We start from the raw sequence: 102,500 nt of genomic DNA, 5'->3' as shown, positions 1-102,500 counted from the left end.
AATCTCTAAACACCACGGATTTATTTCGGCTGAAAGTAAGTAAGAGATTTGAACTTAAAACGTAGCAAACTGATAGATATCCAAATTCTACGTTTTAGCTATGAAGCGAATAAGTGTGTGTGGGAAATAAACAACAACAACTCTAAAATCTTTGTGTCTGAATATTCTCCATGTCAGATGGAGACTTGACATGACATGACGAGCATCTCTGAAGATAGACCAATGGCTAATGATTGTTCTGCTTACGGAATTATTCATTATTCAGTGACTGCTGATGAAAATAAAGAAAAACATTAAGGTTAGAAGGATATTCTTGGTGCAGAGACGCCAATCAACCTACCATGCATGTCTTTAGCCCGGGGGAGGAAACCGGAGTACCCGGAGGAAACCCCCGAGGCACGGGGAGAACATGCAAACTCCACACACACAAGGTGGAGGCAGGAATCGAACCCCCAACCCTGGAGGTGTGAGGAGAACGTGCTAACCACTAAGCCACCGTGCCCCCCGAAATAATGAAATAAATAATAAAATAAATAAAATGGCGAGAAGCTTTGATTTTCTGTCATCGTGTCATCACAGCATCAACAAAGAAAACGGTATGTTGAAATAAGTTCTACTGTATATACAAATGTTATTATTATTATTATTATTATTATTATTATTATTATTATTATTATTATTATTATTATTATTATTAATGGTGCTTGCAAAGCAACATTATTACTATTGTGCCGGACAAAACTTCAGCGCGTAACTTGTCCCTGCAAGCTTTTGTCCTAGACCCATGAATGAGGTGTCAAATCGACCGGCTCATTGAGGAGAGGTGTGCTATGACTTTTCTAAGCATTGAGTATTGTCCCGCAGCCCCGCCCCCAAAATATGCAAAATCAAAAAACTTTTTACAACATGGACATGTGACATATCAAAACACTCAGAACAATGAGGGGAACTTCCACACGTGTATTTTGATGATGTCACTTGATGTCACGTGTAGCCCCGCCCCAAAATAAGCGAAATCAAAAAGTTAGCACAACATGGACATGTCATATATCAAAACACAGCCCGATGAGGGGAACTTGCCACGTGCAAGCACCATTCACATTTTCTTCAAGAAATGTACATTCTAGTTATTATTATTATTAAATTAATTATTTCATTCATTCATTCATTCATCTTCTACCGCTTATCCGAACTACCTCGGGTCACGGGGAGCCACGGGATCTCAGGCGTCACTGGGCATCAAGGCAGGATACACCCTGGACGGAGTGCCAAGTGTGAACTCTCATTCACTCACGCAATCACACACTAGGGACAATTTTCCAGAGATGCCAACCTACCATGCATGTCTTTGGACCGGGGGAGGAAACCGGAGGAAACCCCCGAGGCACGGGGAGAACATGCAAACTCCACACACACAAGGTGGAGGCGGGAATCGAACCCCGAGCCTGGAGGTGTGAGGCGAACGTGCTAACCACTAAGCCACCATGCCCCCCTAAATTAAAGATTTATTTATTAAATTATTTATTCATTTATTTATATTCGATAGACATTGTAGCATGATCTTGAGTTTTAAATGATGAGTTTCTAACACTCTTGTAATTGTCTGTCATTTGGCTGTGATGGCTGTCGTCATTCTAAAGCCAAATCACTACGGAGTCATTTTAACGATAAGGAATTTGTTTTTTTGTTTGAAAGTAAGATAAGGTCAGATTTTACTGTTACATTTCTGACGAATGAAAAATGTGAGAAATCAAAGTTTCAGGTCGATTCAGGGATCCACAGAGAATGGTGTTGTAAAGAAGGTAACACAGCCGTAACCACAGACACGGCTGCCCTGGACTACGCCTCTTAAAACATATCCACAGTCACCAGACGTTTAATCATAGGAAACTCACACACACACTCACTCACACACACACACTCACTCTCTCAATCGCTCTCTCACTCACTCACTTACTCACACACACACATTCACTCACACACACATTAACTCGCTTACACGTTCACTCCTCTGCATAACTCCACCATCTTCATCAAGTATGCAGATGACACCAACATGGTCGGCCATATAAGTAACAACGACGAATCGGCCTACAGGGAAGAGAGCCGAAGCCTGACCGCATGGTGTGACATCAACAACCTGACCCTCAACGCCACGAAGACTAAAGAGCTCATTGTGGACTTTCAGGAATCTAACAGCAGGAGAAATTCCCCAGTCTACATTAATGGAACTGAGGCAGCGTAGGTCTACAGTTTTAAGTTCTTGGGAGTTCACCTCTCTGAGGATCTTCAGCTCTGGTTAGGAAGGAACAACAAGGCCTGTACTTCTTAAGACAGCTCATCTGTCCTCAGGGATTTTAACAAGTTTCTACTGCTGCATCATCGAGAGCATCCGGAGACTACATTGTGTGAACTTAAAGCCCTGAAGCCCTGGTCAGAATCCCTGAAACGCATCACTGGCACCCAACGACCTGCCATTGAGCACCTTCACCACAGCAGATGTCTGCAAAGAGCTCACAACATCATCAAGGACTCTTCACATCCCAGCAACAAACTGTTTAACCTCCTTCAGGGTTCAGGGGCAGCTTTTTTCTATCCACCATCACACTACTGAACGCTACACTACAATGTTAGAACACTGTAAAAATACTGTATATAACTTCTGTACAATTATACATACAATGTACATATTACATATTGTATTATTTCTACTCCTCATTCTCCACCCATATTGTGCTTTACATACATCTGCACTATTTTATTTATATATATATATATATATATATATATATATATATATATATATATATATATATATATATATATATATATATATAAATTACTGTACATTCTGCCTAATATTTCACATTGAGATATATATATATATGTAGTGGACTTGTTTATTCAGCTTGCACATTTTTAATGCCATAACCTTATAACCTTCTGCTTGTTGTTCCTTTACAACAGTGTTTGCACATATTTTCAATGTCAATGCCTCAGAACCAATTACTTGTACTTTTCAACAATGTCCACAAATCTCTGCACTGCTATAGGCTTTATTTTTATTTACTGTACATATCTTTACATATATACCTAAATATATATTACCAGCTCTACATATATATATATATATATATATATATATATATATATATATATATACATACATGCTGTACATATGCTACATATTTATCACTTGCACAATTGTTACTCTTTGCACTTCTGGTAGATGCCAAACTGCATTTTATTTTGCTGTGTACATGTACTATACAATAACAATAAAGTTATATCTATCTATCTATCTATCTATCTATCTATCTATCTATCTATCTATCTATCTATCTATCTATCTATCTATCTACTATTTAGCTCTAAACGTATCTAAACGTATCTCACTCACACATTCACTCACTCACTAACACACACACACACACACACACACACACTCACACACATTCACTCACACACACTCAATTACACATTCACTCACTCAGTTTTACTGGCTCACATATTCACTCACTCACACACACACACTCACACATTCACTCACTCACAGTTTCACTCGCTCACACATTCACTCACTCACTCACACACACACACTCATACACACACACATACTGTACACATTCAATCACTCACTCACTCACACACACACACACACACACACACGCAAACATATTTACTTGCTTACACATTCGCTCACTCACACATTCACTCACTCAATCACACACACACACACGCACAGACACATTCACTCACACACAAACATATTTACTTGCTTACACATTCGCTCACTCACACGTTCACTCACTCAATCACTCACACACACACACACACACTCATTCAACCACTTACACACAAACACAATCACTCACACATTCACTCACTCACACACACACACTCATTCACTCACTCACACACACTCGCACACACATATTCACTCGCACACAAACACATTTACTCACTTACACATTCACTCATTCACACATTCACTCACTCACATATTCACTCACTCACACACACTCATTCAACCACTTACACACAAACACACTCGCTCACACATTCACTCACTCACACATTCACACATACACACTCATTCACTCACTCAAACACACACACAAACACACACACATTTACTCGCACACAAACACATTTACTTGCTTACACATTCACTCATTCACACATTCACACACACACACTCATTCACTCACTCACACACACACAAACACTCGTTCACTCAATCACGTGCTCTCTCACTCATTCAAACCCTCACACTCACTCAATCTTTCACACACTCACGCACTTATTTATTCACTCATTTACTCAGTGTGAAGGAAAGTGTTGTACCTATCTTGTGTAAAACTTTCCTACTTTTTATATCTTTTTTTTCATTGTTCTCTCTCTTGTTTCTATGCATATAGACTTTTCACACATCGCCTGACCTTTTACGTCTGTACTGAGAATAACTTTGCAATTCCATTTCTGCAAACTGTTTCTGAGAAAAAGCTAAATAAAAGGAGTCATTTAAAGAAAAACATGGCACACCTTCAGAACTACAGAAACGGTACACATTGTGCTATTGATTATTATAATATTTGTGTGTATTCTACTGATTATTTTATATGGGTGAGTATTCTAATGAGATGATACACATGTTCTGAGCCAATACGTCCTATGTATTATGTATATAATAACGTACTTTTCCAGTTTACTTCCCTCTTGAACGTGTGAAAATTAAGCAAGATTCAATTCTATACATCGACTTTATTAGAATTATTCCAAATAATTAGGAATTAATACTAATTAATACTAATTAATACTGGAGCCGCATTGTTTTGTTTTTTTTTTCCCCTAAAACACATTATAAGGCATTAAAAACCTTCCAACTATTTCCCAGCACCTGGTTAATAATTTAGAGTGTCGTTAATGAAAAAAATCACAGAACATTACTGTAATGATGATTCGAGATGATTTGCTCTGCGGTCGTGTGTATTCGTAAGCCTCTTTTCCCCTCCTGAGAGCCAGCTTTGTGAACAATCGATATATGTTTATCCAAGTTCAATGTAATATGTAGCGTCTAAACTGTGCATGCTTGGATGAACTGATGCAGCCTATTTTTAGTAGAGGCTCTCGCTGTGAGCTATTAGTCCACACTGTGGTCCTCACTAGGCTAATATAGAATAAACATGGTTTTTATGTTGTATTATTGATGCTGCACTCTTGCATAGCAGCTCCCCCTGACCCTCATTACGCACGCTTTTTAAAGAACGCGCCTGGTTGCTATGGACACCGTTCTTACGCTGAGAAGCGAGCACCCTTCTTCTTTTCGAACGTTTAGAATTCAGGTCACGCGCGACACCCGCTGATTGTAATTTTCATTTTCTGCACAGGCTCTTTAAGCCCGTTTGCCAGCACTTATTTGCCGTTTTCTCTCGGCCAAACACGCTGTGACAGGACAGCTATGGTGCAATTAATCACGGAGAGAGAAACCAGGGCTGCTGCTGCTTCTTCATCGTCTTCTTCTTCTTCTTCACAACTCCATAACCAATCACACTGTCCTTCCTGCTAATTCAGTGCAAAATACAGTTTGAGGGTTTTATTAAGCTGCAGATGCAGATATAAGCAGGAGGAAAAATATCTCCATTCTGCTCTCAGCCTGAAGGAAGACGTGTTCAGTGTTTTCAGTTCATTGCTATCACACAGAGGCTTAAGCAGGAACTTCAACAGGGTGGTCAGGGTTTTCACTACTATCGTAACCGCAAACGAATACGCTCACTCGCACGCATTTGTCTACGCATTTGTGTAGGTGTTCCTAATAAAGCGGCAGTATATTGATTTTGGATCTCAACTAACTTAACTTTGAAATATTTCCATGTGTTTAATTGATTTTATTTGAAAGACTGGTCTCTATAAAGCTTTGCTTCCAGTAGGTGAGTGCTTGGAAAGTTTGAATTAAAAGCCTGTATAAGAGCGAGGAATTGAAATGAAAATAAATGTGATTACTGTATTCGGTGGGGGGCCACGGTGGCTTAGTGGTTAGCACGTTCGCCTCACACCTCCAGGGTTGGGGGTTCGATTCCCACCTCCGCCTTGTGTGTGTGGAGTTTGCATGTTCTCCCCGTGCCTCGGGGGTTTCCTCCGGGTACTCCGGTTTCCTCCCCCGGTCCAAAGACATGCATGGTAGGTTGATTGGCATCTCTGGAAAATTGTCCGTAGTGTATGAGTGCGTGAGTGAATGAGTGTGTGTGTGTGCCCTGTGACGGGTTGGCACTCCGTCCAGGGTGTATCCTGCCTTGATGCCCGATGACGCCTGAGATAGGCACAGGCTCCCCGTGACCCGAGGTAGTTCGGATAAGCGGTCGAAGATGAATGAATGAAAGTAACGGACAAACACACCACATGGTCACGGTAACGGAGTTACTTTATTTAAAAAGTAATGCGTTAGAGTTATTAGTTACTGACAAAAGTAACTGCGTTACTGCCCAACACTGCTCTGCAAAAGCATTTTTTGTTGTGGATGCTCAAAAGGCCAGATGAGGACCTCTGCTAATGAATAATGTTGATGTAAAGAGCTTTCCTAAATGTCAGGCATTTATTCTCTTTTCTCAAATATATGTCTGAAAATGGTACAAATCTCCACATAACTAGTTTTAGGAAATGATCTGAATAATTTGTAATAACTTTTCCGAACTACCTCGGGTCACGGGGAGCCTGTGCCTATTTCAGGCGTCATCGGGCATCAAGGCAGGATACACCCTGGACGGAGTGCCAAACCATCACAGGGCACACACACTCTCTCATTCACTCAGGCACTCACACACTAGGGACAATTTTCCAGAGATGCCAATCAACCTACCATGCATGTCTTTGGACCGGGGGAGGAAACCGGAGTACCTGGAGGAAACCCCCGAGGCACGGGGAGAACATGCAAACTCCACACACACAAGGTGGAGGCGGGAATCGAACCCCCAACCCTGGAGGTGTGAGGCAAACATGCTAACCACTAAGCCACCGTGCCCCCTACAGCGACGATATATGAAACTTTAAACAGAGATCCTTATGTAACGTGACATTTGTGCACGAAACGGGATATTTGCGTCGGAAATGATGCACGTCTTTGGGTTTTTCATCAGAAGGTTTTGAATTGCAAATACCTCGGTTCATGAACATAGTGGGTGAGTCCTCAGGATGATGGTGATATCGAGTGGTGGGTAAAACACAACTGGCAAAAAAGGAAACACTGTCATTTAAAACCAAAGTAGCTTCGAGGTGCCGCCAAACAGCACGAATGACAAGGCTCGTTGTGGGAGCTGTGCACGTGACAGTAGTGGTGCTTATGTGGCACGTGCGTTTTTATCACCAAAAGTAAAATATCTCACGATAGCTTTTTCCCTGATCAAATTTGAAGGTACCAAATTAAACAGAAGCAAATGTCTCATATCTATTCCTGAAAATTTCTTTCTATTCCTCTAAATCCTTCTCACACAGAATAAAGTGATGTTAAACTTATGTCTGTAAACAGACTGAGGCATTCGGAAGGCTTACAAAGAGGTGTGGCCAGGTGTAGCACGTTTAATCTGATTACCTGCACGTGGGCGTAGCAACCGGTGAATGATCTGAAAAGGGACCATGCAAGTGACCAGGGGGGGTGAGAGAGAGAGAGAGAGAGAGAGAGAGAGAGAGAGAGAGAGAGAGAGAGAGAGAGAGAGAGAGAGAGAGAGAGAGAGAGAGAGAGAGAGAGAGAGAGAGAATAAGAGTGAAAGAGAAAATAAGAGAAGGAGAGTGAAAGAAAAGGAGAGAATGAGAGTGAAAGAGAGAATGAAAGAAATAATGAGAGAAAGAGAGAATGAGAGTGAAAGAGAGTAAAAGAGAGAACGAAAGAGAGAATGAGAGTGAAAGAGAGAATGAAAGAGATAATGAGAGAGAAAGACATAATGAGAGTGTAAGAGAGTGAAAGAGAATGAAAGAGAGAATGAGAGTGAAAGAGAGAATGAAAGAGATAATGAGAGAGAAAGAGAGAAGGAGAGTGAAAGAGAGAATGAGAGTGAAAGAGAGAATAAGAGTGAAAGAGAGAATGAGAGAGAAAGAGAGAAGTAGCGTGAAAGAGAGAATGAGAGTGAAAGAGAGAATAAGAGTGAAAGAGAGAATGAAAGAGATAATGAGAGAGAAAGAGTGAATAAGAATGAAAGAGAGAATGAGAGTTAAAGAGAGAAAGAGAGAATGAGAGAGAAAGAGAGAATAAGAGTGAAAGAGAGAATGAAAGAGATAATGAGAGAGAAAGAGTGAATAAGAGTGAAAGAGAGAATGTTGAGATAATGAGAGAGAAAGAGAGTGAAATAGAGAAAGAGAGAAAGAGTGAAAGAGAGAAAGAGAGAATGAGAATGAAAGCAAGAATAAGAGTGAAAGAGAGTGAAAGAGAGAATGAGAGTGAAAGAGGAGAGACAGAATGAGAGTACAGTAAAGTATTCAGCCATCTCAGCTTATCCTGAAGCAACTTTAGAGTAGAAATAAACAGCTCTAACAGACGATTCAACTCTATCCACTATTACATGATTATTAACTTGATTGCGTTTTCTAATGAAAGCCTTGCAAAAAAAAAAAAAACTGTAAAACTAACGAGCCTTTAAAAAATGTTCTACATAAAAATACCACAAACGTGTTAATCTGTAATTAGACTAATAACTCAATTTCTTTAGTTGTTGCACTCAGTCACTTGTTCCTCTACACTGTTGATGTGTATGTCTAACACACACTCACACACACATTCGCTACGGACAAGTTAGAGATGCTAATCAGGCTAAAACACAGGAGATATTATTATAATTTACCTTCAAATATTTCTGAAGTTTCTCATTAAAACGTGCGTAAACTAAACTATATGTTAGACACGTTTCCTAATTCCGCGACAGAATTATGTAAAGCCGGCTTGAGCGATTCCGACAGAATTAACGCGAACCAATTACATCACGAAATCTCACGAGGATCTCGCCTCTTGACAGGAAATATAACTGTAGGATTAAATTAGCATGATTGAAACATGTAGAATCGTGACGTGGTAAAGCTTCACGAGGTTCAGGTGAGAGTGCAGACTTTATTCGGTGTTTTGAAAACACGTGATCAAATCATATTGGCTGTACAAAACAAATTATGTTAACGAAACGCGATCCGATCACGCGGATCCGAGACATGCGTTTGAATGGAGTCAATTTGATGCGTTTTTTCCAGTATATCAGCAGCTTATTTTGTTCACTGAAACATTTATTTTTTTAGAAAGAAATTAGGGTTAATAATCTTATCGTCGCTGTCGGGCGGAAACCTCGTATGTCCAAATTTGGTCAATTTCATATTTTTTCACATATCGATGCTATTGGTCAGTCCCCACGTGGGTCTGTTATTTTTACAAGTTATTAACCAATCTAAAGTCTTGAAAATAGCTTGAGCGCAAATCTCATAACTCCACTGGACACTTCAACTGTCCACCTCTTCCTCACTCCGTGGGAGAGATTCGCGGCATATTTCTCCTCAAGAAGAGTCGAGACGAATCAACACGTCTTCTGAGGTAAATGTCTTCAAAACACTGGGCTCAAAGAAAAAAAAATCTTGACCCCCGCTAGTTCTGGTGCTCGTCTGAGGACAGGAATTTAGCGCAAGACAATCCACTGCAACGCGGACTAAACCCTGTGCACTGCAGATAAGGTACGGTGTTTTTTTAATTTCCTGAAAAATAACGGTTTTGGAGATACGAGGATTCCGCCTGACAGCGACGTTATAATTGTTATACTGCAGACTTAGAACAGGAAATATTTGCTGAGTTGACGATTTTTGCAGTAGCGATCGCTAGGCTATGCTAAGCAATAGGTATTACTATATGTCAGTATTGCTTTTGCAAACATTGGGTTATGTAGATTGAAAGATGGCTGCCTTTATTTGTCCTGCAGGCCTTGAGTTTGTGGAGCTTGTGGATTAGCCAGCAGATTAAACCAAAGTTTCATGGATTCAAATTAAGATTTAATAGTGAAATGTTCAAGGAACGCAAATATAGAGCTGTTCACATGGCTTATTGTTACTTCAGCAAGAAATATTTATTTATTCCCAACCACAAATTGTCGCAGTTAAATTTATACTACACTGTTCAAACGTGCAATATTTTAAGTGCAATTCCTCGTCTGTTTACTACTACAACTAAATACTTTTTTCAGATCGCTTATGTTAATGTTTATATATTTATGTGTGTACTTTATTGAATTGTATGCACCATAGGGGGGCACGGTGGCTTAGTGGTTAGCACGTTCGCCTCACACCTCCAGGGTTGGGGGTTCGATTCCCGCCTCCACCTTGTGTGTGTGGAGTTTGCATGTTCTCCCCGTGCCTCGGGGGTTTCCTCCAGGTACTCCGGTTTCCTCCCCCGGTCCAAAGACATGCATGGTAGGTTGATTGGCATCTCTGGAAAATTGTCCGTAGTGTGTGATTGCTTGAGTGAATGAGAGTGTGTGTGCCCTGCGATGGGTTGGCACTCCGTCCAGGGTGTATCCTGCTTGATGCCCGATGATGCCTGAGATAGGCACAGGCTCCCAGTGACCCGAGATAGTTCGGATAAGCGGTAGAAAATGAGTGAGTGAGTGTATGCACTATAAGGACTTACACCTAATTTCGTTGTATCCAGTGCAATGACAATAAAAAATCTATCTATATCTATCCACATGATAAATAATTCCCTCCTCGGATCGCTTTTAAATAATGAAATACGTTTAAGGTGACGATGTCTAAATCCACAGGAACGTAACGTAATGTTTGGTGGAATTCAGTTTCACCGTTAAGATTAGATGTTGCATTTTCATTCATTCCTTTCTTTCTTTTTTTTTTCTTCCAGAATCCTGGAGGGTTTGGGTCCCATCCTGCCTCACCTCCTTCACCTCCCCCACATCCCATCCCTCAGTTTAGGTATGCCCCTGGGGTGGCCTCTCATTTTTATTGTGTGTTTATGATAATCAGAGCTTGCCCTACAGCCCTTCCCCCAGTTTACAAGCAGGAAGGGAGGAGGGCAGACAGGGTGGAGTCCCCTGGAGCCCACCCATCTTACAAAATGTCTCTAGCGTGTAAGTGGGGGATGAAGCAGAGGAATAAAGGAGGTATATCCGAAGACCTTTCGCGGAAAGTCTGCTCGCTCGGCGGCCATCTTGGCAATATTCCCTGGGAGGTATTTTTTCAGCCATAACTGAAAAAACTCTTAATAAACATATACAGATATTCCTTTGACAAGATGACATCTCAAATGTCGAATCAAATAAATTGACCGTTTTATGCTAACGGTGTTTATTAGACTATAGACTATAGACTGCATTTGTGTCTAAAGCTCCCTAGGCTGTGAATCAGTATATCCAGTACACCGATGATTCGATTTCTGATTACATCCTAATTTCCTCCTCAGTCACGAGTCTAAAAACACAGACAAATCAAATATTATTACGTTTTATACGCCATTAAAATGCGTTCACTTAATCCAACTTTTTTGTCGTAGTGCTTGAAGCAGCTTGAAGCCTGTTTCAAGTGCTACGACTTAAATATTTAATTAATGATTTATTTGTTTTAATCCACTAGCTACTGTAGCCTACAGTATACAGAACGCTGCTGCCAGAATTCTGACCAGAACCAAAAAATCTGAGCACATCACTCCAGTCCTCAGGTCCTTACACTGGCTTCCAGTTACATTTAGAATAGATTTTAAAGTATTGTTACTCGTTTATAAATCACTTCATGGCTTAGGACCGAAATACATTACAGACATGCTAATTAAATATAAACCAAGCAGACTACTCAGATCATTAGGATCAAGTCAGTTAGAGATACCAAGGGTTCACTCAAAACAAGGTGCGTCAGTATTTAGTTATTACGCCACCTATAGCTGGAATCAGCTTCCAGAAGAGATCAGATGTGCTTCAACAGTAGAGACTTTTAAATCAAGATTAAAAACACATCTGTTTAACTCTGCATTTACTAAATGATCACTGTGCTGCTTCACACTGACTGCACTTTTTATCCAAATCACTTTTACTCCCGTTTTATTCTTTTGAACATATTTTAAACTGTTTTTTATTGAAATCACATTTATTTTCTTTAATTGTTCTTTGTTTTTATTATGATTTTATTGTATGTGTCTCTTATTTTTGCATATATTTTTTTTCTCTCTTATAAACTGTTTTCTAATTTCTATGTAAAGCCCTTTGAATGACCTCTGTGTATGAAATGTGCTATACAAATAAACTTGCCTTGCCTTGCCTTACAGTAGCTAGTGGATTAAAACAAATAAATAATTAATTCAATATTTAAGTCTCTGGACTTAAAAGACTCAAACAATCTATATATGGAAACTCAAATAAAAGGTAATCATCTACGGTTATAACAAGATTCTTACATTTGTAGGCTAACTTTTTCTGCGTTTTTTCTTTTTTTGATTGTTTGTTTGTTTGATTGTTTTTTGAGCTGAGAGGCTTCAGTAACTATGACCATAATGATCAATACCAGTAATGGAACATAGTGAGCTGCAGTGTTTCCTCTTTCTTTCTTCATGTTTCCTTGTTTTTTTTCTGACTCTTTCATTCGAAAGGAAAGGAATTTGTAATCGAGAAAGAGCAAAACCTTAAAATGTCCAAATCTCTTATCAGATCAGTGCCCTGACTACTGAACTAGAAAGCCAATCGAAATGCAGCCTAAAGGCTTCACGCTCCCTACATAGATACACTTCATAGACCACAAGGTAAAGGCTTCGACATGGTCCCTAGATTCATTACTAGTAATCAAATACTGTAGCTAGACTGCTAACTTTAAATAGTCACAATGTTGTGGAAAGTATCTGCTCTGTTTTATACCGTGTGGTTAAACCACAATAAACATATTCCTCAGGATAATATTTACCTCACTGAATTCTCAATTCTGATTGGTTAGAAGGCGATGAAGCAGTAATTTAGTAATTTAGTAATTTAGCAGTAATTTATAATGAAGGTAGATTTGATTTTTCTAATACGTCACATTTTTTCCACAGAAACAGACTAAACATATTGTATAATTTTTTTTAATAGGTTAATATATTCACTTAGAAGTTTTAAGCATTTGTAGGGAAGTTTTTTAAACATATACGGAAGGAGTCTCCAGTTTCAGCAACACTCAGAATGAAAAAAAAAAGAAATTACCCACAATCCCCAACATTTTCCCACCATAAGTGAAGTGAAAGAGTGAAGTAAGGATGTCTTTATTTTTATTTTTTTATTTTTTTTTTTAGTCTTTAATAACTAACAAGGAAACATTGAGGAAATATATCATACAAAAGTATGGCTAATATAATCTTTGAAATGAATTCGAACTTTCTTTCAAATAAATATTTGTGATTGTTATTCGAATTGCAAACAATGAAACACGTCATACAAAAAAAATGATGGCTAGTGTCATGTTAATGATGGAATGTGATGCGATTTCTTTTCGTTAAAACAAATAAAACAAAACAAAGCGTGTAAAAGGTATAGTCCTAGTAACGGTGCAAAAGCCAGGTGAGTCTATGGAAATGTCTTTATTCTATTGACAAATTATTTTTTTTTTTCATTTTTAAAGCAGAAGATTTTGATTCATAAGCAAAAAAAAAAAAAAAAAAAAAATGAACTGCTGCCATTAGAAATAATTAAAAAGAAGGAGAAAGAAAGGAGACGCTCTACATGACGTTTGCAATCCACAGGTCAGTTTACCAACAGAATTTAAAGCCTTCCGTATTAAACTGGAACAGGTGATTATGGAAAAATGTACACTTTCCTTTTTGTCAGCATCACCGTGCTCTTTTTTATTTTTTTCTTTTTTTTTCTTTTTTTTTTACAGCTGGCAGAAAAAACTTTCATTTTCTTTTCCAAACTTTTTTTTTTAAGCTTCTTCTAGGACTCAGTTCCACCCTTCACTTAAATTGCTATCAAGGAACAGTGTAAAAATACACGAATCGTTAAAACACTGGCATGAGTCCTTGACTTTTTTTTTTTTTTTTTTTTTGCAATTTCTCCTTAAAATATCCTTAAAATATGCACTTTTATTACACAAAATGAATACAAACTTAACAGAAACTTAATTTAAATTTTTGAGGTAAAGACAAATACATAGATTTTTTTTGGAGTGCTATTTATACACACATTTGAACCAGAGTTGTGTTTTTTTTCTCTCTCTCTCTCTCTCTCTCTCTCTCTCTCTCTCTTTCTCTCGGAAAAGTTTCCTTAGCTCGTGTGCAGCAGGATATCAGGAGTTTTTTTTTTGTTTTTTGAGTTTTGAGTCTTGTTGACAGAAAAACTGCTTGCTGCCAGCACTAAAAGTAAGTTCTTCTTATTTGGGTCTCTGGAGATTGTGTGGTTCCTACTTCGAGAATCTTTTACAGAAACGTACCGTAGGTAGGAGAAAAAGAAGAAGAAGAAAAAAAGGTTTTATTGATGTTTATTGATATACCGTCCAGAGAGCAGTTGAATTCCTCCGCAGTGTGTTAGAAGCTGCGCCGCACGTTCCAGTTCCCGTCTTTTACACTTCAACAATACTTCCATTTTGTATCTGTCATCCTCCATGTTGTCAAGTTAAAAGCTATCAGTATCTTTCTGTTTAGAGCTTTTGTAGTTTTACCACCACTGTTGGCCTTGTATATAAAGCGCTTATATATATATATATATATATATATATATATATATATATATATATATATATATATATATATATATAGTGAAAAAAAAATTGCCTGACCCAACTGTTCTTCTGCCATCGATGTGCCCAGAAACTTTCTTAAAGATAGAGATTAAAAAGAAAAGGAAAAAAAAAACAAGCACACGAGAAAAAATAAAAAAAATCAGGCACTCAGACCCTTCATAGCTCTGCCTATTTTATAGACAAAATCGGGGCAATAGCCTTCGGCTCCGTATCTTTCTTCTTTTTATACACGTGTCCGTATATCCATCTAGAACAAAGGACAGTTCTTTGTAACATTCTTATGTTATTCTTACACACTTCTTAAGTGCAACTTCAAAAAAAAAGCAACTTTGAAACGCTGCTTTTTTATGTCTTCTCTCTCCGATTTGAGAATGCAGGATTTTTTTTTTCTGTTAGTAGATGCTGACTTGTGAGAGGACTTGGATCTGAGGCGGCGGAGGTGGCGGCTGTGGACTTCCGAGCGACGCCGAATGCGGCGTTCCAGGCGAGTGCTGGACGGGCGAATGCGAATGCGACTGCTGCTGATGCATCTGGTGCATCTGTTGCATCTGCATGTGCTGCATTTGCATGTGCTGATGCTGATGTTGATGTGGATGCTGATGCTGTTGCATTTGCTGCTGCTGCTGCTGCTGCTGTTGCTGCTGCTGTTGCTGCTGCTGCATGTGATGCTGCTGAAGCTGCTGCTGCAGGTGATGCTGGAAATGCTGGTGCTGCATTTGCTGCTGAATCTGCTGGTGGTGCATCTGCTGCTGCTGCATCTGGTGGTGCTGCAAGTGCTGCTGCTGCATGGCCGCGTGCATGGGCGGGCTCATCTGCGACGAGGGCATCTGGCCCAGCATTTGCGAGGGCATGCCGGGGGCCATGTTTTGGTGCGCCACCGTAACCGAAGTGACCACGTGGCTGTTTCCGACACGCATCTGGAGCGGTTTGGGGGCGATGGCCCGAGGGAGGGCTTGCTGCAGGGCCTGAGAGGCTGAGGGCATGGGCGGGTGCTGGGACAGGGGAGAGGACAGCGGAGACGGCAAAGCCAGGCCAGGGGAGAGGCTTGTGGACGCCAGGGTCTGCTGCACCGAACGGATAGTCTGCGCTTCGGCAGATTCTGCCGCTGCCTGAGACAGAAACAGACGGAAGATGATTTTTGATCCAACTCAAGAATAGCACAAAATCAACTCTTTTTTTTTTTAAACTGGATGCAAAAAAAAATGAACACAGCATCTGTTCCTTAAATTAATTACCGCCCCATTCATCGTTACCTACTTTTACACCTTTGTTTTCGAACTCATTGGATTCGCAAAGTTCTCCGAAAAAACATGGGATGTGGCAACTACGTCTCACTAATGACTCGCTACTGTATGGATGATTATCAAATATGCAAATATCAGCAAATTATTTAGCAGGCATTAACAGATATGCTAATGCCACAGGCTAGCAAACAGATCCTGGAAATTAATGAGGTGTGCTCATTAGCTGCTTTTACGACCTGCTATCATTACACCTCTACTGAGACCCAGAGAGAGATAGAGAGCGAGAGGGAGAGAGGGCGAGAGAGAGAGAGGGCGAGAGAGAGAGAGGGCGAGAGAGAGAGAGAGAGAGGGCGAGAGAGAGAGAGAGAGAGAGAGAGAGAGGATCTCACCTTTGACACCAGACTGGCACGATAAGCAGCGAGAGCTTTTAGATACTCTTTCTTAGCCGCCTCAGTTTTGCTTTTATAAACCTGCAATGACGCGGGAAGAGGAAAGAAATAAAGGGTGTGAGGAACAGGTAAGAAACAAACGCAGTATTTTCTCAGTGACTTTATTTATAAACCACCTTTCATGCATTTAAAATGCAGCTCAAATTGCTTGACGGTGTGAAAAGAAAAAAAAAAAACAAAAAAAAAACACGGAAATAAATGAAAGAAAGAAAAGTTAGTAACATTATATTAATATCATAATATCAATGATATAAAAATATAAAGAATAAAAAATATACAAAGGATATCGTAAAATGTTCCCGACCATTTTAGCTGATCTTTACTTGCCAGATCTGCACAGAATTGCAAAAAATGATCTTTTTTTTTTTTTTTTTTAATCAAAACTGTGTTAAAGTTAATTTTAAATAAAGAAATAAGCACAATTTTGTGCCTCAGGAAATCCCAGTCTAGTAGCAAAAGATCTGGTTGCTTCTGAAAGGAGGGTAAGAATTTTTCCTTCCTGATTTTTCAGTATAATAACCTTGAAAATGTTACGAAATCAACATAAAACCACATTTTGTCCAAGTCGTCTTCACTGTACTTCATGTACTAATAAGAATATTGTTCCTGGACGAGTGACCAAGACCAAAAGTATCTCCAAGCTTAAGAAAATATTATTAAAATAAACGAATAGAATAATAAATACAGATAAACTAGATATGAAACAGAAGTGTTTAAGCTTAACTTGGCACGCTTTGATACGTTAGTGAAAGATGATTAATAATAACTCTAATTAAATATACCCTGTATAAATCCTAAATATAGTCACATGAGGCAAGACAGTCATACCGTCTACAGTCAATGTCCATGCAGATCGTATCACAAGCACTCGTGTACCTGCTTCTGTTCCTCTCCCAGTCCGTCCCACATGGACGCCACAATCTTGGAGACTTCCCCAAACGTAGCGTTGGGGTTCTGACCCTTAATGGCCGCCTGGGTGTCTCGAAAAAACAGTGCGTACGCAGAGACGGGCTTCTGAGGCTCGTTTGGGTCTTTCTTCTTCTTTTTCTTGGGTGTCTTGGGCTTTTTTCCAGCATCTGGGGCTGGGCGCTTTTCACCAATCTATAAGGAGGATTGGAACACAATCAAAACAACATTCACTCAATCGTGAAAAGAAAGAAAATTGGGAAAGTATAAAGTACTGTATGTTTGTTCTAAAGCAAGATATAGAACATTTTCCATAGGGGTGCCAATACTTTTGGTGCAAACGTGTCAAGAGAACCTTTTTTTTTTTTTTTAAATACATATATTATTTAAAATATGTTTATGAGAATGAGAATTGCCAGAACAAAGTTAATCAAGGTTCTTTATCTTTATAAATATTAAATCGATTTTTAATACGATGTACTTTATAACAGTCGCTTTTCGAGGGTGCCAATAATTTTGGAGTTGACTATACACAAAAGTATGTTGTCCAGAGATAAATGCAGACTTTTTAAGAACATGTAGTGACCTTTAAAAAGGATTCTGTACGCTACTAACAAATAAATATATGACTACTTGCTCTAAAAAATAAAAATAAAAAAATCACAAAGCTCAAAATCACCCACCTTGCTGACCTCATCCTGATCGTCCTCGTTAATGGAACTGGATGGAGACGGTGTAGCCGACTTGCTGGCCGGCGGAGACGGGGACGTGTGGGTGATGTTCGGTCCGGTCATGTTGAGGCCGAGCTGGGCGCTCAGCTGTGATTGGTTGATGGTGGTGAGCTGGTTGCGTGACATCATCGCATTGGGGTTGTTCATGTTGATGATGGAGCGCATGACCATGGTGGGGTTAGGAGGGTACTGACGCAGCTGAGCCTGTGAAATACCCTGTACAAAATAAACAAATAAATAAATAAATAAAAACCAATTAACACCCATGTTTATGTTTACTAATGAAAATCGACTTGATTAAAAAAACTAGAAGTATTTTCATTGTTTAAAATCAGTCTACAAGTTAAAAAATCCCAAACCCCTGCGGCTATAAAGCAGGCTTCCAAAATGTCAAGGGAAAAAAAAGAGACACAGAGCAGAGAAATCCGGTGATTTATTTTCAAAGAGACGTAAGTATGGGTAATAAAGTGATATATATAAATAATATTAAATTGCTTGCTAAGTAGACTCAGCTAGACACCTAAAATCACGCTAAAATTCGTGTCTTTTATCAGCCGTGTCTTTCTGCCAGAGTGGAGCGCTGGGATATTTCTGCTCCTTAAGGACTGTAAGCACTCTTCTGGGAAGCCATCAAAATTGCAAAGCCACAAAATCAAATTATGTAAAATAACTATTCCAGTAAGTCATTGTGCGTTTCGGCGGCCAAATCAAAATCCCATCCTGCGTCGGTGCAGCGCGGCGCAATCCGGCGTCCTAAAGGTTACAGCTCATAGTGTGCCGGTGACGACGGAGCAGCAAAATGATCCTGCAGTGCGTGTTCGGTGATGAAAATCTATCAGCTGGCAGCTTTCATACATCACACTCTGACTGCCAAAGAGACGGGAAAATATTTCTGTATAATATGTCTATATATCACAGAGCTCAGATTAGATCTGAGAGCTTATGGGTGACCTCTTCCTCTCTTTCTTCATATAAAACGCTGTCATATAGAAAAAGAAGCTGGTGATGGAATGACTGATTGCTGACTTGTTTTGTGGGTTCCACTACAATAAACATGACCGTAAACGGACACGAGACAACGTGTTATTCTTCAGTAAATAAAACTAAAAAAAAATGCATATGTAGTTAAAAAAGGAATAAAACACTTTGGAATGCATGGATATTGGAAAATATTCAACTTTAGGTTCATCAGGGCAATAAATCTTTGCTTATTTGCCTTGTAGATTGAAATGTTATAAGAACACGAACAACTTCTGGGCATCACGTTGACGCGTCTTTGATCGTTTATGTCGTAAATTTAATCGTTCTGGTAAAAGAATGAACTTTAGGCGTATTCCACCATGACGTCTTTGATCATTTGCATGGTAAATTGAAATTGTAGGTAAACCGTTGCAGTGTAAAAGGAATATAATACATCATGACGTCCTGTTATAGGAAAATAATGGACGTTGGGTGTATCCCACCATCACGTCTTTGGTTATTTGGTTTGTGGTATTTTATTCTATACATAGCTGTAACTGGGCAATTTTGTCTTAAAGACTGTGTTTCTTTAGGAAAGAGAGAGAGAGAGAGAGAGAGAGAGAGAGAGAGAGAGAGAGAGAGAGAGAGAGAGAGAGATGTGTATGTGTGTGCGTGTGTGTGTGTATACATGTGAGCGGTGAGTGCTGGGGATAGAAAGTGTTTCACATTGATTGAACTGAGAGGGAAATTACAGCAGCTGCCAGTCTCTCATACTGCAACATGATTAAAGGGCAAAGAAAGAAAAAAATAAATGCTGGTGCAAAACCAAACCAAACAGCCTCAGAGGAGAACAAGGTGATATTCTTTCATATTATCATTCTGTCTTTATTTTTTCTGTCCTTCACACACATACATATCACTCTCTCTCTCTCTCTCTCTCTCTCTCTCTCTCTCTCTCTCGGTTTGCTTTGCCTTCCCTGAGACGCCGACTCAATCTCCCCTCTGTGTCAACACATCACAAAGTCTTGCACTTGGCCTTATTGCACAGATCTGTGAAAGCAACTCCTACAGAACACATTTTCACACACACAGATTGGATTGTCCATCTTTTATTCCCTCCGCACCTTCTCGTGCCAAATCGACTCCCTATGAACACATGACAAGGCGAAGGCAACATCTGCTAGTGTTTATTAGAATCAATGTTAAAAACCGTGTTAAATAATAAAAGAGAAATGGCTTTTTTAATGAAATTCGCTAATGGGGAATGACAGAGACGGGACACGTTTTAATTCATTAATTCAGGCTATAGAAAGTCATCTAGAGATTAGATTTTTATGTGTGTGAGCGAGAGAAAGAGAGAGAGAGAGAGAGAGAGAGAGAGAGAGAGAGAGAGAGGGAAAGACTGCGATTTCATTAGCTCTGACCATCTGTGTAACAACTCATCAACACCGTCCCAGTGGTGACACACACCTAACAGCCACCAAACACTAACAGGGGAAAAAAGGAACAATTCTACTTGCAGTATGTGTACAGTAGAAAAACGCCATATGGGAAGAAATTAAATCTTTTACAGAATCACAGAAATATTTTAGGCTAGTTTTAATTAGGGATAGGGAATAAAATCAACACACTGAGATTCTCTGGTAAACGATCGCACTTCATGTTAAAATCTGACATTGGTTCGATCGAGAAATTACAACAAGACGCATTTAAAGATCGAGAGAGATTAAGCTTTGGTGTTTGTGGTCAGTAAATAAGGAATAAAACAATTGAGGGCCTCGATGATTTGAAAAAATGATCAGCAATGGTGTGGTACAATGAGTTCATTATTTTCCAGTAACAGGAAAAAGAAAAACATAATTTTTATCCATTTATAGTTACAGCTAATGTGAAATGGCCACAAAATAATGACTTCCTGTTCTCATTTACAATACATCAGCTATAAATAGTCACCTTCCTTAAATGCTAAATAAATATCTCTTTACAGAAAGCTATGATTTATTTTTTTTTTTTTCTGTTTATTTAAAGATTTTGTTAGGAATGTTTTTTTATTTTTATTTTTTTATCTGCCATACGAGTCCGAGCGAATAAGTCAGTTTGTCTAATGAGCACATTAATTAATTATTCGATCAGTTAATTGATTATTTAATCAATTATTTAAATAAATGAACGAAACATGTCATTTGGAGCTGACAGTCCAATTAAATCGTGAGACACAAAGTGATAAATTGACTTTACTGTATATTCATTTAGTTAATAATACAATAATATAATACAGGAAGCTAAAGTGTACAGCTCTTGCTGTAGGGCTCTAATGAAGCTCCAGGGATTTAAATTGACTATCAAAGCACCCTAAGCAGATTCACCAGATGATAAATATACATAAAAATCAAGTAAGACAAAAGCAAATTGTTGATAAAACTATGAAATTCCTCCTGTAATAATACCGATACAGCTCAAATTGGCTGATTTGCTAACAGTACTGGTAGGAATGTAGATGTTTAATGTCACAGTAGTCTGACTCGTGAGGCGCGAGTCAATAACCAATCTGTTTATTCATGTCCCTGCTGCACTTCTGCCATTTGCATTTTGATTGCAACTTTGTCTGTGGCTACAGCTCGTATCTTCAGAGATGCTTTTGATAGTCTTCATAAATCTGCAAATAACTTCTTATCTAGAAAGCAAAGAGGCCAGATGTGTCCTATGCACCCTGCTGTGTGTGTGTGTGTGTGTGTGTGTGTTACCATTTAATCACACAACCCAAGCTAGAGATCTCCATCAAGGTCTTTAAAAGCTTCAGCTACTTGCCTATAGAATATTGCTCGAGATTTAAGCAATGTTCCCATGAAGCCATATGAGGAATTCATACACACCAATAAGATGGGAGTATTAGCATGAAATCTGAACGAATGTCTAACAAAATCAGGTTTAAAGTTAGCTTGATCAGCTACATATCTTTATTGACCTTGTGTTGATTCATATACTGTAGCAGCATTCTGACATGCTAGGCTCGGATTCGCTAATTAGCTAATCTACTGTAGCAACTGTTTTTTGGGCTAGTTTTTTAGTGTAGACTCTACTTTTTTTTCATATTACATAAATAAAATCAAATCATTTGAATTAATTCACAAGATGTCAGCATCCATGATCGGTGCTATGCTATGCTATGTTTACACTGAAATTATAAGCATGTGGTTTCTTTTCTTGTAGTTACAGATGTCTTGTATTTTACATTGACATCTGAAGAAAATGTTGATATTCATGATAGATTTGTTTTGTTTTCACTGTCACATGTCTGTGGCTACTTAACTAGCTTCTTATCTAAGTTCTTCTTCTCGGCTATTAGCTTGTTTTTTTTTACTCATACCTAAAGCTAAACCTCAATATTCACAACCTTCATTACCTCAGAGATAAACCTTTTACCAGTGAAAGCACACCAAATGTATCTCAGTAGCCTGTAGCTAGCTGTTAGTCATTAGCCCAAATTGTTATCCCAGAATATTTCTCTGTTTCCTTCATTAACACACAGGAAGTAAAACCTACGCGTTACAAATGGTTATTTTATTTATTCCTGGTTGATGTTCAATTTTAAAAATAAAGAGAGAGAGAGAGAGAGAGAGAGAGAGAGAGAGAGAGAGAGAGAGAGAGAGAGAGAGAGAGAGATTGAGAGATTAATAAGAATGGATTAAATAGATAGGGTGCCAATACTTTTAGAAATGAGTAAATTATGCTACTTACTACATGTCCAATACTTAATGTTGAATGAATCGATAGATAGATAGATAGATAGATAGATAGATAGATAGATAGATAGATAGATAGATAGTAAATAGATAGATAGATAGATACTTTATTTATCCCAATGGAAAATTCACAATTATCAGCAAATTTTTTGTATATTTCGCGAGTACAGCATACAGAATTCTCTTCACTACCCCTGAGTTTAATAATGTCTCTTCACTGTCTCTTTGTGACATATCACATATATGTATCTGATTACAAACTAATTTATAACTGGCGAGCTAACTAGTCATTAGCTAAATTGTTAGCTTTTTCTCTTCTGTCTATATTTCTGTTGCCAAGCAACTATGTTCAAGCAACTTTACTTAACTGGTGTGTCATTTTTACTCATTTCAGGAACATTATCAAAATTTCATTAATTATCTCAGAACTGAGAATAAATAAGCAGAGAATACACAAACTAGACGAATTTATTTAAAATCTTGCTTATCGCCCTTTTGTTATTATTGCGTTCATAGATCTATTCAGTTTATGACATAATAAGACACACAAATGACTATTTTTCACCCCAATGCATTTTTAGTCTATGCAAAAAAGCTGATATAACTGTAAAGAAGGTCATTTTTCATAACAGCGTATACCGCTCGGGCTCGGCCGACACAAAAGGCTCTGATACGCAGCGCCTAAAGGAATCTGACATCACACAATACTCAACAGCATTCATGTCAAACACCGAGTCACCTTTGATCGATGACTGTTTGCTTCTACTTCAAACACTATCCAATCCTCTTTCATCAAAGCCTTAACCACCACCAGGGAGAGTGGTTATGGCCCCAAAAAAACATGGACCGGTCTTCCACACTCATGATCGTACAAACACTGACAAAAAAAAAAGAAAGAAAGAAGAAAGAAAAAAAAAAAAAACGCAAACAACCCTTCCTGTCTGGAAGGGTCGGAATTTAGAGGGAAGATACGGCGAGCTGAGACAGAGAGAGAGCGAGAGAGAGAGAGAGAGAGAGAGAGAGAGAGAGAAGAGAGAGAGAGAGAGAGAGAGGACGGGGGTTGCGAGTTAGTGGTGGATTTATTAAAAGCATCTTGGTATGAGCTGTTCCACACTGAAAAGAATGTTAACAAGTTCAATTTCCATTCAATCAACCTCACAGTGCTCTTGGAAATGTTCCATTGGTGGAGGAGGAGGAGGAGGAGGAGGATGAGGGTGAGGAGGGGAAAGAGGGGAGGAGGGGGGTGCTGGGTGAAATCATCTATATGGTAATTATAAGGATGATTCTGTCAGTAACTTTGGCCAGCGTGAAAAGGTCAGCTCTATTAAAGATAGTTTATCAGCTCTTTGCACATATTCACTGCTCTGCTGCCATTTTAAACCAACACAATTTGCCTTTATTTTGCCAACCATTTTTTTTCTTCTTCTTCTTCTTCTTCTTCTTCTTCTTCTTCTTCTTCTTCTTCTTCTTCTTCTTCAGCCTACCTGTGGTGGATTATCCTTAAATCAAACTGGATTTTTGAATAAATATATGCTACTCTCTCTGCTTCCATCTTTCATTTTGAATGCATAGAACATCCTTTCACATGGATAACTAGGGATGTATCGATATCTGTATTTTCTTTCCACATGCTTTTCAGTTTTACTGCTACCAAAATAGCATCATACTTACTAAAAAGCAAATATGATCATCATGGAAGATTTTAATTTGCTCTGCCTTTAACAGCCCCCTCCAAAACTATCGGAACAGGGCAGATTCATATTTTTATGCTGTAGGCTACATTTGAGTATGGGATCAAAAGATGAATAACAGAAATGGGGTTCGAAGTTCAGTTTGTATTCAGTGGTATTTATATGTAGATTTATTAATGATGTAGAACATAGCACATTTTGTATTAGGCCACACAATGAGATGAGCTATAAAACTGGATACCAAAATGAACCTCCATAACCAAAGTGTATAGAAAGGATGAAAGGATCTGATCTGGATATGATCTAAAACATACAAGCACTTCTGTAAAGAATGGTGGTGGTAGCATCATGACTTGGGTTTGGTAGCATCAAGGCTGCTTCTGGAATATTCTAAATAAGTCAATTTAAAGTAAGTTTACAGGAACATTTTTTCTACCAACCTAAAGAGAAATGCATCCAAATTAATCGAGAAGAACTTTATCAAGAAATATCTTTTCCTATATTTTTTGATCGTTGAAAAATTGTCTGGTCCTTTACAAAAAAAGGTTGTATGTTTTATGATGTTTAACACATCTGGATGTAAATACCAGGGAATAAATCCTGAAATCCTAAACTCTCGTCTTAAATTCATCCATCCTTTGAATTCCAACCCAAATAGCTTTGGTGTATAATACAAATAAATCGTCCATGCTGTTTCCAGTAGTTTCCGAGATTGACAGTATGTGTGTTCAGGCACTTAAGATACCTGACTATTTAAAAAATCTTTGACTCTATTAGTTCCATTCAATTGACCAGGGTTGCGGTGGAGAAGAACGGATTTGGTTCCACTTCTTAAAACCATACAGCTGTAAGTAAAATACGTTTATGTTGTCATTGGGTCAAGAACAACATACTGAGTAAGAGCTGTCATCTTCATTCACCTCAACTTTGACTATTTAGTTTCTCGCCCAGGGCAACATGTAAAGCAATGACTCTGAGATTTATGTATAAGACTTTATCAGATCACTTGTGTTGTAGGAAGATTCATTCATTCATTCATTTTCTTCTTCGCTTATCCGAACTACCTCGGGTCACGGGGAGCCTGTGCCTATCTCAGGCGTCATCGGGCATCAAGGCAGGATGCACCCTGGACGGAGTGCCAACCCATCGTAGGGCACACACACACACATTCACTCACGCAATAACACACTAGGGACAATTTTCCAGAGATGCCAATCAACCTACCATGCATGTCTTTGGACCAGGAAGGAAACCGGAGTACCCGGAGGAAACCCCCGAGGCACGGGGAGAACATGCAAACTCCACACACACAAGGTGGAGGCAGGAATCGAACCCCGACCCTGGAGGTGTCAGGCGAACGTGCTAACCACTAAGCCACCGTGCCCCCTGTTGTAGGAAGTTGCGTTAATATAATGACCATTTAGTCATTAGCAGAAAAACTTACACTAGTCTTAAGCTACTCACGATATAAAATGTCGGTATCGGAGCTTTATTTACTCGATACCGTTATTTTTATCGACGCATCCTAATCATAATTGTCCAAAATCGATAATAAATAATCTCCAAACGCTTTCGTCCTTCCATTTCTACACGGCAGGTTTTCAAAACTTGTTTGGCATGATTTGATTTTGAGTAGCATCTACGAAAACCAAATTACAGAATCAATCACGCGGAAGGTCAGCCTGAGTCTTCATTAGGTACTGCATACCTGCATCGATATCTTTCATTTGAGTGAGACGATACGTCACAATAGTGTGTGTGTGTGTGTGTGTGTGTGTGTGTGTGATGGGGTAAAGGGAGATGAAGCACGAAGGTGAAGGTGGGGGGAAAATAAATAAATAAATAAATAAATAAATAGAAAAATCCACTTTAAGAAATTGATGTACAACCAATGTCAGAACTACTCAGGTTGGAAGGGAGATAACAGAGAGTGTGTGTGTATGTGTGTGTGTGTGAGAGAGAGAGAGAGAGAGAGAGAGAGAGAGAGAGAGAGACGAACACCTCACACAATTCATTTCAGTCCCACTATTCAGATTTTCCCTTTTTATTTATCAGACTGCTCGACACATCAGTGTATTTACTAGTGAGACACAAACACCTTATTACACTCTAAAACACTTTGAACACTCTTAGAGAATCAATACTAACACTACTGTCATTTGGTATCGCTGCTGATTTCTCAATTCTGATTGGTCGAACCTGTTTCTGTGAAACTCCACCATATAAAAAAAAAATAAATCTGTCTATGTGTGTTCTGTGAGGGGTCTCTGTAAGAGTCAGAGCTAAAGCTGTAGGATTTCTGACCTATATCGTCTACAATTCTCAATAAAATGAAGAAAAGAGGATAAAGAAAAAAAATGCCTGATGTTTATAGCTGCTATAACATAACTGATAACAGAAACCGTAGTTGTTTCAATAATCCCAAACAAAAATAACATCACAAAAATAAAAAAAAATAAAAAATCAAATCAAATCAAATCAAATAAAATAAAACCTTCTGTAGATTGAAGTTACAATTAGTTCAGTTCTTTAATTATTAAATAACTTTCATCCGGGATGAATTTTTGAACAAAGAAGGAGAACAAAACCCTTCAGAACATGCTGTTATATGGCTTAGATGTGGTAACAGTAACGCATCACATCACTTCACCCCGCTGTTGCTTATTTTCTTAAAACCGTCTATGACGTCATCGTGCTGCGAGCAGGGATTCATGCTAATGTTTAAAAGCTAATTTGTTCTAAAACGTCCAAAATAAACGTCCAAAATAAATCCTGTAGACTCTGATTAGACGTCGATAAGAGACAAACTACAGTATGAGATCCTTCTTCAAGTAACCAAATGATACTTTCCAAATGATCTGTAGGAATTTAGACATATATATCAACAATTTTAAAGTGAAAGCAGCTGATCTGAGAGTCTGATTGGTCTTGTTTAGACATATCCTCAGTTACTTGTAGAACATTAGTGGTAAAACATTTCATCACGCTGTACTGTATACGTCACACTCAGGATCGATTGTGCTAGAATAATCTCTGAACAAGGTGTATGTAAAAGTTTGGATATTTGAGATATTTAAGGTTCAGGTTAAAAAAAATGATTAAAGACACTGAGATACGGATATTAAGCGCATAATTTTACATGCATTTTCACAGGATATTTGAGTAGTGCATTATACAGAACAGAGTATTTGTTACAACATGTAGTGAAAACCACCGTGTTCATTTATTCACATGAAACAATACCAATTGTTTGAGTGTCAGTGTGCAGGAATGGGGATGTGGTAGCATAGCGTCTAAGGTGCTGGTCTACCAGTTAGAAGGATGTGAGTTCAAATCCCTTTTCTATCAATGTACCACTGCTGGGCATCTGAGTAAGGTACTTAACCCTCAATTGTGCAGTTGTCATTCATTCATTCATTCATCTTCTACCGCTTATCCGAACTACCTCGGGTCACGGGGAGCCTGTGTCTATCTCAGGCGTCATCGGGCATCAAGTCAGGATACACCCTGGATGGAGTGCCACACTCGTTCACTCATTCACTCACTCACGCAATCACACACTACGTTCAATTTTCCAGAGATGCCAATCAACCTACCATGCATGCCTTTGGACCGGGGGAGGAAAACGGAGTACCCGGAGGAAACCCCCGAGGCACGGGGAGAACATGCAAACTCCACACACACAAGGCAGAGGCGGGAATCGAACCCCGACCCTGGAGGTGTGAGGCGAACGTGCTAAGCCACTGTGACCCCCTTTGTGCAGTTGTATTAAATGATATAGAAATGTAAGCCATTCTGGTTAAGGGCTAAATGCTGTATATCAATATCATTATCATTGTCTGATGCTATAAATTTTTATTTTATTTATTTATTTTTTTTCAAAATTCTTTTCTTTTCGAATCCTTTAAAATGCATAACATTTATAAACATTGTGATATTTTCCTCTAAAATAACAGACTCATCTTTTCGATAAGGTTTTAGGAGTAAAAGAGCAAAAGAAATGCTGCCAGTGAAATGGCTCTTGTACAGCATGAGGGTTTTTTTTTTTTAAGGAGGGGAAAGACTCTGAAAATCAGATTGCCCTCATGCTGAGAGACAAGAGCAAGACTGAAACGAGAGCGAAGGGAGATGTGGGGAGCTTGTTAGGGGAAGTCGATTAAATAAATAATGACTTCATGTTCAGGGCCCCCGCTAGCCGCGTACAGAACTAGAAGCAGATCTTGCTGAATTGGACCTGGGAGTGAGGAATTAGCTGAGTTAGCATAAGTAAGTGAACAGTCAGAGAACGTATTAATAGGAGATAAATAAGTGAACACATGGCAAATGGAAATGGAACTAGACCTGGAGCACAGTCTGAATTACAAACACAAATTTTATTTCTCTCGTATGCGACTGTTCGTGTCACAAAAAATAGAACTGAATATGAATTAAAAAAGAATCGAATTACCGTAAAAAGATTGCGTTCGTGTTCTATATTGTGTTGCATGGATTTATATTGAAACCAATTATTGACTGCTTGATTCTGATTGGTCGGAAGGTGATGCACGTTGATGAAGTTTCCTGTACGCGGTTGTTTATTTAGCGTATTTGGAAGGAGTCTCCAGTGTCAGAATTTCCTTCACCCTTAAAGACCGAGTGCTTTGTGCTCTGAGTTTCAATAACTTTATAAGAAATAATAATATGTTTGTGTTTACTGCTCCCGGGTCAGTGGTGGCTCAAGCGTTTAACAGTTAACGCTCTGGGTTGTTAATTTGAGGATCTGGGTTCAAGCCATGGCACTGCCAAGCTGCCACTGTTGGGCCCTTGAACAAGGCCCTTAACCCTCTCTACTCCAGTGGTGCTGTATCACAGCTGACTCCGAGCTCTGACCCCAACCTCTAAAGTTGGGATATGTGAAGAAAGAATTTCACTGTTCTGTAATGTAGATGCGGCGACAAAATAAAGGCATGTAACTAATTCCAGGAACTGAACTCCTTCCATGGACGCTACTCAGTGTAACTATAAATGAATACAAAAATTCAAATAAAAATATTACCGTTGTCCTGTAAGAGATATAAAACATGATCGGATGTGCTTTTATTGGAAAATAAGCCATCCTACTCCCAAAGTTGATTATTTTCCAATCACAGTATGCCCCATCATGTTTTATTCCTTACTTAAAATACATTAAGCTCCATCAGGAGCTGTAATGTGTCATATTGTCAAGACGATTGATGGTGCAGTGATGTAATTTTGGTTACTTTGGCAGGCTGTCATTGAAAAGCCTATTAGATTAAAAGAATAATGTGCAGCATTGCTAGTGGAAACCATAAGGAACACATCTTGAGTGTGTATCACCTTTCTAATCCAATATAACCCCGTGTACAACTCAGGCATGTTTCAAATCAATGTGAGTTCATGGGCTTTTGTCTGAGTGACCTAGTAGGAAGAACGAGGATCAAATTGCATTAGTTGTGAATGTTTCAGGAGAAAAATGACAGGAGGGAGAGGGAGAGAGAGAGAGAGAGAGAGAGAGAGAGAGAGAGAGAGAGAGAGAGAGAGAAATAAATAAATAAATAATTAAATTAAATCAACTTAAACAATGTTTTGCACTGTTGTTGTTTTGGTTGTTTTATTTTAAAAAGACACACAAACTAAAAGAAAGAGATATGTGCCAGGAATCTCAGGCTTTCTGACCTTTCGTGCTTCCTTATATATTCATATTTCAGTGACAGAGATTTCATTCCTGTAACAGCAGCGTTTAATATAAATAGTCTCACTCTGACATTTCCCTTTCGTACTCCTCAATGCATTTATATTGCGCTGGCATTTAGGAACCACTCCTCTTTTTTTTTTTCTTTTTTTTTTTTCTTTTTTTTTTGCATTAGCCATCATCACAGCTCAATCATAAAACATTATGGTTATGAAACGACAGAACGCCTGCACCGCATGTCTGTCCAATGTCACTTTTCATAACAGTGAAAGGTGAAAGTAATATATTCCTGTATAGATTTGACCTTTAGGAATCGTCCCTTTATAGCTCCATACGTTATCTAGATGATGTTGGTTAACGATGCTCTAGCCACTGAAACTTCTGGGCTTCGGTGGGTTTGTGAGTTATAATGTGTTGTAATTATTGGCTGTGTGCTTTTATTGCAGTCTATGGAGATATTGGCATAATGAATGAGTATTATTACATATATATTGAATATGTTTAGTGGATCTCCATGCTCGCACTCATAAATCAATTAAAAAAAAAATAAAAATAAAAAAATAATACATTTCATGAACCCTGTCTTTGTGACATTTTTAATATAATGGCTTATAAGCTTCATAATAATTGGCATGAGCTTATAGAAATGATCATAGGCACTGTGTAAGCATTAGATTATTATTATTATTATTATTATTATTATTATTATTATTATTATTATTATTATTATTATTATTATTATTATTATTGTTACCTCTTACATGTCTGGTGAACATTACATTTTTAACTAAGTGTTATAGAAATACTTGTAAATATAAAAAAAGTATAACAAATATAATAAAATGATATAAAATATTATTAAAAAATGATATAAAACCTAATAATAATAATAATAATAATAATAATTTACCTAGAAATGCTTTAAAAATAATATTGCTTTTGAGAAAAAAATTATATATAATAAAAATAATAAAAAATAAATTATCCAAATCATTATTATTATTATTATTATTATTATTATTATTATTATTATTATTATTATTATTATTGTTATTATTATTATTATTATTATATTGCTTTTTTCATGATGGGATACTGATTTGATAACATTCTGATTTAATTAAATTCTTTTAATTGAGCTGTACTGTACTGTGTGATGTAAAAAAGCCTGCAAATGTATTAAAAGCCTGTAACAATTCATCAAAATGTATTATTATGCATCTCTTGTTACACAGATGTGTGTTTCTATAACATTAGTGTCTACAGTGTTCTTAATGGAAGGATGAAAGGATACAACAGTGTAATCTGGCATAATGATGACATGTAAATAGAAATTTATTCAATCGCATTTTCATAAAATTCAAATAAAATGCAAATTCGTAAAATATTTCCATAAATGTTTAATATTTTTGTTTCTGTAAGAAATGTTGGAGTTGGGTTATAGTGTATGTTGATTCCTCAGAAATGATGCGATTTATCACAAGATTATGATATAAAATTCGATGTTTAATATTTAATGGATGGTCTGGAAATCAAAGAAGAACATCAACCAGAATCCAACTTGAAGCTACAAGTTCAATACATCACTGATCAAACACTCACCAGAGGGAGGCCATTATTGATGCCAACACCATCCTGCTCCATCATGTTCCTGGAGATGGTTATGGAGGGCAGATCCAGACTCTGAGGTGGAAACTGCGGGGTGAAATGAACTCGCTGAGGGTTGGGGTGTTCGGGAAGTCCGGGGAAGGATGAGCCCCCGTCGTGGAGACCCAGGCTGGACTCGGTCTCTGGAGGAGGAGTGATGGGAGGGATCTCAAACTCTTCATCTCCCAGACTTGGAGTGTGAAATGTCTAGATAAGTGAAAAAACAAACAAACAAAAAATATATATATATAATTTATACTTTAATAAACTTTAACTCTAACTACTAGAGCAGTATTCTCCATGTATTTCGACTTCAGTACTGTGTAAATTATAGAGATTATCTGAAGCCTCTGAGTCCACAAAGCTTATTATACCCAGCATGGCAACCAACTACTGACCCAAACCACATCTTCTGGATTGTTGGGATTGGAGACGTGCTAAGCGGAGCAATTTAAATCATACAAAAGCCATTAATATTCCACTGAAGAAGTCTATTATAGGATAGGATAGCGTAGTAAAGGAGATGCTTTGGATTATGTCTTAGAGATCATTCTGCCATCAATAAAGCAAACAGCCATAATCAAGACCAGTTCAATTAATGCTTAAAAAAAAAAAAAACAGATTTTTAAATATTTCTCACAAATGCTTTTGCTCGGTTGAGAAATGTTCAGCTTTGTTCCTAAAGCTCACAGCCGTAAATCTGCTCATCAAGCTGCCAAATCCTGCTGCCTCAGAATTAAACTCCACCGTCACGCTTAATTTACTTAGTTTGACTTCTTGGAGATGGAATTCTTCAAGTTCTTACAGTTCTCTCCATCCCAGCAGCCTTCCAGTAGGTTTTTTTGTTCTTTCTCCCCATCTGCCTGTCACTCCTGCTGTCTTTCTCTCTTGTCTCTGTCTCTCTCTCTCTCTCACCGGGGATTTCTCTTTTCTACTTTTTTATTTAACTCTATACCTACAGCCCCAGCATTATAGATGCTCTAAACTGAATTTTGGCTTGCATGTATCTTAAAGTGTATTGTCTTCTAAATAAATTAGATTAGTTCAAACACAAGTCGAACACTTTATAACCTATAAGATGGTTGTGTAGTGGTTGGAGTATCATGTCTGATGTCGCTGTATTGGGTTTTTGGCCATGTTGATGTCTTGGCTTTAGGAAGAAGACAGAGAAATATGTTTCTTCCAAATGGAGTGAAAATGTACTTTCTTACAAAGACCATGTTGTGGCAGGAGGCAGTTTAACTAATGCTTTCCAAAGATGCTATGAAAACTAACAACACTTTAGCTTTTGACTATATTATTATATTTGTGTCCATTCATCTCATTGAGATTAGGCACTGATGTTGGATGAAGAGGTCTGGTGTGCAGTAGGAGTTCCAGTTTATCTCATATGTGTTCAGTGGGGTTGAGTCAGTTCCTCCAGTCCAACCTTAACAAAGCATATCTTCATTCATGGTGCACAGGGTTATTGTCATGCTGGAAAAGATTTAGTTCAAGTGGAGAGAAATTTTAATTCTATATCATATAAAGCCAACATATACAATCGTTTTCTTCTAACAGTTTGAGAAAGTGTTATGGTCAGCTCACTTGTAGGTCCCTGGACGATGTCCATGAGATGGAAATCTTTATTCAGAGTCCTGATTTGAATAAGGAAATTTCTTAAAGCAAATGAGAATGGGTGAGTTGCAAATCAAGGACCTAAATACAAAATGATTGAACTAAAAAAGGATTATAAGAACCAGGGTTGAAAAAGTCTATACCATTATGGCTCTGCGTTTTGCACCATCCATAAAACACCAAAAAAAAAAAAACCTCCACTGAATCTTAGCAGTGAATCTTCCACCTGCAACCATGGACTGCTTAAACAGTCACCTACTAGATACTTGAGCTATTTCTGTAATCTGTCATTGCCTAGTTCTTGTCAGGCCTTGTTCTTATTGTCAGTCACACACTTAAGGGTTTTTTCAGGTGTTCTAGGAAAGCTCTTAAAGTTTCTGCATAAAACATCTGCAGCATTTGACCCTTATCCTAAGGCCTTGATAAGAAGTGTAAATACCCCACAAGTAAATAGAATGAATTTCCGTCAGAAAGAAGAACCCGGTTATATAATGATTCAGGAACTGTTTTTAAAGCCTAAAGATTTCTATATAACGTCGCTGTCGAGCAGAATCTCCAAAACCATTATTTTTCAGGAAATTAAAAAAAAAAACGCTGTTTTTTTTGAGTTATTAAACATTGTATCTTTAAAGTTGTTATTATACCTTATATCGCTATCATACTATTGTGTACCAACGTTAACACAACATTTTCCCAAAGTCACGTTTTATCGGAGATACAAGCTTTATGACTTGGGAGCAGGGAGATACGAGCTTATGCTGTCATTGATAAGAACGGTACGGACACAGACGTCACTGCTGCCAGCGGTGTTCAATAAAGTCTGCGGTGTCCAATGGAGTTAAGAGATTTGCGCTCAAGCTATTTTCAAGACTTTAGATTGGTTAATAACTTGTAAAAATAACAGACCCACGTGGGGACTGACCGATAGCATCGATATGTGAAAAAATATGAAATTGACAAAATTTGGACATACGAGGTTTCCGCCCGACAGCGACGATAATCACAATAATTATAAATATCCATAATTTGGAGTTTCGGGAATCCTAATATCAAGCCAGTTGATAGTTAATGATTTAGTGACTTTGAGGTCTTAGTACTTCCAGGTTTGTCTTGTTACAGTAGGATCGTTTATTAATTAGTTGTATGAAACTCTCCCAGTTTATATTTATACTTATATTTCATGTGCTAGAACCTTGTTCACATCACTGTGGTGTATTCCTATAGTTTTGCATTGATTTCACTTAGATGAATTTGCATCATTGTCAAATTACACTGCTGTGTGTTTAAACTTTGTCCTCGCTGCTTTAACTTGTAAATAGACCTTCACGTGGTAGCATCATGACATGTGACCAGGACCAGGTATGATCCCCATTACGAACACTGCTTCACATAAGCTTCTCGGGTCGTGGATTTTTTACTTTATTTCCACTTTAAATGTTTTTGTAAGGAGTAAGCTTTGTTTGGAAAAGTTAGATATTTGTGCTTTATGAAAAAATATTTCTATTACTTGTGTGTGTTTGTGCGCTTTGTTCTCGTTTGTTCTCATTTCCTCATTCATTAAAAAAGACAAAAAAAAAATTCACAAAAAAAAACAAAAAACAATAAAAATATAATGAACAAAAAAAATGATTAAAACTTTTTTTTTTTTTTTTTTAAGTTTTTTTTTGTATATGGATATGTAAATATGTTTTCTCTAAATTCATAACATTTATTGACAATTTTTCTTCAATTCATTTACTTTTAAAAAAGAATTTAAATACAATTTAATAACTAATTATAATATTTATAGCGTATTGATCTACAGTATATATACATTTTGGAGCAGTGTTCACAAGACTACATAAAACATACATAGGTCTTTCATGTCAATCAGTATGTTTCCTTTAAATAATCAATAATAAACCCAAGTATATAGATATTTTCATAGTTTTCTATAATCTATCATTACAGTGAAATGATACATAATTAATACAGGTTTTTAAATGATTCATTTAGTTTCATTCCCCTTTAATAATATTACACTTCACTGTATTGTGAGAGAGATGGAGAGAGAGAGAGAGAGAGAGAGAGAGAGAGAGAGAGAGAGAGAGAGAGAGAGAGGAAATTGGGGTATTCTTTGCCTTGCCCCATGACCTTTCTCTGTGAATAAAACTTGCCATGCCAGCATGTTTCTACAATAACAAAAAGAAACAGAGAGAATGAAAGAGAGACACATAGAGAGCAAGAGAGACAAAGGGAAAGAGTAATGGCCTTTGACCTACATCTGTATAAAACACAACACACACAACATATAAACACGTAACATAAGGACAAATAAGTAACAAAATACAGACTTTGAAAGAGAGAAACAGAGAGAGAAAGAGAGAGAGAGAGAGAGAGAGAGAGAGAGAGAGAGAGATCACTGCCTACAGTGACTGCAGCTTTTCTTTATCTCCTATTGCTAATGATCATCCAAATTAACATCTGCTCCAGGAGACGGCAAAGGTCTGTGTGTGTGTGTGTGTGTGTGTGTGTGTGTGTGTGTGTGTGTGTGTGTGTGTGTGTGTGTGTGTGTGTGTGTGTGTAAATGAGAATCCAGACATGCAGCGGGGGCATGTCTGATGTTGGGGGATGTCATCTGTCAGCACGGGTGTGCTGGTAAGAGGTGCCAGACATGTGTGTATGTGTGAGTGTGTGTGAATGTGTGTGTGTGAGTGTGTGTGTGTGTGTCGCTCCAGCTCTGCTAACGGTCTCTTACCACATATGTTCATTCAATGTTCTATCCACATATCTTTTTATTCACCTATCCACTCATCCATCCATTAATCCATCCATCCATCCATTTATTACCCGCTACCCACCTTTGTAGTGGTATATTCATTCATTCATTCATTCATTCTGTCCATCCTTCTATCCATTCACATTTCTTATGCATCCAATCACCTATCCATCCATTAATCCACAAATGTTCTATTCATTCATGTATCCATCCATCCAGCTTTCTATTTGCTTATCAGACCAGATTTTTATTAATGCATCCATCCACTGACCCAATGCCCCATCTATCTATCTATCTATCTATCTATCTATCTATCTATCTATCTATCTATCTATCTATCTATCTATCTATCTATCCACCTGTCTGTCCTCCCTCTAACTATCCTTCAAGCCACTGATCCAATATCCGTCTCTTCATTCGCTCATCCATCCTCATGTGTTTCTATTAATCATTTATTCATCTATATATCTATCTTTTAGTCACCGATTGTTCCTCATCCATCCACCAATCTACATATCTGCTCATTCATCCATCTATTATTTTGTCCATTTATCCATCCATGCATCTGTCCATCCATACAGTACATCTGTACACCCATCCACCCACTTTCCATTCATCCATCCATCCATCCATCCATCCTCTGCCTTTCTGTTCATTGTTTCATCTACTCTATTAATCATCCAATTATTCCTCCACCCGTCCCTCCATCCTACTCAGATTTGTATTAATCTATTGATTATTGACATCTGGCCCATTCATGCATACATCCATTTTCCTCCATATCCATCCATTAATCTATAAATCCTTTCCCTTCATCCACCTACTGTACTCACTCATTTTTTTAGCCATCAATACATTTATCCATCCATCTATCCATTAACCCATCACCTTTCTGTTCACCTAGCCATCGATCATCTGTACATCCACAACCTGCACACGCTCCATCCACGCAAAGTTCTGCGCTCACAAATCTAGAGATCATGAAGTAATATCCAGAACCTCTCCATAAACCCGGTAATCTAATTCGGCAGAGCAATAACCAGCACTTGTTAGAAAAGCACTGTGCTGGCAATTACTGCATACGGCAGCGTGCTGGATCGATAGCATGGAGCTTCCAATGTCAGAAGAGCAGAAAAAGCTCTGCTCCTCAAATGACAACAGTGTGGCTCAGAGTCTCGCAAAACTGGCCTCCATAAAATCCATCACAACATATTTATGGCCGGTTCTAGGAGGGTAATTTGATTGTACGTGATAGGTTAATCTAACAGATAGAAAGAAATGTGACTATTCACATCCTTCGCAAATTGAGGAAATAGGAGCTTCTCTAAGAGCAGCATTTATTTGTTCTTGGTATTCGATATATGGACATTGTAATACACTTTAACTCGGTGTGCTCATGACTCCAGTGTACACTAAGGGTGTAACTCTTACTGTGATAGTATCTGGATCTGTTTACAGTTCCAACTATCTGGAAGTGTATTTGGATTTAATCCCAAAAAAGGGTGTGTCCTAAACCTGAAGGGTTTCTTATAGCATGTTTATAGCATTCTTATAGCATTTCTAGGTCAGACAGTCCCTCGACCTCAGCTGCATCCGTCCTGTTCATTATTGGTCGAAACGTCGTGCCGATGTTATTTTGGTGAAGTCGTGGCCTAATGGTTAGAGAGTTTGACTCCTAACCCTAAGGTTGTGGGTTCGAGTCTTGGGGCTGGCAATACCTCGACTGAGGTGCCCTTGAGCAAGGAACCGAACCCCCCAACTGCTCCCCGGGCGCCGCATCATAAATGGCTGCCCACTGCTCCGGGTGTGTGTTCACGGTGTGTGTGTTCACTGCTGTGTGTGTGCACTTTGGATGGGTTAAATGCAGAGAATGAATTCTGAGTATGAGTCACCGTACTTAGCCGTATGTCACGTCACTTAATCACTTAATTACTTTTTGTTTGTGCCTCTCCGCTATATTATATAACTCATTTAGTTGGTTCTGGAGTAAAGGAGTAATAAAGGAGTAGTAAAATGATGTGAACCATTATAACATCGACCCATGATGAATAAATGAATGCTGTAAAAAACACATCACCTCATGTTCATGTTAACCAACGTGGGTCTCCGTTAGACCTTCTAACTTATCCTAGCTTTAAAGCTTCGTGCCTGTTTGCTCACGTCTGCATGAATGAAAAAAAAATCCTAACTTTAGACCCATAAAGTATAATCCCATTCTACAGAACCTGAGTGATAAATCTGAGGTTTAGGAACTCAACCCCAGAATACTGATATGTTAATGTGTTATACTAAACGCTCAGTTTCACATGTTTGGTTATCTGTCACAAGGAGAAACGTCCAGCCGAGAAAAGGCAACAATGTTGGTTCATACTAATACTGAAATATGCCTTTTTACTGTTTACTGTAAAGACAAGGAGGTATCTGGTTTGTTTATTCTGGAACCACTGAGCTCTCTTTCTGTCTTTCTCCTGACATTTTAAGTAGATTAAGGAAGCATTTGGGTACAGCAAGAGCCCATCACATTGTCAAATTACACTGCACAGAACAGAAAAGTCTTCCTAATGTCTCTTACTAATGTCTCTTACTAATGTCTCTTTAGGTCAGGTTTCAAAAAATAAGACACACACACATACACACCCATACACACACACACACACACACAGAGGTCTCACACATTTGTTCCTTTTCATAACATAAACATAAAAGTGGTTTAAGTCATGTCTGTGTTTTACCTTTAATTTCTTTGATTTTAAATTAAGTATGACATTATGAACACACACACACACACACACAGACACACACACAAAGACAGACATAGTGCTATGTTTTCTGATTATTGGGGCGTCTCCTCACACCAGTAGGAGAAAAGTACACAGGAAAACTGATAGTCTGAGGAAGGGCTGTACCACGTGTGTGTGTGTGTGTGTGTGTGTGTGTGCGCACGCAGAGCAGTGTGTTATTGGGAGCAGATCTCATGTAATACATGAGAAACAGTTGCTCAGGCTTAAAGCTATAAAAACCAGTGCAGTATCTCATCTTACAATGCAATCACGTAGTGTTACTGAAGCAGGTTAGAGCTCCACTGCGGTGGAGAATTTATGATATATGTATTTCAGTCAGATTGGAATGATGGGGGATGGGGGAGGGAGGGGGAGGGAGAGGGAGAGAGAGAGAGAGAGAGAGAGAGAGAGAGAGAGAGAGAGAGAGAGAGAGAGAGAGAGAGAATATAAGGTAAGGATGTGAAATGAACAAAAATGATATTTCATTCTTAATGTGTTGGATATGAAAGTTCCCAGTCACAAAGACAGATACAGATGTACAGATGTGTAGGTAAGAGATGTGAAGGTGTATTTTATATGTGTTGTTTTTTTAGGAACAAAATAAATAAAGAAACTGTTAGTGTGTCTCCATATTTAGATTTGTGTAACCTAAATAAAGAATTTAAAGAAATTTAAAATAAAATATTAAACAAGGTTTCTAAAACCTTGCCTATCTATCTATCTATCTATCTATCTATCTATCTATCTATCTATCTATCTATCTATCTATCTATCTATCTATTTAGCTCTAAAAGTATTGGCACCCTATCTATCTATCTATCTATCTATCTATCTATCTATTTAGCTCTAAAAGTATTGGCACCCTATCTATCTATCTATCTATCTATCTATCTATCTATCTATCTATCTATCTATCTATCTATCTGTCTATCTATCTATCTATTTAGCTCTAAAAGTATTGGCACCCTATCTATCTATCTATCTATCTATCTATCTATCTATCTATCTATCTATCTATCTATTTAGCTCTAAAAGTATTGGCACCCTATCTATCTATCTATCTATCTATCTATCTATCTATCTATCTATCTATCTATCTATTTAGCTCTAAAAGTATTGGCACCCTATCTATCTATCTATCTATCTATCTATCTATCTATCTATTTAGCTTTAAAAGTATTGGCACCCTATCTATCTATCTATCTATCTATCTATCTATCTATCTATCTATCTATCTATCTATCTATCTATCTATCTATCTATTTAGCTGTAAAAGTATTGGCACCCTATCTATCTATCTATCTATCTATCTATCTATCTATCTATCTATTTAACTTTAAAAGTATTGGCACCCTATCTATCTATCTATCTATCTATCTATCTATCTATCTATCTATCTATCTATCTATCTATCTATCTATCTATTTAGCTTTAAATGTATTGGCACCCTATCTATCTATCTATCTATCTATCTATCTATCTATCTATCTATCTATCTATCTATCTATCTATCTATCTATCTATCTATCTATTTAGCTCTAAAAGTATTGGCACCCTATCTATCTATCTATCTATCTATCTATCTATCTATCTATCTATCTAGTTAGCTTTAAAAGTATTGGCACCCTATCTATCTATCTATCTATCTATCTATCTATTTAGCTGTAAAAGTATTGGCACCCTATCTATCTATCTATCTATCTATCTATCTATCTATTTAACTTTAAAAGTATTGGCACCCTATCTATCTATCTATCTATCTATCTATCTATCTATCTATCTATCTATCTATCTATCTATCTATCTCTATCTATCTATCTATCTATCTATCTATCTATCTATCTATCTATCTTATTAGGTTGCATGGAACTAAAATTGTATAAACCTGTATGTGGCTGAGTCTCACAAGGACTTGAAGCATATATAGTGAACAGTAAAAACAGAGAAATTTATAAAATAAAAAAAAAAAGGAAAAAAGAAAAAGAAAATTAGGATTTAACAATAAATACATGGGATTAAGAAGAGCTTTTAGCTTATGGTTCTCGACATTTGTGGAATTACAGGTCTACACTGTTTGCTGAGATTTATCTTTAGCGGTATAGACCATAAAACCAAATCAGACAAATAAATAATTATGTAATCGGGTGACGAAGGCGCTTATATAAGAAACAGGACAATAAATGACGACAGGGTGGGACGACGAAATGGAGCTATTGTTACAACCCCAAAGTTTATAATAGCAAATCCTGAAAACGCATTCCTCTGATATATTTAATGTTCTGGAACAACAAAGAAACATTTTACTTCCTGTTACTATATTGCTGCTACTTATTTGTTATATTAGAACCAGAGCATTAATATACAGTAAACCTTAACTTTGCCTCGTGGCTGAAACTACTGTCAGAGCCGCTGCCCTAGAAAATGAATCAGTGTGGCTTAAATTAAATTTGCTTCCAATTTCCTTATGCGTTTTTTTTTTTTTAACAGATCCCAAGTGAAAATATTAATGCTTCACACCTTCCTCTCAACGCTAGTCCCTGTTCTGTATAATATAAAAATTCTTCTTCAACACCTTTATAAATATACAAAGGTGTTATTCTGGAGGAGAGGTTTTTCTCTTTCCCCTGTCTGATGACATGTCAGTGTGAGAGAGTCGTTATAGAGTTATTATAGAGTTATAGATTTATTTATTTTTATTTAAATCTACTGTAAAAAAAAAAAAAAAAAAAGAGAGAGAGAGAAATGTGCCTTTGAAGTGTGTCGTTTAATGTGAGCGTTAAAGCTCTGAGCCTGATAGGTAGCACAGAAGCACTGTGTATTATAGTTACAGTGCAGTACACAGATATGGCAATGATCGATAAAAATAAGCTTGAGCTAATAAAACAAACCCCCGAAAATAAACATTGCGTGGCTTTGACTTTCGGAGCCAACAAGGTTCGGTCGTTCGATGTTGTTGCAGCAGTAAGCAGCTACTTACATCTCCACCGGCGAGCAGAGCCCCGTTTGCGTCAGCCATGTTCATGTAGTTATTGTTGTTTCCAAACTGCAACAGAAACACAGAAAGTAGACGTCGGTGTTACTCTTCATTTACACAACAAGACAATGTTTTTTTAGTATAAAATCCAGACAGATAGTTTTGCTGACCTATAAAAAGTAATGAATCTCTAAAATTCTGTTACAGACAGCGTTGTCATGTAACATAAAGACAGATGGCGTTGATTTAACCCAGTGTTCAGTGCTGAGGTCTATTCAGAAAGCTACACAATTTCGGTTTTGCATCATAAAGCAGAGAAACGCTCGAGCACCGAGTTCATACTGCACAACCATCACGAGCTCTTCCAGAAGGTTTAAACCAGAACCTTGAGGATGTAGTTTTGTTTTTCACCAACGGGAACAGTCTTGATCGCATAATGACATCACTGTTCCGTCCAATATCTTTCTTTATGTCTTCTAATTTATTCATCTTAGTTCAATGTGATTTTTTTAATAGCCTTTGAGATCCTTAGAATTTTGAAACTTTCAATTCTTCATGTATATGTAAATAAATTATCTAAAAAAAAGGTGTTGCTTTGTCAAAATGCTATTTTTCAGAGATTTGATTGTAGAGTTAAAAAATAAATAGAGTGACACTGGTGATGAAAAGTTCACTGAGATGTGACCTGATAAAGAAACCTCCAGGAACCAGACTGGAAATGGAACCCGTTCTCCTTTAAGGAGACTCCAGATAGTTAGAAGATTAGAAATCTGTACTGTACACCGGTGTAACAGTACTGAAATGAGGTTGGGAACAGATCTTTAGGAGCAAAAGTGCTTTATAGGTCTTTAGGTCTACAGCGGTGGTTCTTTTGTACAAATCTACAGCATCTAGGTGAGATGAGATGATCACGTTTAGGTGAACATCTCCCTGCTCCAAAGCAACAGATTCCTTTTAATCTTTTTTAAAACTAACATCAAAATGTTTTCATTTCAGCACATTTTTAAAATTGAAATCTGAAAAAAAAGAAAATAAACAACAACAACATTAACAACAACAACAACAAAAAGTACTGTTAGCATCTGCCCCTAAGTATCACAGCCTCGTAATGTTTAAAGTATTTGTAAACTCCAAGAGCTCACATGAAATGTTAGGAGATAGCTAAGTTTGGAATAAAGGGGTGGAGTTAACGCTTGTTGTATGTTAATGCTTTAAACTTTTCATTTGATCCGTAAGATGCGAGTATGTATGTTTTATTGGGGAAAACGTAATTTTGTAAACGACCTCCATCCAAAAACAGTTTAAACCAAAATAAAACAACGATCATCCGCTAGCAACAATAACGTGTCCGAGAGTCCAGACGAGGAAACGGAGAATTTAGAAAACAAACAAGGATCGGATTTAAGTTAGAACGATAATTAAACAAGTGCTGACACAAAGCAGGTGAAGACCATGTCATAACAAGCCAATGACACAACACAGGAAAATGGGCGGGGCCAAAAGCACATAGGGCTTCTGATCACTGAAACCACGTGCAAGTAAGACGATCGATTGGTCTATTACTATCTTCGTTCTTTGCACTATAAGGTTATTTTCAAAAAAAAAAAAAAAAAAAAAAGACATAAATAAATATAAATCACCGGACTCCAAAACTATCAGTCGAAGCAGCAATTACATGATAAAATGACTGAAGATAAATCATAGAGAAATTGCCTGCGTATGCCAGGTGCGCTAATCTCCTGTGAAAAGATTAGATTTATGGCCTACATTCGTCTCCACTTGTTAAGATATCGGGTTTTTTTTATTTTGGTGTAGTGGCCGTCACACTGACAGGTAAGAACAATGCAGCAGCATCATGAAGAATTATGGGGTGGCAGCTGGAGAGACCCGGACTGCAAACACACTCGTACAAACGCATACATACACAGGAACAAGAATCTACACAGAACAAAACACAATTCCCACAATCCTCCTCCTCCTCCTCCTCTAGCAGCAGTCTTATCTTTTTTTACTGGACAAACAATAGCAGAAAGAAAATTAAGATCAGAAGAAAAAGAGAAGAGCTTTCATTCGATTTTTTTTCCCCCTGCTACCTTGTTATAGCTTCCTTTCTTCTGAGTGGTTAGTATGCGAATGTAATTACCGAAGGAACTGTAGCTAATCAACTGTGAATGGTATCCATTAATTAGTCTATGCCCTGGAGAGAGAATGTGCGAGAGAGAGAGAGAGAGTGAGAGAGTGAGAGAGAGAGAGAGAGAGAGAGAGAGAGAGAGAGAGAGAGAGAGAGAGAGAGAGAGAGAGAAAAAGTGTGTGTAAGAGAATTAACTTAAATGTTCGGGTAAAAATTCTAAAGTAATCTGCAGGAACAGACACAGACAAACACACATACAAACACACAAACACACACACACACACACACACGAGCATCTGGTAGAGCAGGTGGCATCGGTTGATCACCTGACAGAGTACCGAATCACAAAAACACACACAAGAACCTCAACAATCAGCGCAACATCTGTCCGACACAGAAGAGAGAATGAATGACCCTCTTCATCAGGCTCTCGCTGAATCACTTATTTCATCTCTCTCTCTCTCTCTCTCTCTCTCTCTCTCTCTCTCTCTTGCTCTCAGTACTGCATTATCACAGAAATGTTCCAATAGTCAGCAAATGTGTAAGTGTGTGTGTTTGTGTGTGTGTTTGAAGGCCTTGAGCACTGTCCTAGTATATGGAAAGGGCCAATAAACAAAATGGAAAGGATGAGAAAGAAAGAGAATGCAGTGCATTGTGGGAAGATGATGGGGGAAGTGCATGGTTCATTTCACCAATAATGAAAGTGCAGCTGCAACACTAACAGAGCAAGTGTGTGTGTGTGTGTGTTTGTGTGTGTGTGTTTGTGTGTGCAAGAGAAAGAGAGAATGAGAGAGAAAGAGAGAGAGAGAGAGAGAGAGAGAGAGAGAGAGAGAGAGAGAGAGAGAGAGATTTATTGTGTGAGTTTTTATGAATGCAGATGGTGTGAGTGTTGGTGTGTAAACTGTCATGGCTCCTAGCATTCTGCATTTACACAGTGTTCATATCATTCCCAGTCTCATTAACTATGGTGCATGGACACACACACACACACACACACACACATATGCACACACACCACAACTCTAATGAATATTAACCAAGAAACAAACACTCATTTCACCACCTGAACCACACAATCAGCTTTTAGTGTACATTATAATGAGCACTTTACTAAAGAACAAACTAATGTGGGATTGTAACTTGGTGAGAGAATGGAGTGTAATTTTACTTTGTGTTATTTTAGATTGTGTTATAAGATTGTAAGATGCGGAGACTGTAAGTTACTATGAGAATATAAGTTACTATAAGTTACTGTGATACTATAAGTTACTGTGATTCTATAAGTTACTGTGAGTCTATAAGTTACTTTGAGTCTATAAGTTACTTTGAGACTATAATTTATTTTGAGACTATAAGTTACTTTAAGACTGTAACTTATTGTGAATCTATTAGTTACTTTGAGTCTATAAGTTACTGTGAGTCTATAAGTTACTGTGAGTCTATAAGTTACTTTGAGTCTATAAGTTACTGTGAGTCTATAATTTACTGTGAGTCTATAAGTTATTGTGAGACCGTAAGTTACTATGAGAATTTAAGTTACTTTGAGACTATAAGTTACTTTGAGTCTATATGTTACTGTGAGACTGTAAGTTACTGTGATTCTATAAGTTACTTTGATTCTATAAGTTACATTGATACTATAAATCACTTTGATTCGATAAGTTACTGTGAGTCAATAGGTTACTGTGAGACTGTAGGTTACTTTAAGACTATAATTTACTGTGAGACTGTAAGTTACTGTGAGACCGTAAGTTACTATGAGAATTTAAGTTACTGTGAGTCTATAAGTTACTTTGAGTCTATAAGTTACTTTGAGTCTATAAGTTAATTTGAGACTATAAGTTATTTTGAGACTAAAAGTTACTTTGAGTCTATAAGTTACTTTGAGTCTATATGTTACTGTGAGACTAAAAGTTACTGTGAGTCTATAAGTTACTGTGAGACTATAAGTTACTTTGAGACTATAAGTTATTTTGAGGCTAAAAGTTACTTTGAGTATATAAGTTACTTTGAGACTATAAGTTATTTTGAGACTAAAAGTTACTTTGAGTCTATAAGTTACATTGAGTCTATAAGTTATTTTGAGACTAAAAGTTACTGTGAGTCTACAGTATAAGTTACTTTGAGTCTATAAGTTATTTTGAGACTAAAAGTTACTTTGAGTCTACAGTATAAGTTACTTTGAGTCTATAAGTTACTGTGAGACTATAAGTTATTTTGAGACTATAAGTTACTTTGAGTCTATAAGTTATTTTGAGACTATAAGTTACTTTGAGTCTATAAGTTACTGTGAGACTATAAGTTATTTTGAGACTATAAGTTGCTTTGAGTCTATAAGATACTGTGAGACTATAAGTTACTTTGAGTCTATAAGTTACTGAGAGACTACAAGTTATTTTGAGACTATAAGTTACTTTGAGTCTATAAGTTACTGTGAGACTATAAGTTATTTTGAGACTATAAGTTACTTTAAGACTGTAAATTATTGTGAGTCTAGAAGTTACTTTAAGTCTATACAGTATGTTACTTTTTTTCAAGAACAGTATATGTTTGCCTACTCTTTGCTGCAAAAGGTAACTTTCGCTGCCGTCCTTTTTGCTAGGTTGGGTTTTGTTGCTATATATTTGAATATTTTTCAAATAAGACCTTGAAACATTTGAATGGGAGTTTTGCCTGTAATGCCTATCCCTAGTTATAACAAAGGAGTTGCTTAGTTTTATAAAAATGTGGGTTTAAAATACTCAAAATATCTCCAAAAAGGTATAAATGATAAATAAAAAAAGGGATAAATGTGGTTAGTGTGTAAAGCTTGGCATGTCCCCAGCAGGGGGTTGGCAAGATGGATGTCAAGACGCTTTAGCCCTGACGAGAGAGAAAAATAATGACGGAAAAAAGGAGGGAAGTGGGTCAGATTAGACAATGAGGCCTCTGTAATTAATTAAACAAGGAGGGCATGTAGAGTACATCGCTAGTGCACAGTAACAAGAATGAAACACGCCCCTAAACTAAATAATGGCTAAACCAATCAGTCCTCAGAGACGGACAAACAAATAACGACTGAGAAATAGCTGTATGCTGTAGCTCAGGCCACAGATTTGATATTAAACGCCTGGAAAAACATTTGAGGCTGCAAAAAAAAAACCCGCATTATTTGCTCGCTTCAGGCATTGTACTGAGAGCACTGCACATATATATAACGCTTTCACACACAGCTGAATGAATAAACCATAGCGCTAATATTACTACAGATAACACAATAATAGACAATGTAATACACGGTGACAATCCCGAACAGTCATAATAAGCCCGTATTAACAGCCATTACATTATGCAATCGCTTATTGTCCTGCTTTGTGTTTGATAACACTTCCATATCCTGCTTTATTCCTCTTCTCAACAGCATTTCATAACCTTAACATGGGAATATTCTTATGCATGCATGTCTGTGGGGAAATAAAATGCCGGGCATCTATTATCGCAAGTCAAATTATTTGCAACCCCTCGGGCACAAACAATATTACATCTGGCTCTATCGGTGAAAAAGAAGAAATATTTGTTGTATGATAACCTAACGGACATCGTATAACACCGGTTTGGAAAATTTTCACCTTTTTTTTCCACAAACTATATCATTTTTGTCATGTATTGATGCAGTATTCATTTTCTGATATTTTCTTACGCAATCCCGTCATCTTACTTTTATAAGATTAGATGAAAAAATTTATTGAATCCCGTTTGTATTGTGGATGATTGCAAGCTGGGGAAAAAAATTAAAGGAGCTGTTTGTAATTTTTACAGCCCTCTGCTGTAGTGAACACTGCTAATCTTTCATCTTTGTTCAAATGTAATTCGATACGTTTATACATACTGAGTTCAGAATATTTCCAGTAGCCAGTTACTGTTTCAAGAAAAAAGAAATGAGGCAGAATAACTGTGCAACTGACCTTGTTTTTTTAAGGTGTCTTTGATATATGAGTAAGTTTCAAAGTTATTAAAAGTTTGTTGCAATTTGCACCCTTAATGTTGTTTTCAGTGAGTGAGTGAGTGAGTGTGAGTGTGTGTGAGTGTGTGTGAGTGAGTGAGTGAGTGAGTGTGTGTGAGTGAGTGAGTGAGTGAGTGAGTGAGTGAGTGAGTAAGTGAGTGAGTGAGTGAGTGAGTGTGTGTGTGTGAGAGCGAGTGAGTGTGTGAGTGATTGTGTGAGTGAATTAATGAGTGAGTGAGCGAGTGAATGAATGAATGAGTGAGTGAGTGTGTGAGTGAGTAAGTGAGTGAGTGAGTGAGTGTGTGTGTGTGTGAGCGAGTGAGTGAGTGTGTGTATGAGTGAGTGAGTAAGTGAGTTTGGGAGTGAGTGTGTGTGAGTGAGTGTGTGAGTGAGTGAGTGAGTGAGTGAGTGAGTGAGTGTGTGAGCAAGTGAGTGAGTGTGTGTATGAGTAAGTGAGTGAGTGAATGAGTGTGTGAGTGAGTGTGAGTGAGTGAGTGAGTGAGTGAGTGAGTGAGTGAGTGAGTGAGTGGGAATGTGAGAGAGTGAGTGTGTGAGTGAGTGAGTGAGTGAATGAGTGTGTGAGAGTGTGTGAGTGAGTGAGTGAGTGAGTGAGTGAGTGAGTGAGTGAGTGTGTATGAGTGAGTGAGTAAGTGAGTGAGTGAGTGAGTGAGTGAATGAGTGAGTGAATGAGTGTATGAGAGTGTGTGTGAGGTTTATTAACCCTTCACTCAGTCACTCACTCAAATATTCGCTCAGTCACTTAACCGTTTTTTTATTATCATCTTTTCACATCTGGCAGCCAGCCAACTGGAGGCCTCTCCCTGCTTATGGTGGATGTAGCCACAGTGGCATTGTGGGTAAAAAAGAGACTCTGTGGGGGTTGTCTTTGATTTCGAAGCTCTCTCCCTCTGCACTAAATGTACTCTCATTTACAAACCAATGCAGCCTTGAGCATGTGCTGCTGGCCATAACAGATCACAGGGGCTATTCACAAGCAGCAGGCAGTCGCAACACACACACACACACACACACACACACACACACACACGAAAACCTCACATATGCACACACTCACATACACACCCTACCACAGTGGTACATTTGTAAGCTCAGAAGGAAAGAGAAAGCTGGGCTGTTTTGATCCACAGGAGGAATCGATCTCTAAAACTCAGTTTATAGTTCGAATCATTACGCGCTGACCCTAAACTCAGCAAGACACACTGACACACACACACAGAGAGAGGGAGAGAAAGAGAGAGAGACAGAAAAAATAAAGAAAGAGAGCAAGCCTACATATAATAGAGTGCACTCTCTCTTCTCTCTTCTCTCTCTCTCTCTCTTTTCAACCCAAACAAACCCATGACTAAAACTAAACAGTGGAAATGGCCTAAAGAGCGACAGAAGTGGAGAGAAGGAGAAAAAGAGAGAGAGAGAGAGACACTAAGTAAAAACATGTGATAAGCAGAAAGCAAAGAGCTGATGTTATCGTAAACCTGCATGCAGACGGTTGACGGTTTCAAAGCCATTTCAATTCTCTCTCTCTCTCTCTCTCTCTCTCTCTCTCTCTCTCTCTCTCTAAGCTTCTTTCGTTTCACAAAGGGACCACTTTAACCCTTGACAGTCCAATTAAATGCAATCCTGAAGTCTTTTTTTTTTTAAACACGATATATTCTGGATGTATTCGAAAGAGATTTGAAGAGTGACACAGCACACAGTCCATGTTGCGAGTTGAATAAAAAAAAATAAAAAATAAAAAAAAGAGTTTATTCATCAGTTCCTGGTGACATAAAGCAAAGTTCAAGGTTTAGCCTGAATTCTATTCTTTTCCTCTAACATCATGTCCCAAAGTGTTTTATTCCCCTTATATTACAGCAATTACAATTTCTACTCCATTAATTATTTAACAACACTTCATGGCTTTTGTCCAGTTCTAGTTGCATTTCCTTCGGAGTTTAAACTCTAAACTCTACGTTTTTTAAATGGAATTTTTCTTCAAATTTGTAAATAGTTCGTTCGTAATAGTTTTTAAAAGAAATACAACATACTGTAAAATCAACCTTAGTCGACTTTTTATTGACTTAATATTTTTCCCGGGTGTGTTTAAACAAATCTGACCTCTCCGACTACACAGTAGCTCATTTTGTGTGATGTTATCTAGCTGACCTTCTACTGTAAGTCTTATTATAATAAGTGCTATAATAAGCTCTTTGTTCAGTAATTCAGTCATCAGATGTGAAACATTTGCTTAAGTGAGTTTAGGGAACTGGATACTGTAGGAGGAAACCAGAGATTGTCTCATGTCTCTTTCCTGGCATGGGTGTGTGCGATGATTAAAAAAAACACTCTGTAATAAAAATCACACCTGATCCTGTTTTGAGCTTCAACTTGACCGGAGCGAAAAAAGGCTAACAATAAGATAAGTGGCTAACAATAAAATAAGTGGCTAACAATAAGATAAGTGGCTAACAATGAGAAAAATTTAGTTGTATAGACAAAATACTGTATGGTTTAGATCTGGAGTAAATAAATCAGAATAATATCCGAATTATAACAATATTAGAATTATCAGGACTTACTTCTATCTAGTGTTGGGCAATATCACATAAATATCATTGTGATATTTTATTTATATTGGATTTTATACAATTCTCGTCAGTTTTTACGCCAATTACACTGTTAAAAATCGCTGAAACTGGAGACTCCTTGCTTGGATGTTAAAACAACAAACATCTCCTCACAAGAAACGTCACCGTGTCGACAATCATTTCTGGTCACCTGTAAAAACACTAGTACGACAGAACGAGTGCCTTAACATGAAAACATCTTCGAACCAATCAGGATCGAGTAATAATCATTTTTTTACAAGTTTACAAACTACATTAGATGGGTAGCGATAACCCGATCAGTTCACCCACCACCCTACGAAATGATATAGATACTAGCTTATCATTGAAACTTCCATGTTACCATAGCAACATTCCAACATGCGTAAACGTCGATAAAATTAATGAAATAAAGTAAAGGTACAAGGTGAATGGTGTTTATGGTGTAAATCTCAAACTCTCAAACAGCTTGGATACTAATTCAACTTCCACCTAATATTAATTCAACTAATATAACTTCCAGTGAATTCTGACGATGGAAACAATGCGAGTAAAGACGCTGGCAGAAGCGGCAGACCGAATTTAGTACGATGACATGAGCTGCCACCCGCCGCCTTAGCATCTGTTGCTCTGGTGTAATAGACCTGTTTCTAGCGGCGAGGCCATTTTGTCATGTCTAAACATTTCGGATTAATGAGAATGCCCATTAGCTCCTTGTGCCTGCCATCTCCCACTGCACACACACACACACACACACACACAGTACTGCCTCAGACACTCCACTGAATCTCAGCTTTGATCTGATGGAATGTAAAGCTATTGGACCTCTGCCACAACGGGGCTCGGGTCTACAGGAACACTGGAGCACACACAAACACAGACACACACACACAGTGAGCAGTAATATATACTTATATTACTTTCTTAAGTATTCTTAAGTATGTAGTGAACAGAAATAGGTGACCTGGGTAACGGCAACAGACAAAAAACTTATCATTAGTAATCCAAAGGAAATTTTTGTGCTTCTAGTTATTTACTTATATATTTGTTTAAAAGCGATGAAAAAGTCCTCACAAACTTTTGTATTTCTTATCATTATAGGAACATTGTAATTCACACACACACACGTACATATGGACTTACATATGGACCTGTATGTATAATGGACGTTCCCCTATATATATATACTTCCAATCTTTTTATCTGGTTAAAAAAAATGTATGTTTATTATTAACCTCAGGCCGTATTCTTAGTATATATAATTTTATATTTTTATATATATTTACCAGATAAAAACATTGACTTTGATATGATAAAGTTTTTCCAGTTTACCTGAGTCTCCATTGTCAGCACTGTGTAGTATTAAGTTCCATACAAACAACCATGTGACTTTTTTTTTAGCCGTTTTAACTTCATGTAACTACAAATGGATAAAAATTGCCATTGTTGTGCAAAATAATAGGAATTTTTTAATAGAACTTCGCTGTAACCTGTAGTCACTATATTTAGATACATAAAGTTCTTTAGTGACACGAGTGAGATACTGTATGCTTCCGTAGGTCTTTAAATGAAACTATTGTCAGCCCTGGACCGTGAAAAAAAGCGTTACGTGTGACTTCAGCGTTTCTTTTTCTCCGTTCAGAAATAAAAAAGTCATTTTACGCACCACTACATTCATATCACAGTCGCATTCAAAGGTACAAAAAGACTTCTTTTATTCACGCTGACCAATACTTGATTTCTTTCCCCTTTCCAAGCCTGATGTTAAAAACAGAGCACAATAGGACAGTTATCCGCGTGTTCCTGGCTGTTCTTGTTTATTGCCCTCGCGATAAGCCTACAGCCGGCACAGTGCAGAGCCAGGTGCCGAGTCTCTATAAATCTGCGCAATACAAACTGCTAAGAGCTGAATCATATATCAGTCCATTATGCTGCCACGGCTTCAGTGTATTAAACAAATGGATCAGCCTACAGCTGCGCAGAGGAAGCTAAAGACAGACGAGGGGGGTAGAGGCTGAGGGGCAAAGGTTATTGTCTAATTTAAATCTTGGCTGCCTTCCCAGGCCTGTGGCACATTCCAATTTGTGGCCATGTAGCGTTGGCGATCCTGACAGGAGAGCCTGCTGAAAACGGTACGACGGCCAGAAAGTTGTCGAAAAATGAAGAGATCAACAGGTCGGAGGGAGATTACCAGTGTGGCTGGAGATAATTAGCGTAAATTATAGGAATGTGCTTGTTTGCTTCTCGGATTCAGATTGATCCAGGACAAACCTACAAAAACATATTTCGTCCTTCTTGCCAGAGGCAGAAAAAAGGGTCGGAACAGTAATGAAAATTGCCCGTTATACAAAGACGTTGGTTAAGTTTCAGTTCCAGTGAAGGAACAACCTAAAGGATTTCCATGCAGATCGACAGGTGCGGCTATTCGACTCGAACACGCTCACGTATCAAACACATATCAATTACTCTCTATTCACGTCGAACTGACAACCTCGCTGTGAAAATATCCTTTTTTTTTAAAAGCCCTAGCTTGACAGCATCATTTTTTTTTTTCTCGCACCAATTTGTTTCTCCTCGCTGACAAGAGTAATCTGTTTTGAGTGCGCATGTTCGTTTATTTCCCTCCGTTACACTTATACCTGAACCGTCGTCTTAAACATTTTCCATTTCAAAAGAACAGAGAGATTATGATAGCATGTATTCAGCCAAGAGGAAGGAGGGGGGGAGGGGGGAAATTATGATACCTAATCTTCGCCATTCATTTCTCGTCATTACGGTGACATTTTAGAGAGCTCGGGAACAAAGGAGCACTAAGGATTCATTCAGTTTGCAGTGTAAAATTATTCCTCAGGAAAACGCAGGACGACGGCAGAAAGATAGAAGAAAGAATTACAGGAATTGTGTCTTTTTTTTTTGCTTCGGGGAGGTATTGAAAAAAATCTGGTTTAAACAGGAAAGCTGTTATTACGAGAAAAAAAAACACTTTTAAGTGGAAATCATTTTTTCATGAGAATCAACGCTAAGACAATAAACAGAAGTTCTTCTTGGGTTGTGGATCCATAAAGGAAGAAATTAAGATAAATATACATTTGGTGGTCATGTCCATGTCAATCATTATTCCATCACAGAGTTTAAATGACAACATGATTTTTTTTTTTTTTTTTTATCGTGACTCAAGGTTTATCCTTAATTTACATTTAATATATGGTTATAAATCGGGGGCACGGTGGCTTAGTGGTTAGCATGTTCACCTCACACCTCCAGGGTCGGGGTTCGATTCCCGCCTCCACCTTGTGTGTGTGGAGTTTGCATGTTCTCCCCGTGCCTCGGGGGTTTCCTCCGGGTACTCCGGTTTCCTCCCCCGGTCCAAAGACATGCATGGTAGGTTGATTGGCATCTCTGGAAAATTGTCTGTAGTGTGTGATTGCGTGAGTGAATGAGAGTGTGTGTGTGTGCCCTGCGATAGGTTGGCACTCCGTCCAGGGTGTATCCTGCCTTGATGCCCGATGACGCCTGAGATAGGCACAGGCTCCCCGTGACCCGAGGTAGTTCGGATAAGAGGTAGAAGATGAATGAGTGAATATGGTTATAAATCGTGCTGACACTGAATCAATTCCAGTCACAATTTATTGCCTATGATTGGATTCCCTTCAGAATCTTGTATACAGAGATGATTTGATTCATTACAGAATTCTCTACATTCCTTTTATTGAACTGAATCCTTTTTAACGTAAATGAATTGCTTCTGAGTCGAACTCACTCAACTCACGATTTATTGCTTTTGACTTGATTCGTTATATTATGGCGTATTTAATTGAATCATCCTGCACGTGCAACTCGATTCAGCGAATCGAAATAAAAAATGTTAGAAACCATTCTTATGTAAAGAAGTATGTTCTTATGTTTTTACTGTGCTTTATTTTTAGAATATTTAAAGCTCATTCATTCATCTTCTACCACTTATCCGAACTACCTCGGGTCACGGGGAGCCTGTGCCTATCTCAGGCATCATTGGGCATCAAGGCAGGATACACCCTGGACGGAGTGCCAACAAGGTGGAGGCAGGAATCGAACCCCAACCCTGGCGGTGTGAGGCGAACGTGCTAACCACTAAGCCACCGTGCCCCCACTAAGCCTGTGAAGGCTACATACTAAAGGTGTTTGTTTACTTGTTAATCTTTTCAATGAATCATGATTCATTTGAAAATGGATCTTTTGAATATTTATTTATTTATTTATTTATTTTACTTTTTCATTGCTGAGTATCTGGGGATGCTCTATAAACTCTCTCTCTCTCTCTCTCTCTCTCTCTCTCTCTCTATATATATATATATATATATATATATATATATATATATAGCATTGAACTTCCCATTTTTTGGATCTCCAACAGCAAACCACTTATTCAAGCCTTTGAGGCATACATATATACTTACATACCCATTGCTTCAACAGAAGGTGCACTGAGATGTGTACTTGCTCTGTGTTTGAGTCCTGACCTTGAGCCCAAGAGGGAAAAGGAGTGTGTACCACCAAAATAAACAGCAGTACACACAGTCTAGAAAACACGCCAATTGCCGAGCACCATCTCCAACACATGTACCAGCACAGATCTCTCCAGTCATCTGTCTTCATTAGGCTGCTGCCTTTGACCTGTTTTTCTACCTCTGTGTTGCAGGGAAGACATGTGCAGCGCTCCGCTGTGTAGGTGCAGAGAGCTCGGGTCTGCATAAAGTCTCAACCTTGCAACAAATCACACTGACAAATCACACCGACAATTACGGATAATAAAAGAGCAAGTCAGGCCCGTAGGACAAAGCTGTATGACAAACCGTCAGGCTGGTAAAGGGAGAGATATTTCTCTGCCATTCCGTCAACACAATAAAGAAGCTTTATATCATCGTTCACTTCAGTTAAAGACATCAGGTTTGATGGAGGGCTTTGACGGAGTTGCTGTTTTTCTGAGAAGCTGATCTGATGAGACCTAAGGACTGATTCAGACTAACGACGGCTCGTTTATGACGATTAAAATGTCCTATATCCTAATTTTTAAAACATGAATAAAATGAATGATGATTAATAAATGATAATGAAAGAGTTACACGTGTAGTGGAAAATCAACAGAGAATGCAGTCAAAGTTTTCCCCTGTCAACGATGAACGCTTCAGTATCACTATAAAAATGAGAAGTATCCAGTCCTAAGGGTGTGCAAACTTTTGCAATCCGCTGTACATGGTGCCAATTCATAAATTCCTTTTCTTGTGATGGAAAATTTGCCTTCGGGTTTACGTTCTTGATTTCTCTGAACCTACTAAAAGGTGTCATGATTCCCTTTATGAGACGCACACTTGGTTAATATCGGAAAATTGGCAGAGCCAAAGATCAAGTGAGGCTTTACTTCGGTCTGCTCTTGCATTCATCCAGTGATATTCAAATCAAACTCCGTGTGACTGACGCCTTCTAATCTGTTATTCCGCTCTCTCGCCAGAGGCACTGCGTTTCACACACTGGTGGAGATGCTGTCAGATCAAAGTTGTCATGTATAACAAAGCATGTTTAAGGGATAATTAGGGCCAGATGGCTGTTTGTGGTGCCAAGCGAGACAGGCAGTCCATATGCCCGTCTGTGGCACATCTGCACCACTGTACGCTACGCAACTCTCACAAGTGTCAGTCATTCCTGTCACTGTAGCGGTGATCGCAGGACCTGCCATCGTTAGCATAGGTTCGTGTTCGCATGCTAATCTACTGGCTAAGACTTTTAGTGACTTAAAATGGAGTTGTGAAGCGAATCGAGTTGAACGCTGACAGATTGATGGAACTGAGAGTCCAACGGAGCCAGCAACATTTCTATAAACTACTGTATATGAACAGGGAAGCCCTTTAGGGAAGAACTAGAGAACCTTTTCAGGCTCTGGTTTAAATTCTTTGAGGTAAATTTTGTAGGTTTCTAGAAACCTATTCTACATCTTTCCTTCAAGGGAACAAACCAAAAACACACATTACACAAGTTCCTCGGTGGTTCCTTGGATGGTTTGGTGAGTCTAGATACTGTATTTTTAGGGTTTATACCTAAGCATTTGATTTCGGCTTCTACATAGAACTTTGCCTCTGAGAAATAAACAGAAAAAACTGCTTAGAACGTGAGAGAAAATGTTCTTTCTCAATCTGTTTCCTCAACAGTTCTTTGAAAGGTTTGGATGCTTTCAGACTATTCTGAAAGCCTTTTTGTAGGCATAAACTTCATGGGAAACTTCCACAAACTTCATACATAAACTTCCATCCAACTGAAGAACCCTTAGGAGAGCCACATAGAACCTTTTTTTTATTGGTGAAGAATTTTCTTGAGATCTTATTATGATCGTGAGTTCTTGCTATACCAAGAGAGAGCTCCGTTGGAAGAACATACCATTTAGAGGTGTACCATTTATGCCATTTAGGGTTAACGATGTAACCTTTCTGTTTTTTTCCTATGGTGGAAAAAGCCATTTGAAAGCCACTGCACTTAATAATGTTTTGATGGTTAGCGGTTTTAGCTTCCTACTGGGGTTCTATTTGCAACATAAAGACAAAACCCTATGGTACAGACTTCTGCATATAATCTTTATGGGCTCTCCGCATAGTATTGAATGATTTTCCTCCTTAGTGGTTAATTATGTTCAACTATAATAATCTGTGACGTGACTGTTGTAACATTTTGTTTAGGACCTTTAAGGATCTCTAAGTGATGACCTTATAAAAGCGTATGGTTTTAGAGTCTGGCAAGAAAATCAATGATCGATAATTTTTAAAAATATTCTGCATAGTCTTAGCGTAAACCACAGTGGTTTATCAGTTTCACTACAAGGCATCTATGTGGAACACTACAAACGAGTAATTCCCTCGAAGACATGGTTCCATCTACCAGCCTTTTAGGGAGATACGAACAATTTGCCATCTAAAGAACTCTTCAGACCCATTTTTTCAACAAACATGGACTTTCAGTGGCAATGTTCACCCAATTATACATCCTTGCACTGGAAAATCTAAACGGTGGACAAATCTAAAAGCCAGACTCTGGTTTTTCAGGATGATGGTGTGTCATTAAGCCTTTTCTAAGCCTGTGTTAAAACCCAGCAACATTCTGTGACCAAAACCATGGTACTCTAATTTTCCCATGAAGTCCCATGAATTAAGACTGGCAGACACATTTCTATATATTACACTGTGAAAAGCAAGCTTTCATAAATAGCCTCATAAAATCGATATAGTCTATGTAACCCCATCTGGGTAATTTTGAAATGAACACACTGGACTAATTTTGGCAGCACGGCTGCCAGTAACAGTAATCCCTAGCTTTAATATGCCTCCACAAATCTACACGAAACAGGAGTGCCTTTAGCATGGCGCCGTTCCCATACTGCTTTATTAACTGTGTAGAAATAAGATATAATGTTTTCCACATTCCAAAACACACAGCTGGCGGTTGGTGGGCCTAATTCGTCATTGTTATTCAAGAGCTTGATCAGCCAACACTTAAAACAAGATCCTCCTAGATTCTAATTAAGCACTACGGTACCTCCCAAGGGTTCTGCTTTGGCAAGGCAAAGCGCTTTGATTTATGTAGCACTTTGTTGTTAGTACTCGTGGGCTTGCCTGTTGCGAATGCACCACCAGCGCATAGAGCAATTTCTTGTATTTGTTAATTAACTCCTGCTAACAGCACTTTCCTCCACATTGTGATACAAAATGTAGAGGATTAAACACAAATATGCCCTATTATTTCATGTCTCCACCTACAAGCAATTAAAATGAAAATAATTTGCTGTCTATAGAGCCCTCACTGGGAGGGGGGAAAACTTTCGAAGCATACCAAATAGTGGTCGTTTAGAGCCAGTAATCACGCAGCACTGATAGGCTTTCAAAGCTCTAATTAGCTCTCAACCTCGTGGCCGTCCGACGGCATCGCTCTAAAGTGAGAGCTCTCGCTCTGGTGAATTACACCAAATGTCGCGGCTCTCGCCGGGTAACCCTTCAGCCTCATCATTAGACGCACATACACACTCGGGTCCGCCGTGGAACAGCCGAGATTAGACTCTGCTCTCTGTCCCACTACAGAATCAATCAGACTAGATACCACTACTGATTTCTTTAGCGTCAAATCAGTGATTAAACACAGTGACGGAATGTAATCACTCCGAATATACGCCGATACTGGATACTTAAGCTGCCAGGATCAGATTTGAACACTTCAACACACTGTTAACACTGTAGATTAAGAGGAAATGGTGTTACTGAGTGGTGATCATATTTGGCCAACATTCATACATCTAACTTTAACCCTTGTATGTTGTTCGGGTCTGTGGGACCAGTATTCATAAACATCAACAGATTTGAAAAACGTTGCTTCCTTGTAAATTTTGTTGATTTTTTTCCCGTTCATAACTTGATTAAATTTGATTTTCTTTTTTTTTACATATTACATTTTATTAAAAAAACAACAAAAAACGAGTAGCACTTTAATTAAAAAATGCGATGTAATAAAGATAAAGGGCAAATATTACCCATATGTGCTGTTTATATTGCTTGTAATTGGAATGAAGTAAACATCTGTAGAGTATTTTAACATCAAATTTTTGATTGTGTTGAATTAAAAACCCAAAAATGCAGCGGGTCCAGAAGACCCACGAACAGTGGCTGAGTAACAAAAATACGAACATCATACAAGGTTTAAGTGCTTTATACTGGTGAGAGTGTCAGTGGATCCAAAGACTATCTCAGGAAATCTTACTGGGAATCATGCAGAAACCAGAGAACATGAAGGAAACCTAAGGAGCCCTGGAGGAAACCAGAAAACCTAGAGAAGAACCTGGAGAAAACCATAGAACCTGAAGGTAACTCTGCACACAGAGTAACCTGAGCTCACGACGTGAATTACATCATAAGGACATTATTGTTACTACCAACAAAGATGACAATCCATTAAAAGTTACACTATTTTGAATCACGTCAATGGCCCGGAATTCGTAAACAGGTAAACAATAATGACTACTAACTCTAATGTCTATAGGAAGACACAAAACAGTAGTTGGTTCTCTGTAGGTTCAGCAGACTAACTTTTAGTTAGCTCTGAAAGCTTCAGAAGTTAAACGGTATATAAAGCATGTGTTTTACAAACACCAGACACAACTTCTCATAAAACCGCCAGCATATTGGCGGTTTTGCAGTTTGGTGGTGTTTTACATAACTTGGTGTGTTTTCTCAGGAGTTGGCTCAGAATTTGTATACACAGATACGCAGAGCTCTTGCTTCGGCATCGTATCAAAATCGAAAGAAGTAGAAACAGTCCGTCCTTACAAGAGCTTAAAGTTAAAGTACTTCAAGTGTCTCTTGGCAGAGGAGCCAACGTTGCTAATGAGAAATCACTTGCAGACTGAAAGAAGAAACTGAAGAGACAAAACTAAAAACATCGGCGTGATTGATGACTACTTAACAATTCCAAATCGCAGTCATCCCCCACCCCCCCAATCCCGCCCACTTGGATTTTATTAGCTCATAAAACGAGGACTTGTGAATTCACAGTTCAAAGTTAAAGTTAAAGCAAAGCTAAAAAGTTCACTCGCGAGTCATGAGGAGCAAATGTGCATCTTTTTCATCTCACGTCCTTTGCCCTTTAGTGAATTGGCAGAAAAGCACAATTCTTCTGAGAGCAGAGGGTCAAAATTCTGAACTTCTTCGGCTAATCTGTATGTTCTGCCTCCTCTTCTTTGCGTGTTAAGCAATATTAACATTACAGTTCCTATCTATTCCTTCATTTCTCAGCCTACATTCAAACCCCATACACAAATATCCACCAGTCAGAAAGCACATCACTCCCACATTACATCTTACTCGGTATTAAACACACTTCGGACTTAAACCGTCCTTCTCGATCTCATCCGTATCCATTACAGTGGCTAAAGGACATAGATAAAGCAGATAACAACTTAATTGCCTTCAGCTTTTGATAGCTTGTGGATGAATAGACCTCACGAACGGGCCTTTAAATGGATGGTGGGGTTTTTTTTGAAGGGAGAAAGAAAAAAAGCTGATCAGCAAAGTAATTACGAAGATTGGAAGTCAAAAAGAGTCAATGTTTCCTTTCTTTAACGTCCCTAGCTTTGCCTATTATGCATTTTACTGTGGTGATTCCAAGAAAATGATAGAGCTGGAAAGTGAATTAGGTGCTTGGAGGTTGCTTGTGTAAACATTTTTGGTTTTGCATCTCTGGTGATTTCACGTGTGAGCTGAGAAATCTTCTGGGTTGGAGAACTACTCCAAGTGTCTGACATAGCAGCTGGTCAGATACATCTGGTGACCCTGAGTCAAGTGGAAAAGTTGATAGAGGGTGCGGGAGTGCAGACATATATATTACATGGACACATGGCAGAAAACATGCTAATATTCTTTTAGGCCCTGTATTTTCAGCAATGTTTTGGAGATGTTAGCGTATCTATGAATGCAATACATATATATATATACACACTCACCGGCCACTTTATTAGGTACACCTTACTAGTACCGGTGTGGTCTTCTGCTGCTGTAGCCCATCTGCCTCAAGGTTCGACGTGTTGTGTGTTCAGAGATGCTCTTCTGCATACCTCGGTTGTAACGAGTGGTTATTTGAGTTACTGTTGCCTTTCTATCAGCTCGAACCAGTCTGCCCATTCTCCTCTGACCTCTGGCATCAACAAGGCATTTGTGCCCACAGAACTGCCCCTCACTGGATATTTTCTCTTTTTCGGACCATTCTCTGTAAACCCTAGAGATGGTTGTGCGTGAAAATCCCAGTAGATCAGCAGTTGAAATACTCAGACCAGCCCGTCTGGCACCAACAACCATGCCACGTTCAAAGTCACTTAAATCACCTTTCTTCCCCATTCTGACGCTCGGTTTGAACTGCAGCAGATCGTCTTGATCATTGAGTTGCTGCCATGTGATTGGCTGATTAGAAATTTGCGTTAACGAGCAGTTGGACAGGTGTACCTAATAAAGTGGCCGGTGAGTGGATATATATATACACATTTCTTCTTCCTCTTCACCTTTTGCAATTTTCTCTTCTGATGAAGAAACTCTTAAGCCTCTTAAAAGTCCTCTTCTCTACTCATAAGACTTTTTGACCTTATGAGCTTTTAAAGGGTCAAGATGCTTTATGGATAACTTTTATCTTTACTAGAATCTTCTTTTTCATTTTAAGGGGAAACCTCCAAGATTTCTAAGAATTTCCTTAGGATTTCGTCACTAGGAGAAACTTTTTACACTAAAAATCTTCATGAATATGGGCCCAGAACCTTTGCCACAAATTGGACAGAATGACATTGTTTGCAGGGGGGCACGGTGGCTTAGTGGTTAGCACGTTCGCATCACACCTCCAGGGTTGGGGGTTCGATTCCCGCCTCCGCCTTGTGTGTGGAGTTTGCATGTTCTCCCCGTGCCTCGGGGGTTTCCTCCGGGTACTCCGGTTTCCTCCCCGGTCCAAAGACATGCATGGTAGGTTGATTGGCATCTCTGGAAAATTGTCCGTAGTGTGTGAGAGTGTGAGTGAATGAGAGTGTGTGTGCCCTGCGATGGGTTGGCACTCCGTCCAGGGTGTATCCTGCCTTGATGCCCGATGACGCCTGAGATAGGCACAGGCTCCCTGTGACCCGAGGTAGTTCGGATAAGCGGTAGAAGATGAATGAATGAATGAATGGATGACATTGTTTGCTACTGTATAGTGTTATCATTTACCTTCACTGGAACCGAGAGTCAAATCTGTTCCAGCGTAACAATGTCTCTGTACACAAAGCGCAGAGCTCCAGGAATGGAGACTTGGTGAGTTCAGGTTAGAGCTGAAGATCTCCAGTGTCTCTGGCCCTGACTCAACCGACTCAATATACATTCCTGATTTCAATAAAGCTCTTGATGAGCACATTTGAGTGAAGATATCAGTGGAGACTAAATCTGGAGTGGGATGTTCACCAAGCACATGGGTGTGACGGCCCGGGTGTGTATTTGCGCCAATGACAAAAGTCACCGCTGAACCTTTCAGCTATGAGCTTTGGTGTCCTTGGAAAAGTTTGCATGTAAAAATATTATTTGCATCTGCAGACCTTCGCTCTGTGTTTAACTGCAAGTGTGGACTGGGATAGCAGGACATGTAGATGACAGCTTTGTGGTGGTACAGTATTTAGAACAAGTGGCTAAATATTAAATGATAACAACGACTAATGTTTTTTTTTTGAATGGTGTTATCTAAGTTATATTTAAGCATCAACAGACTTCTTTAGTGTGTAGTCATAAATTGAAACAAACTGGTGTATTGTTATCTTACATTGGTTCCTGGTATCTTACTTACATTGTTATCCCATTTTACACAACTGAGCAACTGAGGGTTACGGGTCTTGCTCATGGGCCCAGCAGTGGCAGTTTGGTGGACCTGGGATTAGAGCTCACAACCATCCGATCAGGCTACCACGTCCTACAAAGACATGTTATTGAGAACTGATAAACTGGTGTTGCATTAGTGAGGCGCTCAGGGGTGCAATCTGTGTTTTAGTTCATCTTTAAGGTGTTCAGTGGGGTTGAATTGGTGCAGGACCTTCGAGTTCTTCCAGCCCAACCTTAACACACCGTGTCTTCATTCACAGAGCTCACTTTGTGCACAGGTAGATTGTCATACTGGAACAGATTTGGGCATTTTAGTTACAGTGAAAGGAATCTGGGGCACGGTGGCTTAGTGGTTAGCACGTTCGTCTCACACCACCAGGGTTGGGGGTTCGATTCCCGCCTCCGCCTTGTGTGTGTGGAGTTTGCATGTTCCCCGTGCCTCGGGGGTTTCCTCCCCCGGTCCAAAGACATGCATGGTAGGTTGATTGGCATCTCTGGAAAATTGTCCGTAGTGTGTGATTGCGTGAGTGAATGAGAGTGTGTGTGCCCAGGCACGCTGAAATGATCGTAACACTAACAATACCATTTCTGATTATTTCAGAAAACCTGCCTGTGCTAATTCTTAAATTTCAACAAATTTTCAATGACAAAGAATTGCACAATGTGTCATTTCCACACTGCTCCGTTGTTACTGCTATAACCTTGACCGACAGCTAAAACATTGTATTAAAATAAAAACCCAGTTAATGCTTCTGATTCTTTATTTTCTTTTCTACAAACTGAAAAAAGGAGATGGGGAAATGAAAGAATGAAAGAAAGAAAGAAAGAAAGAAAGAATATTATCTTTTACGTATCAGGAGAGAATATGCTTGTGTTCAATTTGCCTGTGTAATTTAACAGAGCTTTGAGGAGGATGAGGAGCGTGAGGGTTCAGTAAGGTTAGCAGTGGTTTTCATCAATCTGGCACTAGTCAGAGTACATCATTGGCAATGAAACATACACACACACTCACGCACACACACTCACACCTTCAAAAGCCTGCTATCTACATTCTGTACTATTTTCATCAAAACCATGCAAAGAGTGAATAGTGTGCCAATGAGCCTTGTAATAGCATTTCGCTGCTACTGTGAAAAAGCAATTTGAGACCAGTATGTCCAAACGCAATAAAATATAAAATTCATTGGACAAAAGAAACGCCATAGTGGGTGAGCTTTATCTTTATAGGTAACAGAAACTTCTCGTCCAGGTAAGATCGCTGACTAGGAATTTTTCTTTTTAGAGGTTTGGGTGTGTCATAAATATTGCACAGAGGGCAGGCAAATTGCTGCTAGCTGTCCGTGTGTGTGTGTGTGTGTCTTGCTAGTGTTCCTGGGATTTGCTCTGGATCCACCACAACCCTGACCAAAAAAAAAAAAATGCTAGCTGAAAATGAATAAATGAATGAACAAAAGAATGAACGAATGCCTACACAAACAGAATGACCATGAACATGAGCATATTGTTGGAGGAATGCTACACTCAAACAATAAGCTCATTGAGCTCATTGACACACACACTGGCCTTGGGCTAATTCATATCCAGTGTAAAAGTATTAAACTCCCAGGAACCTTCATCAGGTCCAGTATCATAACCTAGAAATTTACTACTTCAAAACTGGTTCAACAGGAAACTATGAGATTATTGCCTCAAGGTTATCCAAAACCATTAAGGTAATCCTTTTCACTACTATCATGAGTAATAATAGAAATACGATAGAAAACGCTTGTGTCCGCCATGAAAAAAATGATTTTCTTTTCAGAATGTATCAGAAAATAAGAAATAATAACCTAAGACTCAAAGTCAGAACTGTCTCGTCTCAGACCATTTTGTAAAACCAAAATTACAAAATTTCCAGCCTTTTCATTTTTAAATGTAACCATACACTATTTACTAGAGATGAGCCGGATACTCGAAACGAGTATCCGGTACGGATAAAGCACTTCTGCCGAGTACGAGTATTATACGAGTAATACGAGTCAATATCTGTGCTCGGATTGAATGAAAATCATCATTGGGTAGCTGATTGTGTCAGCGTTCTGTGATATGCTAGTCACAGCGCCCCTCCCCTACAGTGATAGTCTAGTCACAGCGCCCCTCCCCTACAGTGATAGGCTAGTCACAGCGCCCCTCCCCTACAGTGATAGGCTAGTCACAGCGCCCCTCCCCTACAGTGATAGGCTAGTCACAGCGCCCCTCCCCTACAGTGATAGTCTAGTCACAGCGCCCCTCCCCTACAGTGATAGGCTAGTCACAGCGCCCCTCCCCTACAGTGATAGGCTAGTCACAGCGCCCCTCCCCTACAGTGATAGGCTAGTCACAGCGCCCCTCCCCTACAGTGATAGGCTAGTCACAGCGCCCCTCCCCTACAGTGATAGGCTAGTCACAGCGCCCCTCCCCTACAGTGATAGGCTAGTCACAGCGCCCCTCCCCTCCCCTACAGTGATAGGCTAGTCACAGCGCCCCTCCCCTACAGTGATAGGCTAGTCACAGCGCCCCTCCCCTACACACATACAGATGTATTGTGTTGCTGTGTCTCGCTCTGCTCACTCACAGTCACACACAGAACAGCTCTCTGTCTCTCCCTCAGTCACTCGGGTTCGCGGGTCTTTTCCGTTAACGTTTAGGGTTTCTTCAGCTTTTTACTTCGGGTTGTAACGTTAATAATACGTACTTACTAACCAGTAGAGTTCTGGTAAACGTGGGTTCGTTCAGACGTGGTGCTTGCTTGGTAGAATGCAACTCGCATTGCGTCTCTGCCTGTCAGAGATTTTTGTTCTTTTTTAAACCTTCAGCTGTCTCTAACCAGTAACCAGACACCGAGTGTCTGACACGTTTTTGCTGTATTTAAAAAAAAACATAAAGGTAGTAAGCTAGTGTTTATAAATATTACAAATTAAGTATTACCAGTTAAAGCCCCGCCCATTTCAAGACAAGCCCCGCCTACGTCCGGGTTAGGAGTACCACCCACTCCGAGTACAGATACAGATATGGATAATTCCTATGGTTAACAGATACAGATACAGATACAGATAATGCTGTACTCGCTCATCCCTACTATTTACACCACTATGTCAGTGGTGTCTGAGAAACATCTTTGTACCATTTTTAGGGCTTTAATTTTGCACTCCACTGTATACACCTAACACATTCCTAATATTATGTGGTATCATCATCTGGGGCAGTGATGGCTCAAATGGTTAAGGCTCTGGGTTGTTGATCGGAGGATCTGGGTTCAAGGCCCCGCACAGCCAAGCTGCCATTGCTGGGCCCTTGAGCAAGGCCCTCAACTCTCCCTGCTCCAGGGGTGCTGTATCATAGCTGCCCCTGCACCCTGACCCCAACCTCCTCAGTCGGGGTATGTGAAGAAAATAATTCCACTGTGCTGTAATGTATATGTGGTGATAAAAAAAGGCTTCTATGACCCGCTCTATCTATCTATCTATCTATCTATCTATCTATCTATCTATCTATCTATCTATCTAATGCTTATATATGAAATACACTGTATAGCCAAAAGTATGTGAACACCAGAGTGTCACACTCATGAGGTTTCATGTTGTTTATTCCCTCTTCTGCTACCCTGGAAGGATTTCCGCTCAAATCTGGAGCACTGCTGTTGGGATTTGTGATTAGAAAACACATTCAAGAGCGTCACATTTACGGCGTTTGGAGAACGGCCGAATCCAGAGCGACTTACATTGTTACACAACTGAGCAACTGAGGGTTAAGGGTCTTGCTCATGGGCCCAGCAGTGGCAGTTTGGTGGACCTGGGATTAGAGCTCATGACCATCCGATCAGGCTACCATGTCCTACAAGGCATGTTACTGAGAACTGATAAACTGGTGTTGTATTAGTGAGGAGCTCAGGGGTGCAATCTGTGTTTTAGTTCATCTTAAAGGTGTTCAGTGGGGTTGAATTGGTGCAGGACCTTCGAGTTCTTCCAGCCAAACCTTAACACACCGTGTCTTCATTCACAGAGCTCACTTTGTGCACAGGTACATTGTCATACTGGAACAGATTTGGGCATTTTAGTTCCAGTGAAAGGAATCTGAGGAAAAGAATAAAAATACTTATGTATATCGTCGCTGTCGTGCGGAAACCTCATATGTCCAAATTTGGTCAATTTCATATTCTTTCACATATCGATGCTATTGGTCAGTCCCCACGTGGGTCTGTTATTTTTACAAGTTATTAACCAATCTAAAGTCTTGAAAATAGCTTGAGCGCAAATCTCATAACTCCATTGGACACTTCAACTGTCCACCTCTTCCTCACTCCGCGTGAGAGCTTCACGGCTTATTTCTCCTCAAGAGGAGTCGAGACGAATCAACACGTCTTCTGAGGTAAATGTCTTCAAAACACTGGGCTCAAAGAAAAAAAAATCTTGACCCCCCGCTAGTTCTGGTGCTCGTCTGAGGACAGGAATTTAGCGCAAGACAATCCACTGCAACGCGGACTAAACCCTGTGCACTGCAGATAAGATACGGCGTTTTTTTAATTTCCTGAAAAATAGCGGTTTTGGAGATACGAGGTTTCCGCCCGACAGCGACGATATGTATATACATTATTTTTCCACTTATATAGTTTATACTTTTTTATTTATCTACCTCCTTTTGGTTTTGTTTTTTTTTTTTATCCTAAATCGCATTCCTTTTTTTATGCTTATATACCGGACGGATGCAAAAAGCATTTCACTGCATGTTGTACCCTGTATGTATGTGTATGTGACAAATAAAATATGATTTGATTTGATTGACTTGACTTGATATAGGTGTGAGGATCAGGAGTCCTGAAAATTCAGTCCAGAAGTTCAGTTCTTTATTTTTAAAGCATTACTCAGTAACTACATCAAAAGTAATAGCAAATGTATGTAGTTATGGGAAAGATGGATACAGGTTACCTCAGATCTTTGGAGTTTGAGGAGTAAAATTAAATCTGAGGGGTTTGTAATGGACGGTAGTGTATGTATGCCTACTGCTACACTCCTCCTCCTCCTTGTATCGTCAATACTTTCCCAATAAGCTCCAGATGGGAACCAGCTGTTCAGCTTCCCTAATGCAACTTTATTAGAACCAAAACGCAACATTCATTTACTCTGTAGCACAGAGGAACAGGCTGGCATTTTTGTTAAGGATACTTCAGAGGCCAATAGAAATCACATCAGCAATGAAGCAATCACTGTACAATTTTTTGGAAGCCATCTACAAAGCAGCCACTCTCGGATTGTAATACGTGTATGGAATAAATATCCACACTGAGGGGAACCATATGTTCCTGTAAAAGACTTGCACCGCTTCAATCATCTTTTCTTTCTCTTATTTTTTTTTCCCCAGAGTCGAGTTAATGCTCACTGAATTCTCTGGTTTTATACTCATTCCTTATTTTTTCATTCAACATCAAAATGAGAACATGTGTCAAAACTTATAACGGCACTATCGAGCCCAGAGCTTCATTTAACCATATAAATAAAGCGAAGAGACGGGAAAAGAACAAGCACTTCGCCGACTTTGCAGGAACCGATGGTTTGTATTACAATTGAAAACATGCAGTGATGGGCATGAAAACAATTTCATGGTCGGTGAACTGGAAGACACGTGCAAACACGTGTGAGAAAGGTCCCTGTCTTTTTCCACGTGTCTGATTCACTATCATCTCACGTGCTAGAGTCAAATGATTAATTGCTCACGTTAGTTCTGTCAAGAAGCACGACCTACACGATGAGTTTCCAGGCTTTGGAAAAGAGCGCCCTTGGATCGTAAGAGTACACAAACAGCGGTGTTTAGATTCGGATTGAAAGTGTAACAGAAAACATAATCAGAGTGACACGTTGTATTTGGGATGTACAAGATGTTTGGCAACGGAGATATAAACGGAACGGAATTAAAGGACAGAACGGCAAACAGCACTATTTAAGGCTGCTTTCGAATTGGGAATTTATATCGTTAGCCAATAGCACACAAAAAACAATGGAGGCAAGCATGCGTTTTTTTTATTTATTTATTTATTTTATTTTTTTTCAAAATCACTGACATTTTCCATTACTTAAAAAGTCAATTCACTTTCTATCCCTTCAAAAGACTTTTGCGAATGCACCAAATGATGACCAATCAGATCACAGCTCAAGAGGAAAGACTTCCAAAGAAAAAGACAGAACCAAAGAAGAAAACTCAGTTCAGTCCATGAACCGTAAAACATCGAACATTTGACATGTTGTGAAAGTTAAACTGAAACAAATATTGAGAAAAATAAAAAAGATGGAGAAGCTAGCTGATTAGCTTGTACTATTGGAAAGAATAAGCAGTGACACTGTTATTGTGAGCAGCACAAAAAGCTCTTTTTCTGAAATTTTATAAAAGAAAAAAGTCTAGTGTGAAGATGTGAAAGCAGCCAAACATAGACACAGAGCTGTGAAGATGATGATGATGATGATGATGATGATGCTGATGGGGCTGTAATCTACACATGGAAACGAACCAAATCGTTTCAAGGACGCGCTTTTGACTAGTGAAAATGTGGCGTGTGAGAGAGCGAGAGAAAGAGAGAAAGAATTACCATTTCAAATGTATTATAATACGTTCCTATGGCATTCCTGAAGAAAACAAAGACTCTTTATTCTTATCAGTCTAATGCGCTGCTATAAAGGACATCATTAAAAACTCTACAGACGGGATGATGGTGCTTTTCCGATTTGTATTAGCTTTCCGCAGAGATAATTAAAATGTATTTGAGAACCGATTCGCATATTAACCCGCTACCTTGTGTTAGTAAATGATTTTTTTTTTTTTTTTTCTGAGGGAGGGGCTAAGGCGTTCTTTTAGCTGGAAAAACACTAACTAATGAGTTTTTTAAAGCCGGTTATTAGGATTCTGTACCATGCGGCTGTGCTCGAGGGCCATCCTGGATGGGGAAAATCCCACAGAATGGCAGGATGAGAAAAGATAAACAGGGACGAGTGGTTACGGAGAAAGAATGTCTAAGAAAACTTGAGCCGATCAACACTCGAGCCTTGCGATCACTTTTCACATTCGTCAGCGAGGGACAACGAAAAGATGTTACTTCGCTTGCTCGTTTCAGCTTGCTCTGTTTGCACATTCAAATGAGTCTTTTATTTACTTTCGCTCTCTAAACTCTTCGCTCGCTTCTATTTGAACACCTGCTGTTTTTGTCAGGGCCGCGCCGAGCCACAGAAAGCCGCAAAGCATTGTGGGTGCCGTGCAGCGCAACACAACACAACACGGCACAACAAGGAGCAGTCAAACAAAAGACTAATGGAATAATCAGTTCGGTATGATTTCACCTCATCATCTGCTGCATGCTATCAGACGACTCATTCTCCGGCTGCATTAATGAGGGCAGAGGTTTGCTTCTCTCCCTTTTTTTTCTTTCTTTCTTCACTTAAACGAATGTCACAACAACTGAAAAACAGATGCTTGGGTGAAATTAAGAGGCAATAATCAATGGATTTGGAGACAAAGACGACTAAGCGGAAAACAAAATAATAATAATAGAATATTTCGGTCTTGCTATGGTTAAAAAAAAAGATAATAAAAGTCATCTTTGGGGTTGATTTTACTTTTTCAACCTTTACACTGGGGGGGCACGGTGGCTTAGTGGTTAGAACGTTCTCCTCACACCTCCAGGGTTGGGGGTTCGATTCCCGCCTCCGCCTTGTGTGTGTGGAGTTTGCATGTTCTCCCCGTGCCTCGGGGGTTTCCTCCGGGTACTCCGGTTTCCTCCCCCGGTCCAAAGACATGCATGGTAGGTTGATTGGCATCTCTGGAAAATTGTCCGTAGTGTGTGAGTGTGTGAGTGAATGAGAGTGTGTGTGTGTGCCCTGCGATGGGTTGGCACTCCGTCCAGGGTGTATCCTGCCTTGATGCCCGATGACGCCTGAGATAGGCACAGACTCCCCGTGACCCGAGGTAGTTCGGATAAGCGGTAGAAAATGAATGAATGAACCTTTACACTGTACTACTGTGCTACTTTGTGTCCGCCTTTTGCCGCACGTTCCATTTCTCGGAATCGCATGTTACGCTGACTACACGAAACGTAAAGCAACTCAGTGTGTTACGAAATAAGCTTCACTGTATTTACTACATACCGTATAGAAACAGCCATTAAAGTGATTAAACATTAATGTACAAACCATAAACAGCTGCATTTAGACAACAGACATATCAAATCTCACTCACATTTGAACTCGTTAAATATTAATAATCCCCCCCCTCACACACACACACACACAGAAACACACACACACACACACACAGGCCCAAACATCTATTATGCAGCAAAACATATTCATTTTGTTTGTGTCGTTGGCATGTTTCCCTCTTCCTCATTTTCTTATAAATTATTCTGCAGTGTTTAACCCCTGTGTCAGATAACATACTGTACCTCTACCTTAATCCAGAAGTCTACCAGTGTCTGATAGTTTGTGATTTTCTGTCTGTACATTTTTAGTGTATTTCTTGATCAAAAAAACAGCAAAATGGTCCAAAAAAAAAAATTACCAAGCGAAAACCTTATACAATGTTCAGACAAAAGCGAGATGTTTGGTATTGTATTTGTTGACGTGTCACTGCATAAATTTAAAATATAAAAAAAAATTAAACCCTAATTGAAGAAATCATCATATCTAATTATAACCGCAAAAAATGGAACTGATGGGGGGCACGGTGGCTTAGTGGTAGGCAGGTTCGCCTCACATCTCCAGGGTCGGGGTTCGATTCCCGCCTCCGCCTTGTGTGTGTGGAGTTTGCATGTTCTCCCCGTGCCTCGGGGTTTCCTCCGGGTACTCCGGTTTCCTCCCCCGGTCCAAAGACATGCATGGTAGGTTGATTGGCATCTCTGGAAAATTGTCCGTAGTGTGTGATTGCGTGAGTGAATGAGAGTGTGTGTGTGCCCTGTGATGGGTTGGCACTCCGTCCAGGGTGTATCCTGCCTTGATGCCCGATGACGCCCGTGACCCGAGGTAGTTCGGATAAGCGGTAGAAGATGAATGAATGAATGAAAATGGAACTAATTTAGACTTAAGATTGTGTTGGTTGAGTTTTGTGGCTTGTTTCTTCAAACTCACAGGAAGAAGTGATTTATGGAAACTTGGAACTTATTTGAATTAATTTCTTTGCATTTTTTTTTTTTTTTAACGATCAACCGTTAAAATTCTCTCGGATCGGTGCTTTTGAATGAAAACTACGTCGAGAACAACATAGCTTGAATAATCCTAAAATGATATGACTATAAGAAAACCATGAAGTTCTACAGAAATCTTCGTGAGAGAACTAAAGCACAAAATTGAAGCTTTAAGATCTCAAAAACCTTTAACGAGGTTATTAAAATATACTTTACTAATCAAAATCATTATAAAAAAGAACATTGTTTCCTTCTGGACCTTCATTAGACTGTTTACTTCTGCTCTATAGCTTCAAGGTCATAAAAACGAAGAGTGCCATCATTAGTCCAATTATAATCTTCAGAAATGACTTAAATTACAGTAAAATTACTTTTGCACTCAAGCTGCTGATTGGAGCTGTAGATAAAATTATCTTTCGACAGTGAGATGTTTTGCTGTACTACTTAATTCTTAATTACAGTCTACGAATCACAGAAGCTCGCGCACGCCGCGCGGCAGTACGACCGTAAAGCTTAAAAAGGTTAAAGCCCAGACGGTTGTTATTATTCTACATATTCGAATGCATTTTAGCAGGATAAACACAGCAGATATAAAGTATACACAACACAGCCTGTAGAAAGGTTTTCCCTTGTTTTATTTGAAACATTTGTTAGGAAAAGCACTGGGAAAGACATCAGACCTTCTGGAATTAAGTACAGGGAAAGACTTGGTTAGTTTTACCAGAGGCTGTTGTCACAACTGGAGTATCACTTGATAGATCAACATTCCAGATCAGCCTTTTATTTCAACAATGAGATGAGATGAGACAAAGAAAAAGAAAAAGAACAAGGACATCCTAAACCTCGACTAAATGCTTTAGTGAATATATACAGTATAAATACATTGGGTTTTCCCAATAGTGAGCTTCTTCACTATGAGACTCTCTTGTCTGAGAAGAAAACATTCCGGACAAATCTCACAGGACGATTCGGTGACGCCGCACCCCCCTCGTTGGGAGGTTCGTTAGGTTGTATCTCAGGATTGTATCAGGACTTTAAGAACAGCTAATATAACTGTCAGGAAATGTCTAGTGCACAAACTAGGACTCACAATTAGTCCATGCACGCACACCACTTCACACAAAGATGGTAAACAGTCCCAGCTCAGAGCATGGGCTGCTGCTTCCGGGTGGTGACTGACATGCACGATAAGCCCCGCCTCCCCAACGCTCCCCATTCCTTTTTTCTCCTTTTGCTAATTTTTAATCAGAATGGTATAATATATAATATAATATTTAAATATAGAACAACAGATAAGACTTTACTCGAGGGTGGTGTTCATTTGTGCTACATAAAGTCTGCATTATCCCTTCATGACCACTGATATACATTTCAATTTGCACAGCCTTATTCCAACGGGTATCAGATGTTTATAAAGACACTTTGTCAATCATCACTTCTGCTGTTGTGTTGATCAAAACACCAATGTTTGTGTCACAATGGGTCAACTGTCATAAAGAGCTTATGTATGTTTCATGTAGCCCTATGAACACTGATATTACCAAAACTCACAGCCTAAAGACAGTTATTGAAATAAACCTTATGTGGGACATTATGTAGAATTTATGTCGCTCTATGAATGCAGCCCATACTTGTTAAAAAAACAGACACAATTATGTATGTTTAATGTAGCTCTATAAACAAAGTATTCTTTATGGCAGGTGCTGAAATAAACCTTTATAACGTACCCTATGTAGATTTTATGTCGCTCTATGAGCACAGCTCATACTTGTTGACTCAACTCGCTATGATTTATGAGTCTCTATGAGTGTTCATGTTGGTTTATGTCAGTGGTCTTGAAAGGCTTATGTAGGTGTCACACGGCCCTATGAACACTGATATAACAGTAGTCTTTATAAGAGTGATTGAAGTAAGTCTTTATAAATTCTGTAGGATTATGAAGATGTAGCTCATTCAACTCATACCTGCTGAAAAAGGGCTTTATAGAGCAGACCCCAACACCCAAAGCACTACTGTGGATAATATTGTTATTAGCTTTGAAGCATTTATAAATGTTAATGTTAGTTTATGTCATTGGTCCTTAAACAGCTTATGCGGGTTTAATGTAGCTGTAAAGTAGTGTTAGCGAATTGAGTAACATGATACTAATGTCTTAGCTCAACTGACCTGCTCCCTCGGTGGCCATCATTCATTTCGCAAGTGGAGAGAAAAAAAGGAAACAATGGAAATTTTTGAAATATGGCTTTGCTACATGAGTCACATTGGGCTTTATATTATATTCCCCACTCTTCCAGATTCAATTACATCCCTCAATGTCCTGAAACTCTCTCAGGTCAAACATTACAAGGGCAATAGCTTTAATCCACAATCAGGAACTGTCTCAACACTGCGCTGGCTTCTGTGTGTGTGTGTGTGTGTGTGTGTAATACTGTGCTGATATTTTATGCATGTTTTATGTTTCAGTGCATCTGAATATCTCATGCCGAGTCCTGATTGTCTGCCGATTGATCTCGGCTCTGTGGTGCGAGTCAATACGGCGTTATCGATTCACTTTTTGGTTTCTATTCATATTTAAAAACACCACTCGCAGCTGCTGGTTTCTTTGTTCGGTACTTTATTTTAATGCCTATGACCTCCGTTATAACTACAAACATCTTCTCGTGAACCCGCACCTTAACATTCTCATCCGTCTGCATGTTTGACCCAGATGTTAGCATGTTAAACAGTGTAGCAGTCAGCAATCAGTAGGGTTTAATAGGGTATGAAAAAATAAGCAAGTTGACTCCGTGGCATTTTACAGAGCGGTTTTCATGCCAGCAATTTCTCTAAAATATATATATATATATACACACTGGAACCATTCAAATTCAAACTCCATTTTATCCGACTCGCTCAGTTTACCGAGTTGCTGCAGACCATGACGATGGGAAATCATGATCATGTTTGCAAAATTATGCTAGTGCGGCTAATTAGAGGAGGTGAGGTTAAAGATGAGTGGCTACAACAGATGATCTCATCTGGATCGTGGTACCTGTCAGGCACAAATTAGCATAATTACTTTTATCAATGGAGATAATCAATAACATGGATGGAGGTTAGGTGAGTTGTGGAAGAGGCAGGACCGATGAGGTAATTCTGTGTCAAAGCCATTATTCCTACAATCAGTTCATGCTTTGCTTCACAGAGTTTTTTTTTGATTGTTTTAAGCCCCACCCTTATGACTAGCTTGGATCTGTCACTCAATGTTTTCCAAAAGTAAAACATTTTACTCAAAAACCATTAAGATGTGATTGTGAAATCTTTGGAGAAGATTTTTTGTAAGATGTTTTTGTAAGTTTGTACAGTAGACGTACTGTAAGTCAATTGCCATAAAGGGCTTATGCAGGTTTATGCACCTATAAAGTTAACAAAATAGACAACAGTTGATATTATTACCGTGATTGTATTATCCTCTGGAAATAATCCATTATACATTTTTGTATGCTTATCATGACACCATTAATAGCCTATATAAGGTTTATGAAGCTCTATAATCACTGTCTTCAGGTAAAGCATTGCCATAACCTTCATAGCTGAATTAACACACATATGCTGGTTAAAATATGCCTTTAAATGCATGTGTAGGCTTGTTGATTATAATTAAGGAATTATGTAGGTTTTGTGTAACCTTATAAACACCACCCAAGGGTAACAAATGTTACCAAGACTGACAGACATTATGACAGCTGATGCCTCATTTTTAAGCAGTTATAAATCCTTTATATATTTCTGCCAGTCATCGTGAGCTTATGTAGATTTTATGTAGCTCTATGAACACCAGGTACACAAGGGTTGACATAGTGTAATGTGACCCCAAAGTACCTGTTTTATGTAAACATCAAAAATCATACAAAATAAACTTTTAGAAGTACTTCTGAAAGTTTATGTCACTTGTCATAAAGAGATTATGTAGGCTCTATAAAAATGTTTATATTAAAGAAATTTAAAAACATCTTCTGAAGGTTTATGTCACTCGTCATGAAGAGCTTATGTAAGCTATTTAAAACCTATTTAATATTAAAGTCAATAAAATAAGCTGAAATAAGCTGTTATGAATTTTATATAATTTATGTAAGTTTAATGAACCTACAGGCTTGTTTTTTTTTTTTTTTGTAATCTGATCATAAACAACGTAGAGCTACACATTAGGACTCCTAGTGGTATATGCGAATATTGTACTTGAAGAACTTGGGTGAGAATATCAGTTTGTTGATCTGATTATAGATCTAATAATGCGGTTCTCAGAATGATCTCAGTGCTGCATTTACATCTGATTGCTTTTTATCCCCAGGAGAATAACTCCACACATTCCTCCAAGTTAAAACTCGCAGTAGCCTTGAAAAATATTGTAATATAGAAGAAAGAATGGACAGGAAAATCTTTCAGACACATAATACACCTATTTGAAATGTATAGCATACAGTATATTTATAGGATATATGACTACAAGTGTGACTCTCTCATCCTGGAACCACAATAACATTACATCCCAAGTTCATCTAGGACAAGGATCGATAGAGAGAGAGAGAGAGAGAGAGAGAGAGAGAGAGAGAGAGATGAGCACTTCATTTGATTTCCGTTCATCTTTCTGAAGAGAATGTGATATGATTTGAAGGTCACTTCCTCTGTGTAAGTGTGTTAGTCTAGTTTCAGTATCGAGTTCATGTGTGAGTGCCATCGACTTCAAGCCCGAACACAATTTCATGCTTTTATTTTAATTCCTGTGCTACACATAGAACATAAATTCTGCACGCTTAAAGCCTCAAACTCCCAGGAGCCATCAGCGTGTCCAGATGTACCTCACGTTGCTCGCATTTGCAAGTACTTAATTTTCCTATTAGTTCCACTGTAGCTACCGAATGTGATTTGAAAGAAAATAAGACGCAAAATAAAGTCTGGAGGTTTGGTTTTAACGGAAAAATCCACGTCGTACTAAGAAAACCCAAAACAAAACATCCACATCTGCTTCCTCTCGAGCACAATCTCCATCTAAAGAGCTGCAGTTTGAAACGTGATCTCCGATGCCCGAGCTTATTTTCCTTTCAGCGCTTGATCATTCTGCCAATGATGAACGTTTTTCAGATACCGCAAATAGAAGTACAATTGATGTAGCCATGGCAACGGTTATCATCGTTGCAGTATCGCAAAGGAAGTTCAGGAACTTACAGAAGACAAAAACAAAAGCAAACAGACAAAACACAAGGCCTCTGGGCTAACGTGACAAGTTGTTTTGTTGTGTAGATACAGTCAGGATTATATAGAACGATTGTACGTCAATTACGGCTACGTTTCGCGAATCAGCGGGACCGAAGCGAGCTGCGAGTAGGGCGTGGTCATGTAAAGCAGTGTTTGGACAGGTGTGAAACAAGTGTTGACATTTAAGCTTGAGGAAATACGGTATTATTTTCACTCCACAATACACAAATCAAGCCAACACAATTACCTTTAAAATCGATACTTTAGCATACAAATAAACATCACTAGCCATTACGTTGCTAACTTGCTGAGATCCTTCAAGACAACAAACAAATCTGAATATTTTAAAGATGCAGCTTGTAATATACAACTATATTCGATTGCACTTTAAAGACTCGGAGGAAAAGAATTTTTGGAAAATTCTAGAAAATTCGAGCTAGAAATGGATTCCGGCGAGAACGTGGTCGATACAAGACGAGTCAGAAAATCAAAAAGGTACATGTAAAAAAAATCTATTCTGACAAAGGGGCGGAGCTCAGTTCAGGGCCAGAAAAATGTAACTGCAAGATAAATCAAACAGACAAATTAAAGTAGTTCTTTTGAAAAAAAAAATGATATAATAAACATAGTTAGTGGAGTGATATGGCGGTTATAGGTAGTACTTTTAAAACCCAAATTATTAATTAACCACAATCGTGGTTTCGTGCATTTTATGTTTAATGGTATGTGTGAGAGAGGTTTGAACAGTGAATAGTTAAATATGTGTAAGTTTTTATTTTCAATAAAAATACTTGAATATTTTAGATATTTTTGTTTTCTTGTTCTAATTTTAGTGCTTGGAACAATTAGCTTTGAGCTGAAATGACTTTAGAAATAGTCTGTAAAGTTCTGACATTCTGTTTTATTATAATTAGTAGTATTAGCAGTAGTTTTAGCAGTAAACCACTATTTACACATCAGATTTGTTTTATTAAGCTGGTTGTTGCAAATAAAAAATTGACCTGTTATTAACCCTTTTATTAAGTACATCAATATATTTTTATATTATTTTTTTTTTCTCCCTGTAGCTTTTAGATTAGCTGAATGTTTTCCTCACTGATTTCTTTCCCAGGTTAAAGTTCAACCTGAAATGTAAGAGTTACTAGTTATAAAGCAAACAACTGCTATCTTGTCAAGGAACCAAAGCCAGATAGTAGTGATAGTCTAGTAGTGTGGAGTGTATGATGAAATAACAGCAGCTGTGTACATGTGCGCGCACACACACACACATACACACACAAACACACACACAGAGAGAACAGAGTTAGGAGATTAACCCCTGCCTGCCTGAGCTAAGACAGAACAGAGTGCTGCTATAGCCTCAGGAAAACCATGTGTGTGTGTGCGTGTGTGTGTGTGTGTGTGTGTGTGTTTGGCCTTCTGAATGGGTGTTTTGTTTGCCTTTGTGCTGCAGTAACAATGAATGTGTGTGTGTGTGTGTGTGTGTGTGTGTGTGTGTGTGTGTCAGTGTGTTTGACAGTGTGTGTGTGTGTGTGTGTGTGTTGGGCCATTTAGGTGTGTGTAAAGAAGATCAGTGGGTGTAAACACCTCTGTAATTTACCATCTCTGATGCTTGTCACCTCATTTCCTTTTTTATTCTTTTGCTTTTGTCACAGGAGCGCGAAACCTCGTGACACAATCAGATCATTGTTGCAGGATTCCTCCTCTTCTTCACCGTAATACACTGTAAATAAATCGGCTGCAGCTGCAAAAACCCATCCTCATCCTCATCCTCATCATCATCATCCTCATCACTGCCATCATAATCATTATTGTCATGTCAAAAACACAAAGGATGTTACGGAGCCCGGTTGGGTGGCTGAACCCAATCTGCTCCATTTGTTTACGGTGTATTTATGATTTGTTTAATATGGTTTGCTGAACATAGAGAAGTGCTACCACACTGGGTTTCTGAGGCAATTTGTCATGAGTGTGTGTACACATTTGCCATCTGTTAGTACAAACTCACACACACACACACACACACACACTTCCTGACACAAAGTCCAGTGGGGTTGCCATGGCGAGAGCGAGGCACAAAGAGAATCATCCATTCTTGCATAACTGAATGAAGCTTTTCATCAGACATGGAGGTGGGGGAGAAATGTGTGAGAGAGAAAATGAGAGAGGGACAAAGAAAGGGACAGAGAGAGAGTGAACTAGAGAAGGAAAGAGAAGACTAGAAATGCTGACAAACACCAAACTCTGGCCAAACTCCACTGAGGGAAATGCTGTCTCATTATTTACATTAGTGTTAGTCCTGTTATCTCAGTTAAACAGCTCCAGATCTTTCTCTAGGACAATAAAAAGTGCTTAAATTAAACACACACACACACACACACACACACACACAGACAGTCATATGTAGGGATTGTCTTGGATTTTATTTAAGGGGAAAAAAAACTTCCCAAAAGACCTTTCAGTTCTTTTGAGAGCAAAAGAGAGAGTGAGAGAGAGAGAGAGAAAGAGTGAGAGAGAGAGAGAGTGAGAGAGAGAGAGTGCTTTCAGTTTTCAACATGATGCTTGATTTACCATTTAATGATCTTTGTGTTCCTTCTGTCAAACCTTTCTGTAGATACTTCGTTCTGCCGAGCACTAATGGAGTGAGCACTTGACATCATTGTAAAACCACAATAAAAACATAACCAGTCCCACTAATGGTCTCCGCATGCCTGCGAGGCCAATGTGTCAGCTCCGACTCGCCCTTTTTTTCCCCGACGTTGTTTTAAAAAGGCAAGCCAACTAAAATCTAACGAAGTACCGACATCTCAGATACGTCTCACAGCCCATGTTTAAGACCTGAGTACAAGTTTAAAAAAGAAATCCTCAAAATCCTTCAAGAAACCTACTTAAAAGTAAAAACAACACCACCACCATCACCATAACCAACAACAACAACGTGATCTTCTTAAACAATGTAGGCATGTGTTCGTTTAAGCCTTTCAGAAGTGGGCGCTTTTTTTTCTTGTAAATTTGCCTTGACTGCTACCACATGTGCAGCCTGTCTAAAGTGTACGCTCGAGCCCAAACCGCACTCATTACAGAGCGGAGAAGCGGCCAATCAGCAGCCGAACGTCAAAACCAAACTGCAAAACTAGCCGTAAAGCCGTAGCTCAGGGTCAGCTGTAATAAAAATCTATAAATGCTGAAATTAAACAGTTAGCAAGATCTAAAGAATGTGAGTGAAATGAAAAGTTACAAATGATTAAAAAAAGAGTTAGCACTTGTTTTTTTTTTTTTCATCTTCTTCATTCCCATATGAATATCAGGCAAGATCTGAGCTTCTGATAAGAATGTACTAATTCTCAATGAGTGCACAGGCTTAAGTTTTCCCACTAAACCATGATGGCTAGCCTGATTTCCTCCAAATTACTCCGACCGCCTCGTTTCCTTCTTTTGATGCCCAGATTATGAAAGTTCACTCGGTGTTCTTAGGTTGCTACTTTTATTCTCTAATCCAATCGTCCACCATTAGCCAAAGCTTCATTAGTCCAGAGGCTAATTACAGTTCTGGTTGGACTATAGATTTAAAGTGATCTGTGAAGGACGCATTGGGTTTACTTTTTCGGAAAAAAGGAGAAGCTGAATAACCGGTGTGAGTTACAGACTACCGAAGGCTGTGATTAAAAGTAAATGATCAACACGACTTCACGACTGGAGTTAATGCCGTCTTAGAAAACGCTTCACAACAGCATGGCTATCGTTAATAAATAAAAGTATTTATGGCCCGTCAGCTGGGATTACAGGCATGTTTATTCACTGGCTATCAAAGTGAGTGTATAAAATTCAGATTATCATAAGTATAAATAATTTTTTTATTATTTCATGTCATTTTACACTATTGTGAAATTAGTGCTGAAATGACACAAAACAGAACTTCCTAAGAAATTGCAGCAAAACATTTTTGTTTGTTTTATAGTAATATTATCTGCATTGGTATAAATCTAAGGCTGTAAGGAAGTTCTTATAAGTTGGACTAGAAAAGGGGACTTACTTTGCCCTTGTATACTCCATGTCCATGATATGTGTTCTAGTTTTCTATTAAAATACTTTCTGGAAATGAGAAATGTTTGAAAGCACAAGCAAAAGCTATTTTTAGTTACCATAGCTGCAGATAAACACGTTTGTGAAGCCAGCACAATGACCCAATGACTATAATTTAATAACAAAGACGTTAAACTGTTTGTTCTAACCACAGATAACCCAGCAATGCTCCTACCTCCTCATGCACATATATATATATATATATATATATATATATATATATATATATATATATATATATATATATATATATATGCTGTTTAAATAAAGGCAAATGATTAGGTTTCTTTGCATGATGCAGTTCACTAAGTTAGGCACTGATAGTCTGTTGTATCACAACACAAAACGTGCTTTGTTAAACAAGGTGGTATCTAGAAGGGTTGCAGAGAATTAGAAAAAAAGAAGTTTTAAAAATTTTACCAACTGTTTGGGAATTTCAGTGCTGGCTGTGAAAACTTTAGTGCCCCAAAAGCAACATTTACACAATACCCCCCAGGGCAAAAAATCACACACAAGTGGCTGAAAAACGAAAACATTCCAATCGTATCATTGTATAATGATGTCCATGGTGTGGTGGAAAGGCAGGAGCAAAGCGCACAATCCGTGCATTGTCCCGTAACGCGCGAGCTCGGCTTTTGTCTCGAACGCTCGCATAACAACTGCTTTAGAAACAACGCGCGTGCAAATCGCTTGTGAATGAACGAGCGCCGCTTAATCCAACGTGACACTCTTAATTACGGGTTGGATGTGTTTTCAGCTCCCCTAGAACTCCCTAGTTCTATCAGCCAGCATCTATCCAGCTCTCCGACACGAGTAAAAAATATATAATGATTGCAACTTCTACATAAATTGTCCTTTTTTTTTTTTTTTGCATAAGGATCTGTGCGTTCTTGCGCGCACCTGCTCCATTGAGATGTTCGTTTACTCCACACACAATCCCACCGAAGCAAGACGACAGACTGTTAAGCTGTCTTCTTACTCTTTGCTTAAAAGCATATAATATTCGTGGATAGATTTATTTTCCTTTAAGATCCGACAGATTTATTGAACCCTTGCAATATTGCACGCGCGTTACGCATCATAACAAATGAAGGCTGATGCATGAACACGGAACGGTCATGTGCAATGTCATTTAAGATGAGTATGTTAATAAAAAACGGTGCATTGTTATGCCACAAGGTGCAAAGGTTTATAAACAAAATAAGAAAAAGTCAGTAGAAGTGCGCACAGGCGCAAAAGCAACTTTGTGCATTTGGTGGATTAAAAGCATCCTGTCTCACCTTGTTGTAGCTGTAGTAGCCAGAGCAATGGGAGAAATCCATGTTCTGTGGATCTCCGGGAATGGAAGTCCCCCCTGAGGACGGATAAAATCGTACATCCATGTTTTTCCTCTTTGGAACAGCGCAGCTGCACTGCGACCAGTTTGTGTTTCTTTCCGCTGCCTTTTTTTAAATTTACAATCCAGAAGGAAGGCTGGAAGGTGTAGTGTCGCCAAAAGAAATAAGCAAGTGATTAAATTTAAATAGTGGGGGAAAAAAAAGTTTTTCGTAATCCCGGGCTTTGGTTCACCTCGAGGAGGTGCGGAAAGTGTCCGGGTCTCGCGCGCGCGCGCTCGGAGAGGTGCGGGGCACAAAAGAAGGCAAAACACCGACAACACACACAGCGTTAAAGCAAAGTGCAAACCGTGTGTGTGGTGTATGTGTGTGTGTGTGTGTGTGTGTGTCTGTGTGTGTATGTGCTTTACAGCCAGTCCTTACACAGCATCAGATTCAAATGAAATGCATCCGAGTCCAAAGTTTGCCTAATCTAAAAAATAATCAAAACGACTCCTTTCCATAAGGATATTTCTCTCCGTCACCATTATCCTTTACTGTCTTTTTGTTTCCTTATTATCAGCTCTTCAGGTCTCAGAGAAAGAAAGAAAGAAAAAAAAAAATAAAACTTCCGAAGTGCAGTTTACAGATTAATTACGCCGCTGGGTTTCAGGGGATCAGAGATAACCAATAGTCTCCTTGTTAACATCAGCCTACATCAAGCTGTGTGTTTTTAAGCGTAATGAAGAAGCAGAGCGTGCGGCCAACCGCGGCCACGCCCCGTTTCCACATAACCACGCCCACTGGGTAGTAACAGTGAGCTCGTGAAACCAGGGCAGCAACTTAAAGCCCTGTAGGTTGGATGATTTCAGGGATTTAAAAGCTGTGCAATATAAAACATATAGAGGAACTTCACACCTTCTTACACCTGAGGGTTGCGTTTGGAATTGCGTTGAAGCGGCATTACAGTTTTCAGTTTTCTTGCCCATATGTGTATATGTTCTGTGGATGTTTTAACACTGATGCTGTCCTGTGCTGATATTTTGCTGTTTTAATGGTGATACACCAAGTTTATGTGGCAAGGTGGTTTGCTATAAAACAGCAGGGAGGATTGAAAACATACTTCTCCGATTTTGAGAGATCTGCATAAAACAAACAACCAAAAAAAAAAAAAAAAACACTAAAACCTAACATATGCTTGCTATTGCTAGAAGTCATCAAATGATTTGCATATTTGTTCAATTTTGACAATTATTTGCATATCAATAGCATTTACTGAAGGCACTTCTACAGATAAAATGGTAATCAATGATTGGCTGTTGGAAAAAAATGGTGGTCAGTGATTGGTCATTGGAAGCAACAGTGATTAGGTATTAGGAACAATGGTGATTGGTTGTTAGGAACAACAGTGATGATTGATTGGGTATTAGGAACAATGGTGATCAGTGATTGGTTGTTAGGAACAACACTGATCATTGATTGGGTATTGAGAACAATGGTGATCAGTGATTGGTTGTTAGGAACAACTTTGATCATTGATTGGGTATTGAGAACAATGGTGATCAGTGATTGGTTGTTAGGAACAACAGAGATCATGGATTGGGTATTGGGAACAATGGTGATCAGTGATTGGTTGTTAGGAACAACAACAGTGATCATTGATTGGGTATTGAGAACAATGGTGATCAGTGATTGATTGTTAGGAAAAACAGAGATCGTTGATTGGGTATTGGGAACAATGGTGATCAGTGATTGGTTGTTAGGAACAACAGTGATCATTGATTGGGTATTGGGAACAATGGTGATCAGTGATTGGTTGTTAGGAACAACAGTGATCATTGATTGGGTATTGGGAACAATGGTGATCAGTGATTGGTTGTTAGGAACAACAGTGATCATTGATTGGGTATTGGGAACAATGAGTCAGTAAAGAATTAGGCAAATCAAGTCCAAGATATTCATTTACATCAGCTCAGGAAAATGTAACACATTAAAGACTTATAACTAAATTATACACAAATTATATTAGACACAATCTAACTGTTATTTTAACAATTGTTAGTGCCAAAGCACATCACTGCATGCTGTTCGCATGAAAGTGTAGAAGGAAACTGAAGCTAACATGCTGAAATATTCCCAGTTTACAATTTCCTTACATTTACACTTGTGGTGTTCATCTGTGTCCAGCTATATTTGTATTAACACATTAGGTGCTGTTTAACTCTGCAACTATTAATTCAACCTTGTAACACGTTCAGACCCATTTTTAAATAACTCAACCCTGAGGAATCTACTGTGTACAATGTTGCACTTTGCTTTATGGGATTTTGTATTATATTTAACTGACGTGGTCTATTTACATGATAATCCTGGCTTTGCAAATCCGAGGTGATTATTTGCATGTGAATCAGTCGTTTCCTCTTCCGCCTTTCCAAAGAACCTAGACACTGTTGTTAATGCAGAATGTCTACCTGAATGCTTATTAGCTTTACGATAACCTATTCGACACTAGTTGAAAACCACCCAGACTGTAGGTAGTAAATTAGCTTTGGTTTAGTTCAGCTTACAAGTTAGATATGTCATTCTCATTAACACATTAACACTAACTTGTTAGGTGGGGAATCCTGAGAAAGAGTCCTGTGAATTTAGCATAAATTTAATATAATCCTGAGTCAAAGAAGAGAGCTAGCGAAAGAGAGAGACCTCTTGCTAATCAAACGCTGTCTTAGTTGTAATAGGTTGATTTCATTCCCTAATGTGGCCACAAGGGGCAGATAAATGAAATGTAAGCAGCATAGGGGTGATTATCATTTTATAATCTCACTGGGGTAAAGCAGACCTTCTCTATCAGGTTATAACAGAGTGGTACGAGTCACAGTAATCGTTACGCGTCCAAATAATCTAGCAGATTTTTTTCTGTCCAAAGAATTTTTTTGCAACTAGAGACTTTTTTTCAGACAGTGAGCCATTTTATGACTGTAGCATTGATTCATTTTATGAACAACATTCAACTGTTCAAATGTTAATCACATAAGTTGTTATTAGAATTGCAAATTCATATAAAAACAATTCAAAATATATTTCTGAAGCGACTGTTATTTTGTTTTTAGGTTTGTATGCTTTAGATTAAAAACTTCACGACGTCCTTTGGTCCAGAATTAAATAATCAGGATGATTCAACCTGATTGAACGAATCATATAATAACGGTTATGTTCATAGTAGCTAATAATGGCTATAAATACAGCAGTAGCCCACTCAGATCGAGTCGACATGAATAACAATAAGGAGAAAAAGGAAGTAGAAAATGAATTTAACAATAACAATTATGTTGTAAGAAATAAACCACAATGGTGTTATGAGTGATATTAAAATAATCAACAATGTTTAAAACCAAAAGTTAATCATTTTCTTATAACACCTCGTCCCAAAGTCTTTTATTTCTATTCAACCCCAAACGTTTTTATTTTATTGGTAAAATAGACTTTATACTTTTGTAATGTAATGCTGTGGAATGTTCTGGAATGTCCCAGTCGTTCCCTCACCAGTTTCTCTATTTTCCTTCTTGTTGATGTTAAAAAGATAAAAGAATAGCAGGTTGTCATTCATTCATTCATTCATTCATTTTCTATGCCTATCTCAGGCGTCATCGGGCATCAAGGCAGGATACACCCTGGACAGAGTGCCAACCTATCACAGGGAACACACACACTCTCATTCTCTCTCACACACACACACACACTACGGACAATTTTCCAGCGATGCCAATCAACCTACCATGCATGTCTTTGGACCGGGGGGAGGAAACCAGAGTACCCGGAGGAAGCAGGTTGTCATGTTACTAAGAAATTCAAGACTTTCCCATAGAGGACTATCTACAGCTACATGTGTTACAAAGCATTGACACTAGAGACTCCACTTACGGGAAACTCTGAGCTATAAAAAAATAGTTGCAGTCAGCATCATTGTTTGATCTGCTGTTATAGACAATTCTGACCAATCAGAATCGAGAATTCATCAGCGTTCACTAAAACGGGATCAAATTGAAAGAATAAATCTGGATAAAAAAGGATATTCCTGCAATTATAATAATTGCCTTCGAACTCTGCGTCTAAACAAGCAGTCAAGATTTACTGCGCATCTGTCAGGAATAATACAGAAACGTGTATTAGCGTTTGTTTTAAAGTACAGTAAATGCATTAACATGTCAAAATCTAGACAGTGAAAAACGCCTGATGAAATGAAATGAGACGTCTGAGGCTTTGGGGATGAGTATGTACAGTACTGTTCTGGAAGAACATATTTGCTTGAACTGTTTACTAGCCAAAGAAATCAATTCCACATCTCCTCTGCCAATTCGCAAGTCAAACTCTGCCACAAATATAATATTTACAATGAGACTCCCAGTTGTTCTAAAGCCTGTATGCAAATCTGCAGGACTCTGTGACGGGGGAGTAAAACTCAGACGTTACAGCAGAAAGCATTGATGAGTCATGACATCTGGAAAGGATTACTGTATGTTTGAAGAAAGCCAACGGACACCTATAACTCACGCCGCCTGTTTCCAACTGTGAAATCGGGATCTTTTTTTTTTTTTTTTTTTTTCTTTGGTGTTAACAGTGTTATAACAAATTCTAATTCTTTACTGACTGATCTATAAAGTGATAAGATTTATATTTCTCGACCTGATTCGTCTGAAGGTTAATGTTCTGAATCCCAACTGCAAATCACTGCAGTATTAGATAGATTTTATCCAATACACTAAATATAAAAGCAACACGAACAAAAAAAAAAAAACTACGTAGAAATATGTCAGCTGACTCGTTTTTACAGAGAAACACTTTAATAATAAGTTTGGGATGGTTTGCTTGTCACTAATGGTGCTCGTTTTTAATGTTTTTAAATTTGTTAATTTAAGAACAAAAAAAGTTGTAAATGTTTTATTTATGTAGTAAAGATTTTCAGACACTTTGTAATTCTGCTTCTTCAACATGTTAGTATTACTTTAACAGCAAGTTTTTAGTTATATTAATAGAATCAGATCAATTCAGCTTGATGTTATTTATAAAAAAAAAATTATTAAATTTATTAAAAAGTTTGTTTGATTTTGTGTTTTTGCAAAATCGTGAAATCCTGATGGATTGTTTTTGTTTTTTTTAGGCTAAGAAGAAATTTGTTTGTTAAAGATTTGTATAATGAGCATATTAATGTTCATAATTGGCTGAATTCTAGCTATAATTACAGCAATAATCCAGTAGTTTTTCTTCTTTTTTTATTGTTATGGCTAAAAATGTAAGATTTTACTAAGATTTTTTTTCATTAGTGTTTTGTGCTTTTTTGCAGAAAACTACTTGAATTGACCAAAACTGAAAGCACAAGTTTCGAGTATTAAACCCCTACCACTGAGGACATGTAATTACTTTCTATGATAGCTGTACTCATGTTCGATGTGTGAAGAAGTTAAAGTTTTGCCCGTGGATGTTTTGTTAATTTCAGAAAAAAATTAACTTTTCAAATCATTTAGTTTCATTCAGTATCAAGATACTTTTCAGACCCTCTGCATTAATTAGCTTCATTTATATATTCATTGTGACTTGTATTGTTCTGTTGTTTTAACGACTAACAAAGTTTAAGCTTTGCTCTGGTGAAGTTTTCTGATATGAAGTTTCAGCTTGAGGGGGGCACGGTGGCTTAGTGTTTAACACGTTCGCCTCACACCTCCAGGGTTTGGGGTTCGATTCCCGCCTCCACCTTGTGTGTGTGGAGTTTGCATGTTCTCCCCGTGCCTCGGGGGTTTCCTCCGGGTACTCTGGTTTCCTCCCCCGGTCCAAAGACATGCATGGTAGGTTGATTGGCATCTCTGGAAAAATTGTCCATAGTGTGTGATTGTGTGAGTGAATGAGAGTGTGTGTGTGTGTGCCCTGCGATGGGTTGGCACTCCGTCCAGGGTGTATCCTGCCTTGATGCCCAATGACGCCTGAGATAGGCACAGGCTCCCCGTGACCAGAGGTAGTTCGGATAAGCGGTAGAAGGTGAGTGAGAGTGATGAGTGAAGTTTCAGCTAAGGTTTTTCGGTTGTGTCCCAAGTTGAAATTTTGCTTCTTCTCAGCTTTAAAATCTGGTGAGGAAACAACTGTCTAACTGTTGGAACCGAAGTGATAATTTGTTTTGTGGACTCATTACAATATTAAATGTAGCAATAAACAGAAAAAAAAGTCTGTTTGTTTGTTCTGTATGTTTTGTTCAGTAGTCAGATTTGTTGGCATGTCGCTGCGGTATAATAAAACGAGGAATAAAACACTTCAGCATGTAATGTTAAAGGAAAAGGATTCATTGCATTGGTTGTCAGTTTATTTTCATTTTGAAACCAAAAATCTAGACAAACAGAGGTTTTTGCCCCACATTAGAAGCTGGAGATTTAATAATAAGACTCTTCTCACGAGTATGTGAAGAAATCTACCAGGGAAGATAAAGGAAATGAAAGCAGCACAGGGGTGATTATCATTTCCTAACCTCACTGGGGTAATAACAGGTTATAACAGAGTGGTACGAGTCACAGTAATCGTAAGTGTCCAAATAATCTAGCAGATTTTTTTTTTTCTGTCCAAAGAATTTTTTTGCAACTAGAGACCTCTTTTCAGACAGTGAGCCATTTTATGACTGTAGCATTGATTCATTTTATGAACGCAATCCAACCGTTCAAATGTTAATCACATAAAGTGTTATTAGAGCTTAGTGAAGATTTGAAACCTTAAGTAACTCCTCAATTCAGCATGACAATTATTAATATTTGTTTTTATTCCCTCCAAGATTTCATGGAGATTTTTGTGATTTTTTTTTTGTAATTGTTGCGTTTTTTAAAAATTTCTGGTGCAAGCTTCAGAGTTGTTTGTGCTTCAGTGTTGTTGTTGTTGCTTTTTTTTTTTTCCTGAAAACCACTTGAATTGGTGAAATCACAAACACGGGATTCTTCATTTAAAGTTAAGTAATGACACACATATAATTTATTTCTACGGTAGCAGTACTCGTGTTTTGACGCACGTTATCGAAGTTAACTAAATGCCTGTTGTGATGATGAGAGCGAATAGATCTACCAAGATAAATCTGTCTCATACATTTTAACAGCTAATTTGCTACATTTTTCTATTTTATTTCCGATGAAAGTGTGGGTGAATGCGTGTAAACTGGCAACCTATCTCAGGTGTATTCCCAAGATAGTATCCAGATTGACTTCCTTCCTCACCAGAATAAAGAGCTTACTAAAGATAATGATTAGCTATTGCTAGTACAAGGGGGCATGGTGGCTTAGTGGTTAGCACGTTCGCCTCACACCTCCAAGGTCGGGGTTCGATTCCCGCCTCCACCTTGTGTGTGTGGAGTTTGCATATTCTCCCCGTGCCTCGGGGGTTTCCTCCGGGTACTCCGGTTTCCTCCCCGGTCCAAAGACATGCATGGTAGGTTGATTGGCATCTCTGGAAAATTGTCCCTAGTGTGTGAATGAGTGTGTGTGTGTGCCCTGCCATGGGTTGGCACTCCATCCAGGGTGTATCCTGCCTTGATGCCCAATGACGCCTGAGATAGGCACAGGCTCCCCGTGACCTGAGGTAGTTCAGATAAGCGGTAGAAGATGAATGAATATTGCTAGTACAATATTCTCAGTTGGAAATAAAAGGCATTTCTGAAGCAGCTCTGTTGCACCAGTGATGTAGGAACATTTCCAAAAGTAAATAAATAATCCAAACTCACAGAAACTTATTGGATTTTTCCTAAAACCATATTCCAAAAAAATGTTCAGTTTACTTAAAAGCATGAGCTGGGTGAGCTGCTCAGATGTCTCGTGACGCTAATATAACACAGTCTCGTTCGGTTCGATACCCCTGGTCTGGTCCTGTTTTCTCTCTCACTTCAGCCAAAGTCAAGAGCGAATGAATGATTTAGTCTGTGATTTTGTGCCACCACTACGAGACCCAAGGTTTAATTAAATAGCTCAGGATCATATTGAATCTCACAAATGAGAGCAAATCCCTAATAGCATTCTAATAACCAGAGGATATCTCCTCCACTTTGGGCTCTACATGCTATATTACATCTATGCCATTTGTAGTGGTGCCAATTTTATCCTAATATTTTCCCTATGTAGCTTTCATACTTATAGCCATTAAAAAAATCTCAATTGCTGTGTCTTAATTGGTAGGAATCGAATCTGTTCAGTAGGGTCCAGGTTACGTATTATGATATTATAAGGATTGCTACATATTAGCAGCACTTTAGTCCATTTCTATAGAGCTGGAAATGAGAAAGGGCTCGATACGGGCTAAATGTATTCCATCCATTAAAAAAGAAAAAGAAAAAAAAAAGTCATGCTGGGAAACGTGTGATAATTCATGTTTCACTCCAACGCTATCGCTGTGCTGAGTAAATATTACACCGTCGAGCCAGAAATGTAATTGTAGTTCTTATCTTCTTGTCAAAATGTGTAGCTGTGTGAAGCTGGTATTGTGCACTGTATACACTAACACACTGTACTCTGTTACACACACACAGAAACACAATCACAGAAAGAAATTATTCTCCAGCTCTAAATAAGCCATATGGTGTTATTGTATCGGATATGTTTGGTTATGAATACCCAGTTGCTGCGATGCGAATTAGCACCTTTGATTCACTGTTGTTATTTATTTCCGTACGTAATGCTGTTTGGCTGCACAGCGAGGATTGTGTGTGTGTGTGTGTGTGTGTGTGTGTATGGGGGGGCAATGAATTAATTTCCTCTCCGAGGGTTTGGTGTCAGTGTTGGAGCAGGAATGAATTATTCCGCACACACACAATGTGTCATTTCCTCTCTGCCGGGCCGCATTGTCACCATTTGGTAACCTGAAAACAAATTATCATCCGCTGGCACGAGTTCAGATTCAATTAAAGCAGCCTGCAGTAATTATGTGGAGGAATAAAAGAATAATAAATGCAAAATAATTTATTAACCTAATAATCTTTATTTATGCATCCCTTGTATTACGTGATCTCTCCATTGCGGTGGGAAATTAGACCGCACGGCTGCCGATGCACAGAGACGACGGATGAAAAAGATCTTTGTAGCTCCACACAAATAGAGCAGGAATTTAACTCTAGTTAGAACAGATAAGATTTCATTGCTTGGGCATCTTCGCTGAAGATGAAGTTGAAAAATACTGTTTTTTCTTGCATATAATTAATCGTGGAAAATTAATTAAACAGGGCAAATAAATAAATAAAATAATAACAATTATTATTATTAAATAATAAAAATATTAATAAAAAAAAATAATAATATTAGGGGGGCACGGTGGCTTAGTGGTTAGCACGTTTGCCTCACACCTCCAGGGTTGGGGGTTCGATTCCCGCCTCCGCCTTGTGTGTGGAGTTTGCATGTTCTCCCCGTGCCTCGAGGGTTTCCTCCGGGTACTCCGGTTTCATCCCCCGGTCCAGACATGCATGGTAGGTTGATTGGCATCTCTGGAAAATTGTCCCTAGTGTGTGATTGCGTGAGTGAATAAGAGTGTGTGTGTATGCCCTGCGATGGGTTGGCATTCCGTCCAGGGTGTATCCTGCCTTGATGCCCGATGACGCCTGAGGTAGGCACAGGCTCCCCGTGACCCGAGGTAGTTCGGATAAGCGGTAGAAGATGAATGAATGAATAATAATATTAATAATAATAAATGACAGACTTTTCCATCAAAACATGATCGATAAACTCTGGATCCAGGAACGTCGTGGATCCAGAGCTTATCCTAGGAACCCACTCTGTAATAACATGAAAACGCACCTTGAATGGTACACACACATTCACACACTTAGCAATGCTAATACACCTATTGCCTTTTTTTATACTTTTGAAGGACCAGAGATTGAGAAAAGATGCGAAACTCTTGATATACAGACAGTAATGCAATCTCAGGATCATGGCATTGCTCCTCCGATGCCAGGCAGTGTGTATCATATTACCACAATTCCATATGATAGTAGGATCATTCTGCTGTAAATAGTTTATACTTGGCCAGGCATCGGTGTCCTGTTTGTCCCATTTTGAGAGAAAATACAGCATTGTGTTTCCAATTGGAGCATGACATGAGCATGACAGCTGTATAGAAAATCGTACTAGATTCAAGAAAAACACCCCCCCAAACCACCACCTTTCCATCATCTCCCCCACTACAGCCTGTTCTCCTCTACCTCTAGGTTGAATTCAGTCATAATGGAAAAACTGAGGTTAGTTCTTACATTTAATAGATCCAATTCTGGGATGTTGTGATGAAAATCAGGAATCTGGAATCTGACCACACCCCAGACACCACAAAAAAACAACACACACACACACACACTAACACACAATCAAAAAGCAACTAGTCGTCTTGATCTAACTTACCTGATAAACCTCACGTCTTCCAACATTTACAATAACGATTCACGTTATTTAGACGGAGGTTGTGACGGAGAATCCAGAGCGTATTCCAGGGAATATACATACTGTACAGAACATTCCTGGGATTCCACTGACCAATTACTAAAGATGACCGAAAGACCAAAATAGAGAACCATTTCATAACATTAAAGGTAACTACAGTATTAAGCAAACAAGATCCAGTTTAGAATGGAAACAATACAGACCACGATTGTGGCTGATTATTTTCTGCTAACGGCTCAACCTTTAGTGTTTGATTCCTTGCACATCAAAAATCACATAGATGTGGAGTAAACCTTTAATTCTGTCTGAGATGACACGATTATTGACTCGGACTCGGACAAAGATAGCACTTAAAGATAGGTAGGTCACTGTTTACACGTCTGAAAGGTTGTATACTGTATGTGAACAAATGGGCAAGGAGGAAAAAAGCACAGCAAGGCAAGGCAAGGCAAGGCAAGTCAGGGCAAGGCAGAACTCCATCCAATCAAATGAGGGTAAATTTACTCTGTTCCACAGGACTATTTTTCCGGAGAATAATGATGTTTTTGTAGAGGCGAACCATTATAGCCAGGAAGTGTATCATTTTCTCTCTGTCTCTCTGCTCTGAAAAGAGAGAGAGAGAGAGAGAGAAAGAGTGCTGCAGTGTAAATTCACAGGCTTTGCATTTTATGTTGCAGTCTTGGGAGCTGTTGCCTTTATGATGGCATTCAGTAATGATGTGAGAGAATAAAGATTAAACCTATGTGTGCACTCCCAACTCACTCCTTCTTAAGGTTACATTGCTGAATCATATAACAGCATTGCATTAAAACTGCACACTCCTCTTCTCCGAATGCGCAGCATATTTATTCACAGCATTCGCAGCAAAGCCTATGAATTATTCATGACTCTGTATTTTTTTTTTTTTGTAATAGACAGATATCGAACGTTCATATTTGTACCAAGGGTTTGCAGAAAACAGACAAGCTTTGTAGTTAAATGTTATTCTCCGTCGTGGCTTGACTTGTTGATCAGATCACACTATGAATATTTAAATATATCCTGTATATATAATATATATATATATATATTCATTCATTCATTCATTCATTCATTCATCTTCTACCGCTTATCCAAACTACCTCGGGTCATGGGGAGCCTGTGCCTATCTCAGGCGTCATCGGGCATCTAGGCAGGATACACCCTGGATGGAGTGCCAACCCATCACAGGGCACACACACACACACACTCTCATTCACTCACGCAATCACACACTATGGACAATTTTACAGAGATGCCAATCAACCTACCATGCATGTCTTTGGACCGGGGGAGGAAACCGGAGTACCCGGAGGAAACCCCCGAGACACGGGGAGAACATGCAAACTCCACACACACAAGGCGGAGGCGGGAATCGAAACCCGACCCTGGAGGTGTGAGGCGAACGTGCTAACCACTAAGCTACCGTGCCCCCCCCCCCCCCCCCACCCCCCCTCCTATATATATATATATATATATATATATATATATATATATATATATATATATATATAGATATATAGATATATAGATATATAGATATAGATATATATAGATATATATATATTTAACACAGGTCTTGTTCAGCTGATTAGTAATTATCAAGCTTCAACCAGGAACAACACACATTTATGAGCAGCCTGTTCTGCAACAGCACTCAAAGGCAGCATCAGTCTGCGCAGTAATTAGTGTGGAGCTTTGATGAATTTGTGCACTACTACATTATATTATTCTCAATTAAAACCTGTCTTCCACGGCATTAGTCATTTTAATGCTCCTCATTCATACTAATTAGCGAGTGCCTTCGTTGCCTCCGAGCTGAAGAGGACATTTCAGTATCCCATTAACTGATGCAGAGATATCACCGTGATTGACATCCTGTGAAACGTGGTAAGTAATTACATTATATGGCTCGGTGTGTTCCTTATTCTGAATATAATGGCATATTCCAGAATGGCACGTCCAATTCTGTCACTTTTTTCTTTCCAGTTTATTTTATTTTTCCTTTCCTTTTGAGATCACTACGGATCAGCTTGGATTGTATAAACACTACGTGTTGGATGCCACACGAGCTCCTTTTATTCAAAAAGAAATTTCTGCAGGAATTCTACCAATTTACTTTTGTTTTGTTTTTACAAATGAAATTTTCATTTTCCACGACTAATTATAACCCCTTATATTAACCACTGGATAATTATCATTATTATCATGTTCGAATTTCTTAGCAACTAGTAAGAGCAAGAATGGAAATGGAAGAGCATTATGTACGTACTGTGCTCCAAATTGTACCTTCATTATATAAAGATGGACAAAAGCAATTATAAACATCTGTACTAACATCTGTACAACACAGGTTCATAAAGACTCCGTCGAAGAATAGATCTCTGAGGCGTTGCAGCAAGATCCTACTGTACACTACACCATCCACATCGCTCACATCTGCCAGGTTCTTCTTCATGCATTAGAAAGGATGGGATCAGCAGCCATGCATCCATGCATAGACCACAATGGCCTGAAGCAAATGACAGAAATATATAGCTAGCCAAACTATAAATACTCATCACCTCTGGTGTTATCAATTCTGGAAGAGAACATCCACCGTCTCAACCAAGCGCTCTCTTTTTACATGCTTAGAGATGCTGAATGAGCTTAAAACAGCCTTCGGGACAACCTCATGTCACTATGAACATCTAGTAATGCTTCATGGACTGGTCTTGTCTATGTATAATGTTCTCAGAGTCATGGTCAGATATACATTACTTGTTCATACCAACTTTGGAGGATGAGGTCAGAGAACACAGTCAGTCATGATACAGTGCCCCTGGATCAGGGAGGGTTATGGGTTCTTGCTCAAGGGCCCAAAGGTGGCAGCTTGGCAGTACTGGGGCTCTAACCCTGAGCCTTTAACCTACACCATTTTTTTAAACCTAGCACCTCTAACATGTTTAAATGATTACAAGGAAAGGAATCTAAAATACTATACAAGTACTTATATTACAAAAGATTAGAAAATTTGGAAGACTATTTACATTTTAAGGGGTAAATACAGCTGATTTAATGCCGATTTTAACAACGAAATGAACGTCTTTTAGATCTAACATTAGCCATCATGTTGCTACAAGAATAATAATCCATTCTTAAGGGTGTGCAGACGTTTGCATCTAACTGAATCTTCTTTTCTTTTCTTGCGTTTGATGTCTCAGGTTCCATGAAAAGCAATAATTCACTGTTGGCTTTGAGCCATTATTTGCATCACACACCATTACAAATATTTATAACTACCCTTTGAGAAACGTTTGCTACTGTTGTTTGATGTGTATTGCACTGAAAAGCACCTGGTTAATGATACCATCATCTACTGAACATTTCTCCATATAAAACCAGTTCCTCCGGTGTTTGCTTATGCAAACGAGACCCATGAAGAAATTTGCATTTACGCAATGCATGTAAGATGGTAGATCGGTTTATAGACAAAATATAGAGTAGGGTTATTACTCACAATTCTGCCGTTTGCCTAGTTGTACAGTAAATATACGATGGGTTGTTATTTAGTTACTCTATGGAAGAAGCAGCAGGAGGAACGCTAGATTGCTAATGTACGAGTTTTGTGTTACGAGGTTTTGTTTCAAACCCTTCTGTTTTCTTTGTTTTCTATGTCAGACGAAATCCAACCTCCTTTCACTCCGAATGCACATCAGCTCTAATGTGTGTAAGTGATTTTTTTCAGACTGGAGACAATCTCATTAGAAAAGATATGAGTAAGCGTAAAGGAATGCACTAGCGTTTTTCTGTCTTATCTTCCGTCGTACCTACAGCATCGATAACGTATGTGTGACTGCTATAGAAATGAATCAAGACTTCCTGTGACTATAGAGATTACTATAGACAAGGAATAAAACATACATTCCCTGTCATGAGAAAAAATATATTCAAAACCTTTTTGTAAAAAGATCGTCATTTTTTTTTTTTTCCTAACTTGTGTTTTTGACTAACTTGTCCTTTTAAAGATTATTTATTTTTTTTCAGGAATTTGCAGTTTCCAACATAATGCATACGCGTGTACATATCAATCAACTTCTACAGTCCTACACGTCCTTTGGGAATTCATAAATATCTGGAAAATCTTTCGTTTTTGACTCCAGTATAAGAAAGATCTATCAAAATTTTCAATTCTGATTGGTCAAAAAGAAACTCTGACATAATTATTTATATATATACAGTATATTAAAAAAAAAAAGTGACGTGACATACTGTACGGCTAAGTACGGTGACCCATACTCAGAATTTGTTCTCTGCATTTAACCCATCCAAAGTGCACACACACAGCAGTGATCACACACACACACACACCGTGAACACACACCTGGAGCAGTGGGCAGCCATTTATGCTGCGGCGCCCGGGGAGCAGTCGGTGGGTTCGGTGCCTTGCTCAAGGGCACCTCGGTCGTGGCCGGCCTGAGACTCGAACCCCCAACCTTAGGGTTAGGAGTCAGACTCTCTAAGCATTAAGCCACGACTTCCCCCATTTATATGCTTCCTTTAATATATTATCGTTTCTATAGTAACAACTCACACAGGGACTTGTAAGATGGAATCATGTGGATATGTAGAAGTTCTCCGTGAGGAGATGTTTGTTGAACGTTTATGGAAGGAGTCTCCAGTGTCCAAGCTTTGTAACTGTTAGAGATAAAACTGTATCTGATATAAGAGATCATACTATAAGAGGACAGACACTGTTTTGTATTTATCCCTTATGAACAAGCCTGAGGTGACTGTGGGGAGGAAAAAGTCCCTTAGATGGAAGAGGAAGTGTTTGTGATAATCTTATTTTTCTGAATGTCTATCTATCTATCTATCTATCTATCTATCTATCTATCTATCTATCTATCTATCTATCACATTACTGTAACATAGGGCAACTAAAATTTTGAAGTTCCCTATAAGAGCGTCCATCTAACTATTTTTATTCATTCATTCATTCATTCATTCATTCATCTTCTACCGCTTATCCGAACTACCTCGGGTCACGGGGAGACTGTGCCTATCTCAGGCGTCATCGGGCATCAAGGCAGGATACACCCTGGACGGAGTGCCAACCCATCGCAGGGCACACACACACTCTCATTCACTCACGCAATCACACACTAGGGACAATTTTCCAGAGATGCCAATCAACCTACCATGCATGTCTTTGGACCGGGGGAGGAAACCGGAGTACCCGGAGGAAACCCCCGAGGCACGGGGAGAACATGCAAACTCCACACACACAAGGCGGAGGCAGGAATCGAACCCCCAACCCTGGATGTGTGAGGCGAACATGCTAACCACTAAGCCACCGTGCCCTCCACTATTTTTATTCCTTAAGATAAAAACTATTAAAAAAAAGTTTAACAGCTTGAGTTTCTTTTCAGTTTAATTATGTCAAAAGTTTGTGATTTTTAAAACATTTTTTAAAACCTTAGCTCTTGCTGTAGGCTATACAGAAAAACAACCAAACATGTGTTTTTAACTAAGCATACTAAGTTTATCTGATTTTGAGGTTTGTGTGTGTGTGTGTGTGTGTGTTTTAATCCTGTTGTCCATCCAAATTACAGAAATCCCATCAGATAACATGGTAAATTGCGCTTGCGAGCTGAACACTGAAAACAAAGCTCTGACGCTCTGACTGACTGAATGATGAAGAGGAAGAAGCAAGAACAAGTCGTAAATTTCTCCAACGTGGCTGAGTGTTTACTTTAGCCCGCTCTGACACTGAATCAACGCGTATTTGCACATTTAAACGTTTTCTTCCATCCATGAACTGACTGTGTGGTTAATAAAATCAGAAGAGCATGGGCACTTTGAATAGCTACTTGTTACCGTCTTATCGCTTGTTAAATATCTCTGTTGCACTGCAGCAATCTGTGAGCTTCCACTTCATTAACAAGGCTGCTGTCTTCACCGTCTTCTTTATCAAGAAAGACAAAACTTTGCATCAAAAATATCCTTTCTGCACACAAAAAGAAAGAAATCGCAAACGGAGCAATCCTCGTATAAACGAGCAAGCGCTTGTGTCTTGTTTGACTTACGTGTTGGTTATACAATAGGTCCGTGATTTGCTCTGTAGTTCATTTCAGACATTAATCTGACATCGTTTTTCGTTACGTCTCTCTGTGTGAAGACGGAGAATCAGAAAGACGCAAATGTGGGTCTACGTGAACTATTCAGATTTAGCTATTATTATAGAAATAATATTATAATTCTGTCAAATTATTTATAGGAACGTGTTTGTTTCTATAGGATTGATTTGTACGGGGATGTGAATGTTCATTGCTTCACGTTTAGGATTAGAGAAGATCTATATCTGTAAATGATTATTGTTGATATGTTTTTGTTTTTTTTTTCTTTTTTTTTGAGGAGATGTTTAGTGGAGGCTCAAGCGGTAAATACTCAGGGTTGTTGATCAAAGGCTCAGGGTTAAAGCCGCAGCACTGCCAAGCTGCCACTCTTGGGCCCTTGAGCAAGGCCCTCAACCCTCATTGTGCTCCAGTGGTGCTGTATCATGACTGACCCTTTGCTCTGACCACAACCTCCAAAGTTGGGATACAGTATGTGAAAAACGAATTTCACTGTGCTGTAATGTATCTTCTACAGTGTCAGATGTATAATATCGTCGCTGTCGGGCGGAAACCTCGTAGGTCCAAATTTGTCAAATTCATATTTTTTCACATATCGATGCTATTGGTCAGTCCCCATGTGGGTCTGTTATTTTTACAAGTTATTAACCAATCTAAAGTCTTGAAAATAGCTTGAGCGCAAATCTCATAACTCCATTGGACACTTCAACTGTCCACCTCTTCCTCACTCCGCAGGAGAGCTTCACGGCATATTTCTCCTCAAGAAGAGTCGCAACGAATCAACACGTCTTCTGAGGTAAATGTCTTCAAAACACTGGGCTCAAAGAAAAAAAAATCTTGACCCCCGCTAATTCTGGTGCTCGTCTGAGGACAGGAATTTAGCGCAAGACAATCCACTGCAACGCGGACTAAACCCTGTGCACTGCAGATAAGGTACAGCGTTTTTTTAATTTCCTGAAAAATAACGGTTTTGGAGATACGAGGATTCCGCCTGACAGCGACGATATGGAAAGTCTTCATGGTGAAAGCCTTTCCGTTTCAAAAGAGTTTTATTCATAATATACAGTAATGCAAAGAAGAATGGAAAGAAATCAAGCAAAAATGGTTCTTCAAGGGTTCTTTGGACAGCTAAAAGTTCTAGGTTTTGTTATAGGGTTCTACATACTGTAAAACTTTCCAGAGTTCTCCGACATACAGTATTGTTTTTTGTGACAGTATAAAAAAACTGACTCAGAACTTTCTTTAGGATCTTTGTACCTAGGTTTCTACAGTAGATTGATTTTAGTATCCTTTGTTGTTTCTAAAACTTTCACCAATCAAGGGTTTCTCAAGGGTTCCTCTTAGAGTTAACAGGTTTAAGCTTTCTGTAAGGTTTTTATCTGGAATCATCTCTGACAGTGAAATGTTCTTCAGAGTTCCTCAATGTTTTTTTTGGGCGCTATGAGGTTCCTAGCTTCCCGAACGTGGTCTATATCATACTCAATGTTATTTTCTTATAGCAAAAACCCTCTACTGTAGCAATTTATGATGCCATAAGTTTTCTTCCAACTTATAGTCTTGGAAAAAATGGTTCCCCAAAGGGTCTTTAGAGGGTTAGTGGTGTTTAGGCCTTCAAGAAGGATACTGTTGTTGTAGGATTCTAGAAAGAACTTTTAAAGATACTGTCACAGAGGCAAACGAAATAAGATGCCTAAAAACGTAAGGAGAATTCTAGAATCTTATCTATCAAAAATAAATAAATAAATAAATAAATAAACCGTTATGAACTTTTTTTTGCGAATTCTTGATATCAGATACTTATGATGTAAGAAAAAAAAAACAACTAATTATCCAAAGAACACATAAAATCCCTTGACCCCATCGAACCATTTTCCCCTCAAAGATTATAGACTAGGGGGCACGGTGGCTTAGTGGTTAGCACGTTGACCTCACACCTCCAGGGTCGGGGTTCGATTCCCGCCTCGTGTGTGTGGAGTTTGCACGTTCTCCATGTGCCTCGGGGGTTTCCTCCGGGTACTCCGGTTTCCTCCCCCGGTCCAAAGACATGCATGGTAGGTTGATTGGCATCTCTGGAAAGTTGTCCGTAGTGTGTGATTGTGTGAGTGAATGAGAGTGTGTGTGTGTGCCCCGCGATGGGTTGGCACTCCGTCCAGGGTGTATCCTGCCTTGATGCCCGATGACGCATGAGATAGGCACAGGCTCCCCGTGACCTGAGGTAGTTCGGATAAGCGGTAGAAAATGAGTGAGTGAGTGAGAGATTATAGACTACAAGATTTATTTCTGAATCCAACGAAATAGTTTTCTAGTTTGATATACTGTGAATTTTGCCCGAGCTCATTTTTTTTGTTTTGTTTAGCTTTTTTGTGAAGAATGCGACTGTCAGATTTCCACTTGATTTTTTTTAGCTTGTAAAAATTTTGAGCAGAAACATTTTAGTAGCTGCAGCGTAATTACATTAATAACACATGGATGTGTTTAACTCCTCCACTTTGCACAAAGAGAAACAAAAATTCATGTTTCCAGCTCTGTTCTTTCTTTCTTCCACACTAAGAAGTTGAATAGACAGTGAAAGAGGAGAGAAAGTGAGAGAGCGAGAATGATTAGCTTGTTTTGGATATGGTCCAGGACCCCCATTTCTCTCTTTCTCTCTCTCTCTCTCTCTCTCTCTCTCTCTCTCTCTCTCTCTCTCTCTCTCTCTCCCTTACATTTTTCTTTGCACAAATACTCCTGACACTATGCACCCAAATCCACTCCTTCTTCTTTAAATGTCTCTTTATATCCTGCCGTTTCATAGCAGCTGGTATTTGGCCGTTAGAAGTGGTTTGGGTGCTCAAACCTCAGCGACATCCATGCCCCAATAATAACTACCAGAGATGAACAAATCACAAAATCACAAAGGCTGCAGGCTTTGGCGGGGGGCCAAAATCTGCCGCCAGACTCGAGATCTGCAATAATAACCGTCTGTAGATTATTTTTTCTGCAAAAATAGACTCGCCACAAGCCTTCACATATGGGGCCTGTCTGGCAAGCTAGCACCAAACTACATGTTCATGGACTTAGGGGGAAAAAAAGGCTGTGCCGTGGCTCAGGATAAATAAATCTACGG

At 38.7% G+C, this 102,500-nt stretch overlaps 1 protein-coding gene across 1 annotated transcript; it reads right to left on the bottom strand.

The window, feature by feature from the left end:
• Nucleotides 1-14,742: 14,742 nt before the first annotated feature.
• Nucleotides 14,743-83,553, bottom strand: tox3 (TOX high mobility group box family member 3). Its single transcript, XM_060859673.1, has 7 exons — nucleotides 82,789-83,553; nucleotides 41,914-41,979; nucleotides 31,737-31,988; nucleotides 18,001-18,264; nucleotides 17,288-17,512; nucleotides 16,352-16,432; nucleotides 14,743-15,827 (listed from the first exon to the last, which is right to left on the bottom strand). The coding sequence occupies exons 1-7, from the start codon at nucleotides 82,888-82,890 to the stop codon at nucleotides 15,111-15,113; spliced, it is 1,707 nt and encodes a 568-aa protein (XP_060715656.1). The 5' UTR covers nucleotides 82,891-83,553; the 3' UTR covers nucleotides 14,743-15,110.
• Nucleotides 83,554-102,500: the final 18,947 nt, after the last annotated feature.

The sequence above is a fragment of the Tachysurus vachellii genome, chromosome 23 (genome assembly GCF_030014155.1).
Source record: "Tachysurus vachellii isolate PV-2020 chromosome 23, HZAU_Pvac_v1, whole genome shotgun sequence".
NCBI classification, from domain to species: Eukaryota; Metazoa; Chordata; class Actinopteri; order Siluriformes; family Bagridae; genus Tachysurus; species Tachysurus vachellii.
This window is presented reverse-complemented; position numbering and strand designations above follow the sequence as displayed.

Coding starts and splice junctions, on each gene's coding strand:
- tox3 (XM_060859673.1), bottom strand. CDS start 82,890: ATGGATGTACGATTTTATCCGTCCTCAGGGGGGACTTCCATTCCCGGA. Junction 41,980..82,788: donor GCTACTACAGCTACAACAAG/GTGAGACAGGAT, acceptor TTTCTGTTGCAG/TTTGGAAACAACAATAACTA. Junction 18,265..31,736: donor TCAATAATGGCCTCCCTCTG/GTGAGTGTTTGA, acceptor TATTTTGTACAG/GGTATTTCACAGGCTCAGCT.